Below are 144179 nucleotides of genomic sequence, written 5' to 3'. Positions count from 1 at the left end.
GTTGTGAACTAGGGGTACATCATCCCTAGGCCTTCCATTTTCCAAATGGCTGTTCTAGTAGGAAAATAGGTAGTTCTAACATCTAAAATGAGCAGTTTTGGAGACAATATTTCAGACTACCCAAACATAAGAAATGACAAAACATTCAATATACGTATACTGTACTGTCAACTAACTCAAGAAATGTAGAGACCTTAATGTTTTAAATACTTACAGTTGTTCGTTGACGTTTTAGTTTTTTCTACCTTCAGACAAAATTTAAAATCCACGAATTTTGTGTTTCATTTTGTCTTCTTCCCAGTTGAAAAATTTGCGAACTAAGTTTTTTTTTAAATTTTTTGCAAATGCTGAGAATGCCATTTTCAAAGACCAACCAACGGAGGTTCTGAGCACAGACACTTCTAAATTCTTCTTGACCATGCAAACTGTTGGTTTTTCATTTCTTTTTTCTTAGTAAATTAAAACTCTCAAGCAAGCTTTACATCTCGAGATTCATATTTTTACACTTTCATTCCCAGGTCCCCGAGAAAGACGAGTGCCTGCGCTCCAGCCAGACATCTGTTTAGGTTTTTTTGCATTCGATTTATGTGAATACATTCCTTGATTCATGTTCGTATGTAAGCGAGATCGCGTGCATGACATGCATTGTGCATGAATCAAGGAATGTATTTAGTATTTACCATAAATCGATTGCATAAAAAACCTAAATAGGTTTCTGGGCCGTCTATGGTCCAACTTAAACTCGCAAATACAGAACTACTTAGTCATTGAAAGTTTTTTTGTCATATTCGGATATTAAGTTTTTAAGTGTCAAATGACTTATTTTCAATACCAAATCGAGACAGAATGAGCAGATACGAGGCTGATAAAAAAGTTGGTCAGAATCACATAATTTCACCTTCGTGAATGGGTACTAAAATCATTGAATATTAACTCATTTTGGGATTGGAAGTTTGGGACTGTGTTTAACATATAAATGAATATTATTTTTATAAACAGTGCAAACTGTGACATGTTCATGATTAATTATTTTTTCTTTCGCTATTTGCTTTTGCTTTAATGATTAAGCTCTTTTGTGAAAATATGCGATTCTGACAAACATTTTGTTATCCCGCACTTTGCTCATTTTGTCTCCATTTGGTAATATCATGCAACATAATTTATATGACCTGATATTTCTGAATGTAAAAACATAGCGTTTCTAGACCGAGCAGTTTACGTACAATAGCGTATTAGTTTTTTATAGACCCTGTATAATTATTGACAATATGTTGACTTCTCTTTATCAAAGATAAAAAAATCCAGCCAATTGCTCCCAAATATGAAAATCCAAAAACAACTAAACAAATCAAACAAATCAGCAAGTACAGCAACATTTATTAAGTGAATGCTTAGATGAGTTTGTATTTAATGGTACAAAAGTGCAACGAGAAAATAGTATGATTAATTTTCTGTCATGAGCATTTTAAAATAGCTAATGACAGAAATAACGCTTTAGAAAAAATTGTTCGTAAAATAAGAAATAAGTTAGTGGACACTTCCCCATTTTCTTATCATTTCTTTCTCACCTGATTAAATTTTTAGGTTTGGTTTTATTAGGCAGTATAAACGATGGCGCTTTCTCAATAGCTTACACCATAGCTAATATGTTAGTACTTTCTGGTCATGTTGATCCTCGTTATCGCGTGAGACTTCAACAGATCCTTTCATCACCTCGCAAGCATCATGGTGAATCTACATCACATTTTCGAAAGAAAGTTCATTATCGTAGACTCTTTCTCAAGATATTTTTAAAAAGGCGAAAGGAAATGTTTGAGCATGTATGGGAATTATCTGACGATAATGAAGTGCGGAATCGCTGGGTTCGTTTATCCAGGAAAGCTCTTGATCAATATCATGAACAGCATCCGCAAACCGACGATATTAAGGTAATCGATTGTTTTAAATGCCAAGTTTTTTTTTGATAAGGGCTCAAACTCGTCCATTTTTTCACAATGATTAAAAACTTGGCTTAAGTTATGAGACTGTGATCATAATGTGTTGTGAATGGATTGTTGGGTAGTTTAAACACGATTTATCCCTCATTTTAACATTTGCATGCTCTCTATGTGATTCTCCATTGTACAAAAACCTGACTTAAAAGCGTGTCACTTGAAGTCATTAAGATTATCAAACCTGTTTATGACATTTTTGTTTTATCGCAGGTTAATGAAATTGCACAAGTATGGTGCCCAGAGAATTATCTTTTTGATGATCACGGTGCTCTAAAAAGCTCAAGTGGCAGTCAATTGTCAATAAAACAGACACTCTTTGATCGTTTAAGCATTGAATCTAACGTTTCAGAAGCTTCCTATCTCGTTGACATGGATTACGATACTGTAAAACAGAGGGGCTTGCCTTTGACCAACGATCAAGTTAAACTGAGAAAGATCCTTCACGCTGATACGAAAGGAATAGTGATTCATCACGCTCCAGTTCACTTTTTAAAAAGAGATCAAGTTCTGTCAGTTCTTGTCCGTTACCCGGATGATAAACAAATAACGGACTCATTAGAGGTGCACCTACCAGTGAAAATTATATACATTCTATTCACTTCAAAGCACACAATCCGTTTGGATGGATATCAAATATGCCGTACAATGGGCACACTATGTCATAATAAGGTGCTGTATTTTGTAATGTTGTATTTGATCATGTCTACTTTCTTTTGGTAATTTCAAATGTTTTGTGTTGGATGTAATTGTCTGTTATTGTCGTTATTGAAGAGCTCTGTAATCAATTCTACTCGATGGTTCAACAGCCAGTGTTCAGATCTCTAACAGCCTTCGATGAATGAAAACAATAACATTAAAAGAAGAATTAGTTGTTTCACTTATGTTTCATTTATGTATCTTTTACATTTGCGTGTGAATATGGAATGATTTTATGACTTTTTTTCAAAGGTATTTAGAAAAGCTTTGTATCAGGCAAAAACATTCAGCGATTTGTCGAAAGCGTTCTCTGTATTTGTGGATGGAAGTGTGATGCTGCCTCCCGGGGATTGGAAGGCAGAGTTACTTACCCCAATTGCAGGTGCAATTGCTGAAATTACTCGAAAGAAGTACACTCTTAGAAAGTTCAAACACAGAGATGGAAAAAAACTTTGGCGAATTGTCCGAAACAGGATTCAAGTTATAGCTACGATGAAAAACATGCTTCAAAATAAAGATTTAAATAAAATTAATGATGCGAATGAAGAAGACGATCACTCTGTGGAAAAGAACGAGAATGTTGGCTTATTTCCAACCCGAGGAGATTGCCCGTTGAAGAATAAGTTTAGCGAAATAAGTAAGAAAATACATTAACTTCTATTATTTGTTTTCAATCAGAAGCGAGCGAAAGCCTAGTCTTTCCTGCTATATGATTGGCTGTAGCAGCGTGCGGAATTTTACGATAGTTCGCCGCGGTCCGGAATCCTGTATTAACGGGGCTCCATCTGTTTTGTTGGTATGTGTTTTGATCAATACACGAGTTGTATGTGTAGTTTAACAATTTATCATCAACCTAGGACGAAGAATACGAGAGAGGCACTTTTCCAAACGAGAAAAAAACTTGGAAAATGATGAAAGCTCTAGCAGTGAAAGTGATGAAGAGAATGAGGATGAATCTATTGAAGTGCATCCATTACATCCCGATGGTCGCTGGTTTGGTGGTTTACGACGTGAGATGGCCAAGCGTTATCCTTTGTACTTAAGTGATATTAAAGATGGTTTGCATATCCAATGTTTTGCTGCCATATTGTATCTTTCAATTAGTTTGATAGCAATGTGTTTAACATACGGTCAGGTGATTGCTAAATACACTAAAAACTATATTGGTTCATCTGAGATGTTGCTTGGTACTGCTATATCATGTGTACTTATGGCTGTTCTTGGCACAGAACCTTTAACGGTTATTGCTGGTACTGCTGCTATGTTGATTTTCGAGAGCTCTACGTATCAGGTATGTCAAGGACATGGTGTATAAAATTTAGGCTTATATTAGCCATATCTTGTTGTTTGTATTCAACTTGCTCTATAATTCATTGATTATGTGTGTAATGTAATCGGTGAAATATACATGAAAAATTTACTTCATGGCGTGACTCCTGGGCTAAGTAGTCCCAAGTCCTCTTTAGGAAGAATGAGATTATGACGTGTTTCTTTTCATTGAAGGTGTCCGATTCCCTTGGTTTAGATTTCCTACAAGTTCGTTGGTTTACTGGATTGTGGATATTTCTATTTCTTGTTCTCATACTGGCTTTCGATAAAGCTCATTGGATTCACTACTGCACAAGATTTACTGAGGAAATCCTTCATGTTCTTGTTGCCTTGCTGTTCATGTACGAAGGAATCAAAAACTTGTCGAAGGTTTGCTTATTATATTATTCAAGTTGCTAAATTATTGAACTCAATATGGGGGTTAAGATCGCTAACCCAACTCAAAGTCTTGCTTTGTTTGATTGGTTGGAATTGAAGCCAAGTTCATTTGTGCATTGCCAGAAACAATGTAAGAATCGTTTGATAAAGATGAATCTTTGATATCATATCACACGAAGTTCATGGGCGCAAGAAGATTGATAACTGGTCTGGGATATTCATACTTCAATGATCTAACGGATTATAACATGCATACATAAATGTGAGCCCATCCTATGATTCCTCTTTCTACTCCCATGCTACGAATATTGTAAACGTTTAAAAATAAAAACACGCCACTGATATAAGTATTGTCACTATTATGGCGATCTGGTTATACAAGATTTTTGAAATTATTGTTATTTTAATCACAGGTCTTCGAAAAAAACCCACTCCGTAAAAGATACATAACTGTTTCAGTCACGAATTCAACTGAAGTGCTCGTTGGTAAACCCAACACAGCTTTACTTTATACGATAATAATGTTCGCAACATTTGGCTTGGCTTTGGGATTTCGCTTGTTCGAAAAGACTCGCTTTTTTTCACCTCGGGTGAGTAAGGACTGACTGCACGTCAAATTTTTATTCAACTGGAGGAAAATGTTTGCTTCTGAATTTTACTGTAACATGTTAACATTTTTATAAAACTGTCAAATGTATTAAGTACGGCAAGCATCCATGTTTCTTGAATAGTATTAAGACATTCGATAATCTGAATGATGTGTGGTAATGCTATTTTGTCCTGGTCTTTACAGTTGCTAACATATAATACAATTTCATAATATAGAAATTGTTAGATATATGCTCTTATTGTTTTGTGTTATCCTTCAATCCTGGAAGGATCGTTTTGTTAGTCTTATACATCTTACTACACAAATAGTTATCCTTTCATGAAATGAAACTTTCAACTTGTTATATACCTATTGTAGAACTTTTACTTGTTATTTTGTAAATATAGATTCGTCGACTGCTAAATTTCTTCAGCATTCCTGTGGCGGTGAACGTTATGAATGCTGTAGTATATTCTGTTGATGTTTATTTAAAAACTGTTGATGTTCCGGAAAAATACGAACCTATCCTTGTGCTACCTGACGGGAAGAAGATGTCTAAAGGAGATCTTTCGTACGGTGTTATAGCTCTATCTGCTGTTCCTGCTTTATTGACTGTTATTCTCCTTTTTATTGAGAGTGAAGTCACATTACTCGAATGTTTTAAGGTATGTTACAGATTTATAGAAATAATTTTTATGGCCTGCTTGATGAAATGGGGCTTGTACCGGGAAAATAACTACCTCGGCAAAATAATTACCTCGGCAAAAAGGCCAGATCAGTAAATATATAGAAAATTGACGATCTTATTACATGAAAGCTTGGTTTCCAACTTGCTTGCCAGTGGATTTGTGGGATTTATAAGATTTAGGGAATTGCTAGTCATTTTCCTGACGACTTATTGTCAAAGTATTGACATGCTCTGTTGATTGAATTGAAAAAATGATAAATTTATAAAAGAAGGAAAAATTTTGGTCAGTTCGAGTAGTTTGTTCGTCTTTATAAAAACAGTCAAACTTTGTATTGAACATCATATATTTATCATTTATTGAGTCATTTTTTATTGCTCAATTGACTTTGGCAGTAAATACAGAATACACCACTGGCCGAAATAGTATAGTTTTACGTAAAAATCCCAAAATTGAAAAAATATAACTTCGGCGAAAAAAGTTAATAACGTGACGATATTATAATATATTTAATTTTTTAGCAAACTCGTGGACGCAAAGGTTCTGGTTTTCACGTCAATCTTCTGGTCGTTGCTATAATGGTGTTGATATCTTCATTTATGGATTTACCTTGGATGTGTATGGCTGCTGTTGAGACCTCGGTGCATTTAGACAGCCTGAAGGTTTGGAGTCGTTACGATGCACCAGGAGTAAAAAGTCACGTGTTAAAAATACGGGAGCAACGATTGACTTTATTTTTCACTGGAATCTTAACTGGTAAGTCAAATGCCTCATTAATGTGGTTCTGTTATTACTTATGTTATTACTGCTTTGGAAGATTGATTATGGGATGTTTTTTTTGCAAAGAGGATTGGTTTCATTAGCTAACTTAAATTGATAATTACGTCGATTGATATGGTGTGAACCTTACATGCTGTATGCATAGCTGCATGCAAATCCATCCCGAATGTTTACTGTTGCCTTGCAAAGTTTTCATTTATTTTCATTTCTTCATAAAATAATTTTCATTCGGTGTTTTTTCAGTAAATGCATACAACAATATTTGCGTAACAACTAGGAGGGAAATATTTTGGACTGGTTTCCTGCTGATAATACTATGTACAAAGTACAATAACATAATGGTGTATATTAGTGGACAATATTGTACGAAGATGTACGTGATGGAGACTATCACTGGTTATGTATAATCCACCTTTCCGACAATAGACACACGTGTAAAAAATACGAGATCAAATTACAAAATTCGGACAATCAAATGGTCGGACATAGTATTGTGTATGTAGAATAGTGGCAATAAAATGGTTAGGAGATGCTTTTGAGTTTTTGGGCTTTTGTAAATCTGATTCTAGTTATTCAGAACGATTATTTATAAAGGCAGAAGGAATAACAGTAAATATCAACCATTTTACATTTACAAACATAAAACATTGTCTTATTATGAATATGTGTTAATTGTATTCAAAGGCAGTCATGAATCTTATCTGGAATCTCGTCATGCATCAAATCATAAATATCGTAAAAATAACAGTTCAAAAATTCTATGATTTGCAACTTTCTTCGCTTGATGCTGCTAAAATCGGTCCTGGATATTCTTTGGTAGGGTGGTTTCTGACTACGAAATGCATACTACATGCATTTACGTAATAAATTGACGTCTGTCTCTATGTCATCGAAAGAATTCCTTTGAATCCGAAAAGTGTATTGTTTAATCGAAAAATTATTCGAAAAGTGAAGTTACTTTCTAGATTGAATCATGAAAATATTGTAAGGTAAAAAGAAATTTACTATCCAAAATGAATCAAAGTTTTATAACATAAGGGTTGAAAGCGAGGCTCAATTTAGACGTTCAATTTATGAAAAAGTAGATAATCCCTTTTTACAATGAAGCCCATGAATGTTTTCGTTAACGATGAGTGAGTATTGTATAAATAGGCTCATGTTCATCACGAGAGAGTAATGAGAAAGTTACTTTGTAAAAGGTAACAAGTAAATAAACTAGGGATCTAAGGATAGTGCAAGTTTCTTGGAAAAAATGTTCCTAATCATGGCAAATAAAATTAGTTTCAAGAAAGCTTAAGAAACAATAAAATAAATGTCTTAGTTAATGTGAGTTGAAGTTGGTGTTAAATGCCCTTTTAATAATTGCTGAAAAACTTAAAAATCCTAAAAAAATCATTAAACATGAAATGAGCGTTGTTGCTAGACACCCCCCGGAAAGTTTACATTATGACTGGCTGACTGACTCGTGTGAATTTTTGCCACTCACCACAACACTACAAAGTTCCCATGGAAACTTTGCACTAAAAGCGAATAAACATGCTTAGAGTTGGTTTAAATTATAAGTCAAAAATGAGAAGATGTTTGAACCTTTGCAGTATCCTTGGATGTTTTACTTTCTTTTATGAGAAGAACTCTGTAAACAAAAAAGATTAAATTTGAAAGCAAAAACCCGTTTTCGGTCCATGCTTCCCGATACCTTCTTAAGCGTAAGGCACTAGAACGTCGCATGTTAATGTTTTGATAGGAGATTTCGGCCCCTCCACGCTACTTCGGAGATGCAATAACAAGCTTCCGCCCATCAGCTAGTAGATGCAGTTGGTCTTTGCTATGACCATGAACTTGGGCAGCTAGTCAAGTCGACTGCTCATGCTCAAGCAGACTGCGCATACGCTGATGAATTATCTGAAAATTTGTGACTGAGCAAGCTAATTATTCCATTATCGTACTAGTACATACAGTTACTCGTTGCCATGACCATGAACTCGGAGAGTTGTTGGAGTTGACTACGCAAATTTTCAATATGTTGGCATGCTCTATGTATTCTTAAGCTTGTTTTGAAAAATGCATATCAAACTCATCAACACATTGTTACGGCTCTCGTAATATCCGCGACAACGTTAGAAATGTTTTTATTTTTCTCTATAACTTTGTATCTGCATATTGCATGTCATATCCAGGCTTTCCTTTGATTTGACGAAAAATGGTTTTATTCACTCTTACACCTTCTGCCTTTATAATTAGTCGCTCTGGATTTCTAAAATAAGATTTACCAATGCCCCAAGAGCATCTTCTTTCTATTTTATTGCCACTATTCTACATATACAATACTATGTCCGACCATTTGATTGTCTGAATTTTGTAATTTGATCTCGTATTTTTGACACGTGTGTCTACCGTCGGAAAGATGAATTGTGATTGCATGAATATGAACCTAGCTTTATCTTTTATTCAGGTTTATCATCATTACTTAATGATTATCTGGATCAAATTCCTGAAGCTGTATTTTCTGGGATGGTTTTATATATGGGTGTTGTGGCCTTGTTTGGAGTTCAAATGATCGAGAGATTTTTCTTGATGTTTATGGCTCCAGGACAACATCCTAACATTTCATACTTGAAAAATGTGCGTTGAAATTTGTGTTTACTCATTGATTCAATACATGTGACGTATGAATATTTAGGCATATATACATGCTTCTGATTTTTTAACTTTTTCTACTAGCATTAACAAAATGGCCGTTTTCGTCAACGTATCCCCGAATTGCATGCATTCTTAAGAATCTCTGAAACTGTTATTAAATTTTTTTATCTTTTTATAGGTACCTTTATCAAAAGTCTATCTATTCACTCTCATTCAAGTTTCTTGTCTAATCATGCTTTGGATTGTTAAAAGTATCAAAAGTGTAGCACCTTTTTTCCCATTATTTATATTAGCTATGGTTCCTTTACGTGCAGTATTAGGGAGAGTTTTTACTCAGGAAAATATTGGACAGGTTTGTGTTTCTTTTATGTACTGGAGACAATTTTACATTTCAGTTACGATTCATAACTGTCGTCAAAGATTATCTTGTGGTTAACATTCGAAAATTGTCTTGAGAATAAGTTAATTAGGTTACATCATGCATTGTCCACGTGAAACTTGAACCTGAAATATTCAATAGAAAGGTTCATTGTGCGTCACGACCGTGTTTTTTTAGCAACATGCAATTTTTTGCAAGCAGGAAAATGGTTACAGTCGATATCTAAAAGGCTTACAGTTTGCTCTGCCCCAGGCTCATATTAAAAACCATGGTTTTTAATAATGACACTGCTTGCTTTTTTAGCTTGATAACGAAGAAGATGAAGAGGGTCGTGGTCCGTTGGATTGAAGGATATCAACGACCTGGACGTAACACCTCCATAATATATATATATATACATTTAGGCCTAGTTTTGACGTAGAACTTTACATGAACTAAATGCATTAAAAATGAGATGAACTCCTTCATTATCTTTTGTTTTAGATGCATTTGGTTCATGTAAAGTTTATGTAAAGTTGCACGTCTAAACTAGGCCATAATTTTCATATAGAAGGTATCAAATTGTGGTTGGAAAACGTCTTCACTTCATCCACTGTTTATACGTACATTATGTTTTTATGTTTTTAACTTTTGAATTAGAAAACAGTATTCAATTTTGAAAACTCTAAATTTTTTGAATTTATATAAAACTCAGATATTTTAGAGCTTTCATTAGATTTCCAATCTACATAAACAAAGTATAATAAGTCGACAAAGATATATTTATCAAGAAAACCTTTTGAATGATTTCGGTTTTATCGTTATAATTAACCACACTGAACTCTATACATGAAAGTTAACTGCATGCTTGTCTTCTGTAACATTTTTATAATAAACTGAATGAGATAGTTTGTAAAATTTTTTATTTGACATCATTTACACATATAGCATGAAAATTATGTAATTGTCTGGTTTGTTCGAAACATTTTGAATAGTATATTCCGCATATACTTTTTTTTGTATACTTTCACTTTGAACCTAACTTAATGGGCCTTGCCATTTCAACTGTCATAAAGGGACCCAGAAGACTAAACCCACAAAGTTTGGGAATTAAGACTTCAGAGTGAAAATTGAAAGATTAAAGGAAACAACATCATAATCTTAGTTGCTTCATTGAAAGTGCCGAGTTTTTTTAATAACGCAGCGTTCTCATACTGTAGTTTACCATCAAGACAGCTACGTTGTCATACTGTACTCTTTGAAGATGTTCCAAATTATTCTATGTGTGCAAATCAATTATCCAAACGAAACTCGTTATTTTTTTGATAAAGAAGAAATACATTGCTGACGTCTTTTGCTGATAAAATTGAAATACGGGGCTAAACAAAAATGTTTTTGAAGCGTGGTTCACCCATCAATCTTACAATTCTTTCTAGTTCACCTTCAATTCGTGATACAGTCTGCCTACTTAATGATATGGGGGAGTGAGACAAAGATGGTCATAGAGTTTGGGGTGTAAAGAGGGGGGTGTCCTCCCTCAGCGACTTAACCCAGTTGGTCTCATCAATAATACAGTCGGTCTCAAATTTATGCTTTGGCTAAAAAGTGAAAATTCGGAGACTGTTACCGTTTTAAATTTTTTGATTGTTTTCCATTAACACCAGGCACAATGCTTACTTGCTTGCTTTTGATTTTGTAAATATTGGTCGATTTATTCTGGTCAAAAGTAAGTCAAAACTTTTTGTATTAAGAGGCAGTGATGGCAAAGTTAGAGTTGAGCGATTGAATAAGATCAACAATAAATTCGACATTATAATTGTGTGAAATATCAATAATATTTCAACATCGAAGACACAGTAGCGGGTCTGTACAAAAATTTTACTTGAAGAAAGAAGTATTCAAAAGTTTGTATTTTTATCATGACTTATAGGCCCTGCTTGCATAAGCATTTTTACCCCTTGGGTTGGTCGCAGCCTTGTTTACACATCTGAAAATATTTTATAAGTAAACGTAAGATTTTAGCCCAGAGGTTGAAATTATTAAGTAATTGCACGCTACTATCAAGCACGTGCAAACAATTTAAAACAAATGCTGAAACAATTACTCGGTGAAATTTTCAGCCCAGAACTGTATATTACCCCAGACCCAAGAAGATGTAAAGTCACGTGCGAAGTATGTGGATCAGCGTCCGTTCAATAAGGATTACACTAGTAAGCACTGCCGTACTTCCCACCCAGCAACAACATTGAAATACTACCAACCAAAGGATCTCACCCCACAATATCTGGACTCTTTATCGACTGCAAAAGAGCAGGAAACAAAACATCACCTTCACCACCTAAATATAGTGAATCATTGAAAAAAGAGTATCAGGAACTCAGGAAGAGGATCAACAGGTAGTAGAGGAAGAGAAGGAACTCGATGGATGCAGTATCTGAAGAAGATATTGCAATACTGCAATATCTGAAGAAGATACAAAATACTGCAATATCTGAAGAAGATACAAAATTTTGGATAACAAGTAATGGAAAATTAAAGCACCTTATATGTTTTCAGGGAATGTCAAGAATTGCTCTTTGCTGCTGATAATGCTGATGCCCCAAACCAAAACATTTACTCGGTAACCTGGTAGATATTGTGCAGAGAATAAATAATCAGAGCTCCTCCATACTAAAAACGGCTGTCATTGAATTAACTAAACTTGAAGCTACTACCAATGAAGAAAACATTCAATTAAAATCATAAAATGTCGACTATTCTCCAGTCGAACGTGATCCAGCAAAAAGGCGAGAGATAACATCTGATGCTGATAGCATTTAGCTCTTTGATCAGGGTCCCTTTCAACCTAAACTCGCTTACCATCTTAGGAATCTAAACATAAAAACGAACAAACAATGGTCATTTTCATCAGAATGGTTCAAGCAATATCCCTACCTTGAACATTCTCTCGAATCAAACAAAGCGTATTGTTTTGTGTGTCAGTTGTTCCCTCAAGGTGATTCAAGGCTGTTTTAAATTCATATACAAGCCCCTGATATAAAAAAAATGTGCGAAAATGCATTAACTATTGACTTTTGCTTGAAATTGTGGGAAAATGTGTGAAGTCTTCGGTATGATAATGTGTGAAGTTTTTTGTAAAAAGTGTGAAAATGAGTTAACTATAGTTTTTGGCATAAAAATGCATAAGCTATAGTCTTTGGTATAAAAATGTGTGAAAACATGTAATATCATCATCATGATCATCATGATCATCATCATCATCATCATCAGCCTGTCACGCCACTGCTGGCGGATGGCCTCCACATCTTTCTCCACTCTTCACGGTCTTGGGCTCTCTGGATCCACATGCTGCCCGCTTTCTGCTCGATGTCATCTCTCCATCTCCTTTTTGGTCTTCCCTTGCCTCTTTTCTTGTCCCACGGGGTCCATTCAGTTGTTTTCTTTGCCCATTCATGGTTTTTCATTCGGGCTAGATGTCCTGCCCACTTTCCTTTGGCTTCAATAACTTTCTCGATGACATCCTTCACCTTTGTTCTTGCTCTCAGGTCTTCATTCCGGATCTTATCTCTCCTCGTGACACCGAGCATTGATCTTTCCATACTCCTTTGGGTGATTGCCAGTTTCTCTCTTTGATGGTTGGTAAGTGCCCACGTCTCTGCTCCATAAGTCATTGCTGGTAGTATGACAGTGTTCATGATCTTCCTTTTGAGACACATGGGCATTCTTTGATCTCTCATGAACGTGCTGTACTGTCCAAATCTCTTCCATGCTGATGTTATTCTCTCATCTATTTCTCTCGCCATCCCATTTCCTGGTGTTAGTAGTTTTCCCAAATACTTGTACTCTTCAACCTCTTCCAGCCGTTCTCCATCAATCAATATTCCTTTTTTTCTCCTTCTCTTCGCTATTTCATTGCACATGATCTTTGTCTTCTTTTTGTTCATTTTTATTCCATCTTTCCTCCCTTCTTCGTTCAGATCGTTCAAAAGTTTGCTGAGGTGTTCTTCCTTTTCACCAAATAAGATGATATCATCTGCAAATCTCAGGTTGTTCATCCTCTCTCCATTGATGTTAATTTCCACTTCAACTTCCATTCTACTGAATATTTCTTCCAGCGTTGCTGTAAACATCACTGGTGACAAGGTGTCTGCCTCACTACCTTCATGATCTTGATTTTTCGGCTAGTTGATTCAGTTCGAACCTGAGCTGTGCCTCTATCATATGTTTCTTTTTGGATGTTGATGTACTTTTCCTGTACGCTGTGCTGTTTTAGCGCCTCAAAGACAGCCTTATGCTGAATGGAGTCAAAGGCTTTTTCATAGTCTACAAATGCCATGTCGATGGGTATTTTATACTCATTGGTTTTCTCGAGTATTTTCACAACTGACTGCAGATGGTCGATGGTGGAATGACCTCTTCTGTAGGCTGCTTGTTCTGGTGGTTGGTGGTCACTAAGGGTGTTGTTTAATCTATTTTTCAAGATCTTCATGAAGAGTTTGTAGACTTGGGAGAGTAAGCTGATTGGTCTGTAGTTTGCGAGGTCTTTCTTATCTCCCTTCTTAAATATGAGTGTGATGATGGCATTTTTCCACCCGTTTGGCACTTTTTCTTCAGTAATCACTCTATTGAAGAGCGTCCTCAGCTTCGGTCTGACCACTTCGCCTCCCGCTTTTAGCATTTCAATCACAACCTGATATTCTCCTGGTGCTTTGTTGTTCTTCATACTTTTCACTGCGTGCTCAATTTCACTGTCAAGGATCGGTGGTACATCCTCTGCCTCTTCTTTTCTGATGTTTTGGGCTGCATCTTGGTATAAGTTTTCATAAAATTCTGCGCACCTCTCCAGAATTCTCTCCCTAATATTGATGACGGTTCCATCTTGTTCCTCTAAAGTTGGTATAAGAACCTTGCAGCCTTCTTTCTCTTTAGCTCTCTTCAATCCTTTCCCATTCTCAATTGCTTCCTTCACTCGCATGGTGTTGTGCTCTTTGAGGTCTTCTCTCATTCTCTTCCTGATGGTCTTACAAAGTTCAGTGTAATATAGTTTTTGATATTTGAATGTGTAAAAATGCATGAAAATGCGTGAGAAAATGTGTGAAGTCATTTGAAAGAAAATGTTTGAAAATGCATGAAAATGGTTGAATCATTTCAGTGAAAATGTGTGAAAATAAGTAAAAATGTGTCAAGACTATAAGAGTTGCGTGAAAAAGTATGAAAATGCATGAATTATAGTCTTTGCATAATTGCATAAAAGTTTGTGAAAATAAATGAAAATGCATTAATAATAGCCTTTGCAAGAAAGTATATGAAAATGCATAAAAAACTATGAATTTTAGTCTTTGTGTAAAAATATGTAAAAATGCAAAAAAATGCGTAAAGTATAGTCTTTGCATTAAAATATAGGAAAGTGCATAACTATAGTCATTGTTATAAAATACTTGAAATGTGTGAACTATAGTCTTCAGTGTGAAAATGTGTAAAAATATGAAATACAGTCTTTGGTATTAAAAGGCGTAAAAAAGCATGAGTTATAGTCTTTGAATGAAAATGTGCAAAAATGCGTGAACTATAGTCTTGCATAAAAATATCTGGAAATACAAGAAAATGCGTGAGTTATAGTCTTTATGTGAAAATATGTAAAAATGCATGAATCTTTGCATGAATCTTTGCGTAAAAATGTGTGATAACTCATGAACATTTGGGAATTATAGTCTTCGCATGGAAATATGTAAAATAATTTAAAAAGCAGGAATTATAACTAGTCTTTGCATGAAAATGTGCAAAAATGAGCGAACTATAATCTTTGGTGTAAAAATAAGTAAAAATAAGTGAATAATAGTCTGCACGAAAATGCATGAATTATAGTAGTTGGTATGAAAATACTTGAAAATGCGTGTATTATAGTCTTTGATGTGAAAATGTATGAAAATCAGTCAACTATAGTTTTTGGCATGACAATGTTTGAAAATGCATCAACATTAGTCTTTGCGTAAAAATGCGTGATAATGCATGAAAATGTGTGAATTATAGTCTTTATGTGAAAATATGTGAAATGGCGTAAAATGTGTGAAAATGGATAAAAATGCATGAATTATAGTCTTCGTTTCAAAACATATTAAAATGCGTAAAAAAGCATGAGTTATAGTCTGCGTGAAAATATATGAAAATGCGTGAATTATAGTCTTTGGTGTAAAAATGTATGAAAATCAGTCAACTATAATTTCTGGCATGAAAATGTTTAAAAATGCAAAAACTATAGTCTTTGGTGTAAAAATGTGTGAAAATATGAAATATAGTCTTTGGTATTAAAATATGTAAAAATACATGAACTATAGTCTTTTGCGTGAAAATATATGAAAATGCGTGAATTATAGTCTTTGTGTGATAATATGTGAAAATGAGTGAAAAAACATGAATTATCTTCTTTGCGTGAAAATGTGTGAAAATGTTTGAAAATGCCTGAATTATAGTCTTTATTTGAAAATATGTAAAAACACGTGAAGTGTAGTCTTTGCGCATGCGTAAAAATGGGTGATAATGCATGAACATTTGTGAATTATACTCTTTGCGTGAAAATATGTAATAAAATTTAAAAAGCATTAATCATAACAATTTTTTGCATGATAATGTGTGAAAATGAGCGAACTATAATCTTAAGTGAATGTCGTAAAAATAAGTGAAAATAAGTGAACAATAGTCCTTGCAAGAATTTGCGAGAATTATAGTAGTTAGTATAAAAACACTTGAAAATGTGTGTATTATAGTCTTTGGTGTAAAAATGTATGAAAATATGAAATATATTCTTGGGTATTAAAATGTGTAAAATATAGCCTTTTCCGTGAAACTGTGTGAAAATGCGCGAATTATAGTCTTCGAGTAAAAATGTGTGAAAATGCATGAAAATGACTGAATTATAGTATTTGCATGAAAATTCGTGAACTATAGTCTTTTGCATCTAAATTTGTGAACTATAAAAGTCTTTTGCATGAAAATTGGCAAACTATAGTCTTTTGTATGAAAATTGGTAAACTATAGTCTTTTGCATGAAAATTGTTCAACTATAATCTATTGCATGAAAATTGGTGAAATATAGTCTTCTGCATGAAAATGCTTGAACTATAGTCTTTTGCATAAAAATGTGTGAGCCATAGTCTTTTTCATGAAAATTCGTGAACTATAGTCTTTTGCATGAAAATGCTTAAACTATACTCTTTTGCATGAAAATGCTTAACATATTGTCTTTTACATGAAAATACGTGAATTATAGTTTTTGTATGAAAATACGTAAATTATAGTCTTTTGCATGAAAATTCGTGAACTATAGTCTTTTGCATGAAAATTCGTGAACTATTGTATTTTACATGAAAATTCGTAAACTATTGTCTTTTACGTGAAAATTCATGAACTATAGTGTTTTGCATTAATATTCGTGAACTATAGTCTTTGGCATGAAAAAGTGTGAACTATAGTTTTTGCATGAAAATGCTTGAACTATAGTCTTTGGCATGAAAAAGTGTGAACTATAGTCTTTTGCATGAAAATGCTTAAACTATAGTCTTGCATGAAAATGCTTAACATATTGTCTTTTGCATGAAAATTCGTGAACTATATCTTTTGCATGAAAATTCGTGAACTATATCTTTTGCACGAAAATTCGTGAACTATAGTCTTTGGCATGAAAATGTGTGAACTATTGTCTTTTACATGAAAATTCGTAAACTATTGTCTTTTACATGAAAATTCATGAACTATAGTGTTTTGCATTAATATTCGTGAACTATAGTCTTTGGCATGAAAAAGTGTGAACTATAGTTTTTGCATGAAAATGCTTGAACTATAGTCTTTTGCATGAAAATGCTTAACATATTGTCTTCTGCATGAAAATTCGTGTACTATAGCCTTTTGCATGAAAATTCGTGTACTATAGTCTTTTGCATGAAAATTCGTGAACTATAGTCTTTTGCATGAAAATTCGTGTACTTTAGTCTATTGCATGAAAATCGTGAACTATAGTCTTTGAACAGGTAAATTTGAACAGTAATTCGTGAACAGGTAAACACAAAAGTTGGCATAATGGCCGAAAAAAGGTATGCACAAAGATAGACAAGAAATATAGAACCAAAATTAGACAAAAATATACAAAAAGTAGACAGAAAGATATATCAAAGATAGACACAGCATGTGGTAAACATAAATGAACAAGGTGGTGGCATGTATGACAAATGAACAAAACCTAAAGGTTTAAAAATGGTAGACATAAAGATAAACATAAAGAAGAAAAAGATAGACAAAATAGGTTGACAAAAAGATAGACATTAAGGTAGACTCAAAACGTTTACTTAAACGTAAAGAAAAAGATAAAGGCGCACAATTAAGCACAAAAGTAGACAAAAAGTTTGACATAAAGTTGTAAAAAAGATAAACACAATTAAAGGCATTCAATGAGTAGACAAATATATATATATAAATAAAAACAAAAATAGGCAGACAAATAGATAATTACGTGTAAGTATGCATTTTAACTAGACCTTATATGAATTCAGTCAGAAACCTACTAAAATTATTTATCTATAAAGGGACCGTGAAATACGGACCTTGACAAGGGAAACAGAAGAAGGGCAATGTAGCTATACCTAATAATGCTCAATATTCAAAATTGAAGAAAAGAATCGAAAATCAATTGTTGATTTTAAAGGTTTAATTTAATGAAGTAGCTCCATTCTTTTTATTCCATCTGACGATTTTAAGGAATTAAAAGTTATAAATATATAAAATATTTGCGTTTAGATGAGATAATACGCATTATTAAACAGAACTTTTTTCTGTTAATTAACATACTAGCTATTTAATATATACATAAACAATCTTTCATTGCTAGATCTTGTAAACATATATATAATAAAGTTAATACGTAATTCTTAGTATAGTATGATAAATATATAGAAAATCAATGTAAATTCATCGTACTTTTTAATTTGAAGATGGATAATAAAAACCTTTCATATTCATATTCATAGCAATATGCATTTCTTAAGCAAATAAGACATTAACGTCCTTTTAAGTGAAGAATAAAGTTCCATGAAAGCATTCAATGATTTAAAACTTCAAATATGGGAAATTTTAATAAACAGTGTATTGGGAATCAAACCCAAAGACTAAATTGCATACAACCGAAAGTAGTTTTTTGTAAATTGGCTTGTTTAGGAGCTCTGAAAATTTTAAACATATTTGCAATGAATAGATAATTTCATTGAAATATAATCGTAAATTTTCTGCAGCTCAAAGTTGGTAAATTTTTGCTTTGCTGTAAGTAAAAAATAGGTTGAAGAACGCTTTAAGAAAACTCAACAATATCTTTGAGATAGAATCTCGTCAGAAGTGTTGCGCTTTCGTCACATTGTGCACTTCTGTGGGATTTTCTACCGTGAAAGTCTTACACATTTTATTTTTCAAAAATTCGCTACAACACTACTCCTTGGAAATGTTCTTTTTGACATCACGAATCACCATAGACACCAGGTGCCGGTTGCACGAAGCCTGGACAGCGTTATCCATTGGATAGCATTTTTTCAAAACTTTTTAAAAAGCAAAAAATATAAGATTCAAACTGAGCAAACACTGAAATAAAATATTGTTTCAAAGGTTACGAAATTTTTTTGTTGTGAGACAAAATATAAACACCTTTTACAAGTTTGAAAATTTTTTTATCCAATGGATAAAGTTATCCAGGCTTCGTGCAACCGATCCCAGCCATTTTGTAACGACGGTACAACATTAATAACAGGTAAATTTCCAACTTTAAGCCACCAAAAAATCATATAAAATATCATTTTCAGATTGTTCAATGTATGCTGCAGAAGTGTTTAAAAACATCATAAACTTCTTCTAAACAACAGCATTGTAAAACCTTTGATATTGGTGCGTTATTACGGAGACATGAAAAGGCGATGTAAAATTTTTTTCTCATAAATCGTATAAGTTTGCTCAACTTAGCCTAATCTTCAAAGTGCATTTCTACTTTCGATGATGTACAAGTTTAGTCCCAAAACCAAGGACACTGTTTTTTTAAGACCTAACCGAAATAAGAAAATCCCTATTGGAAAAACCTGAGCAGTATTAAATAAGACCGAGCACAAGGCGCGAGAACTTAGAGAATACTGAACAGGAAAAACCACTAGGGATTTTAGCCGAAGTTCCGCACCCCAGGGGACCCTTATAAACAACAAACTTTACTAACCTTTGCTGCGATTTAAAAGCCAAAAAAATAAAAATTTGTGAAATACACCTTAAAGTCTAGCAATTTGCTAGTCTTTTAGCATAATTTATTTATAAGAAACTCGCCATATTTAACGTACAGAAAACCAACCAAAAAATGCCATTTTTCAGTTCAACCACTCTGAAGCCGAACACCGAACTTGACAATTTTCTACTTTGATCGAGAAAATTGTGTAATTCATGGGAATTTCGAAAAACGTGTGCTTAGCTCATCCAACCACATCCAAATCAATCGCACCTAGCGCTACCTAAGCGTCCCTATTTTGCACCGTTTCATTCAGTGCATGTTTAGCGCGCCCGGTGTCACTAACGCTTTAAATTGGAGCGTGCGCGCTTGCTGTATGACATGGATTGGATGAATAAAGTTACTTCAAGATTTATTTAAAAGAGACGGATCAGTTTTACTTATTATACGAAAATCTAATGCTTTTTCACTGCAAATGTGAAAAAACAATTTCAACCGCAATGAAGTAACGCACACGCTTAGTTTGGTTACCGTGCATGAGACTAAAGATAATGCAACCAAACAACCGATAGCATTTTAAGTTATATTTTTACTTTGACGATTATCACGTATTTCACTTACATAGCAACGCAATTGGTGAACATGGAAACCTTCGTTTAACTATTTAGTAAAATACGTGACAACGTCTGCGGTTTGCCTTCATAATATAATCATCAAGAGAATATAAATTGTAATTTCATTAAACTATATATTTTCTTTTAGGTTTTTAGGAAGACATTCCGCATACTTAGACCTGGTGCCTTATCGTTTATTTTTTGCTGACTTACGCAGTGTGGCTTGCTGCATTGAAATTCCCAGGAATTAAGTTATCTTCATAAGATAACTTAGTACCTATTTGCACATTTACAGTAATTGCCACGCCGCTCCTGAACTGTAAATGTCTTAACAAACTGAATACTTTTCTCAAGCTTCAATTTGTCGTTCTAAAAATGACTGACTGAAAGATTGGACGTTTCTTTCAAACATTCTTAAGAAATTAGTCATTTCTGTTGAACGTGGCGTTACCCTGTATATTCATAAAGGTGCTAACCCCACGTTCGTTATCTGAGCGCAACAACTACCCGCCGCAACTACAGCGCACACTTAAGCTATCTAAACTTCCTACCTGCGCATGACACCGGAATTCCGCCCTGAAAAGGAATGCCCCTTGAAGGAGGTAACCCATCATGCCCTTAACTTAACCTAACCTAGTGCATGTAGCACCTACAGGTGACCTCCAACCGGGGTGGGTTGAGCTACTCATGCATTATAGGGGATCCAGAGTGCCTTAATAGTCAATGTAGAAAGCCATTCATGAAATTGGCTAACTACAGCGACTGCATGCTTTTACCGTACTAGGGGAGATATATTGATTGTTTCTTCACCAAAAACCACCATCTTTGCTGTGATTTCCAAAGATCTTGCTCGCTAGATCCAGTCTTCAAAGGTCTTCTTACGGATGCTATTTGCATCCTCTGCGCTAAGGTACCATTTGTACCCACTAACCCCAAGTTGAAGTTGCCTACCTTTGGCCAAACTTCACTTGCATTTCCGATTCTAAGCTATTATGATCCTAGTCTATTCTTCTGCGAAGCAACCACCGCTGCGACCATGCGCGCTCTTTAAAGCAGTATATTCACACAGAGGTTTGTTAATGAAAAGACAGAGAAAATTGCATTTTAATCAGACAGATTCGTAACTCTTCATGCTTACTAATATACGCATTTTAATAAGAAGTCAACACCGAAATACAAATGAATTGTTCGAGACAAAAAACACTTTTATACCCTCTTAACCAAGACTATTTTTTATAAATGCAGTGGAGAAACTGTACTAAAACGTGTATTCATTTGAATCTCTGCAATAAAAAATAGTCTTACAGTGGAATATACTGCACACCAGGATTTTTTTGCGGCTATTGCCCGAAATGTATTGGAGACTGGCCTGTTAGCAGGCTAAACTTAACCTAAAAGGCATAATTACACTCACGGTTTTCGACGAGTCTACGACGAACGACGAATCCTTTGGGAATCGTATCAATGAAGTGATCGGATGCTGAGATGTCGACTAAGAAGGAACACTTAGAAGCCCAAAATATTTTTTTAAAAATTCAAAATGTTGATGGTAAAGCCATCGTATCCAATTTTCAGGCTACCTGACAAACATTCCCGATTTCATGTCGAAGACGGCAAGCACAGAAGCAAGATTGGCCATTTCTTACAACGGCGCATGTCGTCTACGGCATAAAATCGGAAATATCGACAGTCAGTCGGAAAACTAGGACTTTTAGTTTTTATATTAAAATTGCATGCCAAGAAAAGTTCCATGTTTTAATACCGAAATTTTTTCAATTGAAATAATGTCAAAACTTGGGCTTCGATAAAGGCGTAGTTTTATTCATCTGTAAAGAAAATAAATAACTTTAAATCACACATTCAGTATATTCAGTTTACATAAACAATTGAAAATGGCTTTAAGGTCTTGGGCGAGTTTATTGTGTTGTGGGGAAAAGCTTGGCGCAGTATGCTTACCATGACAAATCGCCGTTTGTAATTGACCAAGTTGTCTTCTTAATTGATCAAGAAGGTATCGTAGTAGCAGGAAACATGTCCAGGAAAATCGTTTCAGGACAGCCATAGCCCAGTAATGTTTTCTAGGTGTTAATCTCGTGACACCATTACTGAAGAGCTGTATTTAGTGTTTGCATTCATAGCTTGTCATGTCTATATGCCATGCCGGACAGAAGTCACGTGTTTTCTGCTTCATGGCAATTGTTCATTCTGGATCATTGTTCAGTACATTGTCAATTTATACTATGACAAATCGTCCTTTAATGTTCTTTGTCGCTGCAATTTATTGATTAGGCAGGAATGTTTTGTATTCATAGCTTGTCATCTAGCCTGCAGGACAAAAGTCGCGCGTTTTTCTTATTCTCTGGAGTATTTTGTCCATTGTGGATCATTGAAGAGACGGTTTCTAATAATGCGATAAAAGAAGATAATTTTAATTCAAAATTACTCACAAAAATGTTAAGAGCAAAAACATACATACATTTCATTCAGTTCATTAAAAGCAGTTGAAGAAGTAGAATTTCAACCGATCGCTCAACCTCAAGAGAATTTAGTCAACAAAAGCAGTCATGATCAACGTCTATCGTGAACAATGATAACTTTCTTTAGTTTAACAAGTCCACCATTATTGTGAATAACTGACCACCAACATTTTGTTCGTTCTTTCGCAATCTTATTTCGTGACTACGCGCATTTGCCTTTTAGCAAAAAACCTTCAAATCTAAAACAAAGCATAGAGCAAACATGAATTACCAGAGCAAAAACTTAATGAAAAGATACGTTAGATCTCACATTTAGGATGAACAAAGATCACAATATCTTTCACATTACGCACTTCCATCAAAGAATGAGTACCCTATAAAAACGAGTATCAAAAAGCACTTTTACCTGAACACGATTTCAAAGAACTCGACGAACTATTCAAAAGATATAGGGTTTCAACTTTTGCCAACTAATCTTCGTGTACCTTGCTGATGTACAAATTCAACTAACACGATCATCGATTGAGTTAATATTTAAGTATGCCACAAGTTGCATGAACGTGTTGTGTTCTGATTGGTCAGCTCCTGGGTGTGCCCTCAATTGCACGTGGTGATGGTGGCAAAGGTAACAAAGCGTCTCAAAAAAACGGAACCCGTACAAATGATTATAAATGTATTAAAATGAAATCTGCATAAGATAATTAATCGGCAATAGCTATGTTCCGCCTGGTTAGATTTAGTCATACGATTGTCCATGTTCGTTGCAATTTATGGAAAATACGATTACGTTTTTGTGGCTTTTAGAACTTAGAACTCAAATGTCACTTTGCCTTTACAAAGGTTTTGCGTAACAAATTTAAGATAAAAGTCAGTGTATGATGGCACTTTTAAGTTTAAGCTTGTTTTTCTTTTACTAATACTGCACAAACCCTAATAAATCCCAGTAGCGTAGAACTATTAAGTTCATTGAACAATTTTGAATGCTAGCTACGTTATTGTGCATAATAAATTTAGCGAATACATAATTAATTTTGGTAGCGTTTTTTTGGAGGCACCCTCTAGAAATTGACTTGTTTATTTGCATCGTAATTTTTTGTGCTTACTAACCAACGCTTTGATTTTATGTAAGCTAATTATTAATGAACGTGTACAAAGAGTATTTCAATCATGATTTCAATGGGTACTATAAGTTTTGTACAAAAAAAGTTTTAAACAAGCTATAAGCACATGTAACAAACAATTGCTAAAATACGTTAGCAATCTAGCTGCGCATGCAGATCTAGAAACGGCAAATGAATTATACTCACAATAAAGTTGTTTGAAAGTTACCACGAAATAAGTAAGCTTATCAAAGTCTACCACCTGGACACGACTAAAAATATTCACCATGATCATGGTGCTTTTATTCTAGTTTAGGCAAGTTTCATACATCGCATTTTACATGACCAAATGCATTTAAAACAAAAGAAAATGGTAAAATAAACATTCTCATTATCTTTTGTTTTAAGTGCATTCGGCTCATGTAAAATGCGAAGTTTGAAACAGGCCTCATCTCAATTTCTTATGTCTTTAAGGCATTCGGCGCATGTGAAATGCGAAATTTGAACGTTTACACTATACCGGATTACTATTGTAGCAGGTTAAATTTTCTTTGTACTAAAAGGTAGTGAAATTGTTAAATGTCAGAAACACAATCAAATAGGCGAAACCTATTAACTCAATAAGATTTTCTTCCGAACAGTAACCTTTTAAGCAAGTGAAGATGAGGTGATGAGCGAAACCCGTATGGGGTAAACGCAGCTTTAGTAAACCATAAATTTAAATTATCCTATCGATCTTGTCCTTTAATAAATCTCATTCCTTAAGGGATTGAATCTTGGGTTTGATTAAACATATATCTTATACCCATAAACTTGCTCGTGTATAATTCAAGATTCTTCTACGTCTTAGAATATGATTTTACAAAAAATGGTTGGTATACGTAATCATGAATTACATTTTTAAACATTCAAAAGTAATAACTTGCTGTTCGTGTGATGCTACAATATAATATACTTCAGTAATAATTGCAAAACTTCAAAGATTATAAAACATACTGGAAAACAGCAGGTACAACCAACTAATAAATTGACAACAATGTTGCTTTAATAAAGACATTTAGTGTTGCGTGTGGTCGCTTCCTTGGCAAGTCACATAAAATTATCGTAAATAACTTTTTTCTTATGAAATACATGAAAGTCACATGAACAACGAAAAACAACAAAAAACTAAAGAATACCCTTGAAGTATAAACAAATGAAAACATTTTATTTATCAATCCAGCACAAATACTGGTAGTATAAATAACCAAATGACAAGGCAGTCATGGTCTATAGTTTGAAGCATGGTTTGTAATTCCATCTTTTGTTGTAAATACAAATTATAATCTAATCCCGTTCGCCCATTCATGAACAAAAAAACTAAATTAATTTTTTCCGAATTCCGAGTGAATGAATGTCAAAAAAGATGTGTTCTAGTGGGCGCACATGCATCAAGAAACATGATGCACAAGATACATCAAGGAACAAAAATATCTTATATAAACATCCATAAGATGGCATACTTTGAAGATGGCATAAAGTATGCCAAAACATGTTTGCTCTAAAGAAATTTGTCGTTTATTTTAAATGTTTAATGACTATTGTGCTCTTACGAAACTATGCATCCATAAATGCACTTTCTCAATTTTTGTCAACAAGATTTTTGCCAGTAAGCTGTACTCGTTTTCAAGTACATAATTTAAGGAAGCTGCATTTTTTGTGTTGTTTGAAGTCTAAAGGCGACAGAGAAGTATATGATAGAGTAGAACAGGGTGTGTATGAAATTTGGGAGACAGTGATGAGATGAGCTTCAGGCATGATAGATGAACTCATTGTAGATGTAGGGTTGCTTCCTTGTTTTCTGGATCATAGGCAATTGATATCAACAGGCTTTTAGACATTGTGATATGTAGTGACTAAAGGAAACAGATAAAGACCACTTCAGAGATAGTTATGAACGAGCTCTAAGCTCTAAACATATGACAATATTCAAGAAAGTAGATTCCTATAAATAAAAGACAGGAAAAAGTATTTCTTTTCACTGATTATAGCTACTTCATTGTCTTTATTCCAAATGTGAATTGCTAGCTTAGTGTCATTAGTGGCTTAGTGTTATAGGTAGCTTAGAGTCATTGATAGCTTAGTGTCATTGATAGCTTAGTGTCATTGATAGCTTAGTGTCATTGGTAGCTTAATGTCATTGGTAGCTTAGTGTCATTAGTAGCTTAGTGTCATTGGTAGCTTAGTGTCATTGATAGCTTAGTGTCATTGGTAGCTTAGAGTCATTGATAGCTTAGTGTCATTGATAGCTTAGTGTCATTGATAGTAAGCGCACACACTTAGTGTCAAGCTTGCCGCGCGTACTTAGTTATTCGTGACAAGTGCGATCGACAGAATTTCTAGTGTGCGCCGAGAGATTCAGAACAACATTTGTCATTCGTGACAGATGAGTCTAATATCAAACGCGTTTGATATTAGACTCATCTGTCACATCCATCACGTGCAACCTTAACCTTATCCAGTTAAAATTATAAAATTGTCCAGTACAAGTGCAATGCCATTTTGCATATGGCTCATAGTTAAACTGTATATAACCTTACTGTCAAACTGTATATAAATCTGTATATAATCTTATTCTTGCCAAATAGTAAAATCAAACAAAACACACACACACACACAGTACTCTCGACGCTTTAATGAAACATTTATTATACGAACCGTCAATGGAATATTACTCTCTATTTATGTATTACTGACGAACTATTTAAATTTCACAAGTCTCAAATACAGAGCAAATTTTGTGTTCTTTAACAATATAGTCACCTCATGAGAGATAGAGCAAACGAATCGTAAATACGAAAAAAAGCTGAAAATATATAGATTAGCTGTACAGTGGTGCGCTGATTTACTGTAAAGTTGATTCGTACCAGATTGAGAAAACTACTTAATCTAGTTTATAACGCAATATTTCTCATAATAACAAATATGTCAAGCACTTGCTACTGGTCTACAACAACTGTACATATCATGAAATAAAATACTTAAAGTAAAAATTAATTATCCACTCAGTGTAGGGAATGGTCGCGATCTAAGTCCTATATTTTACCGCCTAGTTCAGCTGAAGCCTCCAGTTTGTTCTTGATAAACTTCAATAACGTCATCGTCTTCCATTTCAAGCTTTTAAAAGAAAGAACTAAAATACATATCATCTTCACAAACAAAATCAAATGACGGAACCAGCAGAATAAGAATTAACATACGTAGCTTGAAAAACACAGTTGATAAAGTTAAGAACTCTATTGGAATTATTTATGTTAAGAATTTCATCCCTTACGTTTTCTAAAAATACATAGTTTCAGACAGGGGCGGATCATTGCTCATTAGCCTCATTTGATAGAAGGGGTGCAGATTTTCCAAGGGAGGTGCATCGTTATCATAGCTAAAGTTGCAAAGGCCTCAGGCTATTGCGGATTTTTACATTACAGAAGAGTGAACCTTACGTAAAGAAAGTTTGAAAGTTAAAAACTTTTATTAAATAAATTTTCGCTTAATTATTTATTTAAATTTTAATGTTTTAGTGCCACCTGGCCCACTTTACTTAGTCTTACCGTACAATTTCATAGCCTCTAATACTACTACATTTATCAGCTGTAATACGAAATACTATTTTAGAAATATTCTTGGGGAAGGGGGTGAATCAGTGTGCATCATAGTCTGAATCAGTGTGAATTAAGCGCAAGAATGAACACAACAAAAAAGAAATTTTTCTTTCACTGTGCAAATGTTAGTGAGTTAGATCTTATGTGTTACAGTGTGAAATGGGGTGAAATTAACACAATAAAATACGCCGTTTGAAGCAATAAAACGATTCAAATGCGCATGCTTAGGTCTATTATATATAGAAAGGTCAGCTGTGATTTTATTGCTTTAAATTTTGATTTTGGTGAAATGCACTGTTGTAGTTGGTGGAAGGGATGATGGATACCTGTTAACACTGTAGCAAAGAAATGAGAGAAGGCAATCAAGATCATAAAAACATTCCATAACAGTATTGAGAAAATTGGCTGCATTTAATGCATGACAATTTAAAATCCATGAATGCACGAAGCAAATTCTAGAGAGTCAGGGTCAATTAGTAAAAGAATATTCACTAAAATTATGTTAATCATCCAAAATATTTCAGCTGTAGAGCCACCAAACCATTGTTTCACATAAAATACTGTTTTTCCACATATATGCACCACCCTGCTTTAGTCCTGCCTGACCGGAGGAGCCATCATTGCATACTATGGTATTTATTGTTTCAGCATGCATTAAAATGTCTGTTTATATATTTATATTGTTTTCTTTAAAACAAATGTTTCTCAAATCAGTTTTGTCTTAAAACATATTTATATTGTACATAAAGTTGCTTACAGACAAGCAAATTTTTTTTGACAAATTTTTATGTGGCAAATCTCATTTGCCCATCTGTATGGGAAGCAAAGTTTTCTTTGGCCAATGTATTTGTTCAAAAGCTAGCATGTCAGCTTTTGAACAAATGCATTTGTCATAGAAAATTTGCCACTTGTAAAAAGTTTGTTGCCTGTACACAAGGGCTAGCAAGTATTTGTCATAGAAAATTTGTTTGTCTGTAAGGTGCTTAAATAAAGACAACTCACATCTTTTGGGGTCTGATCATCATTTATCCTTTGCCCATCAAATAGAAATCGTAACGAATTAAGAGCCACACCCTAAGTGGAACATACAACACAATATAATTTTGCATTATTTAATAATATAATTATTGACTATAAGTAGACATTAAAAACAAACAAACAAGGATAATCACAACAACTTACTTTCAAAACAATAAAAAATCAAGGATCTACCAACACTCACCTGTCGATCACAAAATGCTTGCTTTAGTTTTTTAAGTTGAGTTGTTCTTTTAATTTTGAAGTGAACTTCTGTATTATCCTAAAGAATCATTTACAGAATTTACAGCCATATTCATGTAGTTGTGTCAAACACACTCCCCCAACTAAGTGTAACTTTCATTATTTCATAAAACACATTATAGTCACAGAATAAAGTCTAATTACACAACTGTCTGTAACTCAGTATCTTTACATAAAGGCAGAGCAGAGGTGTATTGCTAAGCCCTCAATCCAACACATCTCTGCAGCTACGCAAGGCACACAAGAAGATGGTAATCTAACAGTTATCACAGAAAAAAAACATTGCAATAACTAGGGTAGTTTACTGTAGTAAAAATTCACCTTTTCACCTCCATTTCTGCGATCACTTATCATTTAATCTTTTTTTACTGTACATTTTAAATTGGTAAATACTGCAACAAATTTTAATTTCTTTCAACTAATCAGACTTGAAATCCATGACTCGTCAATTATTCTGGATTACCACATTTTTAAACAAAAATTCTTAATTTTCACAATAGTAAACAATTACTTCAAAAATGGTTTTCAATCTTTGGATGGCTTGATTAAAACATTGTTGCTATGAGGTGCCAGGTGGGAAACTGATTCTCAATATAAATATTAGAGCCCAGCAGATAACTTTTAAAATGGCCATAAGCAATTTGTCTTAAAAATTTATTTTAAACAAGTTGCATTTTGTCTTGACTTAAGACATCTTCAGTCTAATAAGATCAAGGAAGTTTACAAAAATTATATTTATAAATTCATTTACATAATTAGATTGCATAGTTTGAAAGCCCAGCCATAAAGCAAGACCATTTGACAGAAATAAATAATGGATAATATTGTGCAACATATTTAAATTTTTTACTTACATAAACTTAATTCAATAAATTGGACTTAAAGTCAAAAATCTTAGAAAGTCTTTCTGTAAAAATTTGTCTCTCCAAAATTCATAAAACACTTTTTCAAAAACAATGATAATGTTCATTTAATGATTGTTATAATTTTATTCTCCGTGAAGAGTTATAGAACAGTGCATTAGTGTGTGTTGTTTGGTTGGGCAATTTTGACAAAACATCTTTAGCACCATTAAAATTTTTTGAATTGGCAGACACGCACTCCCAGAATTTAAAACTGGCTGTTCTAAACACTCAAATGGTTGCACATTTTATTTTTTTAGCAATTTGTTGTCATATTTGTGATGCGATACACTACCATGTATATAAGATGCAAATTATAGTCACTAAATTGATAAAACTGCAAAAGAATTCATATTACAGAGCAATATTTAACTACATACAATCAATGACTATCTAAAACAGTATCCAAGTGATGAAGAACTAACATTTATAACACACTTCAGTGTCTAGCCATGTTCAACAACAAAATCAAGATTGTATAAAGTATTCATTGGAAAATTTCATCTCTAGTGATTGATGTTTTAACAATAGCTTCAAAATAATGAAGCATGTTATTGATAGGAATGCATAAAAGTTAAAAAAGTTAATTGTTAAGTTTTTAAAGTTCATGGACCGGTCAACCCCCCTGGCGGGGATTAATACTGGCCGGTATACAAATGTTGTTTGTTGTTGTTTGTTTGTTTGATAGGAATGCATATTAAACATTTAGCTTAAGTTAGGTAAGCTTTAAAGAAATGATTTACTAATATTTATTCAATAGCACATGTAAAGCTTGTGAATATGCTATTCAAATAAAATATCCCCAAAATTATGTAGCTTCCGCAATTAGAAGTGGACAATCCTTAAAATAGTCCATTAAATTAAAGCTTTCCACATTTAGATGATACAATCAGTAAGACAGTAGAATGGTCAACAGATTAAATAAGAGTACATTACTTTTTATCTATTTTATTCTGATAGAGAATGTTGCCTTCTGAAAGAACCACTTTACATTAAAAAAATGAATCCAAACCTTAACAACTTCCACATGTAAACACTATTTTCAATTTGTAAATATATAACATTATTTATCGGCCTAATATTACAAATATCTTCTGTGTGTATCTCTTTTTTCTATCAACATATTATTGTAAATCAACTTATACATAAGTATTTCATTCATTCTGCAATAAAGAGGGCATAAGTATTTAGAAACGTAAATGCATTAAACAAGTTTAAGAAAGTTGTGATTTATGTTAAATGTCTAAAACACAAGACCCTTACACTTTTAATTTCTAAAACCTGTTTTACTGATAGTTTTTCTTTGGGGTTTCTACTAACATTCCAATTTCATTAATAAACACAATGATTAAGTTCAACTATCTACCAATTACCTTGAATAATGCATTCTATTGTTTGTGTATAAGCACTAATTCTCAAGTTAACTACCAACAACACAAAACCTGCTTATGAAAATATAATAAACTGTCGTGACTACAACAGACAACTGAATGTGAATTGGGAATGTTTGTAAGTTCTTAATGTAGCTAAAGCAAGAACAAAGGCCTATACTGTACACACAAGTATGTTCAATCTCTCTTGACTTTCATTAGATAATTCAATGACAAAGTAGTTAATTTTTGAATACAAAATAAGAAGAGTTTGTATTAGTGAAGTTATATTGATATAATAATCCAGCTTCACAATTTTCTATTAAAGCTGTATTACAAAAACAGATCAACAGATATTTGACTTTGAATATTTGACATAATTGTTTCAAATTGAGTTCATGAAAAATAAAAAATGAAACCACAAAAATAAATAAAATATAAGCACAAGCGTAACTATTCAAGTTCTCAATATTGAATACTTTACATGTTCTTTTAATATTACAAAACACGTGCACATTTTTGACCGCCATCATGGGAAATTTCTAAATAAACATTTCCTTCAAACCAGACCTTTTCTTTCCATGCGTAAATAGTTTAACATTTCATTAATAGGGCCTCTTAGGTAACAGATAAAACAAATATTTCAAGGGAAACTAACGGCCTTTTTCCTTAAAAAGTGTGCTTGAAGAGAATCTCACCTGGGCAATGACTTTGAGATTGATATGTTCTGACTCTGGTTTGACTTCCTGTGAAAATCAAAAGGCACAGAATGAAGAAGAGAAAATTTTGAATCATCAGTGTTACTTAATAAACTAAACCTTATTTTCTTCAGACATTTTTTGGGCTGCTCAAAAGTTAATATATAAATTCTACTCAACAAATCTTTTCGTAATTCCACAACCCTTGGCCAAACAAAATAGACTAGCAGAAAACCACCAGAGCATCATGGGATACCGGTACCCCGCGCATTTTACTAATACACGAATATGGAAATGTATAAAAGCAAAATTATTGCAGGGAAAAGAAAAAAATTGTAAATTTACGTTAAGCTTCTTTTGTAAAATATAACACGGAATGATCTTCACATCAGATCTATACCTCAAACTGAATAGACCATTCACTCGATTTCTTTGTTCAATTGATGGTTGATGGTTGATGGATACTTCTCTGTATCCATCAACCATCCTCCGGCGCTTCAGTGACGTAGTAACACGAAACACATATATTGTCATAAAACAGTAACTCCAATTGGTACTTTTCCCCATGTTTAGTAAGAACTTTCAAACCACGAGTTCATTATTTCAACCTGGATGCAGAATGGAACCTATTTCATTGTGATTTCATGACATGCATCATTCATTCATGGCTGAACAACGCCAAATATACAAAGACAGAGCACGTTGTCTCACAGTGAACGAGTCAATGAAACTTAAAGAGGATTGCATTACTGTGTCAGATTTTAAAAAAAAGAAGCTTGAAGATGATGCCCAACGTAATTGGGATTTGTTCTACAAACGCAACTCAACAAAGTTTTTTAAAGATAGACACTGGACCTGTCGAGAATTCAAAGAACTTTGTTTAAATGAAGGTAGTTCTAGTTAAGTCCCATGACGATAAAGCCACCCCCTCTTTCACCCCTCCCCAACCTCTAAACCTGTTCTCCCTAAACTTGGTGAAATACACTCATTCATGGACAAGTTGTATTTTTTCTTGAAGAACTTGTTGGGAAAACATTACTCGAGGTTGGCTGTGGTGTTGGGAATACCATATTTCCTTTATTACAAGAAATACCATCAATGTTCATTCATGCTTGTGACTTTTCTAAAAGAGCAGTAGCTTTTGTTGAGGTAAGCTTTTAGTATGGCACATTTGGGTCACAATTGAATACCAGACTCAAATGTACTATACAAAACTTCAATTTTCTTATTTTAGCAAAATCCATGTTTTGATTCAAACAAGATAAATGTCTTCAACTGTGATATTACACAAGATCAGCTTACTAGAAATATGAACACTGACTCTGCTGATATTGTCACAATCATTTTTGTTTTGTCCAGTATATCACCTGGTAAAATGTTGACAGCATTGAAGAATATTGCCATAGTAAGTTTTATATCATTTGATAACTATTTTGAACATTGTAATACTTTAGTTTTATGATCATATGATAATGTGCATGCATGAAAATCAGAAAAATGCACAGTTGGCATTTTTTTTTAAAAAAGTTAATTATTATATGAAGAGGCGAGCTATTGTTCTGTGGCACTTACAATACGTGATGTTGTCATGTTGCTTTGTATGGTTTGAAACTTTTTCTCTAGCAAATTCAACCATTTTCCCCGGGAAAGGATGTTTCAACCATAATTTCCAATCATACAACATTGTCATTTATTGATGATGAATCTTTCTTAGGTTCTCAAACCAGGAGGAATGGTATTGTTTCGTGACTATGGCTTGCATGATCATGCAATGTTAAGATTTTCTAAAGGTCATAAAATTGAAGAAAATTTTTATGTTCGTCAAGATGGCACAAGAGCTTTTTATTTTACTCCAGGTATATTCAACACGTTGAATTTGACATTGTTTAATTCTGAAATTAGAAGCAACTACAACCACATCTTGTAGTGAACAATATTATATGGCTTTGAAGAATTTTTATTTTAAAGTGATTACTTTCTAGAAACTTGCCATATGCAAGGGCCAGCATTCTTTTATATTTTGTAGAACTAGTTTTGTAATCCCAATTTTTTTGCCTTGAGTGATGGGAAACTTGCTATCGTAATAATTCTGATGATGGATGCTAATATGAAAAAGCAACACTTTTTGATACTACTTAAATTTCCACTGTTATATAACTATCAAATCAAAGACTTTTTTATTAAGTTGTAAATTTTTATGGAAAATCTTGGTATAAAATCATATCAAATTTTAATCGTTATAATTTCAGAATATTTAACTAAGCTTTTCACTGATGCTGGGTATAAGGTTGCTGAATGTCACTATGTACAACGAAGAACTGTTAACAAGAAAGAAGGCATTGATGTCCTTCGAATATTTGTACAAGGAAAATTTGTTAAAACAAGTAATAATACAAGTTAAATGCATCCCTAGTTTTTTCCTACCTCAGCACATAGGCCTTGGTATATTTATGATATAAAAAATTTGTAATTAACTTCCAGATTAGTTCTACAAACCCTGTTCATGATAATCAGCTGTGATTGACATAGTGTTACAGTAGTATATATAAATAAAGTTTTTGATTCTATCTATCTCGTATGAATCAACAAATTGTACATAAATGTTTGGCACATATGATTCCTTAAAACTATAACTTGTTTCAAGTATGTCTGTACAAAAAGTTGCTCAATAAAACAAAGACAACCAGTCAATACTAATCTTGCTACTGACCCAGTTACGAAACCCCTCGTACATTCATCACCGGATACTTAGCTAAGACTTTTATTGTCGATGTCAGATTGAACGGCGGTGTTAAACCTCAATTTGTGCCCATCAAAAATCGTCAGATGAAGTGCTTTCTTTACGTACAGTTGAAGCAAAAGAAAAATGAACGTTATCAACAACCATAATCCATTTTGACCGTACACAACAAGAATGGTTCCGTGCGATACTTTTAGAAATCAACTAGAGTCGTCAGTTGCTCCGTCGTCCTTTCCAAAAACACGATGTATTATTATTTGATTATCAGCTCCACCACTGACGACAAACTGTACAAAAGACATTTATAACAATGATAAGACTTGATTACGGCTTTTAAAAACAATTGATTTCATGAAAATTATAATGCAAGCCTTTAAAAATTAAGATTTTCCAAAGTTGGGAAAAAACCAATAATTTGTCACTGACAAAGCTCAGAGTACGATTTGCGCCGAGCCCAAATGTAATTGAATGACAGAGTACTTTTTACCTCTTCTATCGTCCAATCAACGCACATAACTTTATCATTGTGTCCTCGGAGTTTATGCAAAGGTGTTGTTGGGCTGTAAATTACGAGGAAATGATGAGTGAAACAACAAAACAACTCACTTCAGTCTTTTCAAACCTTCTGGTATCCCATAATAACAACATTTTATCATAAGAGCCGGAGATAAGCATGTGTTGATTGTTTGGCGACCAATATAAACAAGAAATCCAACCATCGTGTGACGTCAAAGCCTTCTGAAATACAGCACCATCTAAAAAAATTCCCTGATTTGATTAGCTACTTTAGTATTATAGATAGTGAAAAAAATGTTTTTAACCTCGTATCCTGTGGTCCCACAATCTTACATGTCTATCTGCTCCTCCTGATGCAATTAACTTTGAGTGAGCTGAATAAGAAATGCAATTGAAAGCTTTTCCTCCAGTCTAAATATAAAATTACAAACTCAATGACAAAAAGTCGACTCTTTTTCTGTCCAAATATAAATATAAAGAGAAGAATAGAATAAACAGCAATTTATATGACCAAAGTATGTTTGTTAATGCCGGAGTTGGCATCCCAGACACGGATCGTATGGTCCCAGCTACAACTAAGTATTTCGCTCTCCTCCGACCACAAAACTGAGGATACTGCCTCTGTATGTCCAGTCATTGTCATCAAAGGCGTCTACAAAATATTCATAAATGCTAATTTTTAGACTGGCCGTTTATTTAAGTTAAAACGTTGGTTCAGTAGAGGATCTTTTTTACTAACATACATTGTAGTAAAACGACTACAATAGGCAATGGCAGCGCTTAGCAATATTTTCAATACTTGGGGAAGCTAAAGTTCAGTTGTTTTATGGTCCCTTCAAAGCAAAGGAAATCGAAGAGAAGTTAGAATACACTATGCCATCGAAGCTACGTTTATGTGATCATTAATCAAAATAGTCGTAAGTAATCCCTCGGAAAGAAATAAGTTTCAAATGATTAATTGTACAATGAAAAACAGTCACAAGTAATCACTTGCTTAGAAACTACGTAGGTTAAGGTGATCATTTGAATGGAGCACATGTTTCATCAATGTTTTAACACTTTCTTTCATAACAATATCCTCGATTACCCTGGTTATGTTTCTTTTGTGTCCCAATTCAGTCTTTGACTTCTTTTTAGTGCCTTCATTGTCATCCAGATCATGAGTTGGCAGCAAGTCTAGCGAAGGTAAAATGTATATCATATGTGTTAGAATGAATATCTAACACCATGTTAATCTTGGAAAGAGATCAGGTGTTCATTTACACTCAACGTTAAACAGTTGACGGCTTTGATCATCAGATACTCAAACGCCCAACTGTCAAATCATTCTGGCAGTAAGGCAATGAAAATAAATATGCTTTACAACAAAGTAAGTAAATGTACTGATATTATAGTTACAACAATAGGAAAACATTGCATTGATCACGCCAAAATTAATAATATACAACATACACATCATCTCTATGACAGTTTTCATAAACACATGCTAAAAGAACTGACAGCTGAGCTAAGAAAAACCTCGTTGAAATACGTTGCTATTCAAGTAATATAAGCTATACAAAAAAATGGTGACAAGCACAGAACATCCACAGTTAGCAGCAAGGGCAAATAGTGACGAAACCGATTTATTTGTTACTGCCTAATGGTAATCAATGAAATTATGATAGTAGTGAGCCTCACCCTCATATATTTTTTTATACATAAACACATTTCAGAGTGTTCAGTAATGTATCAGTATAGTTTGATAATTCGAGGTTATGGCACTTACCAGCGGACCATATTTTTAACGTTTTATCCCAAGATCCACTGCAAAACTTAAAAGAAAAAAATTTATATTTAGACATATTGCAGTTCTGTCTCATGAAAATTTTATATAAAACGAACGCCGAGTTTTGCATTTTAGAGAACTGTCACTGTCCAAATGAAATTTGTTTGACCGTGCGTAGAAACATTGGCACGAGTTAAACGGCTGACTTCAATTTTAGCCTGTTGATTTAGTCCCATATGTGTCCTGCATGTAATAGCAAAACCCTCTGACAGCACTAGTAACCAGGACAGGGTAAACTATCCAACAAGAGCCCCACTCAATGCCTGATTTATGTCGATAAATTTTTCGTTGAAATTGAATCATAAGAGAAAGCAACTATCATAGGTTTTAAAACAAAGTTCGCCCAGTTGTCAATCTTGGTTTCGCTAAGTTTGCAGTTATAATTTCTCATAATTCTTTACCAATGTTTTTTGATTGTTCATTTTTATATCAACTAATACATCAATTTAAGCAAAGCACTATGATGCATTGATTTGCACGTTTGTCGATTAATGTCAATTATTCATTCCTGGTTTCGCGTTGCAAGACCTGTCGTTACATTACTAACATTCAAATTTCAAAGTAGATCACTAGCTACATAACATTTCTTGCAGTTATGACAAAACAAACAAGATTTACGAAATAAAACGATTGAAATTGGATTACATACCTTCATTTGGTTGGAATGAAGTGCTAGACAGTCAACGCTTTTTGTATGACCTTTACATACGTAAATACAAGATGAACGACCTTTATCTAATGGACACTATGTAAAAATAAGAATATTATATACACTTAATGTTTGCTCTCAAAGGGAAATAAAGAGTTCTGTTTTGCAAGAGTCTCAACAAGAAACAAAGATGATAGATTTCAACAGTTCTTCGATGAAATCAACATCTTTCGGGGAGATTGGGCAAAATGCAAAAGGAGACCACAGCATTTTTGGTCAGCTTTCAACCCCGAGTTCTCCTTCTCCCAAGGGTTTTCTTGGTCCGTATGTGGTTGAAACACAGCAAACATCCTTTATTCTCGATCGATTATTTTATGATATACATTAAATTGTCATATTACAGTCAAATGTAAATGAAATTATGTAGATGAAAAAAGAGAAGAAATTGTGATAAACCAAGCAAAAATAAAGATAAATTGCTCACCTCGCAAATTTTTATAGTTTGATCAAGAGACGATGAAACAAAATATGCTTTTTCTTTTTCTAAAGATACACACATGTGACAAAGTTATTTTTCTTCCTTCAAATTAACTTCTTTTGCATTACTGTTACCTTTCCGAATCCATGCAACAGCTTTGATCGCCTGTGCATGCTCATTTATAGAGTTCAGACAATTTCCTGGGATAGGGAAAAATTACCAAAAAATTAACTTATGTAATTGAAGCTTCTTGCAATATTTAGTTAACATGATTGAAAGAAGATGAAAATTAAAAATACTAGAGGATGAATACCTTTGAAATCCCATAAATAAACCATGTTATCATAGCTTCCCGATAGAATACTGTAGGAAATGGGGAAAACTTTCATAATTATGCTTCAAGTGAACATTTCACAAAATATCGAGCGTATAAGTTCCTTTTTTCATAGCTTAAAAAAACGAGTTATTTCGTTTTTGGCCCGACGGTCGTAATTTAAGGAAACAAAATTTACGGATGCATAGGTAACTGTAGTTATATTTTACACACTTATCTTTGCAAAACATTTTGTTTATTAATTTCAGTCAACTTCTCTACGAAAACTGCTTGGATTGGTTATAGTCTGCAGTCTATAGCCACTGTCTTTCAATTCAACATATTTTAGGGTTTTTCTCTAGTCTGGGTAGTACCTCTTTAATTTAAATTAATGATAATACCTTTCAAGGCAGTTCATGATAAATGAAAGTGCTTTCATAAATTTACCTGTCACAACAGTATTACGTATCTCAATTAAATTTATCATTCTGTATTTCTTTTTATGTTCACTTGTGTAAAATCAAATGATATTTACTAACATACAACGCACAATATTTCATGAAATGTCGAACATCAGGTGGGGGAGGATGTCTTTTTACATACAGCTACCAAAAATTGTACTATTTTATTCTGGCCGAAGATGGGGCAACAGTATGAAAGCATGATTCCCCCCCCCCAAAAATACAAAACATACCAATCATCTGACACAGCAACTGAGCTGATCCAATCATTTTGCAGTATCATTTTTTCAGGCCAAGGAGAAGCTTGTTTTTCAATGTATTCAATTTCAACTATATTTTCCTACATGTATATAATATATGAATTTAAAACATATAAGTTCAAGTTAGAAAAACATAGGTATGTATACCAATATGCGAGAAATTTTATGGATTAGGACAGTGTGCGAATTAGTTCAGAAAAAACAATGTGCAATTTTTTTGACAAAAGTGTTTCTTTAGAGGCATAATCAAATCGATATTACGTTAGTTACTATATAGCGCTAATTGCTAAATTAATATTTTTAAATGTGAACAAATTCATATGATTTACGACAGTGTTTTTCGTTAAAACCGCTGATTTTTGCACCTCTTTTGAAAAAGTGATGTGCAATTGTTTTCATTTTAGCTAAAACGATGTGCAAACTGCACATTGCACACCATTAATTCGCACACTGGATTAGGAATATCCAAAAGGGGCATTTTAATAGAGCTGCCGAAAAAAAACACATATCATAAGTAAAGCATTCAACAATCTTGATTTTGCAACTGGCTTTTGTGTTAAAATATGGCCTCTTTCTGATGTCCTTGTAGTGGTAATTTGATTCTTCATACAAGGAAGAGATGTTTTAAATTTACATGATGTTTTCTCATGTCAAGCCTTACAAGTAAACTTTGGAGTTTTATTCCAAAGTAAATGCTTCCCACCACTACACACAGCATTCAATTTCTTCAAAAGTTGATAAATGTTCTCAGCATGTACTAGACAAAATATCTTTTGTCAATGTATGCCGACTTTTTAGTCAATAAAGTGATTGCAATGGCAAAAATTATGTAGAGATAATACAATATCAATGTGTGCTTTTATTTGCTATAAAAAGGCAAGCACCAAATGTAGGATTTATATAAGTAAAATATATTTATAAATGCTGGTTTGGAAAATCATTGCATACCGTTTCCACATCTTGGGCTGAAATATGCTTTTCTAAAGTTTCTTTAACATATCGTCCACCAATAAGGAAATCAAACTCAATTTGTTTATCTTCATACAGAATGTTCTCTTCATAAAAGAAAAAACTGGAATTTTAAGAAATCATTGGATAGATATTGGTGTCTTAGTCATTGGCATCAATCCAACATGAATTGAGATGGACCCTGTTCATATATTTTATTACGCCATGATTTCTTTTGAAAATGAAATTGTTTTGAAAAGAAATAAGCCAGGCATAGCAGAATATATGAATTATTTTATGGTCCCCATCAATCAAATTTTACTGATGCCATGATCTCAGTATTGAAAACTTCACATAAAATTGGAAGATACTGCAGCTCATTCCTTTTAAACAACTTTGAATTTACTGAAAGTATAGCAAAAATTGACAGCTCAATGGCAACATAAAAAGTATTTACTCATTTATACCAGGTAATCTGTCACACTTTTGACAAACATGACACTGAAAACAAGTTTTTTGAACAGTTCAAAATAACATATAAATTAAATCTTGTTTAATTAATGTCCTTAATATACATACCTTGATGTAACAGACTGTTTATCAAAGAGGAAAGATCAGAGCAGTTAGCCGTTACTGGGATAGAAAACGGTGTTTGTGGTACAACATATCTAATAAGTAAATATAAGTCGTTCGTTTCATAGTCATTTAAAAAAACAACACAATATATCAATTTTTACAGTTAAGCAATTTTACAGTATTGTTTTGAAGAAGAAGCATAACTGGCAAAGCAGATGGTTGCCTCTTATTTCATAGAATCAAGGTACATTTTTATTTATCTCCAAAGTCAAGAAATTCAGAGTTTAGGTAGTACCTGTTGACATATAGATTTTGCAAGCACAAAACTGAGTTTTAAGCTCACAAGTCACAATTAACAAACGACCTCATTGAAACAATAAAGTGGAGAAATATTGACATAAGGTCGATACAAGTTAAAAAACTATTATAAACTAACTTTTTATGTTTCGTAAAGAAATTCACTTGAATTTGACTACAAGTGTCGACATTCATCGCATCTGTTTTCTCCATACCAATGATCCAAATTTTCTATGTTTTCACTCTTTTTCAGATTGCACCATTGCACTGCACATGAATATATTTGCACATGTTCTTCTGCTCGAATGTAATCAATGCATTGTTACTTGAAGTATTTCGCAAAAACAAATATGCAAAGCTGACAGCGAGCTGAGTGCATGAGCACTGGAACTGAGTTTAAGTTCCACTTTTTCCGGGAAAGCGGAGAGAAGTAATTTAATGGTAAAATTTAAAATTCATCGTTCCGCAAGACAATCTTGGGAAAACTCCATTTGTGAAAACTTTAAACAATAGCGGTCGATTCATGTGCACATTTATTGAATAATTTGAATAGTGACCGATCGTCTTTCATACATCGTACATAAATCTGTGAAAGAGTGTGTCTTCTGAGTTCAATATTACATAATATTTGTTACATTTGTCCAATCTGTCACACTCGCTGCATTCACTGGCATTTACTCCTTTTTAGAATGCATCACAATGCAGAATAAAGGATTGAAATTTTGCTCTACTTTAATGAGTTGTCGACTTGCTAACTTTGGGCTGCACACTAATGTAAGTTCAAAACAAAGAACTTTCAAATCAAAAGAACTGTTTTCTAAAGAAAATGTTTGTAAAGTCAATAAATTAAACAATTAACATGTTACGAAGTTAAACTTTTGATATGATACTCCATTCTCTAGTTGCTTTTTGTGCAAATGTACTAAAACTTCATGCTACAAGCTCCAGGCGGTAGGGTCTCAGAATGATGCAAATGTATTGCCTTAAAAAATGTCTATATCTCAAATAATAAGATGCTCTTTATCATTGTAAAACCATTTTCTCATTTTTCTGCACTTACTTTTGTCCCTTTGTTGAAGTTCTTTAAGATTTTCTAATTTCCTTAATACTAACCAACATGAGGGAACAAAGTGGAAAGTGAATTCACAATTAGAAACGTATTTGTTTGTCCTCGATATAAAACACCCCAAGGGTGTCACTCGACTTTGTGCTAGTGTATTATCTATGAGAATCGCGTTTCCTAGGTTCTAAACATTTAGAAAAAAGAACGTGGCCTTGCACCCCACTGTTCGACATTCCTGATCAGCTAAAATAATTGGTAGACTATTTCACATTTTTAATTAAGATAATTAGATTTATCATCATTCAATTTAAAGCACACCTTTCCCAAAGAAAGCTACTTTAATCTTCCTCGAAACACTTGGCATCCTTGAGAGATTTTCTGTTCACATTGGTGAGTATTGTGTTGTATAAAATGAAACAAATTTTCCATGTAAGGAAATGATGTTATATGGTAGAATAAAAGCGAAAACAATAACCAAAAATATATATTGTTGATGATTGATTTGCCAAGTAAGAAAATTTATGAGATAGCAACTTGAAGCTGTGAGTGGACTTGAGAGAGCTTAGAAGTGATCACTTGAAAATAAGTAAGCAGCATTAACATCTGTATTATACATATTAAAGCAGGCTTCCATTTTCTTAATGCATTGAGCATTATCATGACAGACAGCATTCATTATTTTCATATTCCTTTCATATAATCAAAGTCCGACCACTGATCATTTTTGTCTGCTTAGGTTTATCTTTACAATGCTTCAACAATTTTTCGATTTCATACCCATTGAGATTAGATACTAGTGCTCGAATTCTTACATGTGGTCAATCTACTAATGCAAATCAAGTCCAAAATCTTTTGATGGTTAGAATATGCAAGAAGTATATTTTAAGCCAAGTCTTTTATTTCGCCAACTAAGCAAGCGTGCATTTGGGCTTAATTATTTGAGAAATTAAATTCAGAGTTCTCTTAGAGTAAAAATTTTCTCACGTATATTTTTCTCTTTCAACACTTTTCTTAACAAAAGCAATTATTGCAACATATGCTGAGCGAGCAAAATTTATGTCGGCAACTTTGACTTTTTAAGTTTGAAATCATTACAGACAAACTTTATCCTTTCTTTATATTTTTATTATTTGGGGTCATATACACCTAAGCATAACATGCATCAAAATGCTTACACATTCATTGTAATTCAGAGTATGAATATTTGTATTGACATTTGACAAGTCCTTTCTTGAACAACGTCTTTGTCGGCGTACGAGTATGGTGATGACATTTCGTCCGAAAAAGTTGTCGCCTTCATGTTATGTCTTACATCCATATTTTAGAACATTTAAAACATGAAAATGATAACAGTTCTCTAAAAGTATCTGACATAAAATGCTCAAAGAGTCGCAGTTTTTAGTGTTTTTTATGTAAAACGGTTCTACCTGCATTGTCAAACAGACAATAAGTGCGACGACAAAAAATTTTGACCTTTGAATGAATAACTTATAAGGTAATCTGAGGGAAGCCACTGGCTTTCTATACTGCTATTTGCTGAATAAAGTTGAGTAATACTGCTGAGAATTGCATGGTTTATGAAAATGGCTGATCGACCACAGAAACTAAATGACGCTTTAAGTTACCTATTTATGATATTCTGATTAATGTGAGAATTGTCTTACCACTCTAAAAAAGGTAAATTCATTAATTTGAGAACAGTTTCTTACATATACATTGCACCATGTATCAGACACAAAGGACTAAAATTAAGAAAATTGAGTCATTGTTCAATCAATCTTTTCCAGCAGTAAATTATACTGATATGGCCGCTCAAAGGTGCGTACTTTACTTTTGGGTTAAGTTAAAACTTGATTTTGAAAGTTGTATGTTTAGCTTAAATAACACTTAACGTTCTGAAAGATTTCTCATGTATGTCAACGCGTAGTTTACTTTATATGCCGAAAAATTCTTATAAAATGTCCTCATGCAGACAACATTACTTTGGATCCAAAAGATTCCATATTAAAATGTCCCCATGTAGCCTGATTAGTTTGAGTTCAAAAATATTCTCAAAATTGTCTCCAAGTAGATTAGTCTTGATCCAAAAGACTATTTAAAAAATTTCCTAAAATAGATAAGTTCAGACCCCATAGATTTCTCGTAAAATGTCCCAGTGTAGATCAGTTTGGATCCGAAAGAGCTTCATTATCGACATTCGACAGATATGCAGAAAACATTGAATTCTGCTTTACACAAATCAGTAATGTCTTAATTCAAACAATACACCGAGATTTCTAATTTGTTTTCGTATTTTCTTTTTATGTGGTCTACATTCATTATGTCGTTTGAAACTTCTAATCTTAGTTCATTTGCGCCATGCTGTCATAGTTATCAAGTCATAGCGATCAGATCAAACACATTCAAAGATAAAAGCAACGCTGTGTTGTTAGTTTTATTGTCAATTTGAAGCGTAAATTGAGTTTTAGGAAACAACTTTTTGTGAACTTCAACCAATAAATATCGGATATTGTATATTAGAGTGCTACGACAGAGTTGCAACTCATATGCTAATATGTGCAAGCGATAAATAATATCACTGTAAATGTTTATAGCGTAGCTGTCGAATTTACGATGTCATAAGGGCCAGTTGATGTCACTTGCTGACATGCCTGTAAAGAAAGGCTTGATGTCACCTCAAAATGTCTTTATTGAAACTATTATAAGAAAGTTCGATGGCTCACGTAAGTATTGATCTGTTTTGTTTGATATAACTCCAAACAAAAGGAGTACATATAGAATGTTTATAATAAACAATCACTTAATGAGACGTCTCATATTCATATAGCTGAAAGGAATTTCATTTTGGGAAATGCTCAGTTTGTTGATATCCCAATCGTATATTCTAATGAAGGATTTTGTCGTTTAACCGGATACAAGCGAACAGAATTGTTGCAAAAGCCGACAAACTGCGATTTCTTATGCGGTCAGGGAACAGATCCCGTTGCTGTGGAAGCCATCGGAGACGCTTTACGTACAAGTGACGAAAAGAAGGTTCAACTTCTCCTTTATAAGAAAAACGGCAAGTAAATTTCTTAAACTGTTTGTCTTCCACATTTTCTGGGCTCAACAGAGATTTTCTATCTTAATTTAAATTTTCTACAATGTTTTAAATTTTTAAAATCATCAGTGGTGCTTGCAACAAACACAGAATGAATTTTAATTAAAAATCTCCGTGCTCAAATTTCTCATTGAGTTAATGATGTATTGCTGTGAGCCGTATTATCGTTGTAAAATGTTGGATGAAGACAACGTAATTGTCTCCAGGATTTTCGCAAGGTGACGCCAAAGAAAAATTGTTGTCGAAAATAAAATTTTTGAGTTGTTGGAAACAAGTCGCCATTCGATGATTTCTAAAATTTTAATTTTCGAATTTGAATTTGTTAATGTTGCTTTAATTTAAAAAAGAGTTTAGTTTAACACGTTTTGCATTTAATCATATGTAAAAAGTATGTAAACAATACACGGTTGGATTGCAATCTAAGATAACTTATCTATCAAAATAATTAGAAGTTCATTGTTGTGTTTTTAGCAAAATATTAATGCAGTCTGAGCAGAAGTATTTTAAATGCTATATTAATATTGTCTTTTTACGTGATATTTTGACCACAGCCGAAGAGTATCTACGAAGTGTATCATCCATCAGTCACTACGATGTATTTCGATCGTTTTAGATCGCAAAGAAAATGAAATAATTTGACATTGTGTTAGTAATCATATAACTATTTTCCTGTACTACAAATGAAATTTCAAAATAAAAAGAAACAAGATGAAAACCAAACAAACACGAAATATACATGATTTCGAAAACCTCTTCACATGACATCTGGTTTGTTGCCCGCAATTTCAACATTGGCAGTTTATTCGTGACGTCACTACATCAACATCAATATAAAAACGAAATCAATCAACATAAATTTGCAAGAATATAGATGTCTTCTTCAAGCTTTCTGATGAAATGATTCAAGAAAGATGTTTAATCACAAGTACAAAGTTGTACATGTTTGCACGAATATATGATATCTTGCATATTTGTATATATGGTATCTTTTTACATCAACAAAGAAACTAAACACTTTCAACAAACACCTATTTAGTTTGGTATTTAAACATTTTCAACAAACACCTATTTAGTTTGGTATTCAAACATTTTCAACAAACAACTATTTTAAAATTTTCAACAAACACCTATTCAGTTATAACTGTGGTAATAAGTTATAATGCATCAGCCAAAATGGTGATGAACATTCAAACAAGACCACATCATATAATTATTTGCAGCATATAATACAGTAAACAGTCTTGGATGTGATGAAAAAGAGCAAGTTCTGTAATGTTGAATGATACGGTGGTCAATTGACCATTTATATTTCGCACGTTTGAACTGAAGTCAGAAAAAAACACCAAGACATCAAAATTATAGTCAAGCTGTCGTGTCATTAACTACGCTTTTTTCTCATCCACAACAGGAACAGCTTTCTTATGCTCTTTACTGGTAGCTCCAATTAAGAATGAAAATGGAGTGATTGTTATGTACATTGTGAACCTGGAAGATGTCACTACTTCACCAGATCTAATAGATGTCAATATAGGTGAGTATATTTAAAACTTTTAGTTCTTTCATTGTCCCCCCCGTTAAATTTTAGCATTACAACTGGATTGGACCATTAGCTACGTTTTTTTCGTGATTCGTCAAAACACTTTTGGCAGTCATGACTTTTCAACATGCTTTATTTCAGTATAATTTAGCTACTGGCAGATTGATTTCGTTTTTGCTGGAGTAGCATTTGCGTGATTTAATCTTTAAATGTTAGCAACACAATGTGTGCAGCAAGAATACACTTGTTCTAATTAAGCTCATTATTCAAGCTTAAGCTCTTTATTCATTATATTTCAAAGTCTGTTCTCGTTCTTGATTTGTCGAAAAGCGACGGAAAATTCTCAATATTCTCGTTGTATCAGCATCATCGTAACATATTAGTAATTTTGAACGTGTAAGGTCTGTCCAAGAATAACCATTATTTCGTCTGATCTCGTCCTCGTGTTATAGCTACTGGTTATGTCCCTGTGTGGTCATCTGTTTTCAAAAAAAAAACGCGCAAAAAATCAATATGTTTTAATAATAGATATATTCATATAGCAGACGTCAACTGCTGTGGCATACATAGCGCAGCTGAGTCATTCTGAGAAACCTATCAAAACAGAAAAAGCGGGCAAAAGTAATATTGATTGCTTTTAGGAAAAACGAGGTTTTTGCAGTTTTTGCCATCACGTTGTTTCGAAATTCATCTTTTAAATATGCCAAGCTAGATGCAAAGAAAGTGTTGGTGGTAATGAAACTCTGGAATTTACCAATTGATTATTTTTTACAAATTTTTATCAATACATGCATTTACGACAACAAATTAGAAAAATAACAGGTTTCTTTAATGATAGCGTTTCGTCTTTAACATAAAAAATCTCTAGATACGATGAAAATTAATTATTTACACGAGGCTTTAAATATAAGCAGATAGTTGTATGTTTACAGGGTAATAAATTACATGTCAACAAAAAGATGTTGTTCCAGTTAAGGAAGAGATTTACAAGTGATCTCATGCTCTGGTGTATAAATAACGAGTGGTTTCACCCACATACGATGCGGAACAGCCCCGACACTTAAATGTGCGCACAACACAAGTTCTCAGAAACTTGGGAACCCTATCCTTAAAAGGAAAGAAAGAGAGACATCCCTTACGTCGAAGACGAAACGCCATCATTAAAAACACGTTTTTCTAATTTATCGTAATGGTTTTATTAAATGTCTTATGTTGAGCTATAATATTCACAATAAAAATTCGCTTTCCGACTGGAAAATATCTGGCCACGATTTTGAAAAACTGTTTTGAAAGTGTTTCAAAACAATACAATGACAAGAACTGACAAAATATCGTTTTTGTAAGACAATTTATATAATGCTTATCTTACGACGTTTTTGCTTTATTTTTGAATGTATACAATATGACAGTTGATAAATTCAGTTTTCTTGTAATGTCAAGAATTATAAAGGCCAAAGTTTGCATTATTCGAAGCCGAAAGCTTGGAGTATTAAACTCCAATGTGTTCGAGGTCAACGTCATACCATTATGTCATTGCACGAATTTTCACAATTTAAAAAACATGTAGAAAGAAAAATTGACAGTTATTATTTTTTCATCGTTGTGGCTATTATTCAGCGTTCACTGAAGAAGCATTGTTAGACTATACGTTTAAACAATACTTCATGTTATTTCATCAATTACACTCAGTTGATGTAATACCAATGTCTATTGCATGGAAGAGAGAAGCTCTGTGCAAGATCTTAGGTGTAATTTCTAGATGTGACAACAAAAACCAATTCAGAGCTTCAATTAAAACATTCACAGAAAACCGTTTGTGAGAACGCAGTGACAGAAATTTCTCTTGACAAAATTTGCTGGCTAATGGTGAAACTGTAGAAACTCGTTGTATACGCCACGTTTAGCAGTCTTAATGATTTTACTTCTAATAAAAGTTGCAATTGGATGGGCATCGACGAGCAAGACCAATGGATTTTAGCATTGTCATAAATGTTTTTTTCGATAAATTTGTCTGGATGAATTCTTATGTTCATTGATTTGACTCTATGAAATGTCGTTTTTGTAATTCACGATTGGCTTTACGACTGTTTTTGTCAGTATTTCTTTTTAGGCAATTTTCTGCGTCATCGGTGAAATGTAAGAAGCAAATATAGCTCCCTGAAATAATTAATATAAGTTTTATTTAGCAGCTGCCAGCTGCTGCTTAAAGAATATCTCATGAAATACACAACGTGAGGACTAAAGTTGTAATGTCAGACAATATATCAGTCAAAAATGTCACGAATTATGGCATTGAGTTAATCTATGTTCTGCTGTGTGCAAAGTTAATCGATTGTCTGCTTTGTTCAACACATCATCATAACCTGTACAATTGGTAGATATTTTCATTTATTATGACAATTTTCGATCTACGTTTGAGATACAAAGTGATATGAAAATTTTATCAATCTCATCAATTTCAACAATATTGAATCTTCTCGCGGTGAGTGTATTGTTATATAGCAAGTATATAAGATCAAGGTAGCTGCTGTGCTTGAAAAAATAAACGTTTGAAGTAGAGTATTGCTATATATAGTATGTTTTCTGAAAATCATCAAAGGTTTTCAGACCTTCAATAAACATCAAAACTTTATTACATTCAGGTATTTCTGTTGAAGTATTTGCTATGAGGTCATAAGACCTCAATAAAACGTCAATATAAACCAACTTGTGAAGTATGCCTACAGTATAAACAATGTAAGTTAATTATAGGTGAGAAAGTCAACGCTTGGGAAGTAATTCGAAGACGAATATCAAAAGGTGCATTGAAGCTCACGTCAAGTGATGTGATGTCAGAAAACGATCCAAATAATATCGAGCTTAAAGAGTCGTTAATGCAGCCTTGCATATCGCCAACAGAAAATGGCACATGTGGTGGAAATCATGATAAACACCTTGTAGTGTGTCGAAGATCCATTGAAAAAGAAGCATTGATATTTGACTACAAGCGAAGACGAGCGACATCTTGTTTTGAAATATCTCCAAGTATGGTGGAGGATCTCAAAAAGGAAGATCAACGGCAAGACAAAGCTGATTCACTGGACAATTTTTTCGCCAAACTAAATGCCAGAAAACATAACAACGTTTCTGCTGTTAATCATAAAAAAACTCGACAATCCATGACAAGCGTTCAAAGTTTCGGCAAACTGACGGTGAATTCCAGAAAGCAATCCTTACCGGAGCTTAAGCCTAAGAAAACTGAAAAGTTTGCCCAGGTATGCGTAGTTTCCTTGAAAACTTTAAATAAAAACTGCTAAAATACAGAGAGAATGAACTCAAGAAATCATTGATCACACCTTTCAATGGTAACAATTCACGGCTAATGTGCGGGAAGTTGAAAAATAAACAAAACAAATACTGCTCTAATTTCTTTCAAAACCCGCATTTTATATACACTGCCCGTTTCTTTCACAAGTAAAGAAAAAACATAAGATATTTTATAGGTTTGGCTTTTTCTGAAAGCGTGTAGTTTGAAGCAGATCTTGTTTTTATCTTCAGGTATTATCACTTGGCACTGACGTTTTACCTGAGTACAAAACTCAAACACCTCCAGTTCATCGATGGACAATACTTCATTATTCACCGTTTAAATCAATTTGGGATTGGTTCATTTTGGTTCTTGTGACTTATACAGCTATAGTAAATCCCTATATGGCATCATTTGCCTTGGCTATAGAACAGGAAGGAAAAAATTTATACTCTCATCCACTAACGATCGTTGATTACGTCGTCGATTTTATGTTTGTTGTAGATATAGTTATAAATCTTCGTACAACTTACGTTGACTTGAATGGTGATTTTGTAAGTCGGCCACGTAGAATAGCAAAGCATTATATAAAAACCTGGTTTCTCATCGATGTCGTGGCGGCTATTCCTTTCGAATTGCTCTATATGATTGCAAACACGCAGCAGGTAAAAAATTCATTTTGGTCATTACTAACCAATGACTATACATTAACACATTTATAGATACGCATGATTATGTAAGAAAAGAATTAATTTAATTTAGCGATTGTTTTCGTTCATAATAAGTACACGTAGTATAGAAAGCAAGGCCGTTAGAAGTAAATCAAAGTGTGGAATGATGGGAGAGGAGGAGGGTAGAGGTACACTAAAATGTACTTGTGCAAGAATGTATAGCATTATACCTTGAGTGACACATGTGGGTAGTTAAACCTAGTTCTCAAATAGTTGCTCAAGTCGCTTTAGTCGTCTCTAGAACGAAAGCCGATATAAAGCAGAGCACCATCCAGAAGATTAAAAGTACTTGAACGACTTATAAGAACCAATTTTTACATGTAATCCTTTGGAAGTAAGTGTATAATGCTATCTCTATACCATCGACAGCCTTATCGGGCATTAAAACAGCTTGGGTTTGAACTAAATGAAATTTTAACATCGTCAACAGAATAAAAGTAGTTTGAAACAGGTCTTTATGAAGGTCCAAGTCTTCACCTGATTTTCTTACAAAAATGGCCGAGCCCTGATTTGATCACTGTGAGCGGGGGTTAAGCTAGTTTGATAGATTGTTGATAAATTTATGCTCGAAACCGTTAATAAATTTACTGATGTCTTTATAAGTTTTCATCATTTTACAGACCACCACATTGTTTGGTTTATTAAAGACAGCTCGTTTGCTGCGTTTGGTGCGAGTTGTACGAAAGTTAGATTACTATTCAGAGTATGGAGCAGCAGTTTTATGTCTTTTGATGCTGGCGTTTGCATTGATAGCTCATTGGCTGGCTTGCATTTGGTTTGCCATTGGTAACATCGAGCATAAAAATCCATCGGTAAAAGGATGGTTGGATTCCTAGCTGAAGATACAAATCAACCATACAATGGTACGCATTCAAGTGGACCAAGTCAAAAATCCCGATACGTCACCGCACTATACTTTACACTGAGCAGTTTAACAAGCGTGGGATTCGGAAATGTTTCACCCAACACAAATGCAGAAAAAATCTTCAGTATCTGCATCATGCTCATAGGATGTAAGTATTCTATGAACAACATCAGGTCACTTGAGATTGCATTGAGATAGTCAACTCTGTTCAAAACGTGCCCAATTTACTTTCGTTGAATTCGCATTAAACATCGAAAATTAGCATTAAAGCTTACATTGCTAATATTTTTGCTGTGATAACATAACGTCAAGATACACAACAAACAGCCGACAGACGGGTCCTATCTTATCTTTTGCATAATATTTCTTTTCAGCTTTATTCTATGCAGCTGTGTTTGGCAACGTGGCAGCAATAATTGCTCGTCTTTACTCCAGCACTGCACGATTTCATGAACAAATGCAGAAATTACGAGAATTTATACGTTTTTACCAACTACCAAAACATCTGCGACAAAGAATTGAAGAATACGCACATCATCAATGGTCCTATACAAATGGCATTGAAATGAACGAAGTAAATTAATTTTGAAATAAATGAATACTTTTTCATTATCCCAATAACCTTTGCGATTGTTATTTAAGGTTATGCAAAGCTTACCAGATTGTCTTCAAGCAGATATATGCGTTCACATGCATCGGCAGTTAATCACAGAGAAGAAAGTTTTTGCGTCAGCTACTCGTGGTTTCCTGCGAGAATTTTCTGTAAAATTGAAAACGATTCATCTACCACCAGGAGATTATATTCTCTTTAAAGGAGATGACGTTGACAGCCTTTTCTTTATCACTCGAGGAACCATTGAAATAGTTGATGATCGAGAACTAATTCTGGCTATTTTGGGTATGTTTTCGTGCAAAGTTTTCTTTGAAACTTCCCACTATTGCGACCAGTGGAAAATTCACGTATAACATGTTCACGTATATTATGTTATTTTCCAGAGAATCATTCGGGACAATTTTCATCTTTTGAGCGCGATTATTTTTGCATTTCAATCATTCATAAATTATCGAATCGAATTTCCTATGATTTTGCGAATTCTTGTATTTTTATTTTACTCTCAATTGAAAGAGGGATGAAAAACAATTTCTTCCTTCGAAAAATTTGATTTCCGTAACAATCGTCATTGCGCATGCGTTGCAGAGTTCGAAAAATTTTTTGCCAACTTCCTGGCGAGACTTCACGAGCTCGAAATTCTTGGATTATATGCGTTCACATGCACCGGCAGTTCACAAACTAACGCCATAATTCTCCATATTTGCAATGGATGCACAGCTCATAATAGGTGGAACAAAAATTGAGAGAAATCTTTAGAAAGATATCAGCTCATCACATCTTCTTGAATAGAAATATTTAGGGTTGAATCAATAAGTTATAAGTAAAAATGTGTATAAGTTATAATCCATAAGACCTTACACGTCGTCTGTACTGGTAGAACAACTCGCGAATTATGAGCTTGAAATAATAAAAATCACCACAAAGTATTCCAAAAAACACAAAAACATTTAATTTACACCATCGTTCACATTATGTGAAGTACTGACTAAAGCATTTCGGCAATCATAGTAAGACCATGGTAGTTTGGTTACTTAGTGATGAAATGTAATCGAAAACCTTGGGAGGTTAGTGAAAGTCCTTGGGCTTTCAATTTAATCACTAAGTGACGTCACCACTTATAATAGTAATAAAATTATTCAAAAATCAGCGCTGCCCTTGTATCTATAGTTCTAATCTGGTTTAAAAGATTGATTATATATTTTAACTTTTTATCAAATGCAATCCAATAGGCCAAGGAGACACATTTGGTGATGATTTCCATGTCGATCCACTGGGTGCAGCTAAGAAAACTACCGGCAATATTCGAGCATTGACGTACTGTGATCTTCGTGAAATATCACGTGACGACCTTATAAATGTTCTTAGAAAGTATCCACATTTTTGGGAAACGTTCCGCAGTGAATTTGAAGTGACATACAATCTGTCATGTGAACATGAACAGGTAGCTATAAAGTTTCCAGAAAGTTGATAAATTACCTAAGCGTTGGTTGAACACTAGTTTACCTACTCTTTCCACCCAATCCAAATTATTTGGTACCGCATCTGGTACCAAATTCTCTTAACACTGATTCCCACAATCATGATACCAAATCATCTGGTACCAAATTCACTTAACACTGATTCACACAATCATGATACCAAATCATCTGGTACCAAATTCTCTTAACACTGATTCACACAATCATGATATCAAATTTCATAGACCTGTTGTGTGGATCGTGCATTAAAGCTGAATGTTTTATTTTCAGACAAGATCTCGTGCAGATAGCAAAACATCGATCTATGATGAGAATCACGAAATGCGAAATCAGAAATGTGGACACATCCCAATAATAATTAAAACATCACCGAATGGAGAAGCCACCATTCCACTTCTGGGGTTGAACGCAGACAAACATACAGCACGAATTGAAACTCACAATAAACTGCATCGTGAACAGAGAGATACCAAAAACACCTCGGTGGATAATGGTAGGAATGAACAATCGGGGAATATTCACGATAACCTAGCTAACAAAACATTGGAAACGCGTTCATGTATGGAAGAGATGAAAGAAGATATGAAGAATTTCTCTCTGAGATTGAAGAGACTTGAAGATAAAATCGATAGCAATGTTGAAGGAATCCGCAAGATTTTAAAATATTTCCAAGACAACATTACCTCAAGTGAAATTGAACGAAATTCATCTGTAAAATATCCTGGGAATTTAGGAAGATAATCGTGGTACAAAGTTGGGTATAATGTTTACGGGTTACATTTGACTTGTATATCCTTTAAATCTCGAGTGAAAATTATTTGTGTTAAAAGGATATCCTAAATAACGTACGTACGTATATGTATATACAACAACATCGTCCGAGAAGTTTCATTTTATATCATAACAAAATTACTTGAGTAATTTCATGTGTCAAAAATGATGTCTGAGATGGAAACGTTTTGCCATCAGTAATCAATGTCAAATTTGCATAGAAAGTTAAATAGAAATGCAAACAGAAAGACCTTCAAAACATTGAAAGATCTTCTAATTATGTCACCATTCGGAGCAAAACGAAAGCGGTGTGTTCATTTCCAAAATACAAGAAGGATAATGTCACCATTCCGAGATCAGAGAAAACCGTGTGTTCATTTCCAGAATACATAACAATTATGTCACCATTCCGAGAACCGAGAAAACCGTGTGTTCATTTCCAGAATACATAAAAATTATGTCACCATTCCGAGAACAGAGAAAATCGTGTGTTCATTTCCAGAATACAAGAAAAATAATGTCACCATTCCGAGAACAGAGAAAACAATATGTTCATCATCAGAGCATGAAGGGAAGAACTGCTAACATCTGCGATGATCAAGTGTTTACAATCAACGAAATCCGTAACTTCAACTTGATATACATTCCATTTGTACCATTGATTTATTTTAAACGAGTATTTGGACTCACAACACTGCTCATCCAAATAGACGCAATATTAACTTTGAAATCATACGTCATTCAAAGTGTAAATTTTCTGAAAGTTTCTGTTAAATAAACAAAATGTACATGAAAATATCTTTTCCCTGTGATGAACGTTAAATGCAAAAAAACTGATTAACTGACCAAACAAGTTAAGCCAGACAAAAAACGTTAAAGGCAAAAAAAACTGATTAACTGACCAAACAAGTTAAGCCAAACGAAAAAACGTAAAATGCAAGAAACTGATTAACTGACCAAACAAGTTAAGCCAGACGAAAAAACGTAAAATGCAAGAAAACTGATTAACTGACCAAACAAGTTAAGCCAGACGAACGCATTATTTCCTAAAATGGTTTGTTGATTCCAACAGCGTTTTACAATGATACTGAAATTGATATTATGATAACTTACAATATCTTCTCCCTGCTCTCCGCCTATTTCTTGCTTTGCTTCGTATTAGTTTCTCTCTTTCCTGTCTTTCACGTTTGTCGACGTCAAACCAAGGAAGCTCAAATTCTCTAACGAAATACAAATACCATTCTTACACACAATTTATCTAGTTATCACTCATTAGATAAAGAATGATCTAAACCATGCAATAAACTCTAATAAAATACCAATGATATACATTTCTAGATATTACTATATAGTAACAACATCTTTAGATATCTATAAATTAACAAGCATATAGGGAAAATAAAAAAGCAGACCTTTAGAAATGAACCTATTGCGAAATTTCTATGAGTTATATGTTAATCGCTACACGCTAATCACACTGGTACATTACACAGCAGGTTAGATGTTGTGTTAAATGCGAAGGTTATTGTGCTTATAACTACGTGATTGTATTACAATAAAGATAAATAGCTAATATACGTACGAAGCTGACTGCACCCGTTGGCTTAGGATAATGATATGGATTGAAATTATCACAATACGTCAATTCTTAAAAGTCTTAGTTTTTAATACACCATGAATATATATAAAAAATATATATATTACATTTATTTAAATGCTCTTACGTTATAGGACAAGTTTGGATGGGCGCTCCAAATGCAGTCACAGGAACAGTTTCGCACATTTCAACTGTATCAACTGAGATAAAAAATAAGTTATTAGGGTAAACAAGTACTTTTATGAGACGCGTGTATGATAACAAGGCAGCAAATGGACACTCATTTAAATAGTGGCTGGAAGCAAAAGTTGACCAAACTATTCCTATACACCTGAAGTAGTTCCGATGCACCAAAAGATAATCAGCCTCAATCTCCATCATTATTTGAGAGACAAACTGGATGAATACGTTTTATGTCTTACTTTGAAAAAAATCAGGTAGCAGCGTCTCCTCGCGTGATTTTACTTCTCTTTCTGAAGCGATCTTTCTCCCTTTCAACCTTGCTTCTTCTCGTTGTTTGTATTTTTCCTCGAGTTCCTCGCGTTGTTTCCTAGCACGATAGTGTTGAATATCCCATCTAAAGATTGCACAATACATGTTAAGAGCGTTTTCTCTTAATCATGTCTTATCAAACTAATGTTGACGTCGACAAATAAGAGTTACGAGGTAAAGTAAGTTATACTTCTTTCTCCAGAATATTCTATGTGTGCATCAAATATATAAAGAAAATTTTACTGCGCGATGCTTTGTATGAGCAATAAATTCAAATGCGTTGAAAATAGATAACCGTAACGGCGTAAAAGCACTATTGATAATGCGTATTTATTAAATGCGCATTATGAAAATAGATTACTTGTTTTACAATGGGTGTGAGAAAGGAAAGTATACAATAAGTATGAGAATGAATAGTACAATATGAATAAGATAGTACAATATGAATAAGAATGGAGTGTACAATAGATGTGAAAATAGACAGGGCAAGTGTGAGGGTAGGCATATTAACCATAATATTGGAGGATATTTTTATATGCAGAGCACCTTTTCCTTCTTTTCTCGTCAGCTTCAGGTTTTGCGTGTCTTTTCCCGAACGTTTCGTCATCCATGTTCTTTAACATAAACATAAAATCCGTGAGTTCGAAAATAAGCAGAGATTACTAATTAAGTTCTACACACAAGTATAGTAGCTGCAATTCTACACATTCCTACCTCATAATCTGTTGCATCGTCACATTTATCTTCTTTAACGGAGGATCTTGTTAATGATCCACATGTTTGATGAGAAGATGCGTAACTTTCAATTATTCTAAATTGAGGAACTGAAAAGACAAAATCTCGCGTTATTATTTAAAACTAAGCTAGTTGTTCAAATTTGTAGAGTGTAAAAAATGAAAAGTTGTATGTCAGGAACCAATGTGTTCATCTACTTTATGAATACTTGAAGGCAAATGATAATCAACTTAAAAATGACAATAAACAATTTTTACTACATAGTTGGACGTACAAAGAGCCTGCAAAATTTTGACCCTCCCTTATTGAGCAAGAAAGGTAACATTTTCATTGGGATGTGATGTTAGCCAATTTATTGATAAAAACATTTTTCATACTTGGTACATCGTCTGAGCCAAAAGTTTCATCATTTTTTGGAGTTACATTTGCGTATTGTTGATCTTTAGTCAAAGATAAATCTTTACTCATGTATAATGTCTCAGTTTTTAGACACTTATTCATATTGACAGATCGTGGCATCGTAGATGAAATTATAACTGGTGCTGCCACTGGAATACTCTTTCTTCGCATTAGATCACTTAGAGATGGTTTTCTGCTAAAATCAACATAAATTGTCATATGTTAAAAATTATAAAGTTAACAAAGAATATTTAAAGTGTCTATGAAATGAAAATTTTGCAAATTAAATTATGTTTAAAATCACTAGAACTTTCAAAATGCCAGTGTACTTTCTAAAACAGTTAATGTATATCCCTTTTTATTCTGTGATTTTGACGTTTTTGTTATTTCCAATTTATCCAACTTTTTATTGCATAATGAGTTCCAGCAATGTTTCAAATACTCTTCAGTTTCCTGACAACTTTAGGTTGATGCCAGTAGGCAGTAATTTATACCATTAACCATGTCACAATGAAGAGAACTCTGTTCTTGTGAATTAAAGTATATCTAATAATTTTAGTTCCCATTATGCAATGTGACGTCAAAAGTTAGATAAGTTGGAGAAAGCAAAAACCTCAATATCTCAAGAATTAAAAGTGATATGCATAAACTTGTTTAGAATGTCCATTGTCATTTTAAAATATCTGTTGAATAGGAGTATTACTCAGACAGCAAACTTTTTGCTTCATTGGCACTTTAATGTAGAGTGTAGCACAAACCTTTTATGCAGACTTTTACGGTTCTTTGAATGAGAGAAAAAAGGAGATAGTTCATTATCATCATCATTATCAAGTTGACTCTTATGCATCATCAAAGTCATCCTTCGTTCCATGCGTTTTATTCTTGCTTCTAACTAAAGAATAAAAGAAAATTTGATTTGGTTTCAACTTCAACAGTCTAACAGTCTGTATTGTATTACATAACTAAATCTTTCTTTAAGAAACATAACAATATTCAACAGCATAATTCAAAATACTTGTCGTTCAGTGACAGATCTGCAAATGGAGAAACATTTGTACATCATTTATAAAAAAGTGATGCCAAGATAGATTATTTTTAATGTTCCTTATCGACAGAGTTATCACAACAAGAACTTTTTTCTTTTGATTTAACAAGTACTATCTCCTACATTTGATCCTAAAATTTGAGCAAATATCCTGGCTACCAATAAAGGATATTGACCACATAATTTATCTCACATTTGTTTGGCAAAATAAACACCTACTCAGAAGCTTTTATTTGTTATATCATTAAAGTTCAGATATCATTGTGAATGATTCAAATTACACCAATGAATGCTTGTCCTTTATCTCTGAACAATGTTATTCCCCATGGTAGTGAGCTTGAGTTGATAGGACTAATGTGAGTAAATAAAGTATTTTTATCTATCTATCGTCAATCTAATAAGTCTCTTACACATGTGTTGATTTATAATCATGATTTCCATGCTTTCTACCTAGGCATTTGCAGTGTTGCTTATGGCATGGTTTTCTATCTGATAGATTAATTAGAAGGAAACAGAAGCAAAAGTGCTTCAAAAGATTATTTTTTGCTACTCATAAAGTCGGCTGCTGTACATATTTCTCTCTGATTCCTGTGGGCTTGGGATCTCAACAGGTAGAGCAGTGGACTAGCCTCCAGAAGGTGCGGGTTAAAATCTCATCCAAGTCCCATGTTTTCATTCATTATAAAGACCGTGTTAGGATTCATATTATTATAAAGTTGAATGGTAGTCTCATACCAATATCATTCCTTAATAATATGGGTACCATTATGCAAAGTACATTAATAACAAAGTAATTTCTAAGAGAAAGATGATTGCTGCATAGGTCAGTTCAATTGATTTCCACTTTCAAATACATTAAGGGGGCACAACATCAACATGAAAAAAATTCCATGTGTCAAACCATTCAATAATAAAAGAAAAAAAATGTCCACCGTCAAAGTAACATTAATTATTCTTCATATTTGATTAGTATACTAATGCAATTGTTCAAATTATAAATACTGTAATTAATGCAATTTCTGGATTTGGAATGGGAAGAAGGAATTTTAAACTTTTTTTTGTGTAATCATTTGAAGTAATCAATCAATACAAGAATTCAAACAATAATTCGATCGATATGAACATAAGGAAAACTTATAAACATACTAGCATAAATGCATAACCATTGAAATTACTGTTTGGAGAAAGAGCAATGAGATTCATTGATATTTGAGCAAATATTTATTAGTCTTTGTAACAACAGTGAAATGTAAAGAAAAAAATTGCAAAAAGCAATTTCATCGAGATATATCAATATGGACTCCAAAGTATGAATTATAGATTTTCTAACAAAGAAAACAAGAAAACATGGGGTGAATAAATAATATATTCCCCATACAGACAAACAAGAAAATCTAAGTTCCAGTCCAATAAGACTCAGTCTCTGCTCAAACTACAACCAATAACAGTACAAGTAATATTTGCTGTTACAGTAGCCAGCCATTATTAGTCCAAAACTTTTCCTTGTTTTCTCAAAGTGAAAACAATAAATTTGAAAATTAACGATGTTCTGAAATGTTCAAAACAAGGCTAAAGAATAGCTATGCTACTGGAAGTGGGGGTAACAGCACAAGAAAATCAACTCAGAGCCACATAAGTATTCATCGTAATTAATTGATAAAACTAGAGTCACATGAAGTAATGACTAAAATATGGTTCCGGCCGCTGACTCACAAAACAAAGTCGGCAACATCAAATTACAAAAGTAAAGTCCTAAGTTTGCCGCTACACATCCACCAAAAATAAGACAAAAACAAAACCACACCTGTTCTTTTTCTTGTTTCAAATCAAGTATTTCTTTGTCCTTTTTCCTTATAATCTGCTCCTGACGCTCAATAAGGTTCGAATGCAACAAAATTAACTTCTCTTGGGGTGATGAAGATACATCAGAGTTACCATTATTGTTTGAGTTATTATCAAGAGAAAATAACTTTTCTTCCCCATAACCATCTATCGCTTTCATCGGGCTAGCTGAATTCGATTCCATTTTCACGCCACGTTCGTTAGTTTCATTAGTTTCAACGGATATCGCTATATTTCGTGGAGCCATAACACCATTCCTTATTTCGGCAGATAATGATTTCGCAAAAATTTCTATGTTCTTGGGGCTTTTACTCCTTGTATAGACAGATAATTTACTTGAATTTTCTAACTCTATGCCTGATTTTCCAGGCTCAGCAGCCATAACCATTGGTGAGAATAAATTTTCAACGCTCTTCCGAACGTATTTTTCCAATTCAAGGCAAGACTCATCAGGCGACATTTGCTGTATTTTGCCCGCCGATTACATGCATGCATGTGTCGAAACAATAACAGCCTCGTCTTTATGACAAAAAAGCTTCCGGCAACAATTTTGCGCGTGCTCCTCGTTTCAACTGATCTAAAAATAAACTGGATAACGTATCTCATTGCAAAAGATGTTGCAGCGTTGACAAACCGAAACTGTTCGCAAATTTTTTCTTTTAGCAATATCGTCACACCGCCAAGACCACCAATGATATCATATTCAATGCTGTGAAAACATGTCATTTAACTTACTTTCTTGATTTTCCAGCTTCATGAAGTGAGAAATTTTCAACACCCACTCTGTTTTGCAAGGGCCATATTCTAAGATTTTGATTACAAAGTAATAAAAATACCTACCATTGCTATAAACAATTTTTTTAACTATGTTATTTGTTAAAAAATCTGTGTTTGAGTGTGTAGTATCTAGATCTCACGATGCAAACGGTTTGAAACGATTCCTTTCATTTATTATACTGTGAGGTAACAAAACTTTACAGTTTACAGAGCGAGAAAAAAAGAGCCTCCCTACTACAATACCTCCATAAATATACGATTACCTACTTAACTACTTATTTTTACACTACAACTATACTTACTATACTTACAATGATCTATTTAAATATTTGTATGCTACAGAAATACAAATATTTCCTTCCGCTGTCTATATGGAATACGGTCACTAACCTAATCAGTACCATTCAATTTCTTTTACAGAGTTAATAGCCTTCTCTACGCTGATCTTTTTTCCACTCGAACCGAAATAAATTTTCTCCCCTATCTTCAATATTTCAACTTCGGAAAGTGAAACGGACAATGGACCCTTCTTGCCAATTGGCTCACAGTGTTTTTCAAACTTCAGGCGATTATCGTGAAGTATGCCTTTGACAAGTTTAGGTAAAGCAATCACGGCTCCTTTGGCTAGTTTAATTCCTTTGGGTCCAACATCAACAATTTTCGCTTGGCAAGAACGTCGTAAAACGAGTTCAAAACTGTGTGATTCATCTTCGATGCTCCACTTACGAATAACCGGTATTTTTGGCAAAAGTTTGTCGAACACAGCACACCACGTCAGATGTTCAGAGCACAAACGTTCAATATCGTGTAACGCCTTTTCTCGCTCACCATCAGATATGCGTTTGATGCTTTCTGGGTCACGTGGTTCAGGAGTGAAAGCAGGCGGTGAGCCATCATCCGGGTCATCACCTAGTATGCCAGGCGACATATATTCGTCACCTAGCGATATATCGAGAGACGTGGGTTGGTTGAAGTTTCCGGTGAGAGAATTCTCGAGGACTTGAATACAATGAACTAACCCAGTCCAATCACTGCCTGCTACTGCATCTCGCCACAATGGTAATTGTAACACAAATGAGAATGAGAACGCACGAAAGAAAATGTGACGTTCAAAATATAAAAGAAGACTTTTTCCATAGCGCTGCAATCTACTCATTGATTTTTGAAAGTGTTTATAATCATCAATTAAAGGATTAGAATTCCCAGCACTTTTCAAAAAATCATATACGTCATATTGGTCATCATACTTGTCAGGCATCACCGATATAAGTCGGCAGTCACTGTTAACAGTGTTCTCCAAATCATTGCTTTCACTACTTGGCGAAAGAGTATGCAATTCCCCCGGTTTTTCTTCACTTAAAGATACACTAGAATGATGGGAAGGGATGGTGCTTGTTACATTAAATGAAGATCCGTGTCTTGCACTCGAAAAATCTGAAGTAAGTGGTGCACTTAAAACTGGATGTTGCAATGTCAGTTCTGAAGGAGGGGATGCTGGAGGAATAGCGTCTTCAAAACTTGTGCCTGTCATTTCAATTCCCTGCCAGACTTCAGGTGAAACATTTCTGTCATACTTTTGAGCATGGTAAACGCCATTTACAAGTCTACGCCATTGTTTTCTCTTGCTATTCCAAGAAGATATCATATAATTTCCTTCCAAACTGCTCTCAAGCTTCAAGATCAGTTGACGGAATAAGGCACGTTGTATTTCTGTGTTTGTTAGCTTTTTTCGACGATAAGATGCAACACAAAACACGAGTAATGTGATAAAACTTGCACCAAGAAGGATTCCCACGGGTAAGAATGAATGTTTATCACCCAAACGCTTTGCAACGAATGCTGCTATGACTGCAACACTTAAAATAACAAACGAAGCGACACGAAAGTAACTGACTGACACGGAATTACACGAAGCAAATCCAAATATGCGTTCAAAAGAAAGCGTGAAGACTAGAGCAATTAGAGAAAGTGCAAACAGCAAACCCAAAACAAAATAGAATTCATCTGAAAACAATACAACGCTACCGATCATGACGGCTTTCACAAGATTTATCAACGTATTGTAGACTGGAGAAAATTTGATGTCCGCATCAGGACTGTCAACTTCACCATATTCTGTACCATAGACAATTGCAGTAATTGTGTACCAAAAGAACCCCCACAAACCAAACAAAGCAATACCACGATGTTCTCCTTGCCAGCATGATATTGACTCCTGGTCAATGAGTACCAATGTAAAATTACTGTGATTTGCCATCGCTCCAGGTACATTGGGATATTTACAAGCTACCAAGCCACATAATCCTTCAATAATTGAGATAAATAATGTATTAGAAAATATAGACATGAGTAGCCTCCATCCCCATTTGCTGCACACTTTCCTTCACGTAAATCTTCTAAAATATTTTCAAAAATAATTGGAGCTCCACAAATTACAAACCACGTCGTAAACGCTGCAACAGTGAGTGACAGTTTGAGTTCGAACGATAAAAAGTTGAAAAGCAAATAGTTTGAGTATTTATAGAGAATGCGGTTACCAGCCACTGGTATGCCGGACATGCTAAAAACAAGGGCTACCAATTGTAACATTTCGACAACCTCGAACACAATAATATGTACATTCTCCCAATTTATACGTACATAGTCATAAGGTTCTGGAGCAACGGAAAACTTGCTTCCTCGATTTCTTATTAAGATTTTTATCAAGAGTAGCTGGAGAACGACAAATGATAACCCATATGCAGCAATAGCGAAAGAAATTTTATTCCCAAAGCCATTGTTCAACATAACCTCACCAAAGTAAAAAGGGAATAAAAATGGGAATCCTAAAAAAATGAGGAAGAAGACAGTTGTGACAATATACGCCGTACATTTCTTAAACGAACATTTGAACACCGTCAACATAACATCTGCTGGTATTAATAAACCATAAAGTATCGCAGTAAAGATAAAACGCAAAGTACGCCAGTGCAATATCATGGTAAATAAATTAACGAAATCTTTAACAATCATTACTGGATATCGTTTGGCGGTAGCTCTAACTGCAGTCCAACTGTGTTTATTGAATATGTCAATGGTAATGTCCAGAATCAGACTTGGTGCTCGATATACAAAGATAAGCACAAAAAATATTCGCAGCAGAGTAATGCCATCTAAACAATATTCCTTTAATGATTTCATGATAATCGTATGACGATCATACCAACGACGATGCAAACTTATGAAGAGTTTAGGAGTACGGTATATCAAGATGATGTTAATCAAAATCAATATCATATCAACAATGTGACCACCGGGTAATGCCAACAATATTTTTTGAGTTTCCTTCCGGTCTCTTACGAATAGCCCACTTTTATTCGTCCAAAGTTTTACTTTAGCCGGTGTAAACTTCAAAAGATTGCTGTGCGCTGACTCGGCTTTCTCTTCAAACATTTCCATTTCTTTGCGATACTGGAAAAGATTTTTATCGTGAACAAGTGGAACTGGTTTTGCAAGATATGCAAGTTCACAGGCATAGAGACGAATCATTTTGTAAGGCCTTCTTCCTTCATACCAAATAACCGTGTCAATCAAATGAGCAAGATCAGTATATGCATCGTTCTCCATAATCTTCTCGCGTAATGCTCTCCACTTTTCTAAATATGGCAGACAAACTTGAGACATGCGTAAGCGTGCTCGTACAACATCAATTCCATCTTTGAAACACAGAGAAAACTCTTCATCCAACGCAATTCGCAGTTTTAATCGCGTTTCTTTGACCATATCAGGAATCCATTTTAAATGATTACTGACGAGACGATACTGCTTATGGTCGTCATCTTCGAGCAAGTACACCCAAGATGCAACGGGACGCATTATCATGAAAAGAAAAAACAAAACCATGAAAATCATATCGATGAATAACTTTCCCACTTCCATGAAAATAATCATAGCAAATTCAACATAAAAGTTCCCAGACTGAATAAGCTTTGACATCAAAGATGGTATTCTGTATACGGTAAGGAAGATGAATATAGAAGCTATCATGGCTGGTATATCAATAAATAGGAAAATGAAATGCTTGCAAATTGTCTTTCTGATTTTCCACGAAGCTGTACGAGATACAACGTATATTTCTGTCTTAGAAACAGCGCTCTCCGTAGATCGTCTCTCAGAGTCTCGTTTCTTGTACTTTCGTAAATCCTTTAGAAATGGATTCAGTCTCCATAGAGTAATGAAAACTATTGCTAAGATAAAGAAACAGGATAAATCCACGAACATCATTCCAGCTTGGTATACACAATTCTTTCTTATTTTCCACTCACTTTTTTGAATGTTCTTAATAAATCGCGGTAAACGCCATAACGTTATCAAAATGATAAGAAAACAAAAAATGCAAGGAATATCGACAAAGATGAGAAGAAATTGTTGGACAACAATGCGTCTGGCTTTCCATTGATAGCGATTGGACAGTAAATTCTTAGTAGGGTTGTCAGATTTTTGTTTCAGCAGTGTTTTAACAAGAAACACAGAACGCCATGTGACTAGTGTTAAGCAACATAAAAGTAAACAAAGAAGGTCTACAAATAATAAAAATAAATGCTTAAAAGCCACATAGCGCCAACGACTCCAACCACGAGTCTTTCGTATTTTTTTAACCTCGTGAATATAAAAGGGTAAACGCCACGTAATGACGACAAACAATAGCACGAATACACAAGGAATGTCGACAAACAATTGTAAAATTGTAAGAGAATAACTTTTCGCCATTCCCACTTAAAATAATCATATTGACGAAGCTTCTTGACAAGAATAACGGAGCGCCAAGACAATAATGTGATGAAAAGCAATGGGATGCATAACATTCCTGTAAAATGTTGAAGAAAACAACGAGCCACTAATTTTCGAAGTGCAAAACCACCAAAGTATAACTTATCAATTCTATGATTATAGTCGCACTTTATTCCTTTCTCTTGAATTTCTCGCACCATGGGAATGTAAAGCAGGCCAAAAGAAAAAACAAAAAGAGCGAGAGCCATGAACATCACTGGTATATCGAAAAGGAAGATGCAAAATTGAATGATACCAAATAACCGCCATTCAACCATACTGTCCATGTCGATGAACTGTCTTATCATACATGGTAGTCTTATTATCGTTAGACAAGCAAGGATGTTGAAAATAAGACCCAACAGATCAAGAAAACGAAGTAAAAGAAACTTACAGAACACATAAAATGACCAACACGACTTCCGGACAATCCAAGTGATACAGTCAACTATTTCCGACATCTTAAGACTTTTTGTCAAAATAAACTTCTTATTTTCTTAGTCAGATGTGCCAAGATTAGTGTCAGGAGAAAATACGTTCAATCAAATCACAATTCAGGAACATCCTTAAAATCAAATATACAATAAATAATTAATATACATTTGGAACCAGTGGCTGGAATATAAAGAAAGCAAAAAAACGGCTCGTAATTGAAACGCTGTAAAACGATCTATTTAAATCAATTGATGTTTAGTATCAATCAATCAATCAATTAATCAATCAATCAACCAATCAATCAATCAATCAATTGATCAATCAATCAATTAGTCAATATTGTTGCCAATGAAGTGCCAGGCGGGAAACGGATTCTCAATATAAATATTAGAGCCCAACAAATAATTTTAAACATAGTCATAAACAATTTGGTTTTATGAAATTTATTAAAAGAGTGACGTTTCGTCTTTACTCAAGACATCTTCAGACTAATTAGGAAGTTAACAAGAATATAGATATATATAGAGCTATTTACATAGTTTGAGGTATCAAATTACTGTGAATGTGTAAGTGTGATGTGATGTATTGTGTGATGTAAGTGTGATGTATTGTTAGGATGAGGTGTTGAGACTAGAAAAGCTTAAGAGGGATGGAGCTGCCTTTGGTGTTAAGTGAAGGTTTTGTTTGGAGATGAGGAGGCTTTCGTGGATCATGAGGTCGAATGTGTCGGAGCAGGATGAGATGATTTTAAAATCGTCTGGCGAAGCAGAGTGGTTGGAGGAGGTACTATGAGAAAGAATACTTGACATTAATGGGTTAGTATAGCGTTTTCCAGTCAAAGGAGAAGTCCCCAAGTGTTCCGAGATTCTGGTGTGTAAGTGGCGTGTGGTTTGACCCACATACGACGCGGAACAGCATCGACACGTGTATAAATAAACAACACAGGATCTCAGAGACTTGGGAATTTTATCCTTAACGGGAAAAAATTAAGAGATTCGTGTGAGGGTACGAAAGACGAATCTGACATTGAGATGAGGGAAAGCAGCGTTGTAGAGACGATTGATTTGTGTGCGGATTTGTAACGAGTGACAGCCGGTGAATGGGAGAAAGAAATACACTATTTTCTTTGGGACACTAAGGACAGGTGGTTTCTCTTCGAATTTTGTGTCAAGGAAACGACGGACAATGTGGTCGAACATATTAGTTGGATAGCAATTGAGTTTGACTAGTTTTCTGGTGGTTTCAATTTTGGCATGAAAAGTCTCATAACTAGAGCAGAGTTTGAAAAAGCGGTGTTATAGGCCAGAGATTAAGTTGCGCTTGTAAGAAAGTGGGATAAAGCTGTGAAAGTTTTTGAAAACCAAATTGTTAATGACTATGTTTAAAATTATTTGTTGGGCTCTAATATTTATATTGAGAATCAATTAATCAATCAATCAATCAATCAATCAAAGAGAATTTGCAAATCAATTATGAATAAATTTTAGAGGAAATATTAAAAAGTTTGTTTAAATTTGTCTGTTTCACATCATTTATAAAAGAAATAAAAGTTTTTTTCATGTTTGCACTGAATTATGCAAACCGAGAAGACCTTTGTGAGAACTCTAGAGAGGGTGCTACGGGACCATCGGTCTTCAGCCTGCACTGATCAGCACTTGAGTTCTTCCAAAGGTCTCCTCCATTTGCTTAGGCCTGTGCAAACACAGTAACATCCTATATTTCTTAAATACATATACCTCAAATTATAAGTAATACAGAGATTTACAACCCTTCAAAAGACATAGGTTTGTTAACAGTCAGAATTTGAGGACTGTAAGCAAAAGTTTGAATTGCATTAAATTCTTCTGGTGCCGTGCTTTGTGAACACAGTACCTTAATTTTTAGTTGAGTTGTTTTAAAGCACTAGCCATTGTAAGCACCGGCCCTTAAGTACTTGGAGAATTAAATTTGAAAGTTGATAATGGACTAACACCCAGATCTATCCTAGCATGCAAGGCATTTTTACCATTCTAATCTCAACAAAATGACACCTCCACCCTAAAGCTTAGTGAAATCAGTTTATGACACAAGGTTTATTGTAAATAGATTGTTTGTGGCAAGCAAAACTGACAATGCAACAAAAAATTTATCAGTTACAAACACAGTTTTAGCATTCAACTCAATAGTCCAATTCTGGACAATTTCTCCACTACTGCCCGGCTAACATTGCCCAGGTACCCTTGCCCTGCTACCATTGCCCTGCCCTTGCCCTGCTACCACTGCCCTGCTACCCTTGCCCTGCTACCACTGCCCTGCCATTGCCCTATGCCCAGCTACCATTGCCCTTTCTTCCTACCATTGCCCTGCTGCCATTTACCCCGCTTTGCCATTCCTGCTTTGCCATGCCCACTGCCCTGCTACCATTGCCTTCTTCCATTCCTGCTACCATTGTTCTTCCTTCTTTCTTCCATTCCCTTCCATTCCTTCCATTCCTTCTTCCTTCCCTCTTTCATTCCTCTTTCTTCTTCCACTTCCTCTTCTCATTCCATTCTTCCTTCCCCCTTCTCCATTCCTTCCATTCCATTCCTTCTTCCATCCATTCTTCCTTCTTCCTTCCTCTTCCTTCCATTCCCCTCCTTCCTTACCATTTCTTCTTCTTTATTTCTTTCATTCCATTCCTTCCATCTTCTTCTTCCGTTCCTCCATTCCATTCCTTCTTCTTTCATTCCTTTCCATTCCTTCCATTCCATTCCTCTTCCTTCTTCCATTCCTTCCATTCCATTCTTCCATTCCTTCCATTCCATTCCATTCCATTCCCTCTACCATTTCCTTCATTGTTCCCTCTTCCATTTTGTTCTACATTCCACCACTTTCTTCTTTCCATTCTATTTGTCTTCTTTGTTACCATTGCCTTCCACTGCTTTATTTGCCCCATTACCCTGCCATTGCCCAGCTAACTGCCCTACCACCTTCCTATTGTCCCTACCATTGCCCTGCACCATTGCTCCATTGTTCTTACCATTGCCCCACCTTGCTACTATTCCCCACAACCATTGCCCTGCTACCATTGCCCTGCTACCATTGCCCTGCTACCATCGACCTGCTACCATTGCCCTGCTACCATTGCCCTGCTACCATTGTCTAGCTGCTATTGCCCTGCTGCTATTGCCCTGCTAATTCCCTGAATATTCCGGGTAGTTAGGGGCTGATGTTCACACTGACTGGAGCATTAATTTGTAAAAGTAGTGCATGCTACACTACTTTTACAGAAAGGGAGGCAAATTTGAAATTAATCCTTTTCCATTATTCATCATGCATAACTAATCCAAAAAAGCACTAGAGTCATATGAAGTATGCCTTTAATCACTTTTTCTTCATTTTGAAGTGATTCATTGGTATTTTTACCATGCTAAAATGACAAATTTGTTAACCTAAGTTCAGCTGGAAATGTTGCTGGTTGAGTTTATGAGCTTATGATTGAGTCTGAAAGCTGGAAATTTGCCATCTATTTCTTCGAATGAACAAAATAAAAGTAATAAAAACATCTAATACTGCTAAACTGTGATTGAAACAAGAAATGAAATTGTGTCTGTTTGACTATCTTACTTAGTGGTGACAATAACAAAATACTTAGTAAATATGTCTGTATAGTTTGGGTAAATAATATGATAATTGCAAAATAATCTGAACATTGAATAAATGAATTTAGTGCTGTAATGTATAGTACCCAATTTAAGTGAGGATACCTAATTACTGCACCAAGGATTTGAGCTCAGTTATAATCGAGTTTGGAATTGAGCCAAGGAATAAAACTAGGAAATGGAACTTGGAATCAAAGCTCTGGCAGTAAGAAATCATTCCATGGGCTAAAATTTATTTGATATGGTATACTTCAAGCTTTGTATTGCTTGTATTGCTCTAGGCTTATGGTTAGTGTTTTGTTAAGTTCTCTTTTGCTTTTTCAGACTAGCTCAGGTTTAATTAAGAAAATTAATCCTGGACCACTTTCTAATCTGATCTACTATCAGGCCTGATTTCATGGTTTATTTCTATCTCAATTCCAAGCAAAATTTTTGGCTTGGTCAATAATATACTTCAATTATGCAGAGCGGCTTATCTACTTTTAGTGTGCTAGATCTCATAGAATAGCAAAAAGAAATCATAGAAAAGTAAAGTTGTCAATGAATCAGCTAAAAATACTAATTAGGCTGTTTATAATAAAAATGTATTAAAAGAGCAAATTGTTTACACTTGCCAAGTTGAGAAGTAACTCTGGGATGTACCATATTTAGTTTTCAATAATTAGTCATTATGAAGGTCAATAGTTAACAGAGTAGGTAGCAATTTAATACTACATATGTAAATATGGTATTTTCAATGCAGCTAACATAAACATCGACTAAAGCTTAACGATCAATGTGTTTAGTTAAATAGTATTATAGTAAATATATATACTTCCCTTATATTGTTGTAGGTACATAATGTTGAAGGCACATTAATGAAGATTAATGGCAAAAATACATAGTACGTATTTTCATATGAATGTAATAATCTACAATGAAAATGGTAACTAACAGCTGCTTTTAATTTGTAAAAAGCTGGGGGCGATAAATTATCTAAGCATTTCGCAGAAACAACAAGAAACAAATGTTACAGTTCTCACGTCGTAATGTAATATACAATATTAATTTTTTGTAAGGGTCTTTAATTAAAATATCGAAAAGAATTACTCTTAGTGGAGCTTGCTATCATTTTCGATTCATGTGATTCAATGTTTACATATAATATTTGAATATCCAGTATTTAACAGTGTATTCCAATGAACAGTTTTTGATACAAAAGTCCGTTATATTTTTATTCAGAGACAAAAAGTGTGAAATACATAATACAGTCAAGATAAGAGGTACCTGCCGTTCGCATACATCTTGATATTGTCGTTCACAACATTTTTAGTTATAAAGAATGCTCGTATGTCGTAATAAGCCTGTTCAACTTCAACAGAATCAACACCCACAAACAAATTCTTTGAGCCTGCGTCCTTTATGGTATGTGGCAGCGGCTGGTGGTTCTTCCATTTCCTTATTCTCACAACAGGGGACGGTTGCACGAAGCCTGATTGCGTTATCCATTGAATAGGATAGCAAAAATTTTCAAATTTGTAAAAAAAGTGCTTTTATTTGTCTTACGACAAAAAATTTCGTAACCTTTGAAACAATATTTTGTTTCAGTGATTGCTCGGTTCGAATCTTAAATCTTTTGCTTTTTATAAGTTTTGAAAAATTGCTATCATCTGTATAGTCGCCCATTATTATCATCACTATTTTCCGTACGTCAATGTTATTTTCATTTCAAAAACAAATTTCACATAAAACTTTACAGTGTAAATTCGATATTAATTTTATTGCATGAATACGTATTTTACTTATTTCCATTCTGACTAGCCGCGAAAGCGTAAATGGATTTTTAAAAACAATTAGTTTAAAAAGGAATTTGTTAAATAAATAAAATACGTATTTGTATAATGAAATTAATATTAAATTTAGATTTTAGAAGTTTCATGGGAAATTTGCTTTTGAAATGAAAATACAACTGAAAATAATATTGACACACGGAAAATAGTCATGATAACGATGGACCACCATAGACCTGCCATATTCTGACCAAATCTCGCGAGACAGTTCTAACGTATTGGTGAGTTTCTCCCAATTTTCTAACAATCGCTCTTAGATTCCTTGAGAGAGACGAGTAACTCTGCTTGCACCAGTAATTTCATACAACAGATGAGAATTTTTTGACACGTCCATTTCACACCAGTACAGTGCTGTAGAACTAAATGTATCAGATGGAGGGCTCTCTTGACGAAACTGAAGCCATGAAATTATGAAAAATACGTGACGTCGTGGTATGACATTATCATGGATGTTCACAACGTTTAACTGAAATGACTCATAGATGGCAGATCATAACTCAAAAGTCTTACAAGTAACGACCACTACTTTTATAAATGTTTGAAATAGACTTACGCTCAGTCACACTACACTATGCTTGACAGAGCTCGTTAGATAAAAAGTTAAAACCGTGCGAGAAATTGAGTCTGCTACATAACTTATGATTTAGAAATGATTATCATTTGCCAAACAGTAACGATAACAATACAACATTATGTATAGTTGTATAGTAAATACTATTACTCTATTACTACTAGATAATTTGCATTCTTCAACCGCTTATTTTTTCATTATCAACTGATAAAACGTCGGCTTATAATCTGAACCAATTTAATCATCTCTTATCTTCCCTGAGTTGAGTAAAGATAAGTCCGAAATTCGTCTTAAACTCAAAAAGGTAAAATAGAACACAGATTCAGAAAACGCACATGCTGCACAACACTAATACTAAAAAAGAAATTTCGTTAAAAACTTTAAATATTTGTAAAAAAAGGAAAATGTTTGTCTTAACTCAAGTCATAGTCTATATCAATATACATTATTGTTCATGAATAAATTACAATGCCAGTCTATGATTTGACTCCTCGACCTTTGTGTTAGTCTTGAGTAACATCATCACGATTTTACTTGACAAAAAATTTTTGTAAAGGTGTGAGCTCTGCTTCTTTTATCAGCTTCTTTTTTCTAGTTTGATTATTTTTAGCAGACTTGTGGTGTTCCAGCCATTGCTGCACAGCTGAAATTGTTTCCCAGAATTGTGCTGGCGGATCATTGATGTTTATGAACATGTTTATAAATGAGAAACAGACATGCTAGAGCGTGACTTCAAACATATTAAGTTCATTTGTGAAAATCCCCTCTCTGCCTCTGCACTGCTTATTGGCACAATTTGAAGCAATCCTTTTAGTAGCCGTTCCTCAATAAGCGATGGGGTGTTTCGAGGATCACTGAAAAATTCTCGATACGATGCAATCATGCCTGTCGTATCGATTTTAAATCTTTCACAAAGTGACATGACATGTTGCTCCCCTTATAGCCATGGAACCTTCTCCCCCCTTGGCCCATTTTTCCGGATTGAGAGATTCTATTTGGTTTAACAATATCTTCTCAGATGAATCAATCAATCGTATGAGTCAATGAATCAATCAAATATTTTGTGTTCACTGAACATATTTGGTTATCATGCAATAAAGCCATGCCTATGTTGCTGATGTAGCCATATTTTAAACGAAATTACGGTAAAGGCTTATTTTAAGAAACAGGTTGTGTTAAAATGAAACAATGCGTATTTGGTCAAATTTTGTTTCTTTATTTTCAATGTATATGCATATTGAACTTTATTTACTAAATCCAAAATCAAAAATTCCACGAATCACGCAGTATGTTACCAATATATGTTAAGCATTTTGCAGAATGTTAATGAAGTCCATGAAACCATGATTTTTTGACAAATCGTTTGATGACAATTTACTATAGATATACAGTACAGATCTATACATGTATTTACAGGCGTTAATGTGTAACTTTTCACTAAAAATTTTAGAGAAAACTGTCCTCTTTTACAAAAATGTACACCATCATGCATTTTAAAATGTCACTTACACGCACTCACATTAATTAGCTGGCCATTTTAAATCATCTCATAACTGTCTTACTACACTGATTGTTTGATTTGAAATGCTTTAGAAAAATTTTGCTAGTGTTGGAGAAATGAGTTTCCCATTGATTTTTAATGAAGCGGGATTTCTGTACTGCATTCAGTTAGTGTGAGTCAGCTTTCTGAATACGTTTCAAAGTGCTTAACCAAGGCTGTATAATATATGGAATAATAATTTAGAACAGTTAATAATTAGACAAATATGTATATATGTAACATCGGATAATACAAGAAAAGGTCATTTTCCTTCTGAGTTCTAGTCCATTATACAGCTTAACCTTGACATCAGTTTAAAGCAATTTATGCAGTATGTGATGGTTGACATTGGTGTAATAAGGTTTCGCCACTATCAAATATTTTGTCCCAAAATAAGGATGCAAGAACTTTATATGGAAGGGAAATCTGAAACCATGCAATCAAGCATCTGGCCTCTTTCATTTGGCCACACTGTATGCAGTATTAAGAGTGACAAGGAGCCACAAACACGACAAAAAAAGTCATAAAAAAGTCATAGGTTAGTACAGTAATTCTATGATCTTGGCTTCTATCATTATTATAGGGCACAGGATGAGCCATTTTAATTGTTTAATCTAAAAACAATCTAGGATATTGTAGTTCCTGATATCATATTAGCAACATCACGACCAGTGTAGCAGGCTTCGTTCGCCATGTTTACAATGACTTCAAACACCTAAACTCATAAATACATAAATATATCAGTTTCAACAGGTAAAGACGGAAAGAAAAGGTTTAACACAAATTCAAGTTGCTCGTGAACTACTTCTTTCAGTAGGGGCTAAAGAACTTCCGCAAAGCTCCAAAGATCCAAAACTCAACACTTCACCCTGCAATAATGAACTTGGAAATGGATATTTGTTGCAAATTCTAGATGATCATTAATTCAAGTATATATTCTCCTTGATCTTTTCTACGTAAAATTTTCTTTGGTGTCGTAGCCAAACGACCTAAAGAATTCCAAGCTACTTTTATATCCGTATTCTTTCCAGAGAAGCAACAGCTCCTTCCTCGTGTTTTAAAGCATCTAAGATATTAAGTTCGGGTTTTAGCATTTGGTTTATCAAAACGTGCCTCTTCTTCATTACCCCCTCATAAACATTACAGCGAATATAAAATTGAGTACGAGAAAGTTCTTCCCTAATCTTGATGCCTTCTGCGTCGTTGTTTTGTCATTGTTAGATTCCTGCACATCTTTTATCGTAGAAAGGATTATTTGGAAACATCAAATGAACTTCACAGTGCTTAAATGAAGCGGGTCTTCAGCAAATTGCGAAATTTAAAAGCTTGTTGTGCATTTTTCTGCTGATCTTTAAAGTTCTTGATGAAGTTTTTGCTGAAAATTTCGTAAAATTCTTCCATGACGTTGTAGATCACACTGAACTCGACAGCTTTTGAGCTGTGATTAGGGAATATATTCCAATTGAAAAGTTTCAGAAAAAAAATTTATTGATGGTACAGAGATAAAGTCGAGTTTTATCGAAAATGCATTTGAATGGTATTTTAATGAATCAAATCGAAAAGATGCTTAAATTTTCTGCGAAAGGAAAATTTGAAGTTCTTTCTAAACTTCTCGAAATGATCGAGTTGAATTTTTATTTTATCTAACAAAATATGTTTTATTACGATGCATTTTGGACACCCTTGTAAGCTCCAGATATTGATGCTGTCGTAATACTGGTAAGACAGACCTTCTGTGATTGGAATTCTAGAGTCAAATGATTCCAATATTTCTTTCGCTTGTCCTTCGCCAGTTTTATCAATCGCCTCTTTCATCTCGAGAACCTTTCTGTTGGCGTGTTTTTTTTTCGTCAATACAACTCACGGATGGTTAATATGATTTTGCTTTGCAAAATAGCCACTATTCATTGGTAAAACAAATGATTTACATTCAACTATGAATCGATATCGCATTTTCGCCAAGTTTTTGACTTCATAGGAAAGGTTTCTCTTTATGCCTCCGCTTTTCGAAAATGAGCCTTGTATATAGACATTCAAGTACTTCAGTGGCTGGATGACACAATGAATTGAAATTATTGAATAGTTACCGAACGGTTCTCACAATTTTCATTTAATTCCGGGTGTTTGATGTTGATTGATCACTTAATAATATGGACTTGCTGCAGTAGACTAGTTAGTTATAAGCATTATTCGTAGACCTGAAGGCAAAGCTAAATGGCAGACTAACTCATTCCATGGCCAGAGTAAGCACATTCGGAGCAATGTTGATGAAAAATTCGAAACATGCATGATACTGCACTATCGAAAATTCTGGAACTATAATGTCATTGACGATATGGATTTGTCAAATAAGCTCTATCAGTTGTTTTTATTGGCTTATGAGTTAGTCCTTTCTTAATTCCCACTTGATCATTATTACATTATAGAATAATCTCTGAAATAAATCTAAGCAGTTTTTCCCAACGAATGTTCCAGTTTGAGAGATTGAGGAAGTATGAGATTGACCCCTACATCCCCCCTGTAGTTACGCCCCAGACAGATAATTTCCTTAATCTTTATAATACCCAATAATAATATTTTTGGCAGGTAAAAGCATCTCAAGAACAGGTCATACACAGGATTTTGTATTATGACGCATGACTTCAGCCACATCGGAGTTTTTATAATAAAGAATACTTTATCTTTTGTACTTTAAGCGGCAAACCGATGTGAACGAGCAACATTGTTTGAGGTTGATTGCAAACTTGAAATTTATCAAACATGGCATGAAAAGACAAAAATTATGAGCATCATGAGATGTAATTTTGATAAAGATATTATAAAGCAAATGTTTCACACAACAGAATTGGAAGCGTTGTTAGTCCTTATTTTGAACTAACGTAGGCGATAAGTATTTACTAAACTTATGTGGTATATATTCACTAATGGTATTGATAATATTGCAAAAGGCAAAAGTTACATATTGACGCTACTGATGGTGAACACCGAGGACATGTGCAATATTTCTTAAAAGAGAAATGTAATTAAAAAAGTTTCAAAACGTCAAGTAAAGTTAAAGTCATGGGTGCATATAATATTTGCATTAAAGAAAGTAGGTAAGTAAATTCATCGATACTGCATGAAAGAAAGTTGGTGTGATCTTTATTAAGCCACCTAAAATTTAGGGAATAATTCTGTCGGGAAAAAGCAATCGAATGACAAAAATCATGAAGTATTTGTGACATGCTTTTAGCTTTTAACCATGTTAGAGATATTATACAAAAGATTATTTTGTCGCTATTATTGTTGACACCCGGCAACAAGGACAAGTGATATTGTTTTTAGAACGTTGGAGGTCGATTGCGATTTAAAAATAGTAATACTTGTTGATAACATTATATATGGCGGGAACTATTAGTACTTATTGATTAAGTTTTGATCATGACAGTACAGGAGTATTTTCTAGTTCAAGAATTACATTCGGTTAAATAAGAAAAGAATATATCATTTAGTTGTTTCGACATGAAAATAACAGAAGCTTGAATGACTGCTCATGGTAAACTGTGAAATATGAAACAAAATCGATTCGTATATACAACGTTTGAAATTAAATATATTTGAAGTAGCTAGATTAATTCGTCAAAAAATAGTGAAAATAGATAATGAATACATTCCTAGTAGAAATTTAACAAAAATTCCATGTTCTAAGGACAAATCAGTTTAAATTACACAAATTTGGGCAACGCTGGTGAAACAAATTCCTTCATCTAAAATGATGTGTAAATCTTGGTGCTTTCTATGTCTTTTGATGTGTCTTTAGCGTGGTTCGTTTAGTTACAGATAATATTTTTAATTATAAGATAAGGTTTCGTGGTATATATTCTTCAAAATGATGGGAGTAAATTAAGTCACACTATGTTATAACTACGTCTTTGCCGCTATCAAATATTTTGCGCCAGAAGAAAAACACCAATTTTTGATGAAAAGAAAGTCTTAAACCAAGAAGTACAACAACAAGCCCTTTTAATTCCTCGTTTTCAAATTGATTTTCCAGCATTGGCGCTACATCATATGCAGTATCAAGAGCAACAAGAAACCACATACAGACTACTTCAATGAAGTACATGTATAGATTAAGCTTGTAACAACTAAAGAGCTCATTTGAAGAATCTTCAGTACGGTTAAAGCAATACATAACAAAGACCATTGCCATTGGCCAAAGAACCAAAAGAACTGATATGGGCCAATTTTTAGGATTTTCATACATCCGATAAAAGTAGTAAAATGCTGTAAACAGAAGTAAAACTATGCGAAACATAAACTTGCCATCATCAAGCAGCTTTTTGGATCTATGCTGTCTTAGCTCTTTGTTAATGTGATAAAAGAAAACTGCAAAAACAATTGTCAACGTAAGCCAGATGAACATCCAGTACTCTGATCCAGGCACCAAACCATCTTGATTGCAATCAAGTGGAGGAGCACGTTCAAGTAGTTTACACTTGATGTCAAATGGAACATAGATGAAAAGTGCCACAATTCGGACAATAAACATAACGACAATTATTCCCTTGAACTAAAAACATCACATGAAACTGTCAGTTTAATGATACAAATGTCAAGTAAACGATTACTAAATGGTTTCCGTGTTTGGATGGCCCGATCCAAACACGCGAGAATAAAACAAGTGTTGAGAAAAAAGTTCTCGACCGAGGGAGATAAATTCGAGAATGAAAGTCATCATTAGTCAATCCACAATGTGTTAAATTCAACTACAAACACGATTTGTGTGATAGAGATTGTTTAGGATATACTAATTGGTACCTACGTACCAACGAATTGACGAAAACATGGTGATAACGAAACGTACAATTTTTTAGCCATTTTAAATTACGGTTGCAGTAAGCATATCATGTTAATAATGAACGGACAGAAAACACTTACTATCTTTAATTATTGTGCTGGAAATTATTGATTCATTGTACGAGTTTTACGTAAATAAAATTGTCAAGTAAGTCTGCCGTACAAACAGTGCATTAATTACCAATAATACAAATGAAAGAAGATAAAAATCCTAATTTATCCTAAACTTCAGTCTGTTGTGCTTCATCTGTTTGCGAAGGTGATATCTCCTTTGGAGGTCGATTTCGTTTAGAGAATCCAAGCTGAAATACATAAAATAACTTGTAATGTGAAATCTATTTTAAAAATAATTTGGCTACTAAACATTCCCCGGAGATGTTTGTGAGAACTTTCGAACAGGTGCAATTTAAAAGCCTGTGCAAACACAGTAAATATCTTTTATTCCTTAAATGCTACATGCAGTGCACGAACAGAGATAAGACCTTTCCATTAGAAAGAAAATTAAGGAGTAAAGCGCAGTCTTGTAGAGTGGTAAAGGAAATACTACTAACCATAAAACTATGTGACTGTGACAAACACGAATAACGCAACATTTACATATGAGTAAGTCGTGGTAAAATTGATAAAACATAAATGGCTATCCTGACTTTACAAAAATAATTACGACTGCCAAAGAGTATTTTGGTAAAACACGACAATAGACACTCCCCGTAAACAGTAAACATAATTTAATCCAAACGTTTCGACAAGTGCTACATGCCATTTTCAGTAGAAACTGTTTGCTTTTTGGCCTAAACTCCGCGCCACTTATCCTAAACTTCACCAACTTCCTGTTGCTATTTTAAAAAACAATTTCTACTGAAGATGACATGTAACACTTGTCGAAACGTTTAGATTAAATAATGTCTACTATTTACGGTGTGTCTATAGTCTTGTGTTTTACCATCCTGACTTTATTATAGCAAATTCAAACCTTATTAACACGAAACTTTTTTGCTTACTTTGAATAAAGCGAAAATACAAAGAGCCAGTAACAAAACACCACCAAGCACAGAGACAATAATAACCCACACTGGAGTTGATTTGGATTTTCTAGGAGCATTTTCAGGAGTTACTCGAATTGTGACCTACAATAAACGATATTGTAAAAAACACAGTTCAAACAAACTCAGAACGCCTTCCTTAAGGGTAAACCTGTATGAAAGTTATCAAACATGTATAAAAATTTGCATGTTTAAAAAAAAGTGCAATTGCTAACCTTCTGATGTCCTACCTGTTCCGTTCTAACAGAGCCTTTACTTGTATCCAAAATCGGACATAAAGTCGTATTTTCGCAGTTTGGTGGTAAAATTAGACTGTAATTTATTTTGAAACCGATGCTGTTGGCTCCAAGCCTCAATCGGTCCACAAGATTGTTTTCCTACAGTTCACAAAATTTAAGAAAGAATTTTAACGTACACAATAAAAAGAATTAGAAGCACTGCAATCGAACGTTTAGAAGCGAATACATGGGGTGGATAAAGCTGTAAGTATTTAAGCTTGAAAAAAGCTATTTTCACATTAGTTTCCCATTAAACGGTTTGTACAAAACGTAGTTTTTTCAATATTTCGATTGATGAATTAACATTACTTCATTTGAGAAAGTTTAAATGATTTTCTGTTGCAAGAACTTTGAACGAAAAGCGCGTGAAAAGCAAAGTACTTGTGATTCATGTAGTACTTTACAACGATATGTTGACATTCACATAAATTACATGGCGATAAAAAGACAAAACAAAATATAAACAAACCTAAGCGACATTGAAATACATAAAACAGATCTCTGCAGCAAAACATATATGTTAATGTTTTAGGTAGAGTTTTACGTAAATAATTTTACGACACTTATTTGGCAAAACACTACTTAAGGAATCAAAATTTGAATAATCTGAAAACAAGCTCATGGCATTTTGGTTCAAAGTATTTATTCGCTTGTAGAAACACACCAACAAAGAATCAATACGTAAGTGAAGTAACCTTAACAACCGTACAAAACCCTAATCCCCATACATTACTCCTAAAGTGACCTTAAAGTAAACACTTACTTTAAACCCCTAACTTTGACCTTAACCCTAATAATAGTAGCCCCTTCAGAATAAAGTAGCCCTTTAACCATAATAGTAGCCCTTAGCCCTCCCCTTACAAACCATCATATCACGACAGAAATATGACAATGACAATCTTAGCCAGCGTTCAGCATGCGTTTTGGTTAACAACTGTCTAGCCCAATAAGCACAACGACTAAGAAAGATATTGACTTACTCGAACATGAATCTGAGTGAATTCCACACACGACGTAACATTCTTGCCTGGAAGTCTTATTTTATCACGCTTGGAGTAAATTACATTTCCTGATTCATTAAAATACACTCTCTTATTAAAATTTTGCAATGTTTGATAATCCAAATCGAACTGGTATTGAACTTCTAGGAAGAAAACAAACAGACTCAAATAAGTATGTCTTATGAATGAAAAGATTTAGGTTTCTTTACGTAAACACAATGTACGTCAAAAAAAAACATTATTGCAATCCTCTCTTAACTTTTCAGTCTACAGCAACTTTCCACATACTCAACAGTGATTATTTATGAAAGAACAATAAACGCTTTTAAGTTTTGACACAAGCTTGTGCAAAACCTATCTGCTTTTAGCCATATCGAAATTCTCATGAATTTTTACAAATTTTGAGGTTTGCAGCATAAAGTGTGATTTTCATAATATTATAATAACACAAAACCGTGACAAAAAGACAACGAATCTTTTAAAATAGGCATGTTTCGGAGAGCTTATGCTATTTTCGGTATATAAAAAAATGAATTATTATTCAAAGCAAGCAATATTAACGTAAACATACGTTTTAAAAGTATAACTACTAAGCAACGTGTTTATTCAAAGTTTACCAATGGAGGTTCAATGTCCACCCGTTAGCTGAAAATCCAATCAAGTGAAAAAATTTGCCTTCTGTCTTCATGCACTGTTGAGCATTGGTATTTGAGGTAAACCTGCCAAAATGGCTGCTTTGACATCATATTTTTACACAGTTGTGCCGACTAAATTTACATTTGTAGATAAAATGATAAATGCAGTGCACAGCTTTTGTGTTTATGTTCAAAAAATGGAAGTTGTATATTCATATTACGTCAATAGTTGCGACTAGGTCTAAAAAGATTATTAATCTCCTTCCATCTTTAGGAATGATCACTATACACTTTCATAAGCAATGAAGATCACAAAAGCATGCCAAAATATGTATATATTTTTAAAAGAGTCGTGGTTTATTTGTATGATTTGCACAACAAACGGTTCTGTAAGAAATATTTTCGTTGATCTTATTACAATGATACAAATGCTGTAGCAAAAGGGAAATGAAATGTCAACAATACACAACAATACCTTCCATTCCGTATAACTACATATTTGATAGTTTTGAGCTTTATTCTCAATATTGTCACTGACATAAGTTGATTTCGATATTCTGTCATGCAATTCTCTTCGACCGAAAGCAATTACAATCATTTGAACAGAAACAGTTCATCATCTAAACTTCACCATGCATACGTACCATAAGGACCAGAGACACATTTGCTGATGTATTGGAAACACACTGTAACATCCAAACTAAATAAAAAAAAGCTTGTTAAAACAACATCACAAGTGAACGGACTCTTATGTTCAGATTTCTCACATAATATACCTTTCTCATTCTCCACAACCAACATTTCGTCTGGTCAAATTTTTATACTGACATACAATACCGCTCGCGTATTTGTTAACATACGGTACGCGTATGAAACGCGTATGATACGAAAAACATACGCGTATGATACGAGAACAATACGCGTATCACACGCAAATTATGTTAACAAATACGCGAGCGGTACTGTATACGTTAACATTTCCCCTTGCTGGTTTCTATCCCCGTTAAAATTTCCCATCATAAACAACTCTCAATGCATACATCTCCCTTGACCGACAACTTCCACAAGTGACATATCCCCAAGGCTCGTAACCAGAGGGATGCACTGGTTACACGAGTTGTAGTCTCATTTAAAACACATTAACCAAGTTAAGCCAGGTTTATTGTTTACACATCAAGAAAATATAGAGAATATAATTCTACCATTGTATAGAACTGTTGGGACAGAATACGGTATAATTTTCCACAAGTATCTCCTTCCTGCTTAAAGTCAATGAAACGTCCAAGTTCATTATTGGGCGAGTCCTTAGAAAGTAAATTAACAAAAAATTAGTGATTATTGGGCTACTTCAACTCGAAGTAAAATTTCGTTCTTAACCTGACGCCGACGAACACAAACAATTTAATTGGTGAAAAATAAAACTTTCAATAAAACGTCAGCAAAATTTTAAAAGTACATAACCACTCAAATTATTTCCTACATGCTCAAGCTTGTTCATTTCTGAAAGCATTAAATTCTGACATAATTAAAATTCCATGCAAAATCACTTTCTCTAAATTCACGTAAATTCAAATGCAAGCATTTATACTAATAAAACACCAAAACACCACCAAGCACAGAGACAATAATAACCCACACTGGAGTTGATTTGGATTTTCTAGGAGCATTTTCAGGAGTTACTCGAATTTTGACCTACAATAAACGATATTGTAAAAAAACACAGTTCAAACAAACTCAGAACGCCTTCCTTAAGGGTAAACCTGTATGAAAGTTATCAAACATGTATAAAAATTCGCATGTTTAAGAAAAAGTAAAATTGCTAACCTCCTGACGTCCACGATGAGGTGATTCGCTCTCATTAAGATTGTTGACATATTCAGCATTAAATTGGACAATCATGAGAAGATCTTTAGGATAATACTAAATCCGTATAAGAAAGTTGCAGATATTAATGGCAAAGTTTTGCAAATTTCAAAAATACTTATGGCAAAGTTAGGTAGGTGATAACGCAAATACCAATATACCGCCATCAGAATACCGGTAAATACAGGTATACCGACATCAGAATACTGGTATATACAGGAATACTAACATCAGAATACCGGTATATACAGGTATACCGACATCAAAATACCGGTATATCGATAGTGAATTTAAAGTTTATTCTTTGAAAAATAAAAAGCATATAGCACGTGTTTCCACGAAAAAAACAACCAAAAAATATTTGTTCTTCAAATAGAATTTTGACGCCTTTTTTTAAAATAGGTATTTATGTATTTGTCTTTGAATTGCTAAACCAAAACTGCCGAATCGTAAGATGTATTTATGAACTAGGACAGTGACTATCGCCTGGCTGCATGTTTTAACTTAAGTTTGTAAACGTGATTGTGATAAGTTCTACTGGACGACACTTTCATTTCGTTACTACGCAGTATAAAATACCGAAATAACCGTATTCATGTGTACAAAATATCACCAAAAACCGATTTCAAAATAAATTTTGATATCCGGATTTCAATAATCAACTCTCATTCAACTACTGTCTGTGTTGGGAAGTTGTTGATGCAACACACCTCGTCAAAGTATTTTTGGAAGTAAGAAATGTATTGCCACAAATGTTCATTTATTTTATGCCTTACCGCAGCAAGAGTCGCAGTCCACAGTCGCACATTTAAGTCTGCCACAAAACGACCATTTCTTTTAATTTCTTTGATTGTACAAGTCACCAGTCCTGAATCCATCGTCCGAGGTGACTAGAAAGAAGAAAGTTTGACAACAATGGAAAAAATTCAATCAAACCCATTGCACCTGACTCGCTGATGAGATGAAAAACAAATTCGAAGCAGTTTGAATGTTTTGATTAAAACAGACTAAGTATTTCATCAATATTACTTGATGAACAACGATACAGGCAAAAATAACGCGTTTTTTGTATTTGGCAAAACACATAATTTAGACTCTAGAAGACACTTTTAAAGTGAAGTATTCTTAACACTTGAGAAAAACTCGAATATCTAAAGCTTTAGGCAATAAAACAAATAATAAAAAATACTGTGGATAATTTATCTAAAAAGTTCCAGTATAAGTTGTCTGTTGTTATTTTGCCACTTCTAACCCGGCTGCAAAAACTCCAAGCAATTTCATACAAAAATGAGATTTAAATCAAAGTAATTGCACTATCGCCTCACAAACTTGGGTCAATTTTTAGATATTTTACTTTCGTAGTGGTCGATCTTATTTTATTTAAACCATTGTCTAAGATAAACTGCAATCGTGACCATACCAGGGTTTCTGTATTTCTTCTCCGTCTAGTTCTTCCTTGCGAGTCCTGATAAAAAAATATGTCGGTGACAAAGCATCTACGAATTTGAAGTGAAAGTTTCATACACTTAAACAAATAAAGTTGAGGATAATTTGACTCTGAAGATGACTACCGCTAAGGTTGTCGAAACGTCAGTCAACATCAACAAAAACAGTACTTCTCAGGATTATACTAACCTGGACGATCTACATCCACAAACATGTAACGATATTCCCGGGTTCAAAGCATTTACTTTAAGTTAAATACATCGGGCAGTCTCAAACAATTAGTTTATTCCTGGTTATCCTTACCGCAGTTAAGGACAGGTTAGCAGGATTCAAGGCTCTTCCACTGCATACTGCATTGTTGGCATTACCTCTTCCCTGAAACGACATACGTTACTTAATGTTCATTAAACAGTTGGTAAAGATGTAAATAAGATTGTTTACAGAAACGTCTTAAACCTAATGCTTTATATCAAAAATTGTATGTGTAGTTTACATCAAACAAACAAAACATAACATTTATGACATAGAAACAACAATTTCAACATAGCCTTGTAAACATTTCCACCATAGCCTAGCAAACCTTTCCACAGTGCTTTACAAAAACTAAACAAAATTAAACTGTGAACTTTCCTATTCGAATAATCCACTTCGATAAATTCACAGAAAAACATCGCCGATGTAAAACATTGTCAAAATAAAAATCATACAACTGCCAGAACTGACCTTAATACTGACAGGATACAGAAGATAATTGAATTCCTTGTCTTTTTCGGTTAGAGGGACGCTTATATGAAGTATCACATCTTCTAAATCACTTTGACCTTCATTTGCAACCTAAATGAAGTATAAACGTCGTAAGTAAACCTATAATGATATCCAATGCATTAAAACAAAAATCAACTCAAAAGTTGACGGGCATTTATGTTAGGTAATATAATGCATCAGAGAGGTACTGATTTAAGTCATACAAGCATCATCAAAAAGTCATAGAAACCAAATTTATTGAGACAAGAAATTTAGAAATATATGCAATGGCACCAAATAGCGAAGATAATTTTCTTTTTCATAGTTAGGAGGCGACCTCCAAAATGACTATATAACTAATTATTTTTTCAAAGTAAATGGTTTGAACCCGGGAGTATCGTTACATGTTTGTAAACGATGATCGTCCAGGTTAATAAAGTCCTGAGAAGGACTGTTTTTGTTGTTGTTGACTGACGTTTCGACAACCTTAGCGGTAGTCATCTTCAGAGTCAAAAAATCATTTTTGACATCTCATTGACAGAGTCATTTTTTGACTCTGAAGATGACTACTGCTAAGGTTGTCGAAACGTCAGTCAACAACAACAAAAACAGTCCTTCTCAGGACTTTATTAACCTGGACGATCATCATTTACAAACATGTAATTATTTTTTTGTTATACGAGATTATAGTTTTGAAAAGAATAGTGGTGGAAGGGAAATTCATGTTCTCCTTACCTCGATGGTAATGGTTATTGGTGGTCCTATAGAAGAAATGTTCACAGAGCTATAGTCGTTGTCTATTATATTTAAATCGGGACCTTTTTCTGGATAGTCTAGTGACTTAGGAACAGTTGTGCTAAAAACACAAAGTTCATCTTTTAAATAAAATGTCTTAAAGTTTATCAGTTGGTAATATTGATAACAGTGGCGGATCTAGGGCAAAATAAATTACTGTAGCACATTTTAGCAAGTATTAACATTTCTAAGTACATCAAAAAAAAAGGCGAATCCATTTGTAAAATTACATTCTTCGGAAATTCAAAATCAATAGCGTTTTTCTGAGAGTACTTTGACTTTAAAATTGAACAGCTATAATTCATTTTGACGAACGCTGGATCCGCTATTGATTGATATTACATTTGACCAAAGTCACTGCGCATCTGCAAAAAGGTTGTTTACGATAGATGACCGATTTACGTGTATTTAAAAGACAACGAGTGCAACGGTAGCTAAGTTACATCGATATCCAATGATTAGCTTGTAAAGAAAGTTCTTTACAAATTCACAATACTCCTTAAGTTTTCAGACACAGCAGTCTTCTTAGTGAGATGCAACTTAACCAAACTTAAAATAAAAGCAGATAGTCCCACATACCCGGTAATTTGTAGTCTGACATTGCGCTTGACAATCATAGAAATGGTGGCGTTGTTATTTTCATCATTAATCTCGCTTCCGCTTAGCCTAAAACAAAGTAAAAACATAAGAAAGAAATCAAATGACATGTAATGTTAAGAATTAACATCACAAAAGCACATAACGCATTGATTGCATGAAAGAGTTTGCTAAATTCGAGGCTAAATTACAAAGATCGATAACCATCTAAAACAATGAAAGATCTCTTTCATAGCTTATTTATATACGTTACTGTACAAACACAACACCAAGCAGGAGAAGCGAACAACACTGTTCAAAAAAACCTATGTTATCATCACGATTGAATAGATCAATCTCGTGGATCCACGATTTTGTAAAGAATTATATTTCTCAAGAATTCTAATATTCAGAAAATTATATTCCTCGAGGATCAGTTATAATGAAGTTAATGTAATTGATCATATGTAACAAAAAATATTAGTTGTACGCACGGTTCAACGTAGCGTTTATAAAGCCACAAGAAGCATGTAACTTTAACAAATATTCCGTCTTATACGGCAAATAACCAATTAAAATATAAAGAAAACAGACTTACGCGTTCACCCTAACAAAATTTCCAGATTCTTTTTACCAAGTACAGCGGTGGTCGAGTATGTAATTTCCAGTGTCACCTGTCAAAAAAATCTAAAGATTAATAACTTTACGCTCACATAGTTTATATCAGTTGTAAAACTTCTCAATTAAAAAGTAAGCAGATCTTCTCCTTATCTTCTTTCCGGAAGCGTCCCATTACGAAACCAGGGTCTGAAAATCGCTTCAAAAACAGGTACGCACTGCGTACACGTGGTTAGCCTAAACCACGTGTTCAAGTTCGTGTGTATGAGCAATATAAAATGATTTTAAATCTTGAAAAGAATGGTGGTTAAAAGTATTAATGTGATAAAGAACACTTGACATTAAAAAGTTAGAATAGCGTTTTCCAGTAGTAGGAGTATTTCCCAAGTGTTCAAAGATTCTGGTGTTCATAAAACATGTCGTTTCACCCATGCTGAATTTCTAAATGAAAGACATCACTTAACATCCAAGGCTGCTCCATTCCCCTGAACCTTTTTAGTTCAACCCCTCTTTTTTATATTTGCACTTTTTCCCATCACTCCCCAGCCCATTTTATCTTGTCAACTCCATTTTACCATTCCTTACATAACATCAGATCTTAACAGTAATCTGAAACCTTAAACTATGTAATGTATTAAATCTCATTTGTATTTTTGGTTTGTAGTTGCAGTATTTTTAAATGATATTTTAATAGGAGATTTTTGTCGACAATTCTGTCCCGATTTGAACTTAAGTTTTACCTTTGAATGCGGAGGAATTGTAAATATAAGTTTTATTGTAGTTCTAGGCTATAGCTCATACTTTGACTCTATTATATATATAATACACTGTCATTTTTATGTTTTGTCGAACCAATAAAACTTGAAAGAAAACACATTTAGCTTTGCATTTTCCTGACTAGAGCATTGCGAGATACACAAATTGTGTGCAAATATGGCGAATAAAGTCCTTTGCATAAGTCGCCGAAACGAGACATATTAGATGTTTGTGATCTTCTGCAAAGCTTATACTTGTAAAATATCTTTAGCTGCTGAGTGTTAAATTCAAACTTTAATCAGTAAAATAGAGAGCGGATTATACGCTAAAACGCAACCGTTTTGGTAATTACCGAAAATATATAGTGTATGCTACATCCTGAAGAAACATAGAGATCAATAATATGGACGTCAGTTGGCCTAAAGGTCGGATGTCTTTTTTGCGGAATAAAATAATGAACAGCGCATGTGCGTGGCAACCCACAATAATATGCCTGTTCTTAAAAAGGCTCAATGATTCACAACTACTTCATATGAAACCCAAATGGCTAACCTTTTGATTTGGATCAAGGGGTCCTTGAAGTTGAAACAAATCGTAATCAGGTCTACTTAGTGTTGCATCTGGCACAATTCTGAACGATCTCTATAAAATTGACAGAGAAAAATTCACAATGTCTACAAACAAATCGTTATCGTTCATTAATACATAGTTTATTAACAAAATACTGAAACAATAACTTACATCGGATACATCGAAATCTTCATACTGTAATGACGGGTCATGAGTTAATGCAATGGTAGGATTGTACGCAACTTCGCCAGAACTGCTGAGTTCAACAGTCACTTTTCTGGAATTGGTTTCACCAATAATTATTTCATTTTCATCAACACTAAACAAAAAAGTTACACACCAAATCAATTCAATCCAGTTAATACAAATAATATAGTTGCTGCACACTAAAGTTAAGATATGGAACAATGTTAGTGATGACAATATAACAACGATTCGCTACGAGCCTATGACAGTTGAAAATTTTGCTTAAACATATGTATTTAGTACAAATACATAAAATTAGTTAAAATACACAATAAAACTATTCAATGTTGACAAAGCTAAAAAAAGTGAACGAAAAACGTTTTCAAATGTATTTTGTTGTTGCTCTTTTGAACTTGTCTTTCAATACCTATTCAAGTATTTCAAACCAAACATGTTTCTTTCAATGAGCTCAGAATGATTGATGGTCGCTCGCGTATATCACAAAAAAAACTGGAAGCTACGAGCGACCGGCGCTTCCGAGTATTTGAGCCCTTTTCGACAATCTCCCCAGCGTAGTAGTAAGTAGTTTTAAATAATTTTGTTAAAATTTCTTTTGTTTTGAAAAACCAAAAACCAAAGAAAATCTAACATGCATAGTCGCGCAAATCTAAAAGTACAAGTAAAGAATAAACGAAAACGTTACCTTACTGTCGTTTTGAGATCATAATTGCATTCGTTGTCAGTACAATTCACAATAATGGTAGCCTACAAACAGGTTTCTCAGTACAATCAACAACACAATAATGGTAGCCTACAAACAGTTTTCAGTCTAATTAACGACAATGGTAGCCCATAAACAGGTGGTCCGAGAAACAATTCACGATAATAGCGAGTTTTAGTTTAGCGTCTGCGGCAAACGATAAACCTCAACTACCTGCTTGCCGTTGAGGTTTGCCGTTTCGAAAAAATTTGAATATAGTTTGGCGTTTTGCATTTGTCTTTTATAATTTGCATTGTCAGGAGCTAGATTTCATGTTTTGTTATACGTTTGTCGATGAAAAGGCATATTCATGATGTATACTCACATAAAATAATTACAGGGCCATAAACGTCACTTGGTGTATTAATAGTAAAAGCTTGCCGTACATCACCTACCGCAAGAAGTGCTTCATGCCGTTAAAACCTGAACCGCAACGTAAACTGCAAAGACTTGATCACGTGACATTTGCATTTTGTCGTCAACGCCAAACTAAAACTTTCTATTTGTAGCCTACAGACAGGTGTTCATAGGACAATTCGCAAAAATGATACCCGGCAAATAGTTCGGCAGTTACATTGCCTAGTGGTGACTTCACTCTTTCAATGTGCGATTCGCCAATGAAATGCTAATTGTTTTACAAGGAATTACTTTGCCATAAAGGTGGTTATTAACAGGTTACGAAAGAATTTCATAAACCTGTTAATAAATCTGTGTAAATTTGCTCTGAACTTTTCACGGACAAAGTTTTTAAATTTCCCATAAAAATCGGAATACTTAAGAAAAATTTAATCAGAAAATTATAATAACCTTGTACCACTAACAAAACTACTTTACAAACAGAAACTCTTCCTTACAAAAGTAGTAAGTCATATTCCAAATTATTCCTACCTGTTCCGTTCTAACAGAGCCTTTACTTGTATCCAAAATCGGACATAAAGTCGTATTTTCGCAGTTTGGTGGTAAAATTAGACTGTAATTTATTTTGAAACCGATGCTGTTGGCTCCAAGCCTCAATCGGTCCACAAGATTGTTTTCCTACAGTTCACAAAATTTAAGAAAGAATTTTAACGTACACAATAAAAGAATTAGAAGTACTGCAATCGAACGTTTAGAAGCGAATACATGGGGTGGATAAAGCTGTAAGTATTTAAGCTTGAAAAGCCATTTTCACATTAGTTTCCCATTAAACGGTTTGTACAAAACGTAGTTTTTTCAATATTTCGATTGATGAATTAACATTACTTCATTTGAGAAAGTTTAAATGATTTTCTGTTGCAAGAACTTTGAAATACACGAAAAGCGCGTGAAAAGCAAAGTACTTGTGATTCATGTAGTACTTTACAACGATATGTTGACATTCACATAAATTACATGATGTTAAAAAGACAAAACAAAAATATAAACAAACCTACGGCGACATTGAAATACATAAAACAGATCTCTGCAGCAAAACATATATGTTAATAGTTTTAGGTAGAGTTTTACGTAAATAATTTTACACTTATTTGGCAAAACACTACTTAAGGAATCAAAAATTTGAATAATCTGAAAACAAGCTCATGGCATTTTGGGTTCAAAGTATTTATTCGCTTGTAGAAACACACCAACAAAGAATCAATACGTAAGTGAATAACGTTAACAACCGTACAAAACCCTAATCCCCATACATGAAGTGACCTTAAAGTAACACTTACTTTAAACCCCTAACTTTGACCTTAACCCTAATAATAGTAGCCCCTTCAGAATAAAGTAGCCCCTTTAACCATAATAGTAGCCCTTAGCCCCTCCCCTTATCCTTACAAACCATCATATCACGACAGAAATATGACAATGACAATCTTAGCCAGGGTTCAGCATGAAAGCGACATTAGTGTTAGGTTAACAACTGTCTAGCCCAATAAGCACAACGACTAAGAAAGATATTGACTTACTTCAACATGAATCTGAGTGAATTCCACACACGACGTAACATTCTTGCCTGGAAGTCTTATTTTATCACGCTTGGAGTAAATTACATTTCTGATTCATTAAAATACACTCTCTTATTAAAATTTTGCAATGTTTGATAATCCAAATCGAACTGGTATTGAATTTCTAGGAAGAAAACAAACAGACTCAAATAAGTATGTCTTATGAATGAAAAGATTTAGGTTTCTTTACGTAAACACAATGTACGTCAAAAAATTATTGCAATCCTCTCTTAACTTTTCAGTCTACAGCAACTTTCCACATACTCAACAGTGATTATTTATGAAAGAACAATAAACGCTTTTAAGTTTTGACACAAGCTTGTGCAAAACCTATCTGCTTTTAGCCATATCGAAATTCTCATGAATTTTTACAAATTTTGAGGTTTGCAGCATAAAGTGTGATTTTCATAATATTATAATAACACAAAACCGTGACAAAAAGACAACGAATCTTTTAAAATAGGCATGTTTCGGAGAGCTTATGCTATTTTCGGTATATAAAAAATGAATTATTATTCAAAGCAAGCAATATTAACGTAAACATACGTTTTAAAAGTATAACTACTAAGCAACATGTTTATTCAAAGTTTACCAATGGAGGTTCAATGTCCACCCGTTAGCTGAAAATCCAATCAAGTGAAAAATTTGCCTTCTGTCTTCATGCACTGTTGAGCATTGGTATTTGAGGTAAACCTGCCAAAATGGCTGCTTTGACATCATATTTTTACACAGTTGTGCCGACTAAATTTACATTTGTAGATAAAATGATAAATGCAGTGTACAGCTTTTGTGTTTATGTTCAAAAATGGAAGTTGTATATTCATATTATGTCAATAGTTGCGACTAGGTCTAAAAGATTATTAATCTCCTTCCATCTTTAGGAATGATCACTATACACTTTCATAAACAATGAAGATCACAAAAGCATGCCAAAACATGTATATATTTTAAAAAGTCGTGGTTTATTTGTATGATTTGCACAACAAACGGTTCTGTAAAAATATTTTCGTTGATCTTATTACAATGATACAAATGCTGTAGCAAAAGGGAAATGAAATGTCAACAATACACAACAATACCTTCCATTCCGTATAACTACATATTTGATAGTTTTGAGCTTTATTCTTACTATTGTCACTGACATAAGTTGATTTCGATATTCTGTCATGCAATTCTCTTCGACCAAAGCAATTACAATCATTTGAACAGAAACAGTTAATCATCTAAACTTCACCATGCATACGTACCATAAGGACCAGAGACACTTTGCCGATGTATTGGAAACACACTGTAACATCCAAACTAAATAAAAAGCTTGTTACAACAACATCACAAGTGAACGGACTCTTATGTTCAGATTTCTCACATAATATACCTTTCATTCTCCACAACCAACATTTCGTCTGGTCAAATTTTATACTGACATACAATACCGCTCGCGTATTTGTTAACATACGGTACGCGTATGATGAAAACATACGCGTATGATACGAGAACAATACGCGTATCACACGCAAATTATGTTAACAAATACGCGAGCGGTACTGTATACGTTAACATTTCCCTTGTTGGTTTCTATCCCCGTTAAAATTTCCCATCATAAACAACTCTCAATGCATACATCTCCTTGACCGACAACTTCCACAAGTGACATCTCCCCAGGGCTCGTAACCAGAGGGATGCACTGGTTACACGAGTTGTAGTCTCATTTAAAACACATTAACCAAGTTAAGCCAGGTTTATTGTTTACACATCAAGAAAATATAGAGAATATAATTCCTACCATTGTATAGAACTGTTGGGACAGAATACGGTATAATTTTCCACAAGTATCTCCTTCCTGCTTAAAGTCAATGAAACGTCCAAGTTCATTATTGGGCGAGTCCTTAGAAAGTAAATTAACAAAAAATTAGTGATTATTGGGCTACTTCAACTCGAAGTAAAATTTCGTTCTTAACCTGACGCCGACGAACACAAACAATTTAATTGGTGAAAATAAAACTTTCAATAAAACGTCAGCAAAATTTTAAAAGTACATAACCACTCAAATTATTTCCTACATGCTCAAGCTTGTTCATTTCTGAAAGCATTAAATTCTGACATAATTTAAATTCCATGCAAAATCACTTTCTCTAAATTCACGTAAATTCAAATGCAAGCATTTATACTAATAATTAACTAACTTATACCATACATTTATTCAAATTGTTTACGTAAACAGTAGAAGACTGATAATTTCATAAGCTCCTTATAGATTTTGATAGCGTTAACTAATTTATTTAATTCGTTGCAATTGGTACTGCTCGATGATTAATCGTCACATATTCAATTCAAAAGAATAATTATTTTTCAGTGATAACAAGCAGTTAGATCATTTTGAGTAGTCTTTGAAATATAAGAAGCATTCTGGACAGTTTTTCAAATGATCAGCTAAAACTGTGTCACCAGCCCGAACACGAAAATTTAACAATTCAACATAGTTACCAACACCACCTTTGAGTAAGAACCAACTTCGGATGATATGAAGAATCATCACCGTGCCCTCTTAATGCTAACCCAAGTCTACCACAAAGTTTAATAGTATCAATTATTGATACAAGTTTTTCCTATTTTGCCTGATGACTTGCTGTTTGTGCTCATCAATCAACACCTCAATCTGCAGTCCTTCTCCTGATGCCTGACCAACTAATGACAAATATTTATTATGTGTGCTCGCAAACCTGCTCTGGTGAGAGCCTTAGAACTCAAACCAATATGGCGCTTGAAGCAAGCTTTAGCATCAGGCCAATATGTCATTGGTTCACTAAAAGTTTTAATTTTTGTATTTTATTCGAAACTGATCACCAAACAAAACACAAGGCAGACAAAAAGCACCATCCAAAGAAGGGTAACACAACCAAAAACAATCTTCCAGCCACGAATAAAGAAAAGATCGACCATCAGCTGATTTAGGAAATGGGTAGGATCTATTCGGTTTAAAACATTGTGAATGAGCTGGAGCTTTTGAGAATCATTCATATTTCTAGCTTTTTCTCTAAAATATCTCACATCATTTGGATATTGCTGTGAAAATCTAATGAAAATGATTGCAAAAGTTCTTGTTTTGGGTTATGTAAAACCAAGACTAGTGATGGCAGGCACCTTTGTGTTGATTGTGTTTGTGTAGTACTAAATAATTTGGGCAAAATAAATTGTTTAGCCTTATTACTTGCTGGGGTTGAAACTGGTTGAAAAATTAGAAATGTTAACAGTAGAAGACTCTCCTTTCAACTTTGCCTGAACATGAGGAATTTTCTTGTTTGTTTGCTTTTCTAACAAAGCAGAAGCCTTTCTTTTAGTTTTACTGATAGGTTTGAAAATAAGAGGTGCAAAGTGATTTGGCTTAAAGACTTTACTAGAAGTCAATAGAGTTGTAGAACAAAACAAGAGGTATAAATAGTTACATTGAGTAGGTGGTGTTGGTAAAGGAAGACGAGGTGAAATAATTTGGTTGAATAACAACAAAAAAACTTCTCCACAATCAGGATACATCAAAGAAATGATTCTATTAGTAACTGAGGAGAGAGCAAGTATACAAAAAACTACCCCAAATTTTATCTCTACAGTTGCAAAGAGCTTCCATTTTAACAAGATCAAGCCCTGATAAACGTGAATCCACACTTTCAAAACAACAGGACATAGCCAAAACATTTTTTGCACTAACAGAGACCTTGTCACCATGCTTCTCTAAGGTGGAAGTGAATATTGGATGATAACAATAATAATTTGCATATAAAGCTCTATAGATACATAGCTCAAAGTGTGAATGAGAGCACTGCTTCCAACCAAGGCCAGAGAAGCAGAGCTGTATAGACAATTTCAGATGGTTCAGATCTAATAAAACAGCAGTCGAAAGATTTCTTGATTATTATAAGACTGCAACAATTTATGCAATGTCAACAAAGCGAGTTAAGCGATCATTTCAACAACAATGAAATGACAACAAATCGGCAGTTTGGTCTTAACGTGTCATAACAACTACGCAATTAGGCTTATATTCATTTCTACTTATGTTAATTTAACTAATTTTACCTTAGAGCAACCGATGGCTTCGTATTGTCGGCCTACATGATGAGGCAAATAGACTGTCTCAGCATTTACATCACGATACAAAGATCGTCCAATTAAGGAAAATGCTCTTCAGGCATTAAGAAACGAGAAGAATTATATATACCACATAATTCCTCAAAGGTCTTAACTCTTAAGCAACAACATCATACTTTTAAGTCAGAGAGAACCCGATCTAAAATACTGCTAGAGTTAGCCATGACGATCGATAAATATTCAAGCGTAATGAAGCAGACAAATATATTCCGACTAAGTTCGCTACAACAACCAATCAAATCCGAATTCGGCAACATCATATACCAAAATAGATATATCCTGCAAAAAACTAACAATGTTGACCAATCATTAAGCTTTAAATTGGTATAGATCCTGCAAGAAATCTCCACCAATTACAGTTATAGCTGGTCTGGGCAAATCAGAATCACAGAATGAACATAGATCCTGCAGATCCTGCACGATACGCTAACCAATGAATGCTCGCAAATTGATCAATTTAAACCAATCAAAATCGGTATGGACCCAAATCCTGCGGAAATTTTAAAAGCACTCAAGTGTTATAATTTAAGGAATACCCACGGAATTTTTTGAAAGTGACACGTTAATACGTTAGTCGCCCGACTTAGTTGACTAAGTTTAAATCCGCCTCTGGCCATGGTGAGTCTTTGCGAAGTTTGGCTGCAAGTCCGTTTATGCTACCCAAATTTACCGAAGCTCCATCCACGTTTAGCGCTACCAGTTGTCTTGGGAAATTGTTCATGTGAAACCGGGAAAAGCAATCTTGTATCATCTTCTTAAGGCCATCTGCACTTGTTGATGTAGGTGATTCAATTGCTAAAAACCTTATTTGAGGGATACCTGTCCATTGAAAAAATAGAAATAACGCATCTAAAGACAAGAATCGAAATAATTCAGTTCAGTGTATTGCATTTACCTTCACTGCTTATAAAAAGGAGATACAAAACTTCCTGTTCACAAATGCCTTTGTCAGTGCCGTCGGTCAACAAAGAAAAATAGCGTGTTTCTTCAATTCAGACATCAGCTTCTGCTTGAGTTTGTCGGCAATTGAATCCAGTGATGTTTGCCATAGCACTCGTTTCGGAATTTGGAACTGCGAATCATTCCGTTCATTTCGTTTAACGTAATGATGCCCTCACTATCGCTATAGGGTCTTTCTGAAGTGCCTAAATAGTAGGCAGTGTTGAAACGAGTAATCATTACTTTCCTGTCAATCTCGCCATTTCATCAAACCTCTTCCAATTGGAGATCGTTCAACAACTTGTGCGCCAATAGTTTCGCCCAAGGACTTCTGATCAAAAGACGTTTTGCATGTTGATGTGCTTTACCTTGGACATGTTTTTCAAGCTATCTAATTTGACAGATGTTGTCCATCTATCCATGCTTGCGAAAAACCAGCTATTGAAGAAATTGTTGAGGAGAATTCCACAGACAGAACATTTTAACGCTTCTACTTTTTCTTATCTGTACTAAGACTTTGATCAATTTAACGTTTAAATCTCGCCCCAATTTTCTACAGTCTTTTGCTTCGCCATCGTTAACGTATGCAGTGTGTTTTAGTTTGTGACTTTGTCACTTCGCGTTTTCAGATAATATTGAAAATGTTACGTTTCATGTTACAATTGATAGCGACGTTTTTAAAAGTTGCGACCATTTTAGGCTAAATTCTGTTAGTCACATTCCTGAGGCATGATGTAATAGCAACGCTTTGAAATTATGCAAATAGTGCAAGAAATTTGATCATTTGATATTTCTTTTGACGTATTTTAAAACTTAGGGAGTGGTCGCAAAGCATAATAAAAACACATCCATCACAGCATAAAAAGAGTGCTTTCAGTAAGCAAATTTACATTAAATAACAAGAATGCGAAATGAGCTTCACAATTTTACGAAATTTGCTTCGCAATATTTCGTCAAAATCGAAATCACTTCGCAATTTGCGATTTGAAGCGCTAATTCGGACCTTGATTTTCATGGTTTGTGTTTACCCATTTCGATATTTGTCTCTTGCCACCTCCTCATGCTGGCAACCCCATCTTGTTGAAAATTTTCTTCAGCTCTGGATAGCAAATGCTTGTGATCAGACTCTTGAGGGTGAATCTCTGTTGGTGCGACAAGCTGCTTTGAGCTATAAGCTAGCAATAATCGTCAATATTTTTCACCAACACTTCACGCACCCATCCATTCACAAAATTTTGATAACTATCAAGACTCTTACAGTTTTAAACTGCTATTTCGTGTACGCACTGACCGAAAATAATAAATACATGCCAACATGAATGTAGCTGACAGCAGGCCACAGATCGATATCATCGAGCCATTGATTTTTTGGTATTTCGTACGGATCATCTCCATTGCAATGTCCTAATTTCATTTTGTAACGCGCTTTACTTACACACTGAATATTTTCTACATATCAAGGCAAAAACTTTTTGACCTAGAAAGCGCTGACTTTATGTTACTAGCCATATTAACATATAAAGCGTGCATCTGCTTGTCCTCAGATGCTCCCTACAAGTTTGAAATACATGCAAGCCATGGGCGTCATTTGTCATTTATCCAGTCTTGCTAAGATTATTCAAAATATTTACAATCGTGCAGGCAACAAATTACAGAGGGAGCTGAACTTGTCAAATGTATATGGACATTTTGTTAGTTTACAGGAACTTGGTCACATCCTCAAATATGACAATCAAAGCAATTAAGATATCAATGAAAGACGTTTTCTGTATAAAGAGAATTGAAAGTAGCAGTTTTTTATATATTATGTTATGGGAATGGGTATCACAGGATAGACATTACTTCGTTTAGTTCCTATGATATACTGAAATCTCCCATCAAAAGAACTTGCAATATGATTATACCAACAACCGGTTCTGATGAATGAATCAAGATGGTATTTTACTAAAGAGTATCTATACGATTGGCTGGCGCCTCGCATAATTCATATAGCAAATACAAAGAAATTTTAACACAATACAATTTACAAAAGGTTGTACAGGGTCCAAATTAACCAAAATTATGTGATGACAACATACTTACGTTGGTTGGCCTGAAAATCCCGTCCAGGAGAAACCTTTCCATTGTTAAAGTCAAACTGTAGCCAAACATAGAATCTTCCTTCCCGAAAACACCTTTGCATTTGTAGTTTTTATGTCAATTTGCTCAATTTTATAACATGCAAAGTGTAAAAGAAACAAATATATATAATACGTTTAAAACAGACATTTGAATCGATTGACAACTTATAACACATATATTGATTAGAATTTGAAATAAAGTCACTGCAACATGATACACTTCGCTCGTTTGCTTTTAAGATTATGAGTGTTCGAGTGAATTTGAGTTATGTATACTGATATTGGGCATGAAATAGAAGGTGTGGGATATCGAACGTCATCGGAAGTACTCACAAGACTTACGGACGATGCAAAACTGTTTAATCAGCATATCCCGCCCATATAATTGTGACTTGGTGGTTTTTCACATTTATGCTAAAATCTTGGAAGTTTCATGTTAGAAATAAACCTTCGTGCTTTTCTGAAAATTTTGGTTAAGAAAATTTGAGCTTATAATTGCTAAAGAATACATTTAAATTTATATGTTTGTAAATGATGATCGTCCAGGTTAATAAAGTCCTGAGAAGGACTGTTTTGATGTTGTTGACTGACGTCTGACAACTTTAGCGGTAGTCATCTTCAGAGTCAAATGAGGTAAACGTCAGGTTAGCCGTATTTGTTGTCTGGTTCTTACGTCATTGTATTGTGTGTACAGGAAATGTGCAGGAAATGTATTGTCATTGTGGATTAGTGTGAAATATTTTATTTTTAGTTGTGATGTGATTTAAGGTAACGTTTTTTAGTTGTAGTGTGTGGGTGTCAATTGTGTTGTCTTGTGAATTAGTTTGAAGTGTAATGTTTTAGTTGATCGTTTGTTTGTATTCTTGAATAAGTCGTTTGTAAGGTGCCGGTAATTGCTGTGATCTAAAATCCACGAACAATACCAACAGCCTCAATAAAGTCCGATAAAGTCCCAAGTCCGATCAGCAATAAATCGAGAAGATGGCAACAATGTGCTACAGTCTGAATATGCTCAAATAGTTTAGCGAATTAACTATCATTCTTGTAAATATTTTTTTATGGTGCAAGCACTTTACATGTTTTTCTCTGAGCCGTCGATACTTATGCAAACTTAATAGTAAGCTCAATTTCCTTGTTTCTTTAAAATGTTACTGAACTCATAAAAAGCTTAAAAGTTTAAACTTTTATTCGCGACTGTAGGTAGGTCATAGTGTGGTATGCTTTAGTCAGTAGAATTTTAGTCTTACTTGTGACGTTTCTCCTAATTAGTACCAACCTTGTCACTTGGTTTGAAGAGCGTTACTCATACAAAATTATTAATTTTAACATACAATTATGAAATATTACAGCTTTTCGAACAAGTCAAATGTTTCACACACATACAACCTTGTGCTGGAATTTATTGATTCATTGTACCAGTTTTACGTAAATAAAATTGTCAAGTAAGTCTGCCGTACAAACAGTGCATTAATTACAATAATACAAATTAAAGAAGATAAAATCCTAATTAACTTCAGTCTGTTGTGCTTCATCTGTTTGCGAGGTGATATCTCCTTTGGAGGTCGATTTCGTTTAAAGAATCCAAGCTAAAATACATAAAATAACTTGTAATGTGAAATCTATTTTAAAAATCATTTGGCTACTAAACATTCCCGGGAGATGTTTGCGAGAACTTTCGAGCAGATGCAATTTAAAAGCCTGTGCAAACACAGTAAATATCTTTTATTCCTTAAATGCTACATGCAGTGCACGAACAGAGATAAGACCTTTCCATAAGAAAGAAAATTAAGGAGTATAGCACAGTCTTGTAGAGTGGTAAAAGAAATACTACTAACAATAACAACTATGTAACTGTGACAAACACGAATTACGCGACATCTACACATGAGTAAGTCGTGGTAAAAATTAATAAAACATAAATGGCCATCCTGACTTTAAAAAAAAAAATTACGACTGCCAAAGAGTATTTTGGTAAAACACGACAATAGACACTCCGTAAACAGTAAACATAATTTAATCTAAACGTTCCGACAAATGTTACATGCCATCTTCAGTAGAAACTGTTTGCTTTTTGGCCTAAACTCTGCGTCACTTATCCTAAACTTCACCAACTTGCTGTTGCTATTTTAAAAAACAATTTCTACTGAAGATGACATGTAACACTTGTCGAAACGTTTAGATTAAATAATGTCTACTATTTACCGAGTGCCTATGGTCTTGTGTTTTACCCTCCTGAATTTATTATATCAAATTCAAACCTTATTAACACAAAACTTTTTTGCTTACTTTGAATAAAGCGAAAATACAAAGAGCCAGCAACAAAACACCACCAAGCACAGAGACAATAATAACCCACACTGGAGTTGATTTGGATTTTCCAGGAGCATTTTCAGGAGTTACTCGAATTGTGACCTACAATAAACGATAATGTAAAAAAACAACGGTTCAAACAAACTCAGAACGCCTTCCTTAAGGGTAAACCTGTATGAAAGTTATCAAACATGTATAAAAATTCGCATGTTTAAGAAAAAGTAAAATTGCTAACCTCCTGATGTCCACGATGAGGTGATTCGCTCTCATTAAGATTGTTGACATATTCAGCATTAAATTGGACAATCATGAGAAGATCTTTAGGATAATACTAAATCCGTATAATAAAGTTGCACATATTAATGGCAAAGTTTTGCAAATTTCAAAAATACTTATGGCAAAGTTTGGTAGTTGATAACGCAAATACCGAATACCACCAGAATACCGGTAAATACAGGTATACCGACATCCGAATACTGGTATATACAGGAATACTAACATCAGAATACCGGGACATACATGTATACGGACATCAGAATACCAGTATGTAAAGGTACACCGACATCAGAATACCGGTATATACAGGTATACCGACATCAAAATACCGGTATATCAATAGTGAATTTGAAGTTTATTCTTTGAAAATAAAAGCATATAGCACGTGTTTCCACGAAAAAACAACCAAAAATATTTGTTCTTCAAATAGAATTTTGACGCCTTTTTAAAATAGGTATTTATGTATTTGTCTTTGAATTGCTAAACCAAAACTGCCGAATCGTAAGATGTATTTATGAGGTATGTTATTATTAAGATCATGTGGCTGCATGTTTTAACTTTAGTTTGTAAACGTGATTGTGATAAGTTCTACTGGACGACACTTTCATTTCGTTACTACGCAGTATAAAATACCAAAATAACCGTATTCATGTGTACAAAATACCAAAACCGATTTCAAAATAAATTTTGATATACCGGATTTCAATAATCAACTCTCATTCAACTACTGTCTGTGTTGGGAAGTTGTTGATGCAACACACCTCGTCAAAGTATTTTGGAAGTAAGAAATGTATTGCCACAAATGTTCATTTATTTTATGCCTTACCGCAGCAAGAGTCGCAGTCCACAGTCGCACATTTAAGTCTGCCACAAAACGACCATTTCTTTTAATTTCTTTGATTGTACAAGTCACCAGTCCTGAATCCATCGTCCGAGGTGACTAGAAAGAAGAAAGTTTGACAACAATGGAAAAAATTGAATCAAAGGCATTGCACCTGACTCGTGGATGAGATGAAAAACAAATTCGAAGCAGTTTGAATGTTTTGATTAAAACAGACTAAGTAATTCATCAATATTACTTGATGAACAACGATACAGGCAAAAATAACGCGTTTTTTTGTATTTGGCAAAACACATAATTTAGATTCTAGAAGACACTTTTAAAGTAAAGTATTCTTAATACTTGAGAAGAACTCGAATATCTAAAGCTTTAGGCAATAAAACAAATAATAAAAAATACTGTGGATAATTTATCTAAAAAGTTCCAGTATAAGTTGTCTGTTGTTATTTTGCCACTTCTAACCCGGCTGCAAAACTCCAAGCCATTTCATACAAAACGAGATTTAAATCAAAGTAATTGCACTATCGCCTCACAAACTTGGGTCAATTTTCAGATATTTTGCTTTCGTAGTGGTCGATCTTATTTTATTTAAACCATTGTCTAAGATAAACTGCAATCGTGACCATACCAGAGTTTCTGTATTTCTTCTCCGTCTAGTTCTTCCTTGCGAGTCCTGATAAAAAAAATATGTCGGTGACAAGGCATCCACGAATTTGAATTTTCTTAAAGTGTATATAAAGTGAAAGTTTCATACACTTGAACAAATATTCAGACTAATAAAATAGAGACTTTGTCGTGGTGACAAATCTAAAAATAGTTCTAAGTGCTATTTGCTATCTTTAGAACTATTTTCAAATATTCAGACGTTTACAAGGATTTTGATATATTTATGACCAATACAAGTTGAGTGAAAAGTGACAAAGTTAAACACCCAAAGTCGTCCTCGCCTGCAACCTTTTGGCCGCTCATCTGACGTCATACAGAATACGGAAGTCGCCAAGGTAATAGTAACTGATATTTCAATGGTGAGAATGTGTACTTCTTATGATGAAAATTTAGCTAGCATAGCAGCCAAAACGTTCGCCAAAAAATTGTCAGAAATCGTCAATTTGACGGCTATAAACTCGCTCTGAAAAGACTACATTTAATTCCCTTTGCGAAAAAACGGAATTGACAGCATGTACTTTTTACAAAGCCAATAAAAAAAGGGAACAAACACTTCTCTAAGATAGCACTTTAAATGGCTATAAGTTGAATATAATTAAAATTAAATATGAGTAGAGACATATATTTAACATAGAATCAAACTATGTGCTTATATTTAACATATTAGTGTTTGCATCGGTCGTTTTGTTGGTAGAAATCCCATATAGTGAAAAGAATTTATGTTGATTTCATGTTCTGTTGAGCATTGGCACTTTGATATAACGTTAGACGTTTTAATTCTAATAAGTTCTATTTATCGACACAAAGAACGGCAAACTTAAAAATCTGTAACCAGCAAATGTGCAACTCGCAAAAATAATTAAGTTAAATACATGTTTGTAGATGTAGATCGTCCAGGTTAGTATAGTCCTGAAAAGGACTGTTGTTGTTGTGTTGACTGACGTTTCGACAACCTTAGTGGTGTTCATCTTCAGAGTCAAGATGAGCTGAGGATAATTTGACTCTGAAGATGACTACCGCTAAGGTTGTCAAAAGTTAAGTTAATTGTTAAATACATCGCGCAGTCTCAAACAATTAGTTTATTCCTGGTTATTCTTACCGCCAGTTAAGGACAGGTTAGCAGGATTCAAGGCTCTTCCACTGCATACTGCGTTTTGGCATCACCTCCCTGAAACGACATACGTTACTTAATGTTCATTAAACAGTTGGTAAAGATGTAAATAAGATTGTTTACAGAAACGTCTTAAACCTAATGCTTTATATCAAAAATTGTTTGTGTAGTTTACATCAAACAAACAAAACATAACATTTATGACATAGAAACAACAATTTCAACATAGCCTTGTAAACATTTCCACCATAGCCTAGCAAACTTTTCCACAGTGCTTTACAAAAACTAAACAAAATTAAACTGTGAACTCTCCCATTCCAATAATCCACTTCGATAAATTCACAGAAAAACATCGCCGATGTAAAACATTGTCAAAATAAAAATCATACAACTGCCAGAACTGACCTTAATACTGACAGGATACAGAAGATAATTGAATTCCTTGTCTTTTCGGTTAGAGGGACGCTTATATGAAGTTTCACATCTTCTAAATCACTTTGACCTTGATTTGCAACCTAAATGAAGAATAAACGTCGTAAGAAACCTATAATGAGATCCAATAGATTGAAAACAACTCAAAAGTTGACGGGCATTTATGTTAGGTAATATAATGCATGCATATAGAGGTACGTCAGATGTCTGATTTAAGTCACAAAAGCATCATCAAAAAGTCATAGAAATCACATATATATTGAGACAAGAAATTTAGAAATATTTTCAATGGAACCAAATAGCGAAGATAATTTTCTTTTTCATAGTTAGGAGGTGACCACTACAATGACTATATAACTAATTATTTCTTCGTTATACGGGATTATAGTTTTGAAAAGAATAGTGGTGGAAGGGAAATTCATCTTCTCCTTACCTCGATGGTAATGGTTATTGGTGGTCCAATAGAAGAAATGTTCACAGAGCTATAGTCATTGTCTATTATATTTAAATCAGGACCTTTTTCTGGATAGTCTAGTGACTTAGGAACAGTTGTGCTAAAAACACAAAGTTCATCTTTTAAATAAATGTTTTAAAGTTTATATGTTGGTAATATTGATAACAGTGGCGGATCTAGGGTACGTCAAAATTACTGTAGCACATTTTAGCATGTATTAACATTTCTAAGTACATCAAAAAAAAGGCGAATCCATTATAATTACATTCTTCGGAAATTCAAAATCAGCGTTTTCTGAGAGTACTTTGACTTTAAAATTGAACAGCTATAATTTATTTTGACGAACGCTGGATCCGCTATTGATTGATATTACATTTGACCAAAGTGCGCATCTGCAAAAGGTTGTTTACGATAGATGACCGATTTACGTGTATTTAAAAGACAACGAGTGCAACGGTAGCTAAGTTACATCAATATCCAATGATTAGCTTGTAAAAGTTCTTTACAATTCACAATACTCCTAAGTTTTCAGACACAGCAGTCTTCTTAGTGAGATGCAACTTAACCAAACTTAAAATAAAAGCAGATAGTCCCACATACCCGGTAATTTGTAGTCTGACATTGCGCTTGACAATCATAGAAATGTTGGCGTTGTTAATCTCTCTTCCGCTTAGCCTAAAACAAAGTAAAAACATAAGAAAGAAATCAAATGACATGTAATGTTAAGAATTAACATCACAAAAGCACATAACGCATTGATTGTATGAAAGAGTTTGCTAAATTCGAGGCTAAATTACAAAGATCGATAACCATCTAAAACAATGAAAGATCTCTTTCATAGCTTATTTATATACGTTACTGTACAAACACAACACCAAGCAGGAGAAGCGAACAACACTGTTCAAAAAAACCTATGTTATCATCAGATTGAATAGATCAATCTCGTGGATCCACGATTTTGTAAAGAATTATATTTCTCAAGAATTCTAATATTCAGAAAATTATATTCCTCGAGGATCAGTTATAATGAGGTTAATGTAATTGATCATATGTAACACAAAATATTAGTTGTACGCACGGTTCAACGTAGCGTTTATAAAGCCACAAGAAGCATGTAACTTTAACAAATACTCCGTCTGATATGGCAAATAACCAATTAAAATATAAAGAAAACAGACTTACGCGTTCACCCTAACAAAATTTCCAGATTCTTTTTACCAACTACAGCGGTGGTCGAGTATGTAATTTCCAGTGTCACCTGTCAAAAAATCTAAAGATTAACTTTACGCTCACATAGTTTATATCAGTTGTAAAACTTCTCAATTAAAAAATACGCCGGTCTTGCATGCTACGCGCATGTGCGCCGAAAAAGTAAGCAGATCTTCTCCTGATCTTCTTTCCCGCAAGCGCTTACGATACCAGGGTCTGGTATCGTAAACCCTGGTATTCTGGTATCTTAAAGGTAATCGTAATAAGGTAATACCAGATTCTTAAGATATTATCGTAAGGTATATAAATCGCTTCAAAAAAACAGGTACGCACTGCGTACACGTGGTTAGCCTAAACCACGTGTTCAAGTTTGAGTGTGTATGAGCAATATAAAATGATTTTAAATCTTGAAAAGAATGGTGGTTAAAAGTATTAATGTGATAAAGAACACTTGACATTAAAAGTTAGAATAGCGTTTTCCAGTAGTAGGAGTATTTCCCAAGTGTTCAAAGATTCTGGTGTTCATAAACGTGTCGTTTCACCCAAGCTGAATTTCTAAATGAAAGACATCACTTAAAGGCTGCTCCATTCCCTGAACCTTTTAGTTCAACCCCTCTTTTTATATTTGCACTTTTCCCATCACCCCAGCCCATTTTATCTTGTCAACTCCATTTTACCATTCCTACATAACATCAGATCTTATAATCTGAAACCTTAAACAATGTAATGTATTAATCTCATTTGTATTTTTGGTTTGTAGTTGCAGTATTTTCTAAATGATATTTTAATAGGAGATTTTTGTCGAAAACTCTTTCCCGATTTGAACTTAAGTTTTACCTTTGAATGCGGAGGAATTGTAAATATAAGTTTTATTGTAGTTATAGGCTATAGCTCATACTTTGACTCTATTATGTATTTTATATAATTCACTGTCATTTTTTATGTTTTGTAGAACCATTAAAACTCGAAAGAAAAACACATTTAGCTTTGCATTTTCCTGACTAGAGCATTGCGAGATACACAAATTGTGTACAAATATGGCGAATAAAGTCTTTTGCATAAGTCGCCGAAACGAGACATATTAGATGTTTGTGATCTTCTGCAAAGCTTATACTTGTAAAATATCTTTAGCTGCTGAGTGTTAAAATCAAACTTTAATCAGTAAAATAGAGAGCGGAGTATACGCTAAAACGCAACCGTTTTGGTAATTAACGAAAATATATAGTGTATGCTACATCCTGAAGAAACATAGAGATCAATAATATGGACGTCAGTTGGCCTAAAGGTCGGATGTCATTTTGCGTAATAAAATAATGAACAGCGCATGTGCAACCCACAATAATATGCCTGTTCTTAAAAAGGCTTAATGATTCACAACTACTTCATATGAAACCCAAAAGGCTAACCTTTTGATCTGGATCAAGGGGTCCTTGAAGTTGAAACAAATCGTAATCAGGTCTACTTAGTGTTGCATCTGGCACAATTCTGAACGATCTCTATAAAATTGACAGAGAAAAATTCACAATGTCTACAAACAAATCGTTATCGTTCATTAATACATAGTTTATTAACAAAAATACTGAAACAATAACTTACATCGGATACATCGAAATCTTCATATTGTAATGACGGGTCATGAGTTAATGCTATGGTAGGATTGTACGCAACTTCGCCAGAACTGCTGAGTTCAACAGTCACTTTTCTGGAATTGGTTTCACCAATAATTATTTCATTTTCATCAACACTAAACAAAAAAAGTTACACACCAAATCAATTCAATCCAGTTAATACAAATAATATAGCTGCTGCACTAAAGTTAAGATATATGAAACAATGTTAGTGATGACAATAAAACGACGATTCGCTATGAGCCTACGACAGTTGAAAATTTTGCTTAAACATATGTATTTAGTACAAATACATAAAATTAGTTAAAATACACAATAAAACTATTCAATGTTGACAAAGCTAAAAAGTGAACGAAAACGTTTTCAAATGTATTTTGTTGTTGCTCTTTTTGAACTTGTCTTTCAATACCTATTCAAGTATTTCAAACCAAACATGTTTTCTTTCAATGAGCTCAGAATGATTGATGGTCGCTCGGTATATCACCAAAAAAACTGGAAGCTACGAGCGACCGACGCTTCCCGAGTATTTGAGCCCTTTTGACAATCTCCCCAGCGTGTAGTAAGTAGTTTTTAAATAATTTTGTTAAAATTTCTTTTGTTTTGAAAAACCAAAGAAAATCTAACACGTGTAGTCGCGCAAATCTAAAAGTGCAAGTAAAGAATAAACGAAAATGTTACCTTATTGTCGTTTTGAGATCATAATTGCATTCGTTGTCAGTACAATTCACAATAATGGTAGCCTACAAACAGGTTTCTCAGTACAATCAACAATTCAAATAATGGTAGCCTACAAACAGGTTTTCTCAGTCTAATTAACGACAATGGTAGCCAAAACAGGTGGTCTCAGAAACAATTCACGATAATAGCGAGTTTTAGTTTAGCGTCTGCGGTAACGATAAACCTCAACTACCTGCTTGCCGTTGAGGTTTGCTGCTTCGAAAAACTTGAATATAGTTTGGCGTTTTGCATTTGTCTTTTATAATTTGCATTGTCAGGAGCTAGATTTCATGTTTTGTTATACGTTTGTCGATGAAAAAGGCATATTCGTGATGTATACTCACATAAAATAATTACAATGGGCCATAAACGTCACTTGGTGTATTAATAGTAAAAAGCTTGCCGTACATCACCTACCACAAGAAGTGCTTCATGCCGTTAAAACCTGAACCGCAACGTAAACTGGAAAGACTTGATCACGTGACATTTGCATTTTGTCGTCAACGCCAAACTAAAACTTTCTATTGGTACCGTTATTTGGTAGTGATAATCTTCACTCTTTCAATGTGCGATTCGCCAATGAAATGCTAATTGTTTTACAAGGAATTACTTTTCCATAAAAGTGGTTATAAAACAACAAATAATGGCAAAATTAGTTACGAAAGAATTTCATAAACCTGTTAATAAATCTGTGTAAATTTGCTCTGAACTTTTCACGGACAAATGTTTTAAATTTACCATAAAATCGGAATATTTAAGAAAAATTTAATCAGAAAATTATATTAATCTAGTACTACTAACAAAACTACTTTACAAACAGAAACTTCTTACAAAAGTAGTAAGTCATATTCCAAATTATTCCTACCTGTTCCGTTCTAACAGAGCCTTTACTTGTATCCAAAACTGGACATAAAGTCGTATTTTCGCAGTTTGGTGGTAAAATTAGACTGTAATTTATTTTGAAACCGATGCTGTTGGTTCCAAGCCTCAATCGGTCCACAAGATTATCTCCCTACAAATTCACAAAATGTAAGAAAGAATTTTAACGTACACAATGAAAAGAATTAGAAGTACTGCGATCGAACGTTTTGAAGCGACTATATGGGGTGGATAAAGCTGTTAGTATTTAAGCTTGAAAAAAGCCACCTTCACATTAATTTCCCATTAAACCGTTTGTATAAAACGTAGTTTTTTCAAGATTTCGATTGATGAAGTTAACATTACTTCATTTGAGAAAGACTAAATGATTTTCTGTTGCAAGAACTTTGAAATACACGAAAGCGCGTGAAAAGCAAAGTACTTGTAAGTCATGTAGTATTTTACAACGATATGTTGACATCCACATAAATTACATGATGTTAAAAAGGACAAAACATATCAACAAAACAAAACTCATGGCTGAAAACAAGCTCATGGCATTTTGGTTCAAAGTATTTATTCGCTTGTAGAAACACACCAACAAAGGATCAATACGTAAGTGAAGTAACCTCAACAACCGTACAAAACCCTAATCCCTATACATTACTCCTAAAAGTGACCTTAAAGTAAACACTTACTTTAAACTCCTAACTTTGACCTTAACCCTAATAATAGTAGCCCCTTCAATAAAGTAGCCCAACCATAATAGTAGCCCCTTTAACCATAATAGTAGCCCTTAGGCCTCCTTATCCTTACAAACCATCATATCACGACAGAAATATGACAATGACAATCTTAGCCAGGTTCAGCATGAATCGACATTCGGTGTTAGGTTAACAGCTAGCCCAATAAGCACAACGACTAAGAAAGATATTGACTTACTCGAACATGAATCTGAGTGAATTCCACACACGACATTCTTGCCTGGAAGTCTTTTTATCACGCTTGGAGTAAATTTCATTTCCTGATTCATTAAAATACACTCTCCTTAAAAATTTTGCAATGTTTGATAATCCAAATCGAACTGGTATTGAATTTCTAGGATGAGAAAACAAACAGACTCAACTAAGTATGTCTTCTGAATGAAAAGATTTAGGTTTCTTTACGTAAACACAATGTACGTCAAAAATATTATTGCAATCCTCTTTAACTTTTCAGTCTACAGCAACTTTCCACATACTCAACAGTGATTATTTATGAAAGAACAATAAACGCTTTTATGTTTGACACTGCTTGTGCAAAACCTATCTGCTTTTAGCCATATCGAAATTCCCTTTTTTTACAAATTTTGAGGTTTGCAATGTGTGATTTTCATAATATTATAACAACACAAAACTGTGACAAAAGACAACGAATCTTTTAAAATAGGCATGTTTCGGAGCTTATGCTATCTTCGGTATATAAAAATGAATTTATTGAAAGCAAGCAATATTAACGTAAACATACGTTTTAAAAGTAAAACTACTAAGCAACATGTTTATTCAAAGTTTACCAATGGAGTTCAATGTCCACCCGTTAGCTGAAAATCATCAAGTGAAAAAGTTGCCTTCTGTCTTCATGCACTTGAGCATTGGTATTTGAAGTAAACCTGCCAAAATGGCTGCTTTGACATCATATTTTAATTGCAAACTAATTTGTTTGTAGATAAAATGATAAAATAGTGTACACTTGTTTCTGTTCAAAAAATGGAAGTTGTATATTCATGTTCATGTCAATAGTTGCGACTAGGTCTAAAAGATGACTAATCTCCTTCCATCTTTATGAATGATCACTATACACTTTCATAAACAATGAAGATCACAAAAGCATGCCAAAACATGTCTATATTTTTAAAGAATCGTGGTTTATTTGTATGATTTGCACAACAAACGGTTCTGTAAAAATATTTTCGTTGATCTTATTACAATGATACAAATGTTGTAGCAAAAGGGAAACGAAATGTCAACAATACACAACAATACCTTCCATTCCGTATAACTACATATTTGATAGTTTTGAGCTTTATTTTCACTATTGTCACTGACATAAGTTGATTTCGATATTCTGTCATGCAATTCTCTTCGACCAAAAGCAATTACAATCATTTGAACAGAAACAGTTAATCATCTAAACTTCACCATGCATACGTACCATAAGGACCAGAGACACTTTTGCCGATGTATTGGAAACACACTGTAACATCCAAACTAAATAAAAAAAAAGCTTGTTACAACAACATCACTGGAGTGAACGGTTCTCTCATAATATACCTTTCTCATTCTCCACAACCAACATTTCGTCTGGTCATTTTTATACTGACATACAATACCGCTCGCGTATTTGTTAACATACGGTATGAAACGCGTATGAAAACATACGCGTATGATACGAGAACGATACGCGTATGATACGAGAATGATATATGTATGATATGAAAGGATACGCGTATCACACGCAAAATTATGTTAACAAATACGCGAGCGGTACTATACGTTAACATTTCCCCTTGTTGGTTTCTGTCCCCGTTAAAATTTCCCATCATAAACAACTCTCAATGCACATCTCCCTTGATCGACAACTTCCACAAGTGACATCTCCCCAGGCTCGTAACCAGAGGGATGCACTGGTTACACGAGTTGTAGTCTCATTTAAAACACATTAACCAAGTTAAGCCAGGTTTATTGTTTACACATCAAGAAAAATATAATATAATTCTTACCATTGTATAGAACTGTTGGGACAGAATACGGTATAATTTTCCACAAGTATCTCCTTCCTGCTTAAAGTCAATGAAACGTCCAAGTTCATTATTGGGCGAGTCCTTAGAAAGTAAATTAACAAAAATTAGTGATTGGGCTACTTCAACTCGAAGTAAAATTTCGTTCTTAACCTGACGCCGGAACACAAACAATTTAATTGGTGAGAAATAAAACTTTCAAAAAACGTCAGCAAAATTTTAAAAGTGTAACCACTCAAATTATTTCCTACATGCTCAAGCTTGTTCATTTCTAAAAGCATTAAATTCTGACATAATTAAAATTCCATACAAAATCACTTTCTTTAAATTCACGTAAATTCAAATGCAAGCATTTATACTAATAGTTAACTAACTTGTACCATACATTTATTTAAATTGTTTACGTAAACAGTAGAAGACTGATAATTTCATAAGTTCCTTATAGATTTTTGATAGCGTTAACTAATTTATTTAATTCGTTGCAATTGGTACTGCTCTATGATTAATCATCACATATCCAATTCAAAGAATAAATGAAAATACCTCAGCAAAGAACTCTATCACTTTTCCATGCCCCGACTGCAATATCTATAAAAAAATTCTTTTTTTGAGTTTAGGAAATCAAAACACAACGCTGGGTGAATCGAAATCACAGATAAATCCTTATAGCTTTCATAGATTTTAGCTGAGTCGTTTTATAGTACAATCCATTTCAAAAGTGTTTCTTGTCATTGCTTGCAACATTTTACTGTTCTAAAATTTTTTAAGGCAGTCGAAACGGAATTGACAATCGCTCCAAGCCACCATGAATAGGACAAAAAAATACAGCTGTACTTCATGAAAACCTAAACATGCATCATTTGTTAAATTGAACAGTGAATGCTGCATAAATACTCTTAAAAACTATAAAATTCACAGCTTCACTTTGTTCTTAACTTTCAAAACGTTTTTCTTTTCACTTAACAAAAACCATTTTTAAAAGTTTTGCATGTTCAAGTATTAGCTATTTTCATGTATTACTTCAAAAACATAAAATAACTTGATAATCATTCATGACTAGCGAAAATAATACGACGTGCTGTTGCTAAAAGGATAGATCATTGTTAGTGTCAACCATAGCCGCAACAGAGTATCCAAACTGCTGAAAATTAGGATAAAACTTCTTGACTGTTTCGGCCGTTATTTTCTAAAGAAAAATTAAGTGTAGAGCTAACGATAGAGTATCAATTCACACAATCCCATAGAATTGACCTGATAATAATTACGCAAAAATAATTGAGTGTAGTGTTGTGCAAACTTAGCCTCAATTTCCGGGGACAGCAGTGTAATTATTAGCTAAGCACTACTGTGCTACATCCGTTAAACTAAAACTAAAGTTTTGGTGAGTATTTAAGTAAAGAATAAAATACGTTAAAAACATTGACAGTAAAATCACAAACTTGGATATTGAAATTTATGCAGTTAACAGTTTATGAAAAAACCCCGTCCAGATTGTTACTTGTTATAAAAGTTGTGGAAAAGCAACAAAACCATACCTGCTGATAATCGTTAAATATACCATCCCTACGTCCATGATAAATATATATGGCGCCATTGCCAAAACCATCTCCGTCAATATCTGGTTGATCTTGAGGTGCTCCAATAATCTGGTATAAGATAAAATCACAACAAGTGAGATCAAATCGATCATTAAACCGTTTTAAATAACTCTTTAAGTCACAAGTAGCTTTGTGATTAGTGTTTTAGCATGGCTTTATGTATTCAAGTTGAAAAGTAAAACAAAGAAATTTCACACGAAAAAACATCCACAATTTCTTAGCTCTTGCTGTCTTTAACAACTTATAATCGACATCATGCTATTAACCTGCACAACAAAAAACAAATAATCAACCGCATTTAATTGTAAATATACCTAAAATCCCATCATTATTAAGATCTCCTGCGCGTGTTATGGACCATCCAAATCTTGCCTCCATAGTGTTACTGCCCCGTAAACCAGGATCTTGTCGCGTTTCTCATAGGAGAAAAGTTCAAGGATTCGATTCTAGAAATATAAATGTTAATGAACTCCAGCTTCATTATTTTGAATTTTAGATACTTTAGCACAGTACATATTTTCCCTTGGTTTTGAATTCGCGCACCAAGTGGACTTATACTCGTGCAGAACATTTCTTATGTTTTGTCTTTTTACTACAGTTAAATTATGCTGTACTTAAAACTTGTCATTACAAAGTTGTATAAATTATATAGCACAGAATTTTGCGTGAAACTTAGCCAAACTTTTCACCGCCCAATGTAGGCACAATTTTCCTTAACTGTTTCATGCTTGTAAGACATAAGGTTCAAGAATCCAGCAAATACTAAATGAGTATAAAATAGTGAACAGTAATTTACCTGAGTTAGTACACTAAGATATACGTACACGACCTTCATCACCTCTGTCGCTGAAGAATGGGGCTCCAACTAATAGATCAGAAAAACTATATCAAGGCAAAAAACAAATTAATAAAAACAAATTGGTCCGCTTCATGATCACCGATACTCAGATTCATGAATGTCATAAATCACGTGTATGATTCACCCAATCACTAGAGTTACTGGAAAACAAAGCAAGCTAAATTTTCCATGACATGAAGTATCAAATTCTTATAACTGTGAATTAAGGAGTATAAAGTTAGCCATTTCTATTATGATTTATTATTATATGGGAAGCGTCACTTCAGGCCAAATGGCGCGCTTTGATAGGCTCGGAAACATTTTTGCCGGTCTATTATTTTCTCGTAATCGACTACGGTCCAAAAGACGTAATTTTACAGTCAAATGTAAAGAAATTTCAAACAGCAAAACGCAAAATAAACGAAACAAAAAAAAAACATTTACTAATGTGATTCGAAGGAAAAACATTTGCAAAGCAGTTAAACTATCCAGACAATAAAATTTGAAACGATTTATTTTCTATGAACGAAAACTATAAAAGTGAAAGCCAACCGGTAAAAAAACAGCAAGGACGAGAAAGAAAGCAAGCTTCGTTTCAGGTCAAATAATGCCATATAATAAACCTTTAATAACCTCGCTTTCTCGGTCTTTACTGAAATATCGGACCTCTGTCTTTTTGTACAAATTTCGCTCTACGGGCTCGGTCTGTACAAAAAACCTCGGTCCGATATTTCTCTGAAAAGACTTCGCTCGGTTATTAAAAGCTTAATAGTCAACAATCATCTACTTCCTTTAATTTGAGCTCTCACACTTGAAACACGCAAAACATTTCGTATAAGAAATGAATGAAAAACAAAGCTGGAATACATACAAATTTTTTTTCTCATGCTTTAAAGCATAATATACGCGAGCAGTATTGATCCTTTATGCTAAAAATAATTTACCCATCAGCGTTTACATCAATTCCACAAACGGAAGCTCCAAAGAAGATAAACTCATTTCTCTAAAAACAAAATAACTCATAAGACAGTGACGCGATGATCTCCATCTCGTGCGCAACGCTCATAACATAAAGCAACTTTATACAATTCGATGAGCACTTTTTGCATAAGCTACAACTTGATAAAAGTACAACCTCGTAGTTATCTGTATAAAGAACTGATCTTTCAAACTATTTAATCACAGTGGAACTGTAACTTTATATATTTCTTGTTGTAGCTCACAACTGTACATTAACAGTAAAACTATAGCTACCAAATTACCATAAATTACACCGCAGTAACGTGACACACCCCTATACTTTATTTATTTTCCACTCTTAGTAAATGAAAATCACTAAAACTCAATCTCTTGGTGAAATCATAACAAAATGAAAACGCCAATTAAGCTTTATTTGTTGATAAAGGCATTGAAAGTTACAAATGTCAAAATAAAATAATCAATTGCTTCGTCTTAAAATTTACAACAAATCATAGTCATGTGTTACAATTTTCAGTTTTCGACTTATGCATTTACTGGATTGGGTATTTTAATAAATAGAAAAATCTTTCAAGATATTGAATCATGTGTTGCGGGAATTAGCATGCACTAGTAAGTTTGCATGAAAATTAACTAGCTTCTAGCCTGTTTTCAGCCCCTCTCTTATAATCCTCACTTAAAAGGTAAACCTCCGGCTAACTCCAACAATTTTTTGTTTCGTTTATAACAAATCAAGTTCTGTTGTATATAATTTCATCCGAGGTAAATGCGCTATTTAAACATATGCTAATCAACTAACTATACTTACTTCTTGGACTTTTTGGTGGAAAATATCAACGATAATGGAATCCAAGTTTTCACGATAAACTCTAACCTGTTATAACAATGAAATATAGTAATTTTGTAGTAAATCCCGTTGTCCCACAAGTAGATGTGTAGTACACAATTTACATTCAATCATCTCTAAATAATGTGTGTATAAGTAACTACTGCCATGATACAAACTACATAGCGTATCAAAAATTGCTAAACATTTAATGAAATGTTCAGAAAGCTATCATTTCATCAAAATTTCTAAATTTTCAAACTTTTCTAATACGTGCACCCTGTATACCTGTGCAAACGAAACTAATGAAAAAATCTAGACTACCCAGAGATGAAAGTAATGTTTAATGATTTAATTGTCAACGCCCTTGCCAAACGTGAAATGTAATCCTTATATAACTTATAAATTGCAGCATATCAGAATTACGTTCATTATCAAAAAATGGGAAAAATAAGAGCCCCGCGTTGACAATTATAAAAAATTCAAACAAACAAACCTGTCCTGAATATCCGAATCTTGGGTACCCAGATGCAATTGCTAAACAAAAAATATGAATTGCATGATCATTTCTGATTCAATTCAAACTTTTGCGAATCCTAAACTGGCCACAACAATTTCTTGCAAATTTGAGATCTATTTATAGCATTTGTTATAACATTTTGTTGTTGTAAGCAAGATTACTAATGAAGATATTTTGTGTGTATTTACAAACCCACAGACAACAGAGAAAACTCGCATAAAGTCACAAAACAAAACATAGGAATGCCAAGCGTACATGCATTTTACGTAAATATATTATTGTTCAGTTGAGAAGGAAATAAAAATGTTTTAATAGTGATTGTGAATTTCGACTATTTAAAATGAATATCAGACCACAAAATTTCGGAGTTGACGGAGATAGAAACGTTCGAAGACATATTCTCATTCTCAAGAGAATAGGATTTTAAGAAACGAGATTTGTTCGTGCAAGATTGAACTTTGTCCGCTCGGCTTAAACTATTCACAGTCATAATTGCGATTTAATACCTCACAGCATGTATTTTTATCTTCTATTTCAAAAACCTGCCAGTCAAAATTGATTTTTTTTAGCTTGGCATTATATAAAAGTAATTTCGTCCTTACTTTCTCATACAAACAGCGTGTGTAACTGATTCCAAAGACTGGTGTAACTGATTCCAAAATATACCAAGATCCCAAAGCGGCAACGACAACATCAAAACTATACCTTTATGTTTTACTAAGTTAAGAGAGCAATAAGTTGCCATACCTTCTTGATTTAACGCGAAAAATTCCCGGTGGTGACTGAGTAACCTAGATAACATTATTTAAAAATTAAATAACTCTGAATGAAAAATCATCAGACTTTTCTCATAAATGATGGACAGGACACAAACGATTCTAAATTTCAAATCTGGGATCCAAACCGTAAAAACAGTTACGCAAAGAGACAGCCCAAAAGCAAAGTACTTTAAGATCTTTCCCGAAAGTCGACTTATAAACTGGTTGCATAAGAAAAATAACAGGATAAAAACACAATACCTACCATTGTAAAATTTCCATCTTCTGAGGAAACGGTGCCCACGTATATAAATCTCGTGTTTCAAAGCCAACGTTTCCTTTAAAAATAACAGTTTTCAATAAGTGTAGAAACAAAGAAATTAAGAAATGACAATGTTTTTGTTCAAGTCATGTGATTCCGTTCACGTGAAAAATAACACAGCAAAGTAAACGAGCCATTCAAATTAAGCAGATTCAACCGGCAAAACTGGTGCTTAAGTTTATGTGGTTAGAGTTGAATTTCATATTTCTTCTTTCGGTTGAAACCCTATAAATGCTATAATGAATATCATTGGTCAAATGACGATATTTCATCGGTGTTCCTGAACGGTGAATTTTGAAACGTACAACGATCATTGAGGAGATGGTTGTTTGCTATAAAACCTTACAAATTTAACAAGAAGTCATACACGAGTGATAGCTAGCTTCTCATAAAACTTTCGAAATGATATTAATTGAACAATGTACGGCTTAAATTTCCATGGAATTTTTTGTGGTTCAAATAGAATGTTCAAAAGGGAAAGCAAAAACTGCACAAAAACTACCATATTTGTTTTTGAAAATGTCAGTTCAGGTTTAAACCATTGAGGTCTACTGAAATCTATTAATGCCGCTGATGCAAAACTTACAAGTTTACAAAGCCAGGTCCATATCAATTTAGTGATGAATTGTGTATTACCTCGCTTATTGAACATCACCGCACCCATAACAACCTGTTGATTCCTTTTTAAAGAAGCAGAAAATCCAGCTTGACAATGATCATAATCTATAATGATAAATATGAGTTAACAGACATAATTCAGACAATCATTGGTAAAACCTTCTTTTCGGCTTTCGTAACAGACGTCTTAATTTACATTGTCCATTATACGTATTGTTTCTCAAAATAAAACTATCCAATTAAAATTTACATTGCTTGATTAGATCATTTCTCATTGTATTTACACAGAGTATAGATAGAAATCCCTCCGTACCCAACATTATCACATCAATCACAGCGGAGGAACTAGGCTTGCATGTTCAACGCTGGTGTAGAAAAATCTTTTGAATCAATTCAACGCTTTTATAAACTTTGTTTTTAGCACTACCGTAAATTTCTTTCTCAAATTTGCCTTTTCATAGTGAAATAGGTTTCTAGTCATGATTTTCCTTCTCTTCAAATCAAAAGTTCTTTTATGAAAGAGCCATTCAATTTCGAGGAAATATATAACGTTCGATTTACACTTAATAGTTGTAAACCGTAATGTTGTTATCTCCCATCGGTTTAACTATTTGTGCTATATATTGCTTCAAAAGAATACCTTTTAAAAAAATGTTCCATATCATCTGATACAGTTTCTTGGTCAAAATGCATTTTTCTATAGCTTATTACGTATTTGATATGTGTTATCATATGTTTTAATTTGATATGACGGTACAACTGCTATAAATCTTGGCCCGAGTTAGAGCCAATTGAAAAGCGGTAAATTCACTATTGAGGAGACAACATTCATTAGTGGATGATGGGATTGTCTGAAACGTCGATGAACAAATTAAATAACAACTTATGCACCAATACAGCTTCAGAAGTTCTAATCACAGATTCCAAAAGTCTATCTCGTTATCGTATTCATGCAATCCTTACGTGCACTCTTGTTTGGAAATCAGGCCATAATCATTATAAAAATATATGTGATGACCGGTGGAATTCATATTTTTTTGATTCACATGCTAGGAATAGAAGTAGTATGCCAGATACTAAAGGAACCTAAGTAGTGAATCATTGGTGGAAGATCATTTTTAGTGACTCATTGTTATACACTATTAAAAGCAATAAATTCTTATTCATTTCAAATGGCAAAAACAAAATCAACCGCGTCTTCAAAAAGAGAGGGAGTCGAAAAGCAATGATGAAAGTTAGCCAGAAAAGTTTTGCGTTTAGAGAAAGGTTCTCGCAGAACATAGAATACATGGGTATTTCTCCTATTACTGACGGCTCCAAAAGCACCAAGGATGGTTCGTCTGTTGATCTTGTTTACAATGTCTTGACCATTAGTTGAGAATGAACCTCTGAATGAGTACTATATTCCTATCTAGCAACAATCGATTATCTTGCATTATTTCTAGATCTTACTAATCAAGTCCTTTTGACAGATCAACGTTTGCAAAATCGTATCAATAATCACAACGGCAATTTATCGGAATCAAAACTAATTAGCTTAATTATTTCTTCAAAGCGCTTGTTAAAAAAAATGGCCCCTACACTACAACTGCACTTTCGCTTTATGTCTGTCAACAACTAAACAGCCCAAACAATCAAAGTTTTTCATTCGCACGTACTGCTACGAATTCCTAACATTTCAAAGCAGTTTACTCCTTCTTCGATTAACGACACCTGTAAGACTGGGTTTAGTCATTTGTAACACTCACAATAAAAATTATCACAATAAAAATAAATCATCAAATAATAATTTCAACATACCACTTCGTCCATGATTTGGTGCCTGTTAGTGTACAAGGATACAATGTTCTTTCTGTAATTCTGTTCTGATATTTTCCTTCAAGTACGACGCACTTTCCAATTAGTAGTAAAATTCCTTGCTGTTTGTGGTGTATTCTGTGAATCGAGGAGCACATGTCTGACGAAAAGTCAAAAAATAGTTAATAGCGATATGTATGCAAGATTCCAAACAGCAAAGAGTTCAAAACAGTCAATGCAAGACTCAAACAACGTAATGTTTCTATTATACATGGTGGATCAAAAAAGAGCAGACAATTTCGAAACAGCTAAAAATTTTGTAAAACGTTTCTATGATCAAAGATTTTATGTAAATATAGCTTATTTGGGTAAACAAAACCAACTTTTGTATGTGATGATTTTTATTTGCTACATAAAGGCTGACTTGTCTTTGCACCAATGTACTTGTAACAGAAATTGTGAAATTTTTCTTAAAGATATAAATTGCCTCATAAAAACTGTTTGAACACCCCCTCACCAAAGGCCTTGTTCACATAAAATTTTGCCTTAAAGTAATCTATTAATATGAAAGTAAGCAGGCGAACGATTCATCGCTAAATTATTACGTTTACACTTCCCAAAACTCCTTGAAAAGACAAAGCGTAATGTTGAGAATGTACTATAATATAGTATTCGTTACAAATGAATTTCAATTAATTTAATTTTTTTATCCTTCAAACTGTGTGCAAAGCAAATAAATCAAAGGAAACAGCAACAGTTTTACATACTGCCAAAAGCGAAATCAAAAACAATGTAGGAAAGCTAGTCAAGTAAAGAAACTTGGAAAGTGATTTTATCCAGGAAATACAATTTTAAATTATTTATTTTTTCTGGCAAGTTTCATGTCAGGTCAGAATACCACAAAAACTTTTCATCAGGCGACGTTTCTTTCAAATGAATACGTTTTTTGAGTGAACAAAGAATACATAGCACAGTTGTCCACAGAAAAGTTACAAGAAGAGAAAAATTCTTTTGTTCAGTATCAGAGATTATAAAATACAAACAATAAGGTCCAAAGATATTAAACTAATCATAGGCCGGTTGCACGAAGCCTGGATAGAGTTATCCATTGGATAGCAAAAATCTTCAAACTTGTAAAAAAGGTGTTTATATTTTTCTTACGACAAAGAAATTTCGTAATCTTCGAAACAATATTTTATTTCAGTGATTGTTCAGTTCGAATCTTATACTTTTGATTTTTAAAGATTTTATAAAAGTTTAAGAAAACTTGCTTTACTATCCAATGGATAACGCTATCCAGACCGGTCCCAAATTAGTTTAACATTATTGGACGCTTTTTGTACAAACCGATCTGTGAACTCAAAAGCAATCAAAGAGAATTTGCAAATCAAACATCAAGACATGTTAGAGGACAAATTTGAGAGTTTGTTTTAAATTCGTCTGTTTTGCATTTTTCGTATACACACTGGCCTATGAAGCTGTGGCTCGGAGACCTTTGTAAGAATGCTAGAGCAGGTGCAAATTCTCGACCTGGCAGTAATCTACTCTTGAGTTCTCCAAATGGTCTCCCTCGATTTGCATAAGCCTGTGCAAACGCAGTAAACTATGTTAACTGTAAACATCTTTTATTTCTTAATATATATTTCAAAATAGTCAATTTATATAACTCAAATACTTTGGTACTAATTTCACTTTGCTATAATACTCAATACACTTTTAGCAAATTTGCCTTGTCACTTTGTTATGAATTTTGATCAATTTAAACTCATGTTCCATGTAAATAATAGGGAAGTGACTACTTGGAATGGTCTAACTTGAAACTATTATTTTAGAACTATTGCAAGTATTTTAGTGAGAAGCTGAATTCTGTAAATATATGATGTGCCTAATCTGGTAACAAACTTCACAAAGGAAGCATCAAATGTGTAAGCACTAAAGTGGCACATTTCATATTTGACTTCAAAATCAATATTGCATACCATTAAAAATACAATATTCTATGTATAAAGAATATACCACAAAGATCATTTGAAATGAGTGCTAAATGTAAGAACATAAAACTTAAGTGAAAATCATATGACACATGACAAAACAGTGTGAGGTGGCAGATTTGACCTTATCACTCCCACAAAAATGAGAGATATTTCTAAACATGTCACTGACTTAATAACTTTAATCTTCTACTAAGCTATTGCAAAACTGCAATTCTTACATTTCCGTGATTGAAGAATTTTTGATAGCCATTATGTATGTATAGTTACAATAAACTTATAATCAATGGTCCTGTTTTGATGATTTTAACAAAATTTAACATAATTTTCTAAAGGAAATAATGTTAATACAGAGCTGTTCACAATGATTTAAAATAAAAACTATCTGGGGGGAATGGGTTCATGAAAATTTCGAAAGAATAAAATGAAAACTTCAAAATAATGGCATTATGGGGGTTATAAAAAAAGAAAGTTATAATGAAATTTTTAACTTTCAAAGGTTTAAACTGAGTGAAGTTACAAGAAATTACAATTTAAACTGAATGAAGTTACAAGAAACTTACAACAACTTCTTTGTTTCCATTAGAATAAGTGGTTGCACCTAGCCATTGGTTGTTCCTTCTCTCCCAACTTTGGGTACTAGAAGGTTGTAAAACATACTGAAACCAAAATATATGGGCTCAAAAAATTGCCACATGGCATTCTGTCAAGATGAACAATCAACTTCTTTCTAGCTGGGTCAAAGTCGTTTTTTGACCATTTACTAAAATAAATAACTGTCACCAGACAAATAATGCAAAAATATTTTTTAAGGCAACAGTGTCTTGTATTTGACATTACCATGCATTTACATTACCCTTACATACTACATTATTAAAAGTGGGTAAGACATGAAAATATGAACAGTCAAAATGACCGATAGGACAAGAAGTTTGCTGTTCAACAAGAATCTGTGACAATTCATTATCAGTTCATCTGCACTATTTTAGAACCCTGCATATTCTGTTGTACATTCAGTAACTCTCTCATCATCGTCATTATCATAAAAATAATCTTACTAACGTGATTCAATAGATTGCGCTGTACAAGACGAACCATCAACCACACAAACAAACGTCCCCTTTTTTCCATTTTTCAAACTCAGGTGCACCAACAAAAATTCTGAAAAAATTCATAACAAATGTGTTTGTCACATGCAATATAATTAGAATAAATATATTGAAGAGACTACCGAAACCACACATATTTATTAGGCAGTCACATCTGGTTCTCATATTACAATATACATTTTGCCATGCTATTAAAATGATAGTTATACTGAGATAGATTAATTCTGTTATATGAGTTTCTAGACAAAGATTTTGGAGTGTTAAAATATTTGATATTGTGTTTGCTTATTTCCAAAAATGACAACACATGCTACAGAATCAAGGGCAAAGTTAAGTTCAAAAAATGAGTTTAAGATGTTTTATTTATTTAATAAACATAATCTAAATACATAACTGTAACTAAAATTTGAGTTTAGAAAATGTATTTCTATGGATTATGTTTTATTTTATGAAATTGTCATCTAGTTATGGACTATTTTGATTAAAATACACTAAATATGAATAATATTTAAATTACACAACAGGGTTTGCAAAATAAAGTAAATAAAAAGTTTCTTCTTTGTTGCATTTAACATAAACGACAACTATTTTTACATTTTTTAATGCAAACATTTTTCGGCAAACTTATGCCATCTTCAGTGTGGTATAATGAATGAATATTTGAATGGAGTTAATATATAAAGAAATCTGATACAAGACATGTGTATGGACATAGGGGTGGAAACGGAAGTTATTTACAATTACGTAGTGATTAGAGGATTTAAGTATTTACTAGTTAAAGATAGTGTTGACATGCTGAATTTGTTTGTTAAGATTAGGCTTGAGTGCTTCTTTGATGTACAGTGCTTCTTTAGTTTTAAAGAAAAGTAGTGGGCACTGTTTAATATAAAAGCAGGATTGTGAGAATTAGATTTGCAGTGAGGTGATGAGTGTTTGAATATGTGTGTGTTTTTAAGAAAGGTATTATGCTCTTTAATCCCTGTGGAGAGGTGGAGGCTGGTTATCTTATTGGCACCTCTCTAATTACATTATTTTGTAACCCCATTTAGATCCATTTTGGAAACTGTGAGAGGTTGTGGGTTGCTAGGCTGCAATACCTTTCATGTGATCTTTGTGCTGAAAAATTTTTCACTGTCATTACATGTACTTTTGTTGTGATAAAATGTGTTTGCAAGGCAAATACATATGTAAATCAAATACATATTCACTTAAAAGATAACAGAGGAGCATTTATATTCACAAGATATGGAAAATGCATTTTTGACTGGTTTTATTTTCCATAAACATTTATCAACTATAAGTGCTGTACCGTTAAATCTTTGTTTTAGTTATATCAGCCTTTTACTATCCCATGAGATATGAAACAAGAGAAGATACGATTTATATTCGGAGAGGGAGTTAGAATATTTAGTTGCAAAAACTGTGATGCACTTTTTCCCTTAATTTGTAACCAGTGTCACATGACATTATGTTAGAGATACAGTGTTCAACATATTACAGAAAATCATTGTGAATCTGATTGTTTAGCTGAAGTCTAAAAGTGGTTTCAACTAAATCCAAAAATTTACTTGAGGGCCAGAAGTACACGGCTGACTGGCTGAATGCAAGATGACAAGAAATGAAATGATCTAAATGACTAAAAATACAATACCCAAAAGCCTTAACAATATATCTGTCTCTGAAATAATAGTAAACCACCCAGGGCTTTTCCTAGCATTAAATAAAGTTTAATGTTTTAAATGGTCTGTTGTCAAATCATTCATTATTACACTTATGGTGATCAAAAGGAAGTTTAAGTAGGGGCTCCACCCAAAAATAATGTTGGTCTTAAAACTTTGTCTGTCCCGTGAAAATAAATATGCGGCAATTTTTTGTTTGTTTGATTCAATATTTTCACAAAAGGTTGAAAATGCTGCAGCTAGGGCATCGGGGCGTGGGAGCAGAAATATGTCAGCGGCTTGTATTGACGTCATATCGTCAATTGCTCCTCAAAGCTTTATAAAGTCATTGCACAGTCATAATAAACTTGCGTCAAAATGCTTCTCCTAATCACAAAATGTTTCTTTTCGAAACGTCAGAATTTTTTATTTGTGAGGTATATACACAGCAACTTATATAGCTTACGAAGGCTTTTATTTGTATTCTGTTTTAATAGAACGGTTTCACATCCATAAAGGCCATTATCGCACAGTTTCCGCACTACATATAGAACTTGAATGTCGATTAATATTATTTTTAAAAATACGAAGGTTTCTTTGTTGTGGAAACTGTGCGTGTGCCGTTTGCTTGTCCTCCAAATTCAACCTTAACAACAGTTTCCACTGATGTGAAACCAATCTATTGCCCTTAATAAACATTGAATAATAATAAACATGGTTGTGTAACTCATTACGGTTAGAAAATAATCCTACATAAAACCATTGTAAAAATAGCCTTTCATAGAGATTAAGGTGTAGTTTCCTTGACGTAAAGTATGAACTTATAGTTTCCTAATCATTTACATAATTTCATGGTGGCATTTGTCTATGTCACAAAAATAACAAAGAAGGCTAACATTAAAGGGAAATGATGACTTGACCCATGGATTAAGTCCATTTCTAATCATCTTTGGTGGTGCTCTGCAAGTTGTAACAAGAATGCAGAAGAATTGGTGGAAAAATGGAAGTCTGTCCTTAACCACATTTCCAACAAGCATTTGGAAGGGGAACACATATTTTCATCAATGTTGCCACCAACAATTAACAGAAAAAGAAACAAAGCAGAAAAGTGGTTATCTCCTACTTCACACATATATGGCTGCAGAGGGTGATATGTGACAAGCTGCTTCTAAAGACCTCTGGAAGCTATCAGAGTTTTGTCACACAGGAGGTTGGAGGTTTACCATTCCTTTTACTGAAATATTGCCCAAAGCGTGAGGCATTTTCCCTGGGATGGTAGCCTGCACTCAAGCATTAGATCACAACAACAATATTAAATGTGATAAGCAGTCATTAAGTCAGGGACAAACAAAGGGCAAGCCAGTTACAAAATGTTTTTGCTAAAACACAGAAGCAATGGAAAAGCAATGAAAAAAAGAAAGAGTACCAATTACATTGATAAACTACTTGCGGAGGTTGTGAATGAATGCAAAACTGAGAGATTGAACTTGTACATCATGGCGAGAATCTTCCAAAGAACATTTCTAAATCATGTCCACCCAGGAAAGAAGTACTTGTAAAGGAACATCAGTCTAGATTTGCATAAAATGTCAGTGGTGATGTTAGCTATGGCAATAGGTTTTGCCATACCCATATAATATGACGTTGAATCAGTGAAGACAACTTTTAAAAATGTTCATTCTTAAATATTAACATAGCAAAACCTTTTGATATAGCTAGTTTCCCACTGCATTACACAAACTATTCATGTAATTAATTATAGTTATATTATAACCAGTGGCAAACCACATTTATAATCATTTCTTTGTAAATCTGGTAATAAATTAATAATAATGTGCATAGCATGACCTATAAATGAGCTGGCTATGCCACTTTAATATTGACATACAAAGTAATTGTAATGGGTATACCTATATCATAATAAAATACTTCATTCATCAACATAGTGAAAGCCTTCAAATGAAATTCTCTCTGCAAGGCCAGGTTGGAGAAATGTTTCTCTAATGCGAGTAACTGCACATGATGGCAAGATGACTCTCACTTCTACCCAAGATACCCCAGCACCATCTAACTGTGCAATGGTACAGTTTGTCTTCCAGACCCATCATACCTCCTTATTGCTGCTTGTACTGGTACCAAGCTGTTTGTAAAACCCACCTGTTTAAACAAACAGGCTCAAAACCAGGATGTTGTGTGTACACAAAGGACTTTGGTCTCATTCGTTTCTACTGCCTCTAAATTTTTTGTCCAAATATTGGAAATCTCTTTGCAGCATAAACCTTGTTATTATCCATTATTTGGCAGTTACCACATTGACACCTGAATATGTTAAAGAAGGATCTTGAAAAGTAAATGTCAAAACTTCAATAAAATTGTGTCTTACAATATAAACTTTAAAATCTAAAGTATTATGTGTGTGTGGACGTGGTCAACTTCTGAAAACGTACTTTTGAGATGAAACAATGGTCTAGAAGAATATAACATTTACTACCCACCATTCAAGATTGTCGCGCCGAGATTCATCGTCAATATACAAAATTCCTGTTCTTCGTTATCCTCAAACTGGTGAGCTTCTTCGTGTTCATCAGCCGGCCATTCGGGCAAACTGATATGGCCGAATGTTTGTTGGATTGTCTTCCATTTCACTATCGATTGGTGAATTAGTACGGTGGCCGGTACGTACAGTGGCCAGTACAGAAAAATAATTTAGAAAACATAACAAACAATAGAAAACATACCTCAAAATCATAACTACACATTTCAAAATACTCGCCACATTTCAAAATGCTCATACATTTCAAAATACTGGCTAACACATTTCAAAATACTCGTACACATTTAAAATCTCACTAACATTTACAAAATACTCACTACCATTTAAAATACTCATACACATTTCAAAATTCTCGCTTCACGCATTCAAAATTCTGGCTACACATTTCAAAATGCTCACGCACATTTCGTCCCAGTCTTACCCTGGTCTGGCCTGCCCACGGTCGTCATTAGTTTACATCTACGAAATTGGTATTGAAAAGCTAATATAAATATACGTTTCCGATATTACTAAGCGGTTTGGTTCGCGTAAGGATATTTTGATGCTATTGTGGCGATGTATTGTCTGTGTTGAATTCGGCACATAGACAAATATATTGCCACAATAGCATAAGTATGCGATACGGTACATGAACTAGTAGTAATATTTCTTCCAGGGTTCTTGGTCTTGTTGAATAACAACGGTGGTCATACGATTACATAGTAATTGTATTTGTATTGGTGATATTCGACAATCATTGAACATGTGCACTTATTGAGCAGTGACTGGTGGTGAAGTTCTAAATTTATTGCGTCTACTCGAAATGAACTTTTCATTTTCTTTCGTTTCTTGCAACAAATTATAGCACTATGCAAATTTCTCTGGTTTCCTTGTTATTTTTGTAACGCATCACACAAAAATTACATACTGGCCTCTTGTTATTAAAGTACGTGTACGAAAAGCCACCGCAAATACATTTGCTGGCGATATGTAGATCGTCTACTAATGTTGTTGCCGACAGTCAGCAAAACCCTGGAAGAATTTCTGATTAGAGTTGAGCCATGCCATTATTCCAATGTCCCATTTTTTTGCCTTGTGAAATGCAATTAATATTTAATACTTACTTTATGATGTCATATCAGTTTCGTAGATGGAAACTGATGTGGGCAGTGATCAGGGTAAGACTGGGACGAATGTGCAGCTTTATTTGAAATGTGTAGCGAGAATTTTGAAATGTAGCGAGAATTTTGGAAATGTGTGTGAGTATTTTGAAAATGTGTAGTGAGTATTTTGAAATGTGTAGTGAGTATTTTGTAATGTGTGCAGTGAGTATTTTCAAATGTGTAGTGATATTTCTTAAATGTGTAGCGAGTATTTTCAAAATGTAGTGAGTATTTTGAAATGTAGCGAGTATTTTGAAATTGTAGTGAGTATTTTAAGGTATTATGATTTTGAGTGACGTTTTCTTATTGTTTGTTATGTTTTCTAAATTATTTTTCTGGTGACCCGTACCTACGGTGGCCGGTTAAAATAATTTAGAAAACATAACAAACAATAAGAAAACGTCACTCAAAATCATAATACACATTTCAAAATACTCACTACACATTTCAAAATACTTCACACATTTCAAAATACTCACACATTTGAAAATACTCTACACATTTGAAAATACTCACTACACATTTGAATACATTACATTAAAAATACTCATTACACATTTCAAAATACTCACTACACATTTCAAAATACATTACTACATTCGTAATTCTACACATTTCTTCTCCTACACATTTCAAAATACTCGCTACACATTCGTCCCAGTCTTACCCTGGTCTGGCCTGCCCACGGTCATCATTAGTTTCCATCTACGAAACTGACATGACATCATAAAGTAAGCATATTAAATATATAATTCCGCATTTCACAAGGCAAACAAAATGGGACATTGGGATAATAGCATGAAAATATTGGCTCAACTCTAATCAGAAATTCTTCCAGGGTTTTGCTGGACTTGGTCGGGCAACAACATTAGTAGACGATCTACATATCGCCAGCAAATGTATTTGCAGTGGCTTTCGACACATGTCCGTACTTTAATAGCAAAAATTTGAGTATATGAATTTGCATTCGCTATGTCGCGTACGTACTTGTGTGATGCGTTACAAAAATAACAAGGAAACCAAAGAGGAAATTTACACATAGTGCTATAATTTGTTGCACAAGAAACGCCAAAGAAAATGAAAAGTTCGGTAATTTCGAGTAAACGCAATAAATTTAGAACTTCAATACCAGTCACGTCAATAAGTGCATTAGTTAAACTAATGATTGTCGAATATCACCAATACAAATACAATTACATGTAATCTGTAGATTGACCACTCATGTTGTGTTGTCTAAACAAGACCAAGAAATCCCTGAAGAAATATTACTAATAGTTCATGTACGCGTATCGCATATTTTGATGCTATTGTGGCAATATGTTTGTCTATGTGCCGAATTCACACAGACAACATATCGCCACAATAGCATCAAAATATCCTTACGCGAACTGAACTGTTAGTAATATCGGAAACGTATATTTATATTAGCTTTCTGCCATCACTTCAATTTCGTAGATGTAAACTAATGACGACCGTGGGCAGGCCAGACCAGGGTAAGACTGGGACGAATGTGTAGTGAGTATTTTGAAATGTGTAGCGAGAATTTTGAAATGTGTAGCGAGAATTTTGAAATGTGTAGTGAGTATTTTGAAATGTGTAGTGAGTATTTTGTAATGTGTAGTGAGTATTTTGAAATGTGTAGCGAGTATTTTGAAATGTGTAGCGAGTATTTTGAAATGTGTAGCGAGTATTTTGAAATGTGTAGTGAGTATTTTGAAATGTGTAGTATGATTTTGAGTGATGTTTTCTTATTGTTTGTTATGTTTTCTAAATTATTTTGTCGTGACCCGTACCGGCCACCGTAAATTAGGCCGAGGTTCTTCCAAAAAAGCCATTATAAGCGATTGTTTTGTTTTTGTGCTAGGCTGTGCGTTATTATTTTACTTTGTTGTAAACTCAACTCCAAATCGGTGTGACGATATGACGTCAAAATAATTTCCGCTGACGCTTTCTGTGCCCACGCTGCTAAGCCTCAAAACAACTCAAATAGCGCACTTGAAGACGCGATTTTGTCAAAAATAAAATAGCTGATGTAAAAATTTCATAATATAGTAACCTTTGCATAAAAATGGAACTTTTAAGACCAACATTATTTTTGGGTGGAGTTTCCCTTTAAAGTTTATACCAAGTTTGAAATACACGCAAAGCCATGGGCGTCATTTGTCATTTATCCAGTCTTGCTAAGATTATTCAAAATATTTACAATTGTGCAGGCAACAAATTACAGAGGGAGCTGAACTTGTCAAATGTATATGGACATTTGTTAGTGTACAGGAACTTGGTCACATCCTCAAATATGACGATCAAAGCAATTAAGATATCAATGAAAGACGTTTTCTGTATAAGAATTGAAAGTAGCAGTTTTTTATAAATTATGTTATGGGAATGGGTATCACAGGATAGACATTACTTCGTTTAGTTCTTATGATATACTGAAATCTCCCATCAAAAGAACTTGCAATATGATTATACCAACAACCGGTTCTGATGAATGAATCAAGATGGTATTTTGATAAAGAGTATCTATACGATTGGCTGGCGCCTCGCATATTTCATATAGCAAATAATACATAGAAATTTTAACACAATACAATTTACAAAGGTTGTACAGGGTCCAAATTAACCAAAATTATGTGATGACAACATACTTACGTTGGTTGGCCTGAAAAATCCCGTCCAGGAGAAACCTTTCCACTGTGTAAAGTCAAACTGTAGCCAAACATAGAATCTTCCTTTCCCGAAAACACCTTTGCATTTGTAGTTTTTATGTCAATTTGCTCAATTTTATAACATAAGCAAAGTGTAAAAAAACCAAATATATATAATACGTTTAAAACAGACATTTGAATCGATTGACAACTTATAACACGCATATATTGATTAGAATTTGAAATAAAGTCACTGCAACATGATACACTTCGCTCGTTTGCTTTTAAGATAATGAGTTTTCGAGTAGTAGTAGTTTCGTATGGTCGTCACTCCTCCATGTATGTCTCATGAAGCCAGCTTGTGTCTCATCAAGCCAGCAGATGTTGGAGGTGTGGTTCTGAGAGTTCAACATCGGAGTTCGGAGACCGGGTTTGGATCATTCTTAGTTTTCCTTCAGTGAAGTACTTAAGCCATTGAGTTCTATAATAACTCGAGGGGCTAACTTTACTGGGGCGAGGATGCCAAAAAAATGGCGGCCAAAGGACGTATTTCCGCTGAAATGATCGCTTTGCAGAAAAATAATATTCTCGACCTCCCCCTGGTGTCTATAGCAGTGAACTCGACATTTGAATAACTGGAATGATAACCGAAGCCAAAAATTGAAGCCAAAAAAATATTTGTCGTCATCATTCGTCATCACACGTCAGGCTCTAGTCTCTCGCGTGTTCATTTTAATTTTTTTAAATCATTTGTCCCTTGGTAATGGTAGAGTTCGGATCTTGATCAGAGCGTAAAAATAACGAAATTTTTGGAATGAAAAGGTTCACGGAAAGTGAATCAAAATGATAAATCGAGAAGCAGGGTGAGGTGAACTTAGTCGATCTGCTTTTACGCTGCGGTTTTCCTTTAAAACATATCAAAGTCTTTAAGGATATTCAATTACTGATATCGAGATGACAGCCATTTAGTATTTCAAGCACTATCAAAATCGATGAAAGATACAATCGCTCTGTAAAAAGTAAAATGCGAGTTATAGACTCAACATATTTTATGAACCTGGATATTCAAGTTTCTTTTTTCTTCGGAAAAACAGATCTTTAAATCCATTGAAACGACGAAAAAAGACAAACACTGTCTGACACCGTTCGAAAATTTACCTTCCGACGAAAGAAAAATTTATGCTTGAATATTTTCTCGTCATATTTTCTTATTGTATTGCCTTTTTAGCATACAGTGTAATTTTCAGTTGGCTTTTCCTCATTACAAGTTGTAAGTTACAACGAACTCACTGTAGTAAAGTTTTAGCTGTAAAAAATAACCTTTTGCGAAGAGTTGGCCTAGTGTGTTGTTTGTCGTGATGTTGTTTATATGTTTATGCTTTTGCAGTTTGTATTCAAATTTATATTGGCCGTGTATGTTTGGCACTCAGGGGAATGAAACTGACGTACAAGCCGCGTGAATATTCGACTTTGAAGGACTGGAACTGACGTACAAACCGCGCAAGAGACTATGACTTTGGCTTCAACTTTTTATCTATAAAATGTATTGTAGTTATCATTCCAGATATATATATATGGAGTTCACTGGTCTATAGTAAATTATAAAGAGTTTTTCAAAAACAAACACGATATCACAGAATATGGATATCGTTAGTTCCATATTCTGTGACGATATCGTTAGTTCCATATTCTGTGACGAAGTCAAAATGTGCTACAACTTTACAAGTATTTGATGCACTTGCACTTCAGAACATCACAAAAAGGTTACTTAAAGTAATTTCTATACAATATTGTTTGTTTTCATTTACCAAACCTATGCAGACTTGAGTCTTTTTGAAATTTCATATTTAACTCAATTACAGAAAATCCGTAAATATCCAGGGGCCGGTTGTATAAAGCTCTTAACTACTTTTTAACTACACTTTTTGCAGTTAAAAAGTAGTTAAATTTAACCACGCGGTTAAGTCGGTTGTATAAAAAAGTAATTAGCGCTAACTGCAGTTAAAAGGTAGTTAAAGTTAACTATGCAATGGAGCATAGTTAACTTATCAAAACACAGTTAAATATGGCGGCTTAGCTTCTCAAAGACAATTATGGGCGAGATGTTGTTGATCAACAAGGTTTTACCTTGAGTTTTTAATCACAAATGTATCTTCCATGGCAAAGGCTTTTAGAATAAGAGCTTTATGGACGGTGTACTACATTCGTCAGTGCTGTTAACATCCCAAGTTTTGCTGACGAAAAACAGCCAACAATTTACCCACGTAACAAATCCCTTTTTACACAAAAGCAATTGGATTTGTAGTGTCTTTTTTTGCGTCCGGTATCTCTTTCAACTCATAAGCGAGACTCTCAATTGAGATAGAGCCACTTATTTAAAATTAGTGCACATAACTCGCTGACATTGTCTTACAAATACGTACAATTCGTTCAATGACAAAAAAAAAGAAATAAAGTTATTTGAGCAACGAATCCTATAGCCTTGGATGTATCAAATATTCAAATTGCGTGTTTTTCCCTATGCATTTTGCCTGATTGAATATGATATGCATCATACACTCATTGCTCAATGGATAATAAGCTAGATTATGTTAAAACAAAGAGGTACCAGTGGCGTGGTGGCAGGGGGGGCCAGGGCCCCCCTAGCTGTTGATTTTGGGGGGCGCTGAATTGAATACGAGTCATCAAGTTTTAAAAATGGGCTATAAAAAATCAAAAACGCATTTGAAACAGAACAGTTATTTTCGCAGTTATATATTCAGTGAATGAAGTTAATTGAGGGAATTAGGGAAGAAAGGAAGTAGACAGACCAAAATGAAACCTTGTAAGGGGGTCGATTAAAGAATAAGATATTGACGAGCATTCTATAATTAGATGTTTCGTTTGTGGCCACAACGCCTGCATGATTTGTCACGATGACTGTAGACAACATACATGCAGGGGAGAAACTAGAACGTTAATTGGGGGGGGGTGAATATCATATATTCAGCTTTGCCCTGTTGATTTCTATTGAATTTAACATCGCCAACAAAAGAAATCAACAGCAAGGCAGAGCTGAATATTTGAATATTTACACCACCCCCTAATTAGACTTCTAGTTTCGCCTATGCATACACGGCCAAATTGTCCTCTTAAGCAACAAGGCCTTAAATGTGTAATTTTTGCCTATCTTAATCAATGTTTTTGCTTCCCTCACAGACAGTAATCGTTACTGGCATTGTATCTTATTATTAATCCAAGCGTAATAATATATTTTTAAAATGACAGTAGTGCAGTCATCGGTAAATTGCTATCATAATGCATAGTCTAACATGAAGTAGCCCTTAATGATACCGCAGCATGTACTGCATTGTTTGTATTGTGTTATTTACATTTTCATCGTTACGACGATTCATTTGTCATTTTCAGTAGTAAAGCAAGTTATTATACGGTAAAACATTTTATATCACTTAAAGATTTATCCGCAGTTATCGAATGTGCATAACAGCATATATTTAATTGAAATTAAGATATTTTTTAAACAACAACATTTGAAGACCAATTAAATTAATGTCTCAAAATGCAAAACTATCATTTTGAGCAGATGTAATACAGATGTAATTCACACAACAAACATTTCATTTGATAATTCCATTTGTGTTGGGAAGCGTATTTTAATATTATTTAATGTACATCATGGATCATGGTGCAATGTTAAAGACTAACTGCAATGTCTAATTCTTTCAACACCACGAAGAGAAAAAGTCGGGTGCTGAGTATCGAAGATTAAAGAAAGCTAGACAAGAAGAATTTTCAAAACTTGGGGGTTTTGCTTGATTACTTTAAACCTATACAAAATGACCCACCATGCATTTTGTCACAAACAACAGAGGAGTTAGAATTAAAACTCAGGGAAACGCCAACATCAGTGAAGACCTTAAACAAGTGCATGCGCAAGAAACATCTGAGTCGACAGATGTAAACGATCAAGATGAGCATACTTTCAAATCAATCAAAAGCAATGATCCTGTTGGTGAATGCCCTGATATTGACAGCTTTGTCAATTCAAATGAACGTAAGGAAGGCGAAGGCATCTCAGAATCTGCTGAAAATAATTGAATCGAAATATTTCTATTGATACGAAAGAAAACACGTTTGACCCTGGGACAGTTGTTGATCTTAATCTCAGCATTAGCGAAAAAAGGCGTTTACTTAAAATGAATCCATGCCAACCATCCCAGTTTGTTTTGAAACAAAGGAGGATAGTACAAGGAGATCACACACTGCTATTGCTCCCAGCAGGTTTTTTTCCACGATGATGGAACAAGACGAAAATGGATTTCCTATTCACTAAGTGAAGACAGCTTGTTTTGCATACCATGCATTCTGTTTACAGATGTAACGTCTAGGGGGGAAAATATTCGGTCAAATCAAGGAAAAGCTTTTGCAAACATTGGTTTCTCCAAATGGAAAAGCAGTATATTAGAATTCTGGAGCATGAAAAATGCAATTCTCATCTAAACGCAAAAGTTGCAGAAGCTCTTTTCCTTCAAGAAAACTCAATATCGGATCAGTTTCATCACCAGGGGAAAATCGAGTCTGAAAGACGTAAAAAGAAAGTCGTTTTAAACAGTTTTGAAACGTGTGATAGATGTTATTATGTTTCTTGGAAGACAAGGGCTTTCCTTTAGGGGTCACTGTGAATCACTGACAAATTTCTATGTTAATACAGGAAACTTTTTGGAAACGCTTAAATTATTGTCAGAGTACGATCAACCAATCAATGAGCATCTTGAGAAAGTTCGTGATCACCAAGTGAAGCAATCGACAAAGGATGGTGGTAAACTGATGAAAAAGGAATCAAAGGACGTGGCTCATGGCTAACGTTTTGAGCAACGATATTCAAAATAAGTTAATCAATATCATTGGTAAAGAAATATCTTCTGTAATTGTACAAAAAATACGCAACTGCAAAGCATGGGCATTGATTGCTGATACAACACCCGATATAACTCATACAGAGCAATTGAGTATATGCGTAAGGCTTGTTAATGAAACTGGCGAGTGTTCTGAACACGTTTTGTCATGCCAAAAAGCAATTGGAACAACTGCACATGACCTATACACTGCTATTACAACAATATTACAATTGCATGGAGTTTCATTTGAAAACTTGTTGCCCAAACGTATGACGGAGCATCCACTATGAGCGGATGTTATAATGGTTTGCAGGCAATTATAAAAAGAGAAAATCGGAAACCACATCATCTTTGTTCACTGTTATGCGCATACGCTAAACTCGTCTTTCCGATTCAGCTTGTGTTGCTATTGATGTCACACTCTTTTGACTCTGAAAAACTGCACGTTCTCTTTAATAATTCTCATAAAGTACACGAATTGTTTCAATTTCAAAAGAATGAAACCTCAAAATTTTTTCGATTAAACGTCTTAGAAAAAGTTCGATGGAATGCAAGAGAATTTTGTCTAAACGTATTTCTTTTGAGGTTCGAGTGCATCATGCGAGTGCTCCAAAAAGTAGCTGAGGAAAGATCGTTCACTGAAAGTCAGCGAGCAACAGCAAATGGATTGCAAGCAGCTTTTGACAAAGCAATTTGTTGCGACTGCCTGTCTTTTCCAAGAAATTTTGGAATCTGACCTTTAAGTCGATATCTACAGAGCGTAAATGCTGACTTTGGAAAAGCAATGGATATGGTTGATAGCTCAATTTCTAGAATTCAAATCATACGTGACAAACCAGAAAAATCATTGAAATGTCCGATTCTTTTGCGTTAAAACGAATGGAGTTTTACACGCCTCGTGTCGACGACCAATGGACGGAGAACAAGCCAGAGATGATTTGGCAGATTCACCAAAAGCACAATGGAGGCGAGACATTTATTTTTTTAGTGCTAGATTCCATTCAATTTCAATGAAGAATAAATTTGAAAAGAATTCAACCATCTAATGAAATAATTTGATTTATTCGCACACAATTAATTTGACGAGCTCTCTAGCAAGTAAAGACATCTCAACGATTTCAATCTGCATTGAAAGCCTTTGTGATTTGTATAAAATAGATTCCAAGATGCGCTATTGAAGTTTCAAAAACATTTAAAAAACAATTGCACAGTTTGACACATCAGAAGTGACCAACACATGCACACATCTTTTGAAACAATTGACATGGTGATACACATCAGAAGAAAAAACATTTTCTACACATAAGAAGCAAACAAATAATTTCTACACATCAGAAGAAAACAATTGCACAGTTTCTACACATCAGAAGAAAACAATTGCACAGTTTCTACACATCAAAGAAAACAATTACAGTTTCTACACATCAGAGAAAACAAATACACAGTTTCTACAATCAGAAAACATACACATTTCTCACAACAGAAGAAAACAATTCACAGTTTCTACACATCAAGAAAGAAAAAACAGTTTCTACACATCAGAAGAAAACAATTGCACAGTTTCTACACATAAGAAAACAATTTCACAGTTTCTACACAAAGAAAGAATCACAGTTTTACACATCAGAAGAAAACAATTTCACAGTTTCTACACATCAGAAGAAAACAATTGCACAGTTTCTACACATCAGAAGAAAACAAATACACAGTTTCTACACATCAGAAGAAAAAAATTTCAGAAGAAAACAATTGCACAGTTTCAGAAAAAACAATTTCAGATGAAAACAATTGCACAGTTTCTACACAGAAGAAAAAACAACTACACATCAGAAGAAAACACAAAGAAAACATTACAAACAAACATTTGTGTTTTACACATTAGAAGAAAACAATTTCACAGTTTCTACACATTAGAAGAAAACAATTTCACAGTTTCTACACATCAGAAGAAAACAATTTCACAGTTTCTACACATCAGAAGAAAACAATTGCACAGTTTCTACACATCAGAAGAAAACAATTGCACAGTTTCTACACATCAGAAGAAAACAATTTTCACAGTTTCTACATACTTGCTGTAAAGCAGTGATGTCAGTTCGACTTGGATGACGAACTTTCGATGATAGTTTTGATAAAACGCCGTGCTGGCAGATGTTCTGTTGGATCTTGGTGACATCATAAATAAATCGTCATCATCAGGATCACTGGGGAACATGTGGGATGACGGGGATGACTTGTTGTTCTCTAAATTGTTCGCAATATTACAACAATGCACAAAATTCTTCGTCAACAGTGATTAAAATAAACAAAATCATGTGAACATTCACCATAAAGAAAAATATTTCCAGACTCCAAGAAATTTTTGCCAGATAGTATAAATATTGAACAAACAACATTACACGAAAATAATTTCATTCAAAGTTTTTTCCATTTCAGCATTATACTTTTGATAAAAACTGATGATGATGAAATCAAGATATTTACCCTTCATTTCAACTGGTTTCTTTTTTTCATTAACAGAGGATTTATTTTCCAATCTGTTTTCAGCATTGTATGTATCATTGATTTCCGGTCCTCTCTTTGATGGAATTTGTCTGGTGCCTCGCAAGACAGCCTGTAATCCATTCGTTATTCTTGAATGAAAAGCATCTTGGTTCTGCAATAATTCATTTTGATTGAATGAAGAAGTCGCGCATGCGTATTTGAACTATTTTGTAGATTAACTTTGGCCAATGAAAGTAAGCACAAGAAAATTACAGACTTGACTGTAGTTAAACTATAAAAAGTAGCATGAAAAAAGTAGGAAACAGTAATAGTTCTTGGAGAAATAGGAAAAAATTATTATTTGTGAATATCAAAATATATTGTCTCATATTACACAATGCACCATTAAGTCTAAAGATAGAAATTTAACAGAAATACAAATTGTTCAAAATTCCAACAATTTCCACTTAAATTATTCAAAATAGGCAATACATACGGGAAACTCAGGAGCGACAGATGACTTTAGTTGTTCTTTTGCCAGATAAACCATTTTTCTTTTAGGATCAAGCTAGAAAAATATTCAAAATACATTAAAACAAATTCACTTGAGCCGCCAACATCTCAGAGACAAAGTTAAAGTGGAACTATGATCTTCGTGTTTTCTTTCATTTAAGAAAATTTGACTGCGTGGTGTGACTGTAAAAAGAAAAAAATCAATTCGAGGGACTATTTATCTTTTTATGGAGGTTTAAAAATGTCATTTTTTATTTCCGTTTTGTTCCACGGCGTGTTTGAGAGCGTGACGTAGATAGGGTAAGCTGTTCACATCTTCAAGCATGTGTTTGAATAACAAATAGTTGGTGAAAGTGTTTTCTCCTTGAATTTCTAAGGCAATTATGACAAAAAGGTTCGTGGCAGTTGGCTGTAGCAATTTTCCAGACAAAAAAAAGGGGGTATTTCAGTTCATCTTATACCATTTTTTTGGCGATGAGCGTGTCGAAATTTCACCGGCCAAATCTCTCACGAAAGACGTTGATTTTATTGAAAAGCTGTCAAATAAACAAATAAATATCTCAAAACCCTACTAATTTAGCATTTTTTCTACAATATGGTGTTTTCATGAATATAGTAATGCATCCAAAATGATCCGATGATAACACTATAAAAAAGATTTCAAACACAAAATCGTCAGTAAAGTGAGTTGGTAATTTATTGTTAATACAACTCCATTAGTCCGTTAACAATTGTTACTGTAATGGGTTATGTCTTAATAAAGTGCACACAAAAATAAATAATAAGTGTTGTTACATTTTCTTCTTTTGCTGCATACCAACGATAAATAGACGTAGTCGACTAAATCCAAAGAGAGACCATCAGCAAATATACCATCCCAAAGGGTTAAAATATCTTCCATCGTAGTAAACTTACGACCATACAACAATCGTACCAATCGTCTCGAATAAATCAACCAGAAAAACGATATAAAGTCTACAAAGTCGTTCTCGATGCAAAGTACAATCTTAACACACTTTGCATTTTCTACGCCTTTTAATTCGTACCTTCTAAACAAACCCCGCCAAAGTTTTCTCAATACCGAAATTCTAACAATGTTACAATTGCAAATAGTCAGTTTCTTTGAGAATGGTGCAGTCCTTCTGTAGTAATTCAGACAAAATTGAAAGCTGCCCAATGTCTTTCATAATGGCTACGTCTTCAACAAACTCTATCGTCTCCATTCGTTTTGCTAATCCAGCATAGGTTGCTTTGTGCTTGTCTTTAGACTGTGAAAGTGTAGAAATGCTTCTACATAGCTGGATAATTTCTCCAAAAGATTTCACTGCACGAGACGAGGATGCAACCCATCTAGTTGTCAAAATTTTGTCGACTTTGCGCAGTTGGTTATCCAGTTCTGCAGCAATAATTTTTAGTTCTCTCTGCAATTTAGCAGACTGAGAATAAATTGCATAAATCTTACCAAAGAATCTATTGAGATTAAGGTAACTGTTTTAACTGGTTCAAACGAGTTTTGTCTTTCTTACATTCAGAAAAGTTTATTAGTTTGTTTAAGCAATTTTCCTAAAAATTATTCTTCAAATTATAAATCTTGGATTTCTTCCTTTGGAAATCTCCCAAACTTATTTCTTAAAATAAAATCCACGAACAATACCAACAGCCTCAATAAAGTCCGATAAAGCCCGTGATAAAGTCCCAAGTCCGATCAGCATAAAATCGAGAAGATGGCAACAATGTGCTACAGTCTGAATATGCTCAAATAGTTTAGCGAATAAACTATCATTCTGGTAAATATTTTTTTATCGTGCAAGCACCTTAGATGTTTTTTTTGATCCGTCCCTAGTTATGCACATTTAATAGTAAGCTCAATTTCCTTGTTTCTTTAAAATGTTACTGAACTCATGAAAAAGCTTAAAAGTTTAAACTTTTATTCGCGACTGTAGGTAGGTCATAGTGTGGTATGCTTTATTCAGTAGAATTTTAGTCTTACTTGTGACGTTTCTACTAATTAGTACCAACCATTCGTTTGATCTCGTTCTACTTGTCACTTGGTTTGAAGAGCGTTACTCATACAAAATTATTAGTTTTAACATACAATTATGAAATATTACAGCTTTTCGAATAAGGCAAATGTTTCACACACATACAACCATGTGCTGGAAATTATTGATTCATTGTACGAGTTTTACGTAAATAAAATTGTCAAGTAAGTCTGCCGTACAAACAGTGCATTAATTACCAATAATACAAATTAAAGAAGATAAAAATCCTAATTAACTTCAGTCTGTTGTGCTTCATCTGTTTGCGGAGGTGATATCTCCTTTGGAGGTCGATTTCGTTTAAAGAATCCAAGCTGAAATACATAAAATAACTTGTAATGTGAAATCTATTTTAAAAATCATTTGGCTACTAAACATTCCCCGGAGATGTTTGTGAGAACTTTCGAACAGGTGCAATTTAAAAGCCTGTGCAAACACAGTAAATATCTTATATTCCTTAAATGCTACATGCAGTGCACGAACAAAGATAAGACCTTTCCATGAGAAAGAAAATTAAGGAGTATAGCGTAGTCTTGTAGAGTGGTAAAAGAAATACTACTAACCATAACAACTATGTGACTGTGACAAACACGAATTACGCGACATCTACACATGAGTAAGTCGTGGTAAAAATTGATAAAACATAAATGGCCATCCTGACTTTAAAAAAAAAATTACGACTGCCAAAGAGTATTTTGGTAAAACACGACAATAGACACTCCGCAAATAGTAAACATAATTTAATCTAAACGTTCCGACAAATGTTACATGCCATCTTCAGTAGAAACTGTTTGCTTTTTGGCCTAAACTCCGCGTCACTTATCCTAAACTTCACCAACTTGCTGTTGCTATTTTAAAAAACAATTTCTACTGAAGATGACATGTAACACTTGTCGAAACGTTTAGATTAAATAATGTCTGCTATTTACGGAGTGTCTATGATCTTGTGTTTTACCATCCTGAATTTATTATAGCAAATTCAAACCTTATTAACACAAAACTTTTTGCTTACTTTGAATAAAGCGAAAATACAAAGAGCCAGTAACAAAACACCACCAAGCACAGAGACAATAATAACCCACACTGGAGTTGATTTGGATTTTCCAGGAGCATTTTCAGGAGTTACTCGAATTGTGACCTACAATAAACGATATTGTAAAAAACAACAGTTCAAACAAACTCAGAACGCCTTCCTTAAGGGTAAACCTGTATGAAAGTTATCAAACATGTATAAAAATTCGCATGTTTAAGAAAAGTAAAATTGCTAACCTCCTGATGTCCACGATGAGGTGATTCGCTCTCATTAAGATTGTTGACATATTCAGCATTAAATTGGACAATCATGAGAAGATCTTTAGGATAATACTAAATCCGTATAATAAAGTTGCAGATATTAATGGCAAAGTTTTGCAAATTTCAAAAATACTTATGGCAAAGTTAGGTAGTTGATAACGCAAATACCAATATACCGCCATCAGAATACCGGTAAATACAGGTATACCGACATCAGAATACTGGTATATACAGGAATACTAACATCAGAATACCGGGACATACAGGTATACTGACATCACAATACCAGTATGTAAAGGTATACCGACATCAAAATACCGGTATATCGATAGTGAATTTAAAGTTTATTCTTTGAAAAATAAAAAGCATATAGCACGTGTTTCCACGAAAAAAAAACAACCAAAAAATATTTGTTTTTCAAATAGAATTTTGACGCCTTTTTTTAAAATAGGTATTTATGTATTTGTCTTTGAATTGCTAAACCAAAACTGCCGAATTGTAAGATGTATTTATGAACTAGGACAGTGACTATCGCCTGGCTGCATGTTTTAACTTTAGTTTGTAAACGTGATTGTGATAAGTTCTACTGGACGAAACTTTCATTTCGTTACTACGCAGTATAAAATACCGAAATATCCGTATTCATGTATACAAAATATCACCAAAAACCGATTTCAAAACAAATTTTGACATACCGGATTTCAATAATAAACTCTCATTCAACTACTGTCTGTGTTGGGAAGTTGTTGATGCAACACACCTCGTCAAAATATTTTGGAAGTAAGAAATGTATTGCCACAAATGTTCATTTATTTTATGCCTTACCGCAGCAAGAGTCGCAGTCCACAGCCGCACATTTAAGTCTGCCACAAAACGACCCTTTCTTTCAATTTCTTTGATTGTACAGGTCACCAGTCCTGAATCCATCGTCCGAGGTGACTAGAAAGAAGAAAGTTTGACAACAATGAAAAAAATTGAATCAAAGGCATTGCACCTGACTCGCGGATGAGATGAAAACAAAATCGAAGCAGTTTGAATGTTTTGATTAAAACAGACTAAGTAAT

General features: G+C 33.9%; 11 protein-coding genes and 4 long non-coding RNA genes across 23 annotated transcripts in view; 3 read left to right on the top strand and 12 right to left on the bottom strand.

Moving 5' to 3' along the window:
- Nucleotides 1–10368, top strand: part of LOC124440104 (band 3 anion transport protein-like) — a 12107-nt gene extending 1739 nt beyond the window's left edge. For all 4 annotated transcript variants that reach the window (XM_046990425.1, XM_046990424.1, XM_046990426.1 and 1 more), the window contains 11 exons: nt 1585–1928; nt 2205–2663; nt 2943–3327; nt 3548–3981; nt 4194–4388; nt 4811–4987; nt 5394–5651; nt 6194–6428; nt 8905–9074; nt 9271–9444; nt 9775–10368. In XM_046990425.1, coding sequence (XP_046846381.1) covers nt 1585–1928; nt 2205–2663; nt 2943–3327; nt 3548–3981; nt 4194–4388; nt 4811–4987; nt 5394–5651; nt 6194–6428; nt 8905–9074; nt 9271–9444; nt 9775–9819 — 2876 coding nt within the window. In that variant the 3' untranslated portion in view covers nt 9820–10368. The remainder of the gene's footprint in view (nt 1–1584; nt 1929–2204; nt 2664–2942; nt 3328–3547; nt 3982–4193; nt 4389–4810; nt 4988–5393; nt 5652–6193; nt 6429–8904; nt 9075–9270; nt 9445–9774) is intronic.
- Nucleotides 10369–26540: 16172 nt separating this feature from the next.
- Nucleotides 26541–32017, bottom strand: LOC124440130 (small ubiquitin-related modifier 1-like). Its single transcript, XM_046990459.1, has 5 exons — nt 31891–32017; nt 31771–31818; nt 28742–28819; nt 28522–28593; nt 26541–27037 (listed from the first exon to the last, which is right to left on the bottom strand). The coding sequence occupies exons 1-5, from the start codon at nt 31906–31908 to the stop codon at nt 26975–26977; spliced, it is 279 nt and encodes a 92-aa protein (XP_046846415.1). The 5' UTR covers nt 31909–32017; the 3' UTR covers nt 26541–26974.
- Nucleotides 32018–32057: 40 nt separating this feature from the next.
- LOC124440129 (tRNA N(3)-methylcytidine methyltransferase METTL6-like) lies at nt 32058–34337 on the top strand. Its single transcript, XM_046990457.1, has 5 exons — nt 32058–32660; nt 32789–32919; nt 33005–33175; nt 33485–33626; nt 34020–34337. The coding sequence occupies exons 1-5, from the start codon at nt 32420–32422 to the stop codon at nt 34169–34171; spliced, it is 837 nt and encodes a 278-aa protein (XP_046846413.1). The 5' UTR covers nt 32058–32419; the 3' UTR covers nt 34172–34337.
- LOC124440128 (ribosome biogenesis protein WDR12 homolog) lies at nt 34181–41167 on the bottom strand. The gene is made up of 15 exons (XM_046990456.1): nt 40976–41167; nt 40543–40631; nt 39964–40070; nt 38989–39095; nt 38295–38344; nt 38116–38181; nt 37988–38046; nt 37504–37599; nt 36795–36840; nt 36114–36202; nt 35538–35678; nt 35332–35437; nt 35133–35265; nt 34998–35070; nt 34181–34797 (listed from the first exon to the last, which is right to left on the bottom strand). Exons 1-15 carry the CDS (start codon nt 41047–41049, stop codon nt 34711–34713), a joined length of 1323 nt encoding a protein of 440 aa, XP_046846412.1. The 5' UTR covers nt 41050–41167; the 3' UTR covers nt 34181–34710.
- A 3164-nt stretch (nt 41168–44331) lies between these two features.
- On the top strand, nt 44332–55076 carry LOC124439849 (potassium voltage-gated channel subfamily H member 6-like). Its single transcript, XM_046990114.1, is given in 11 exon segments — nt 44332–44622; nt 44727–44960; nt 46408–46530; nt 49288–49790; nt 50074–50487; nt 51174–51381; nt 51384–51566; nt 51793–51992; nt 52061–52316; nt 53261–53472; nt 53780–55076. Coding segments are annotated over 11 exon segments (2895 nt in total). The 5' UTR covers nt 44332–44531; the 3' UTR covers nt 54251–55076.
- Nucleotides 46275–66459, bottom strand: LOC124439850 (male-specific lethal 1-like 1). 4 transcript variants are annotated; one of them, XM_046990115.1, is made up of 10 exons: nt 66371–66459; nt 60353–60967; nt 58262–58395; nt 57482–57699; nt 57084–57193; nt 56916–56983; nt 56300–56454; nt 56005–56077; nt 55394–55500; nt 46703–47015 (listed from the first exon to the last, which is right to left on the bottom strand). In XM_046990115.1, exons 2-10 carry the CDS (start codon nt 60848–60850, stop codon nt 46996–46998), a joined length of 1383 nt encoding a protein of 460 aa, XP_046846071.1. In that variant the 5' UTR covers nt 60851–60967; nt 66371–66459; the 3' UTR covers nt 46703–46995. The 4 variants fall into 4 exon arrangements, with proteins under 4 accessions (XP_046846072.1, XP_046846071.1, XP_046846074.1 ...); XM_046990116.1 differs by lacking the exon at nt 66371–66459 and having other exon boundaries at nt 46275–47015; nt 57482–57696; XM_046990118.1 differs by lacking the exons at nt 46703–47015; nt 66371–66459 and adding an exon at nt 51880–51964.
- LOC124439848 lies at nt 61319–66437 on the bottom strand. The gene is given in 3 exon segments (XM_046990113.1): nt 61319–63531; nt 63534–65888; nt 65891–66437. Coding segments are annotated over 3 exon segments (4872 nt in total). The 3' UTR covers nt 61319–61561.
- Nucleotides 66460–78900: 12441 nt separating the features above from the next.
- On the bottom strand, nt 78901–87807 carry LOC124440247. The gene is made up of 15 exons (XM_046990559.1): nt 87790–87807; nt 87195–87281; nt 86556–86676; nt 85800–85910; nt 85380–85451; nt 85051–85095; nt 84407–84520; nt 83592–83687; nt 83404–83459; nt 82970–83071; nt 82412–82467; nt 81112–81275; nt 80084–80230; nt 79812–79937; nt 78901–79112 (listed from the first exon to the last, which is right to left on the bottom strand). The coding sequence occupies exons 2-15, from the start codon at nt 87230–87232 to the stop codon at nt 79032–79034; spliced, it is 1329 nt and encodes a 442-aa protein (XP_046846515.1). The 5' UTR covers nt 87233–87281; nt 87790–87807; the 3' UTR covers nt 78901–79031.
- Nucleotides 87808–87818: 11 nt separating this feature from the next.
- LOC124440230 lies at nt 87819–132173 on the bottom strand. 3 transcript variants are annotated; one of them, XR_006946615.1, is made up of 9 exons: nt 131893–132173; nt 112514–112615; nt 111946–112001; nt 92013–92175; nt 90970–91116; nt 90025–90086; nt 89307–89454; nt 89118–89207; nt 87819–87865 (listed from the first exon to the last, which is right to left on the bottom strand). XR_006946615.1 is itself a non-coding variant. In XM_046990556.1 (4 exons), exons 1-4 carry the CDS (start codon nt 132111–132113, stop codon nt 110804–110806), a joined length of 429 nt encoding a protein of 142 aa, XP_046846512.1. In that variant the 5' UTR covers nt 132114–132173; the 3' UTR covers nt 110785–110803. The 3 variants fall into 3 exon arrangements, 1 of the variants encoding a protein (XP_046846512.1); XR_006946616.1 differs by lacking the exons at nt 111946–112001; nt 112514–112615; nt 131893–132173 and adding exons at nt 93299–93353; nt 93835–93937; XM_046990556.1 differs by lacking the exons at nt 87819–87865; nt 89118–89207; nt 89307–89454; ... (1 more) ...; nt 90970–91116; nt 92013–92175 and adding an exon at nt 110785–110853.
- Nucleotides 104445–105994, bottom strand: LOC124440231. Its single transcript, XM_046990557.1, has 4 exons — nt 105944–105994; nt 105323–105443; nt 104863–104972; nt 104445–104514 (listed from the first exon to the last, which is right to left on the bottom strand). Exons 1-4 carry the CDS (start codon nt 105979–105981, stop codon nt 104463–104465), a joined length of 321 nt encoding a protein of 106 aa, XP_046846513.1. The 5' UTR covers nt 105982–105994; the 3' UTR covers nt 104445–104462.
- On the bottom strand, nt 114952–116767 carry LOC124440239. Its single transcript, XR_006946623.1, has 3 exons — nt 116754–116767; nt 115912–115970; nt 114952–115011 (listed from the first exon to the last, which is right to left on the bottom strand). It is a non-coding gene; the product is annotated as an uncharacterized LOC124440239 (long non-coding RNA).
- Nucleotides 116796–118081, bottom strand: LOC124440243. The gene is made up of 3 exons (XR_006946627.1): nt 118039–118081; nt 117268–117308; nt 116796–116819 (listed from the first exon to the last, which is right to left on the bottom strand). It is a non-coding gene; the product is annotated as an uncharacterized LOC124440243 (long non-coding RNA).
- LOC124440246 lies at nt 118361–120814 on the bottom strand. The gene is made up of 3 exons (XR_006946630.1): nt 120790–120814; nt 119008–119094; nt 118361–118387 (listed from the first exon to the last, which is right to left on the bottom strand). It is a non-coding gene; the product is annotated as an uncharacterized LOC124440246 (long non-coding RNA).
- On the bottom strand, nt 120861–123876 carry LOC124440233. Its single transcript, XR_006946618.1, has 3 exons — nt 123840–123876; nt 123341–123416; nt 120861–120946 (listed from the first exon to the last, which is right to left on the bottom strand). It is a non-coding gene; the product is annotated as an uncharacterized LOC124440233 (long non-coding RNA).
- A 6651-nt stretch (nt 132174–138824) lies between the features above and the next one.
- On the bottom strand, nt 138825–141056 carry LOC124440499. Its single transcript, XM_046990892.1, has 5 exons — nt 140579–141056; nt 140245–140319; nt 139767–139838; nt 139271–139442; nt 138825–139030 (listed from the first exon to the last, which is right to left on the bottom strand). The coding sequence occupies exons 2-5, from the start codon at nt 140245–140247 to the stop codon at nt 138825–138827; spliced, it is 453 nt and encodes a 150-aa protein (XP_046846848.1). The 5' UTR covers nt 140248–140319; nt 140579–141056.
- Nucleotides 141057–144179: the final 3123 nt, after the last annotated feature.

The sequence above is a fragment of the Xenia sp. Carnegie-2017 genome, unplaced genomic scaffold (genome assembly GCF_021976095.1).
Source record: "Xenia sp. Carnegie-2017 unplaced genomic scaffold, XeniaSp_v1 HiC_scaffold_2, whole genome shotgun sequence".
Taxonomy (NCBI): domain Eukaryota; kingdom Metazoa; phylum Cnidaria; class Anthozoa; order Malacalcyonacea; family Xeniidae; genus Xenia; species Xenia sp. Carnegie-2017.
This window is presented reverse-complemented; position numbering and strand designations above follow the sequence as displayed.

What these genes read in the sequence shown, in the direction of transcription:
- LOC124440130 (XM_046990459.1), bottom strand. An exon ending in AAGCATTTTGTGATCGACAG is followed by an intron (nt 28,594 to 28,741) that starts GTGAGTGTTGGT and finishes TGTTCCACTTAG; the next exon opens with GGTGTGGCTCTTAATTCGTT. An exon ending in ATGATCAGACCCCAAAAGAT is followed by an intron (nt 27,038 to 28,521) that starts GTGAGTTGTCTT and finishes TTCTTTTAAAAG; the next exon opens with CTTGAAATGGAAGACGATGA.
- LOC124440129 (XM_046990457.1), top strand. Translation starts at nt 32,420, where the DNA reads ATGCATCATTCATTCATGGCTGAACAACGCCAAATATACAAAGACAGA. An exon ending in AGAACTTTGTTTAAATGAAG is followed by an intron (nt 32,661 to 32,788) that starts GTAGTTCTAGTT and finishes TTTTTCTTGAAG; the next exon opens with AACTTGTTGGGAAAACATTA. An exon ending in AGCTTTTTATTTTACTCCAG is followed by an intron (nt 33,627 to 34,019) that starts GTATATTCAACA and finishes TTATAATTTCAG; the next exon opens with AATATTTAACTAAGCTTTTC.
- LOC124440128 (XM_046990456.1), bottom strand. Translation starts at nt 41,049, where the DNA reads ATGGAGAAAACAGATGCGATGAATGTCGACACTTGTAGTCAAATTCAA. An exon ending in AAACTATAAAAATTTGCGAG is followed by an intron (nt 37,600 to 37,987) that starts GTGAGCAATTTA and finishes ATTTTTACATAG; the next exon opens with TGTCCATTAGATAAAGGTCG. An exon ending in TTATTATGGGATACCAGAAG is followed by an intron (nt 35,071 to 35,132) that starts GTTTGAAAAGAC and finishes CGTAATTTACAG; the next exon opens with CCCAACAACACCTTTGCATA.
- LOC124439850 (XM_046990115.1), bottom strand. Translation starts at nt 60,850, where the DNA reads ATGTCGCCTGATGAGTCTTGCCTTGAATTGGAAAAATACGTTCGGAAG. An exon ending in ATCCAAACTTGTCCTATAAC is followed by an intron (nt 55,501 to 56,004) that starts GTAAGAGCATTT and finishes GTATTTCGTTAG; the next exon opens with AGAATTTGAGCTTCCTTGGT. An exon ending in GAGAGCAGGGAGAAGATATT is followed by an intron (nt 47,016 to 55,393) that starts GTAAGTTATCAT and finishes TTTTGAAAACAG; the next exon opens with ATGACCACACAGGGACATAA.
- LOC124440247 (XM_046990559.1), bottom strand. Translation starts at nt 87,232, where the DNA reads ATGATTGTCAAGCGCAATGTCAGACTACAAATTACCGG. An exon ending in GAAGAAATACAGAAACCCTG is followed by an intron (nt 84,521 to 85,050) that starts GTATGGTCACGA and finishes TCTTCTTTCTAG; the next exon opens with TCACCTCGGACGATGGATTC. An exon ending in GGACTGCGACTCTTGCTGCG is followed by an intron (nt 83,688 to 84,406) that starts GTAAGGCATAAA and finishes ATACGGATTTAG; the next exon opens with TATTATCCTAAAGATCTTCT.
- LOC124440231 (XM_046990557.1), bottom strand. Translation starts at nt 105,981, where the DNA reads ATGATTGTCAAGCGCAATGTCAGACTACAAATTACCGG. An exon ending in GTCAGACTACAAATTACCGG is followed by an intron (nt 105,444 to 105,943) that starts GTATGTGGGACT and finishes TTGTGTTTTTAG; the next exon opens with CACAACTGTTCCTAAGTCAC. An exon ending in CAATAACCATTACCATCGAG is followed by an intron (nt 104,973 to 105,322) that starts GTAAGGAGAAGA and finishes TTCTTCATTTAG; the next exon opens with GTTGCAAATCAAGGTCAAAG.
- LOC124440230 (XM_046990556.1), bottom strand. Translation starts at nt 132,113, where the DNA reads ATGCGTGTTATAAGTTGTCAATCGATTCAAATGTCTGTTTTAAACGTA. An exon ending in GATTTTTCAGGCCAACCAAC is followed by an intron (nt 112,616 to 131,892) that starts GTAAGTATGTTG and finishes TTACTTTCTAAG; the next exon opens with GACTCGCCCAATAATGAACT. An exon ending in AAGTGTCTCTGGTCCTTATG is followed by an intron (nt 110,854 to 111,945) that starts GTACGTATGCAT and finishes TTCTCATCCTAG; the next exon opens with AAATTCAATACCAGTTCGAT.
- LOC124440499 (XM_046990892.1), bottom strand. An exon ending in CTGTCGCTCCTGAGTTTCCC is followed by an intron (nt 139,443 to 139,766) that starts GTATGTATTGCC and finishes GAATTATTGCAG; the next exon opens with AACCAAGATGCTTTTCATTC. An exon ending in GAAACCAGTTGAAATGAAGG is followed by an intron (nt 139,031 to 139,270) that starts GTAAATATCTTG and finishes CGAACAATTTAG; the next exon opens with AGAACAACAAGTCATCCCCG.